Raw genomic sequence first — 144,179 nt, 5'->3', positions numbered from 1 at the left:
TGGGACCAGCACCGCCGTCGTGGAGCGGACGCCACTAGAAGGCCCCGAGTCACCGGCCATACGGGTGAGCACCACACGGTACACTCAGGGACGTGGGCTACTTATACCCGCCTCTAGCAAGGTAGCCAGAAGAGTACAGTCAGTTTGGGAGGCCTACAACTCCGCCTGGCCAGGGGAGATCCCATCTGCTCAAGGACTGACCAGGCCCCGATCGCTAGCCAGTACTCCGGGAGGGTCTATCTTTATCACCAGTAAAGACCCTGAATTACACCGCATCGTCTCTGTGTGATTCCTGCTACCCCATCATCCACGTCGGCTGCCCTGAGGCCATACCCCTCCCGTTGGGGGTGATACTATCACGCTGCACAATCCTACCACCGGCCTCAGCGGTCTGCCCTGCAGCGGCAGCTCCTTCGCTGCATTCAACGGGTGGCGTAGTCGTCCAACATCTACCGCTAATACAGCGCCACTTAGTCTGACTCCCTGGGCACGGACCGGGTCACCGCCACGAGACTACAACCCTCAACAGATCCGGCTCCGGGTAAGCTCCCGCGTGCGCAACGCTGCGCGACACAGGCCCAGGGGTGCGTCACTGTACCTTTAGGCAGGGCCAGAAAGTATATAGGAAGTCAAATGGGACAGAACACCATCAAAAGAGGGTAGGGTAGCGTTGAGCAAAATGATTTGCAGGACCCTGGTTCAGCACCCATGTTGGTACTCTGTGGCAGCCAGACCAGGAGAGTGTAAATTTTTTAGGTCAGCACTCGAATGTCAGCATCCTGGACATCAATTATGATTACTAGTAGTGATGAGCGAGCATACACGCTACTATTCGTTACTCGCCCGAGCATCACAGTGCTCAAGATGCTCGTTACTAAGCGAGTATTTTTTGAATGTTCGGGCAGGAGCTCAAGTCCCTGCCCCTTATGTTGGGTGCATTTTAGCCAGCCAATTAACATGCAGGGATTGTCTGACAGTCACTGTAATGCCGTAGCCGTGTTAGTAGTGGCATTACAGTGATTGGCTGGCCACATAGCGTCATCGTATCTATATACCCGGGACCATATGCTTATCACAGTCTACCGGTCAAAGACACAGAGTAGGGGGAGCTGCCACTGAGTGAGGGAGAGATTCTTTTTTGTAATGTGCAAAAAATTATACTCCATTTAAAGTCTGCTACTTGTGTGTCCAAAATATATTCACACTTTTTCGCTGATGAATAGCATCAGTATACCGTCACTGGGCAAAATAATTGATCATCAGATGTGATCAAATACTGCGGTATTTATCCTGGCTGTTCTTGCAAGCTGCAAAATATTATATTCCATTTAAAGTCTGCTACTGGTGTGTCTAAAACATATCCACACTTGTTCGCTGACCAATAGCATTGCTATACCGGCACTGCCTAAACAAAAAATTGTACAGTACTGTATTTTAACATTTTTTCTTTGAGAAATTAAATAAATTTTTTGGAACAGAGATTTCACTGGAATTGGATGTATTTAAGAAATCCTTAGGTGACTAGCACCACATTCATTTGGAGTTTCTTTTTCACTCAGAATTTACTACCTATGTAGATCCGAATCAGGATCAGTACATAGTTCTCCAAAGTGAGCTGCACACCTTATTGGACTATACAAGACATGGAGGAGAGGTGCCCAAAGAATTGATTCCTTGAGAATCTCAACGTGCATTTCTTACTGATTAAAGGTGAGCATAACCACAACTAAAAGAATTTTTTATTGTTGGTAAAAACGTATTACGCTCAGAGGAAGCACCGCACTTGTCTTTCCTCCCTCTCTCCCTAAATTAGGGTTCTTCTAAAGGCTAAACAAAAAATTGGTCATGAGACGTGATCAAATACTGCGGTATTAATCCTGAAATTTTTTTGCAAGCTACAAAATAGTATACTCCATTGAAAGTCTGCTGCTTGTGTGTCCAAAACATATCCACACTTGTTCGCTGACCAATAGCATCGCTATACCGTCACTGGGCAAAAGAATTGGTCATCAGACGTGATCAAATACTGCAGTATTGTAACTGGTCTGGGAGCTGGAACCTCTGAGCAACTATACAAAGGGGCAGTCCTTGTAAGGAATCGGGTGGCTCCCAGGGAAGGCGGGCAGGTAGTCACGGCAAGTGACAGGGACAGTCTCTGGGTAGAAGGGCAGGAGGTCACGGCAAAGTGACGGGGACAGTCTCTTGACAGGCGGATGGTCACGGCAAGTGACAGCAGGGCAAGAGTCTCTGGACAGGCAGGTGGTCACGGCAAGTGACGGTGGAGCCTCCAGGTAGGCTAGCAGGCAGGTAGCAGGTGAGCGCTCCCAGGTGAGCGGGCAAGAGTCTCTGGACAGGCAGGTGGTCACGGCAAGTGACGGCAGAGCCTCCAGGTAGGCTAGCAGGCAGGTAGCAGATGAGTGCTCGCAGGTGAGCGGGCAAGAGTCTCTGGACAGGCAGGTGGTCACGGCAAGTGACGGCAGGGCCTCATGGTAGGCTAGCAGGCAGGTAGCAGGTGAGTGCTCCCAGGTGAGTGGGCAAGAGTCTCTGGACAGGCAGGTGGTCACGGCAAGTGACGGCGGAGCCTCCAGGTAGGCTAGCAGTCAGGTAGCAGGTGAGCGCTCCCAGGTGAGCGGGTAAGAGTCTCTGGACAGGCAGGCAGGTATCAGGCAGGTATCTGGCAGGTACTTCCTGGTCCGCAGGCGGACTGATCCATAGACAGACTGGCAGGTGCTGGTAGGCAGACTGTTGGACCACAGGATAGCAAGCAGGTAAGCAGATATCAGGCAGGTATCAGGCAGGTATCAAGCAGGAATCTGGCAGGTGACTGGCAGGTAACTGGTAACGGGACCTGAGGGCTGAAGCAGAGTTGAAAGGCTTTGCAACAACATTGCTCGGGCACCTCCATTTTGGAGGAGGTGCCTTATATATGGTGAGGTCCTCCGGCCATTGGCCGGGGACTCCTTAGGACGGCGCGCGCGGCCCCTTTAAGAGAGGGGGAGCGTGCGCGCGCGCGCCCTAAGCACAGAGGCCGGGAATCAGCGCGCGCTGTCAGCAGAGCGGGAAGAAGACGCCGGGCACGGAGCGGAGAGGTGAGGGGAACGGCGTCCCTGCCTAGCAGGAGGCAGGGACGCCGACACTACAAGTATTAATTCTGACTTTTTTTTTCAAGCTGCAAAATATTATACTCCATTTAAAGTCGGCTACTTGTGTGTCCAAAACATATCCACACTTGTTCGCTGACCAATAGCATCGCTATACCGGCAGTGCCTAAAAAAAATAGGTCATCAGACGTGATCAAATACTGTGGTATTAATCCTGACATTTTTTTGCAAGCTGCAAAATATTATACTCCATTTGAAGTCTGCTATTTGTGTGTCCAAAACATATGCACACATGTTCGCTGACCAATAGCATCGCTATACTGTCACTGTGCAAAAAAATTGGTCATCCGACGTGATCAAACACTGTAGTATTAATGCTGTATTTTCTTGCAAGCTGCAAAAGATTATACTCCATTTAATATGGGCAAGGTGCGTGGTAAGGGACGGGGAAAAGGACGTGATGCTGATGGCGCATGCAGAGGCCGAGGCCATAGGCAAGATGAAACTGTGCCTGTTGAGAGAGCACAACAAATACCCACAGCATGTCAAACTAGCTTCCTGTCCCACTTTTTAGGGGGCCGCAGAACACCACTCTTGAAGCCAGAGCAGTGTGAAAAGGTTGTTGGTTGGATAGCAGATAATGCTTACAGTCAGTTTGCCACCACCACAACCAACACCCTGTTTTCCACACTGTCGAGTCTCAGTAGCCGTGAGTCTGGACCACATATTCCTCACCCTGATCCTCCTTCCTCCCACCATGCCGAGCGCCAGGAGACAAGTGATCCCACACTTGGACACTCTGAAGAGCTGTTCACATTTCCATTTATAGATTCTGACCTCTCGCTTGGTCCGCTTCAAGCGGGGCAAGAGGAGATCGAATGTAGCAATGTCCAAATATTTGAGCAGCCACGGTCACACGGAGGCAATGATGGGAAAGTGCAATTACTGTCGCAAGAGGTGGATGATGATGATGAGACACAATTTCAATCAAGTCAGGAGGCGGCCCAGGGTGAACGTGGAAGACGAGGTGGTGAACGATGAAGTCACTGACCCAACCTGGCAAGATGACATGCATAGTGAGGACAGCAGCACAGAGGGGGAGGGAGGCATAGCACCACAACAGGCAGAAACAAGAACTGGGGTGGCCACAATCACAAGGTGGGCAACTGTTCCCCAAAACACCAATACGAGGGAAGTTGCCAGTCCAACTGGTAGGTCTTCCTGAGTCTTGCTCTTTTTTAAAGATTGTCCAGTTAAAGTTAACCCAAAAAAGGCCATTTGCAACATCTGCCATGCCAGCTTCAGCAGGGGCAGCAAAACTACCAGCCTGACCACCACCAGCATGCTCAGGCACATGACAGCAAAGCACCCGACTAGTTGGGCCGAACACCAGGGTCCAGAAACAATGTCTGTGGGTGACACCACTGCCTCTTCCTATGTTGTACATGCACGCCAAACCTAAGTCCATGATGCATTCAAAGTAACCTCCCACCCTACAACTGTCATTGCACACTTGCAACCATCACTGTCAGCAACCACGTCCATGTCCTTGTCCCAGCGCAGCGTTCAGTTGTCCCTGCCCCAGTCTTTGGAATGCAAGCGCAAATACGCAGCGACCAACCCACAGGCCACAATAGTAAACTGCCACATTTCTCGACTGCTTGCACTCGTGGAGACGGAAGCTTTCAGAAACCTCATGGTGGCGGCTGTCCCTCGGTACTCGGTCCCCAGTCATCACTATTTCTCCTGGTGTGCCGTCCCCACCTTACACAAGCACGTGTCCCAGAACATTACCCGTGCCCTCATCAACACAGTTACTGGGAAGGTCCACCTACCCACGGACATGTGGACAAGTGCTTGTGGCCAGGGATGGTACATTTCACTGACGGCACACTGGGTTAATATTGTGGAAGCTGGGACGCAGTCAGATCTTGGGATGGAACACGTCACCCCGATGCCGAGAATTGCGGTCCCTGGGTCAATCACGGTTGTCCCCACATTCTACAACTCCTGCACCTCATCCTCCTCCTCATCTTCAGCCTCCATCTCCGAAATGACCACATCAGTCGCAAGCTGGAAGCACTGCCGCACTGCTTCGGCCAAGCGGCAACAAGCTGTGCTGAAGCGTATCTGCTTAGGCGACAAACCGCACACCACTGCAGAGTTGTTGAAAGCTGTAATAGAGCAGGCAGATATGTGGCTCTCACCGCTGTCCCTTCAGCCAGGCATGGTTATGTGTGACAATGACTGGAACCTGGTGGTGGCTCTGAAGCTTGACGACCTTGCACACGTACCATGCCTGGCCCATGTGCTCAACCTAGTGTTTCCGCGGTTTCTCTAAACCTACCCAGATTACCCAGCAGGGTGGCCGCCCAGTAATCAGCACTGGTAACAATATGGGCAATTTAGCAGTTGTTGCACAGGCACACTAGCATGTATTAGATCATTTGTGCCAGGCTGCCCAGAGGCAATGACAAGCTGTCCAAGGTGGGAGGTGTTTCGTCTGGGTTCTCTTTAGTCCCCCAGCCATGCTCCAATGATGCCTGTGAGCTGCTTTGAGTGTCACCATGCTGTAAACATGGTTCCTCCTCCTCCTCATCCTTAGCCTCCAAAACTGTCCCTTGGCTGGACAGCTGTTATGTGGCCACTGTTGGTACAGGAACCCACCCTCCGGCTATGTGTGGATGACAGGCCTGATTATGGTGTGAATGGTCCCTGTTTCTCCTGCTCCTCTTCTTCCTGTGCTATCACCACATCCATCATTGCTTGAAGCGTTTTTTTAAGCAGCCATAGAAGTGGTATAGTAACACTCATGATGGCGTCATCAGCGCTGGCCATATTGGTGGAGTATTTGAAGAAGTGCACCACAGCACACACATCCCACATGGAGGCCCACTCATTGGTGGTGGAGTAGTGTTCCGAAGAGCGACTCACTCGTGCGTGCTGCAGCTGTAACTCCACTATTGCCTGCTGCTGCTCGCACAGTCTCTCCATATGCAAGGTGGAGTTCCACCTTGTTGGTACGTCACATATTAGGTGGTGAGCGGGAGGGCAGAAGTGAAGACAGGCGAGCAGCAACAGAGTGAGAAAGCCAAAAGCGCGCACACACTGTCTGCACTTTCAGCAACAGCTCTGACATATGTGGGTAATTTTTAAGAAAGCTCTGCACCACCAAATTCAGCACATGCGCCATGCAAAGGATGTGTGTCAAACCAGCTAGGCCCAGAGCTGCTGCGAGATTTCTTGCATTATCACACACCACCAGACCGGGTTTGAGGTTCACCGGCACCAACCACTTATCTGTTTGCTGTCCCCCAAACAGATGAATTTCAGAACAGCCTGCTTTCGTTTCCCCTTGGCTGTGCAGAAGTTGGTGGAGCAGGTTTTACTGTGACCAGATGAGGAGGCAGTGGAGGAAGCAAAGTAGGAGGCAACATGGACAGAGAAATGACCAGCAATCCTTGTTGGTGGTAGGACATGTGCAACAAAGCCTTGCGCTTCTGGCCCAGGCACCACTACATTTAACCACTGGGCAGTTAGGGAGATGTAATATCCCTACCCATGCTTACTGGTCCACGTATCGGTGGTTATGTGCATCTTGCCACTGATGGCGTTACGCAGTGCATACCTGATTTGGTCCGCAACATGTGTGTGCAGGACAGGGATGGCCTGACTGGAAAAGTAGTGATGGCTGAGAACAACGTATTGTGGGACAGCCACCACCATCAGTTTTTTAAAACTGTCCATCTCCACCAGCCGGGAATGAAAGCATTTTAAAGGCCAGGAAATGCTGTCATTCAGGACCATGGTTTGTGGTTGTGGAAGGAGTATTTCCTCTTTCTCTCGAGGTTTTGGGGGATGGAGAGCTGAACACATCCATGGGACGGTGTGGAGATGTTCATTGACACTGCTGATGATGTTGATGCTGTCACATCCTCTCTTTACGGGGAGGCAGGTGAATGAGCCACAGAACCACAGCCAGTGGAGTCATCAAAAAGCAGAAGAGACTGCTGCATGACTTGGAGCTGAGACTGCTTGGCTGATTTGCAAGGGGGTGAGGTGGAAGAAAGATGCCCATGGTCCTCAGGTGCCAACTCTGTGCTTTCTGGGACCGGGTGAAAGACAATGTGAAGGAACTGGAGGCACTCTCACCCATCCAATCTAACACCACCTCAACATGTTCTAGCCTCACCATTTGGCCAGAAGTACTCTGGCCTACGAAATGACACAGCGTGCACCAAAGGGAAGTGTGCATCAGGCTGTAAGTTCATTGTGCACCAGACTGTACAGGCAGTATGCATCAGGCTGTACGAGTAGTATGCACCAGGATGTTAGGGCACTATGCACCAGGCTGTAAGGGCAGTGTGTACCAGGCTTATGGGCAGTATACACCAGGATGTTATTGCAGGCTGCACCAGGCTTGATTACGGCATTCAACACAGATGCTGTTTATGGCATCAGGCTCTGAACTCAGAATTGCAGTGCAACCCGTGATCCGACCTTTATATAGACCGGGTCACGTGGTGCACCGGCCAATCACAGCCATGCCAATACTTGGCATGACTGTGATGGGGCCGGAAATGCCCACAGCCTTAAAGCTTGTTGATTGGCTGCGTTGCAGCCTTTCAACAAGCTTTATTCGTCTGGCGAACTCAAACAGTAACACGGACTTCTGTTTATTGTATTACAAGGGTTAACATTTAGCAGCAATTTTTTCCTTACTTTCAATTACAGTAAATTTACAAATCCTATTTTATTATGGAGCTATTCAGTTTCAGCATATATTGCATAAAACACCTCGAAAAGTGATGCCATTTTAAAAACAACAACATTTTTAATATTAAAAACTGCTGTCAGAAAATGAGTTAACCTTTCAGATGTTTCATAAGAATTAAAGTAAAGTGGAAGGAGAGCATATTTTGCTGGAATATATTGTGGATTCCCATGCGGAATTTGAAAACTCCATAATTTTTCACTGACGGATGGCAGACCTGAATGAATACTTTTTTTGAAGGATGAGTGGAAGCTTTTTTTTCGAAACATTTTTGGGGGTATATAACATTTTTTTGGTCACTATTAACCCTATTACCCCCAAAAGGCTGTTTGCGTGTTAATGACCAGGCCAATTTTTACAATTCTGACCAGTGTCACTTTATGAGGTAATAACTCTGGAACGCTTCATTGGATCCAACTGATTCTGAGACTGTTTTTTCCTGACATATTGTACTTCGTGATAATGGAAAAATTTATTCAATATGACTTGCATTTATTTTTTTAAAAAATGGAAATTTGGCTAAAATTTTGAAAATTTTGGCAATTTTTAAACTTTGAATTCTTATGCCCTTAAATCAGAGAGATATATCACACAAAATAGTTAATAAATAATATTTCCCACATGTCACTTTACATCAGCACAATTTTTTAAACAAGTTTTTTTGTTAGGAAGTTATAAGTATTAAAAGTTTACCAGAGATTTCTCATTTTTCAACAAAATTTACAAAACCATTTTTTTAGGGACCACATCATATTTGAAGTGATTTTGAGGGGTCTACACTGTGTGCAGAATTATTAGGCAACTTAATAAAAAACAAATATAATCCCACCTCACTTGTTTATTTTCACCAGGTAAACCAATATCAGTGAACAAAATTTAGAAATAAACATTTCTGACATGCAAAAACAAAAAACAAAAAAAATTAGTGATCAATATAGCCACCTTTCTTTATGATGACACTCAACAGCCTTCCATCCATAGATTCTGTCAGTTGCTTGATCTGTTTTCGATCAACATTGCGTGCAGCAGCCACCACAGCCTTTCAGACACTGTTCCGAGAGGTGTACTGTTTTCCCTCCCTGTAGATCTCACATTTTATGATGGACCACAGGTTCTCTATGGGGTTCAGATCAGGTGAACAAGGGGGCCATGCCATTATTTTTTCTTCTTTTAGACCTTTACTGGCCAGCCATGCTGTGGAGTAGTTGGATGCATGTGATGGAGCATTGTCCTGCATGAAAATCATGTTTTTCTTGAACGATACCGACTTCTTCCTGTACCACTGCTTAAAGAAGTTGTCTTCCAGAAACTGGCAGTAGGTCTGGGAGTTGAGCTTTACTCCATCCTCAACCCGAAAAGGTCCCACAAGTTCATCTTTGATGATACCAGCCCATACCAGTACCCCACATCCACCTTGCTGGAGTCTGAATCGGAGTGGAGCTCTCTGTCCTTTACTGATCCAGCCTCTGGCCCATCCATCTGGCCCATAAAGAGTCACTCTCATTTCATCAGTCCATAAAACCTTTGAAAAATCAGTCTTAAGATATTTATTGGCCCATTCTTGATGTTTTATCTTATGTTTCTTGTTCAAAGGTGGTCGTTTTTCAGCCTTCCTTACCTTGGCCATGTCCCTGAGTATCACACACATTGTGCTTTTTGATACTCCAGTAACGTTGCAGCTCTGAAATATGGCAAAACTGGTGGCGAATGGCATCTTGGCAGCTTCACGCTTGATTTTCCTCAATTCATGGGCAGTTATTTTGCGCCTTTTTTGGCCAACACGCTTCTTGCGACCCTGTTGGCTATTTGCCATGAAATGCTTGATTGTTCAGTGATCACGCTTCAAAAGTTTGGAAATTTCAAGACTGCTGCATCCCTCTGCAAGACATCTCACAATTTTGGACTTTTCAAAGCCCGTCAAATCTCTCTTCTGACCCATTTTGCCAAAGGAAAGGAAGTTGCCTAATAATTAAGCACACCTTATATAGGGTGTTGATGTCATTAGTCAACACCCCTCCTCATTACAGAGATGCACATCACCAGATTTACTTCATTGGTAGTTGGCTCTCAAGCCTATGCAGCTTGGAGTAGGACAACATCTATGAAAAGTATCATGTGATCAAAATACTCATTGGCCTAATAATTCTGCACACAGTGTATATGACAGAAAATACCCAAAAGTGACACCATTCTAAAAACTGCACCCCTCAAGGTGCTCAAAACCACTTTCAAGAAGTTTATTAACCCTTCAGGTGCTTTTTTTCACTAAAATTTTACTTTAGACTCAAATTTTTTTATTTTCACAAGTGTAACAGGAAAAAATGGACCCCAAACTTTGTAGTGCAATTTGTCCTGAACATATTGATACACCAAATATTGATGAAAACCACTGTTTGTGCACATGGCAGGGCTCGTATGGGAAGGAGCACCGTTTGACTTTTTGAAGGCAAAATCGTCTGGAATTAAGAGCGGACGCCATGTCGCATTTGGAGAGCCTCAGATGTGCCTAAACAGTAGAAATCCCCCATTCTGGAAACTAGACCCACAAGGAATTTATCTAGATGTATGGTGAGCACCTTGAACCCCCAGGTGTTTCACAGAAGTTTATAACGTTGAGCCATGAAAATAAAAAATCTAATTTTTTCCACAAAAATTAACTTTTAGCCCCAATTTTTTTATTTTCACAAGGATAACATGAGAAATTGGATGCCAAAAGTTGTTGTGCAATTTCTTCAGAGAATACTGATACCCCATATATTGATTAAAACTAGTGTTGAGCGAGCACTAAAATGCTCGGGTGCTCGACCCGAGCAACGAGCCCAATGTTAGTCTATGGGAGACCCGAGCATTTTTGCGGAGGCACCCACGGCAGTCTGTAGAAAGCCTAAAAAGTGCCCAAAACGATAGTGACAGTGCTCAAAAGACATGGGGACAGCATGGGCATCGCCCCAGGAAGCATTTCTGACCCCCAGGTCACTGCTGTCAACAACGTGGTCAGAGATATTAAGCCACTTTTATGGGCTCACAATAAAACGTTCAAAAACAAAACTGAAACGGTTTTCCTGTGAAATATGTTAAGGAACTTCCTTTCCAGGGTAAAGACTTGTGTATAAGGTAAAATAAATAACCAAAAACAAAAATACTCCTCCACACCTTGGGCTATGTTCACAAGTAGCATTTTGTATGCATTTTTGCACTTTTGTATTGCTTTCAACTGTGACAAATGCATTCACCGGGAAATGTCATTTTAACATTTTACAATCTTATCTGGCCATGTGCTGTGTGACACATGCATACAGTGCTGAAAAGACATGGGAACAGCATGGGGAAGACCCCTGGAAGCATCTCTGACACCCAGGTCACTGCCTAAAAGTGTGCCCATCAGAAGTGATCCTTGCCGCTTCAGAAGATGCAGACTTGCAACTATCCCCGTGCAAGTCCTTGTCCAAGGGCAGTGTTCATTTGTACCTCCCCCATTCCTTGCAATGCAAGCGCAAGTATGCAGCCTGCCACCCACCCACCCCCAGGCTGCAATACCATACTGCTAGCTTGCTTGCACTTGAAATTGGGCCTTTTAGGCATGTGGAGGCGGAATCTGGCCTCCACGTCATGGCTGCGTCGGCGGCCTGGTATCCATACTCAGTCCCCAGCCGCCCGGCGGCCGGGTGTCCACACTCGGCCCCAGCCGCCAGGGGGCGGCTGGGTGTCCATACTCGGTCCCCAGCCGCCCCGCGGCCGGGTGTCCACACACGGTCCCCAGCCGCCTGGGGGCGGCCAGGTGTCCATAGACGGTCCACAGCCGCCCCTATTTGAAGGACAGCCTAACCACAAACACGTGGACAAGTGAATGTGGCCAGGGATGGTCCATCTCACGGCTTCACACTGGGTTAATATTGTGGAAGCCGGGACACAGTTGGACACTGGGATGCAACACGTCCTCCAGACATAGAGGATTGCGGGTCCTGGGTCAATCAGGCTTCAACACAAAGTTGAAAAGGTAGACAGCAGCAGTGGTCGGCCTCCTACACAACGAGTAAATTATTTATGATCATGAGGCCATCCCTCTCCTTAGCTTTCTGTTCCTTGGAATGCAAGCGCATGTATGTAGTAGCGGCTAGGCCTGAGGTGGTCAGCGTTTTGGCGCATATCCTACCTCCTCCGAGGAATCCTGAATGTTTTCCTGCTACTATCCCAGTTCTATGACTCCCGTTAAAACAAAGCTTCAGGTGATGAATGATGGATGAGGTGGTGGCAAAGGAGAAAGAGCAGGAGGAACAGGGACCATTCACATCAATATCAGGCCAGTCAACCACACATGTCTTGTAGGATATGTTTCTGTACCAAAAGGAGCGGTTCGGCTACACAGTTATAGGGCATACAGTGAGTGCAATGCCTACCAAAAATTTTGAGGCACTGCAATGCCCCTTGGAAGTGACATGGAGGTCAGAGGGCCTTAACTAAACCGTTTTTTCCATTTATAGCAACTGGGTCTCCTGTGCACTGTTGGACTAAGCAGTGAATGGAAGGCTTTTCAAAAATTATGAGGAACTGCAATGGCCCTTGAAACAGACGTGGATTACAGCATACTAAAATCCTTCTACCCATTATTGGGGAGTTAGTCTCCCTTAGTGTTCGCCTATGCATTGAAAAGCAAAAGCTGACTAAAATTAGGAGGAAATGCAATGCCCGTTGGAAGAGTCATGGAGGTTAGAGTTAATTAAAAACAACATTTCAATTCCCCTTGGAAGAGCTGTGAAGTTCAGAATGGTTTAACAAGATGGTTTTAATGCCCCTTGGAAGAGACGTGGAGGTCGCAGTAGCTTAACAAGACAGTTTTAATGCCCCTTGGAAGAGACGTGGAGGTCACAGTAGCTTAACAAGACAGTTTTAATGCCACTTGGAAGAGACGTGGAGGTCGCAGTAGCTTAACAATATGGTTTTAATGCCCCTTGGAGATGTGGTGGAGGTCGCAGTAGCATAACAAGACGGATTTAATGCCCCTGGGAAAAGTGGTGGAGGTTGCAGTAGCTTAACAAGACGGTTTTAATGCCCCTTGGAAGAGATGTGGAGGTCGCAGTGGAATAAAAAGACAATATCAATGCCCCTTGAAAATGTGGTGGAGGTCGCAGTAGCTTAACAAGACGGTTTTAATGCCCCTTGGAAGAGACGTGGAGGTCATAGTGGAATAAAAAGACAATTTCAATGCCCCTTGAAAATGTGGTAGAGGTCGCAGTAGCTTAACAAGATGGTTTTAATGCCCCTGGGAAAAGTGGTGGAGGTCGCAGTAGCTTAACAAGACAGTTTTAATGCCTCTTGGAAAAGTGGTGGAGGTCGCAGTAGCTTAACAAAATGGTTTTAATGCCCCTTGGAAGAGACGTGGAGGTCGCAGTAGCTTAACAAGATGGTTTTAAGGCCCCTTGGAAGAGACGTGGAGGTCATAGTGGAATAAAAAGACAATTTCAATGCCCCTTGAAAATGTGGTAGAGGTCGCAGTAGCTTAACAAGACGGTTTTAATGCCCCTGGGAAAAGTGGTGGAGGTCGCAGTAGCTTAACAAGACGGTTTTAATGCCCCTTAGAAGAGACGTGGAGGTCGCAGTAGCTTAACAAGACAGTTTTAATGCCTCTTGGAAAAGTGGTGGAGGTCGCAGTAGCTTAACAAGATGGTTTTAATGCCCCTTGGAAGAGATGTGGAGGTCGCAGTGGAATAAAAAGACAATATCAATGCCCCTTGAAAATGTGGTGGAGGTCGCAGTAGCTTAACAAGATGGTTTTAATGCCCCTGAGAAAAGTGGTGGAGGTCGCAGTAGCTTAACAAAACGGTTTTAATGCCCCTTGGAAGAGACGTGGAGGTCATAGTGGAATAAAAAGACAATTTCAATGCCTCTTGACAATGTGGTAGAGGTCGCAGTAGCTTAACAAGACGGTTTTAATGCCCCTGGGAAAAGTGGTGGAGGTCATAGTGGAATAAAAAGACAATTTCAATGCCTCTTGACAATGTGGTAGAGGTCGCAGTAGCTTAACAAGACGGTTTTAATGCCCCTGGGAAAAGGTGTGGAGGTCGCAGTAGCTTAACAAGACGGTTTTAATGCCCCTTGGAAGAGACGTGGAGGTCATAGTGGAATTAAAAGACAATTTCAATGCCCCTTGAAAATGTGGTGGAGGTCACAGTAGCTTAACAAGACGGTTTTAATGCCCCTTGGAAGAGACGTGGAGGTCGCAGTGGAAAAAAAAGACAATATAAATGCCCCTTGGAAAAGTGGTGGAGGTCACAGTAGCTTAACAAGACGGTTTTAATGCCCCTTGGAAGAGACGTGGAGGTTGCAGTGGAATAAAAAGACAATATCAATGCCCCTTGAAAATGTGGTGGAGGTCGCAGTAGCTAAACAAGACGGTTTTAATGTCCCTGGGAATAGTGGTGGAGGTCGCAGTAGCTTAACAAGACGGTTTTAATGCCCCTTGGAAGAGACGTGGAGGTCGCAGTGGAATAAAAAGACAATATCAATGCCCCTTGAAAATGTGGTGGAGGTCGCAGTAGCTTAACAAGATGGTTTTAATGCCCCTGGGAAAAGTGGTGGAGGTCGCAGTAGCTTAACAAGACTGTTTTAATGCCCCTTGGAAGAGACGTGGAGGTCGCAGTAGCTTATCAAGACGGTTTTAATGCCCCTTGGAAAAGTGGTGGAGGTCGCAGTAGCTTAACAAGACGGTTTTAATGCCCCTTGGAAGAGACGTGGAGGTCGCAGTAGCTTAACAAGACGGTTTTAATGCCCCTTGGAAAAGTGGTGGAGGTCGCAGTAGCTTAACAAGACGGTTTTAATGCCCCTTGGTAGAGACGTGGAGGTCGCAGTGGAATAGAAAGACAATATTAATGCCCCTTGAAAATGTGGTGGAGGTCGCAGTAGCTTAACAAGACAGTTTTAATGCCCCTGGGAAAAGTGGTGGAGGTCACAGTAGCTTAACAAGACGGTTTTAATGCCCTTTGGAAGAGACGTGGAGGTCGCAATAGCTTAGCAAGACGGTTTTAATGCCCCTTGGAAAAGTGGTGGAGGTCGCAGTAGCTTAACAAGACGGTTTTAATGCCCTTTGGAAGAGCCATGCAGTACAGCATCTTAAAAACATTATTCCCATTATTGGGGAGTGGGTCTCCCATAGTCTTTGCCTATGCCTTCCAAGCAAAAGCTGCCATAAATTAGGAGGGAGGAACTTGCAATGCTGGCAACACGGACCAAGGTCACCCTGGTGGTATAGTGGTGGTGGAGGCTGAGGATAAGGAGAAGAGCAAAATACAGCCGAAATGAGGAAGCGTATACCCATGTGTGGGTGTGAAGCGGTGCATGGGAATACACCTCCCGAAATAACACAGTGGATTTGACTTTATGTTACTCTGCTGTCATTTGGTGGTGATGAGAAGTCTGGCCCAATCCAGCCCTTGTTCATTTTGATAAGGGTCAGCTTGTCAGCATTGTCAGTTGACAGGCAAGTGCGCTTATCAGTTACAATTTCCCCAGCGGCACTAAAAACATGCTCCGATAACACGCTAGCGGCAGGACAGGCCAGGACCTCCAAGGCGTACAGAGCGAGTTCATTCCCAGTGTCCAGCTTGGATACCCAATAATTAAAAGGCACAGAGGAATCACGGAGGAAGCTGGTACGGTCGGCAAGGTACTCCCTCACCATCTTTTGAAACTTTCCACTCCTTGTGAGAGTACCCCGCGCCCCAGGGCCTGTAAGCTGGGCGGGTCTCAGAAAACTGTCCCAGAATGTTGACAGTGTTCCCCTGCCTCTGCTGGATTGGAGTTGCGTCGCTCTCGCCTGTACGCCTTGGTTGGTCAACGAACTGTGACCTCTGCCGCCAGCGTGTTCAGATGGGAATTTTTTTAACAGCTCTGCAGCAAGGGCCTTCTGGTACTGCCCCATTTTTGTAGACCTCTCCACCTCAGGACTAAGAGAGTGAAAGTTCTCCTTGTAGCGGGGGTCTAAAAGTGTCACCAACCAGTAATGACTGTCACCCAACATATTTACAACGCGAGGGTCACGGTTAAGGCAGCGTAACATAAAGTCAGCCATGCGTGCCAGACTGGTAACGGGCAAGACTTCCGTGTCCTCACCAAGATGACAACTGACCATGCTCTCCTCCTCCTCCTCCCCGCTGTCCTCAGGCCACCCATGCTGAACCGACGGTATGACAGTTGTACAGGTACTACCGTCTACAGCGCATAATACCAGCTCCTGTTCTTCCTCCACCTCCTCCCCCTCATTGTCCCCCAATGCACGTTGGGATGAGATGAGGCTGGGCTGTGTGTAATCGCCCGCTATGGCTTCTTGATCCATATCATCATACTCTGGCTGCAATGCCTCTTTAATTCTCTGCAGAGAACGTTGCAAAAGACAGACAAGTGGGATGCTGACGCTAATGATGGCGTCATCGCCACTCACCATCTTGGTGGACTCCTGAAAGTTTGTCAGGCTGGTATATATGTCAGACATCCAGGTCCACTCCTGAGGTCTTATGTGTGGAGTCTGACCTGAATATCAACGGCCTTGTTGCAGCTGGTACTCCACAACTGCTCTCTTCTGCTCACAAATCTATTGCAACATGTGGAGGGTAGAGTTCCAACGTGTGGGGACATCACACACCAGTCGGTGTGCCGGAAGCTGCAAACGCTGCTGCAACACAGCAAGGGCGGAGGAAGCTGTAGCCGACTTGCGAAAATGAGCTGACAGGCGGCGTACTTTGACAAGCAGATCTGACAACTCGGGGTACGATTTAAGAAACCAATGAACCACGAAGTTAAGCACATGAGCCAGGCATGGTACGTGTGCGTGATCTCGCCTCGCCTCAGAGCCGCCACCAGGTTACGGCCATTGTCACACATGACTATGCCTGGATGTAGGTTCAGCGGTCTCAGCCACAGATCTGCCTGCTCTTTCACAGCTGTCCACAACTCACAAGCAGCGTGAGGTTTATCACCTAAGCTTATGAGTTTCAGCACAGACTGTTGCCGCTTGTCTGAGGCAGTACTGCAGTGCTTCCAGCTTGTAACTGATGTGGTGATATCTGAGATGGAGGCTGAACATGAGGAGGAGGAGGAGGATGAGGTGCAGGAGCTGTACACTGTGGGGGCAACTCTGACTGACATAGGGCCCGCAATCCTCGGTGTGGGGAGGATGTGTTCCATCCCAAGGTCCGACTGGGTCCCGGCTTCCACTATGTTTACCCAGTGTGCCATCAGGGAGATGTACCGTCCCTGGCCACAAGCACTTGTCCACGTGTCCATTGTCAGGTGGACTCTCCCAGTAACTGCGTTGTTGAGGGCACGGCAGATGTTTTGTGATGCGTGCTTGTGTCGTGCGGGGATGGCACACCAGGCAAAATAGTGTCGGCTGGGGACCGAGTACCGAGGGATGGCCACCACCATAAGGTTGCAGAAGGATTCTGTCTCCACCAGCCTAAAAGACAGCATTTCCAATGCAAGCAGTCGTGAAATGTGCGAATTTAGGACTGTGGCCTGTGGGGCGTTGGCTGCGAATTTGCGCTTTCGTTCAAAGGTCTGGGATATGGACAATTGAACGCTGCGGTGGGACGTGGACGTTGATGCTGTTTCTTGAGAAACTGCCATAACAAGTGAGGACAGAGAGGAGGGGGCATCTTTGCATGCAGTATGGACAGGGGATTGCCTTGCACGCACAACAGGGGGTTCTATTACATGCACAACAGCGGAAGAAGCAGTGGTGACACCCGCTGACACTGGTCGTGGACCCTGGGGTTCGCCCCACAAAGTCTGGTGCTTTGCTGCCATGGGCCTGATCATGCTGGTGGTGGTCAAGCTGGTAGTTTTGTCACCCCTGCTGATGCTGGCATGGCAGGTGGTACAAATGGCCTTTTTGGGGTTATCAGCAGTCTTTAAAAAAATTCCAGACTCTGGAAGACCTACCGGTTGTACTGGCAATGTCCCTCGTGTTGGTGTTACGGGGAACTGTTGCCCACCTTCTGTGTGCAGCCACCACACTGCTTCTTCCTGCCTGTTGGGGTACTCTGCCTCCCTCCCCCTGTGTGCTGCTGGCCTCGCTCTGCGTGTCCTCCTGCCACGTTGGGTCAGTTACTAGATCATCCACCACCTCCTCCTCTTCCATTTGCGCACCACGATCCTCCTCCTCACTTCGTGACAATTGTGTCTCGTCATCGTCCACCTCTTGTGACAAATTGTCAGCGTCGACTTCCTCTGGCCGTGGCTGTTTAAATATTTGGGCATCGCTACATGGGATCTCCTCTTCCACAACTTCAAGCGGAGCAGGCGAGGGGCACAAATATGGAAATGGGCCAGTGAACAGCTCTTCAGAGTGTCCAAGTGTGGGATCAGTTGCTGTCTGATGACACTCGGCATGGTGGGAGGAAGGAGCATCAGGGTGAGGAGGAGTATGTGGTCGAGACTCACGGCTACTAAAACTTGTCCGTGTGGAAGACAGACCAGAGGTGGTGGTGCCCAGGTTACAGGAAGTATTATCTGCTATCCAATTCATAACCTGTTCACACTGATCAGTTCGCAATACTGCCGTTGTAGTGTGGTTCCCTAGTAATTCGGTCAAGAAGTGAGAGCGAGAAGATGAGGCTGTTGGTTGTGGCCCATTTTCACCTTGGCCATGGCCCCGTCCTCTACACGCACCATCACCAGAACGTCCAGTTCCACGTCCCTTGCCACGCTCCTTGCCCATTGTAAATTAAGTAAAATAGCTTACACTTGCACTATCAATGGAAAAAAGGGTAATAAAAAGGAGATTAGAACCGTGGAAGAGGAAAACCACAATTCTATTTCTCTGGCCTACACCAGAATCTTTCAAAGAGATATATTTGTGTCTGAACAATCAGGGAGACACTATTACTGTTTTTCTTTACGGAAAAAATACCAAAAGCTGGATAATACAGAGATTTGACCCGTGGAACTGCAAAACCACAGTTATATTTTTCTGGCCTACACCAGAATCTTTCAGATATATTTGTGTCTGAACAATCAGGGAGACACTATTACTGTTTTTCTTTACGGAAAAAATACCAAAAGCTGGATAATACAGAAATTTGACCCATGGAACTGCAAAACCCCAGTTATATTTTTCTGGCCTACACCAGAATCTTTCAAACAGATATATTTGTGTCTGAACAGTCAGGGAGACACTATTACTGTTTTTCTTTATGGAAAAAATACCAAAAGCTGGATAATACAGAGATTTGAACCGTAGAACTGCAAAACCACAGTTATATTTTTCTGGCCTACACCAGAATCTTTCAAACAGATATATTTGTGTCTGAACAATCAGGGAGACACTATTACTGTTTCTTTTTACGGTAAAAATACCAAAAGCTGGATAATACACAGATTTGACCCGTGGAACTGCAAAACCACAGTTATATTTTTCTGGCCTACACCAGAATCTTTCAAACAGATATATTTGTGTCTGAACAATCAGGGAGACACTATTACTGTTTTTCTTTAAGGAAAAAATACCAAAAGCTGGATAATACAGAGATTTGAACCGTGGAACTGCAAAACCACAATTATATTTTTCTGGCCTACACCAGAATCTTTCAAACAGATATATTTGTGTCTGAACAATCAGATAGACACTATTACTGTTTTTCTTTAAGGAAAAAATACCAAAAGCTGGATAATACAGAGATTTGAACCATGGAACTGCAAAACCACAGTTATATTTTTCTGGCCTACACCAGAATCTGTTAAACAGATATGTTTGTGTCTGATCAATCAGGGAGACACTATTACTGTTTTTCTTTACGGAAAAAATACCAAAAGCTGGATAATACAGAGATTTGACCCGTGGAACTGCAAAACCACAGTTATATTTTTCTGGCCTACACCAGACTCTTTTAAACAGATATATTGGTGTCTGACCAGTCAGGGAGACACTATTAGGTTTTTTTTACAGCAAAAAATGCCAAAAACAGGATAATACAGAGATTTGACCCGTGGAACTGCAAAACCACAGTTATATTTTTCTGGCCTACACCAGACTGTTTTAAACAGATATATTGGTGTCTGACCAGTCAGGGAGACACTATTACAGTTTTTTTTTTTCCGGCAAAAAATGCCAAAAACAGGATAATACAGAGATTTCACCTGTGGAACTGCAAAACCACAGTTATATTTTTCTGGCCTACACCAGACTCTTTTAAACAGATATATTGGAGTCTGGACAGTCACAGACACACTAAATTTTTTTTTTTGGGGGGGGGAAGACCAAAAGGTTAAGAAGATGCGTATTTGGACAGTCTGTCTGAGGAAAAAAAAAAATATAGGATTTAGATGAAAAAAAAAAAAAATTTTCCTGGCCCCTGAGACCGGGGTGATAAGTCTAGCAATTTGACCAACAGGCTGTAATGCAGCGTTTGCTGGTATAACCACTGCGTCTCCTATACAGCCTACCTGCCTGCCTGCCTGATATCTGGGATGGATATTAGTCCTGAAAAGGACTGTTTGTTTGATTTGGCAGGCTTTAGAGACCCTACACTAACTATTTCGGAGTATAAATCTCTCCCTAGCTCAGCAGCACTGACCCTACACTGTCTGATCCGGAGCGACTGTGTCCAAGATGGCGGTGCCCGGTTTTAAATACTCGAGTTGACGCTGTGCGGCCAGCCAATCACTGTAATGCCCACAAACAACATGGCTGCAGCATTACAGTGACTGGCTGGCAATCCCTGCTTGTTCATTGGCTCTGTAAAGAGCGCCAAACGTGCAGGGCGGAGACCCGAGCTCCCGCCTGAGTAACCCGGAAATGCTTGGTGCTCGCCGAACATCCCGAGTAGTGAGATGCTCGGGCGAGTACCAAGCAGTGTCGAGCATGCTCGCTCAAGACTAATTAAAACCATTGTTTGGGCACACGATAGGGCTTGGAAGGGAAGGAGCACCGTTTGACTTTTTCAACGCAAAATTGGCTTGAATTGAGAGCGGACGCCATGTCGTGTTTGGAGAGCCCCTGATGTGCCTAAACAGTGGAAATCCCCCACAAGTGACCCAATTTTGGAAACTAGACCCCCCCAAGGAATTTATCCAGATGTGTGATGTGCACCTTGAACCCCCAGGTGCTTCACAGAAAATGATAACATTGAGATGTGAAGATAAAAAAAATATTTTTTTTTTCCACAACAATGTTATTTCAAATAATTTTTTTTTATTTTCATAAGGGTAACAGGAGAAAATGGATCTCAAAATCTGTTGTGCAATTTCTCCTGAGTACGCTGACACCCCATATGTGGGAGAAAACTACTGTTTGGGCGCACATCAGGGCTCAGAAGGGAAGGAGTGACATTTTGGACGCAGACTTTGATGGAATGGTCTGCGGACGTCACGTCGCTTTTGCAGAGCCCTTGATGTGCCTAAACAGTGTAAATGCCCCACAAGTGACCCCATTTTGGAACTGACCTACTGTTTCCTGGTATGTGAATTTTATAATTTGGTGGCATATGTAAGATGTGTAGAGCACATCAGGTTGGTATACATGAGTTGTGTAGTGTTTGTCAGGTTGGCATACGTGATTTGTGTAAGTCAGAATGAATTTAGTAGTCCATGGATGTGTGGTACAGTCTGGAGCATTCTTTTATACACAGGCCAGGTTTGTCGGGCAGGTGTTGCAATGATAAGTGGTGTCCTTGCGTATCCCCCTTATGTAGCACACTTGGCACCTCTTTTGCAACCTTCTTTTTTTGTGGTTTGAGGTATCTCCCCCGGGGAAATGTTGGCCCGGTATGATACGAGCGGCTTCACTTCTGGAAGTAATGGGGCCTGCCCCTTCCTGATCTCCAAAGATTAGGGCCTTGATCATTACCTCCTGTCGTACTGTATGACATATTGGGTCTAGCCTACACATCGTGATAGCACAAAAGCATTCTGCTTAGCCATCTGTACGATGTGCATGGCCAGCTTCTTGTACTACACCTTGGCCGTTCTCATGACACTGTATGGCTGGAGGACTTGATCAGAGAGATCAACTCCCCCGATGTTCTTGTTGTACCCCAGTACACAGTGTGGTTTGTGAGCCTGTGTAGAAATACCTCATTCAGTGGAGGGGGGGTTGTTGTCACCATGTATAGTGGTCAAGAAATAGACACCCCTCGTCCTTGTAATTGACCACCAGCATGTTGTCACTACATTGGGCTCTGCTCTCACCATTCCTGAGCAGCTGCCCAATTAGCGTCTTAGGGAAGCCGTTCTGATTTTTGTGGACAGTACCGCAGGCTGCGGTAGCTCATGCAGAGAGGAACTTGAAGAACTTGAGGCTGGTATAAAAGTTATCTACGTAGAGGTGAAACCTTGATCCAGCAGTGGGTGCACCAAATCCAACACACATTTTCCCACTCATTCCTCGGACGGGAGGCATTCACGGGGGTTCAATCCTGGAGTCCTTCCCTTCATAAACCCTAAACTTGTAGGTGTACCCTGAGGTATTTTCACACAGTTTGTACAGCTCAATTTCGTACCTGGCCCTCTTACTGGGCAGATACTGTCGGAATTCAAGCCTCCCTTTGAAATGGATTAGGGACTCATCCACTCAGATGTCCCTTTGGGGCGCATACACCTCAGCAATCTTGTTGCTGAAGTGCTCAATGACCGGCCGAACTTTGAAAAGACATTCAAAGTTGGGGTCATCTTGGGGAGGACATTGTGCATTATCATTGTAATGCAAACATTTTTGGATGGCCTCAATACGTTTACGGGTCATGGCCATTCGGAACACTGGAGTGTTGTATAAAACATCAACACTCCAATATTGCTGAAGTTCTGGCTTCTTCAGTATCCCCATGTGAAGGACCAGGCCCCAAAACGTCATCATTTATACTGTGTCTACAGGAGTCCAGTTAGAAAATGATGAAGAGTGGTTTTGTGCCAAAAATTGCTGAGTGTACAAATTTGTTTGGCCCACCATGAGGTTTACAAAATCCTCAAAAAAATAGACTTTGAAAAAGTCCATTTCTGTGAGGCCAGTGGTGTCAAATTGAATCCTGAATACCCACAAAATCAGGTATCAGTAGCTCATAATCTTTGGGGGGTTAGGTCCATATGGGGTCAGTAACAGTGGGCGCTGGTTCAGTTTCTGTCCTTGGGGCGTCTGCGTGGCAGCTCAGCATCACTTGAGGAAGAGGAGGAGGAAAAGTAAAGGAAGGTGGGATCCTCTCCCTCACTATCAGTGTCGGAGGCAAGGAAGGCGTATGCCTCCTCCGCTGAATACAATGATTGGGACTACTGTGACATTTTTTTTTACATATGTGGTGTTTGTGTCAGTACCAAATTTTATTCAGTTGTGTGTGAGTACTTGGTGTAAACTTTTTACTCTTTACTAACTCTAACTCAACTCAGTAAAAAATACTGTAGTAAACGATGATTACTACAGTATAATTTTACTATCCCTATTCTAGTCCTATCAATTAATCTAAATGATTTTTTTAAATTCTTTTTTCACACAAAAAAAAACAATCGGAGACCTGTCAGTGAGGTGTCACCGACCAGCGCTCGACCGCTGTAGAACGCACGCACGGATGTGGTGCAAACGGGATAAAAAAAGAATAGAAAGGAAAAAAAAAGTCCTTGCCAAAAACGAGCACAGGTGCTAATCAGTGGTGCACCTTCTGATCAGCGGCTCGGTGGCTGTAGGACACACATACAGAGTGGTGCAAAGAGGGGGAGGAAATAGTCTGTGAAAAATTTTTTTTTGAAAAACAGTGAGCACGAGTGCAGATCAGTAATCTGCGTCACTGATCACCGCTCGGCGGCTGTTTAATGCAAGGATGGAGGTGGTGCAAAGGGGGGGGGAATGGTCAGGGGCAAAAAAAAGTCCTGGAAAACAGCGAACACGGATGTTGATCAGTGATTTGCGCCACTGATCAGCGCTCGGCCGCTGCAGGACACACGGGAAAAAAACTGTCAAAAATTCAAGTACTGATCAGCGTTCAGCGGCAGAAAGGGGGTTTGGTGAGGGGGGAGAAGGGTAAAGGGTGGGTAAAGGGTGGGAAAAGGGTGGGAGGGGGACTGGGTGGATTAGGAAAGATCATGCAAGAATTGGGGATCAGGAACTCTTCTTTCTTCTTTTCAGCAGGAGCAGCAATGATCAGGCAGCAGCAACAGCAAGATCTGTGATGACACCACAACACCCAGCACGGCGCACAGAGTAACCACCTTGTACAAATCCACAGCTAGAATGAGGATGTACAGGGCAGTCACTGCCAGATTTCACCGCATTTGAGCGCTGTGATTGCTGCAATCTATGTCATCGTTAATCGCACCAATCAGAGCTGGCTCAGGTGAGGCTGGTGTTGCCAGGCACCAGCCTAGGATCGGTGCTCTTACCGCACCGATACTAGGCTGGACATCAGTGTTTCAGGCAATCTGATTGCCTGAAATACTGAGAAACGCTCGGATTAGCTGTTCAGAATTGAACAGCCAATCACAGCGATTGTAGTTGCGGGGGGGGTGTGGTGGGGGTGTCGCCGCCCCCCAGGACGACAACACCATGTACCCTGAGGTAAGATGGCGCTGGAACCTTAATGTGATCACCGCAACTGTACGGATACGTCCAAGATCATAAAGGGGTTAAGGATGGTTTCAGATTTATCCTATGCTCAACACTGAACACTTACTTTGCGGTATCTGACTAAATCCCCAAAATATGAAATTCAAACAAAACTCCTGGTGGACCCTATGTTTCATTTGGTTCCAGATGGAGTCACTTTTGACTCTTTCTGGCATCTGTTTATGCAGTGTCCTTTCTTTTGGGGGGAAAAAAGTGCGTCTTATAATCCAAAAAATACGGTATATTGTCTTTTTTAAATTGTTAGTTACTTTTGCACAGTAAAAACAACTTTTTATTAATTTTTTGTTGCCATATTCTGAAAGAGCTACAATTTTTTATCCCAGAGAGCTTTGAGGACCTGTTTTTTTGTGAGATGGGTTGAAGTTTTTATTTGTACTATTTTGGGGTATAAAATATTTTTTGATTGTTTTCTATTCACAATTTTTGGATGAAGAATGAAATAAACCCAGTAATTCAGGAATTGTTTTTTTTTGTTCACAGTGCAGTAAAAGTGACAACACAGTTTTGTTCTTTAGGTCAGTATGATTATAGTGATATCACATTTCTATAGGTTTTTTATGCTTTGCAACTTTTACACACTGTAAAAAAACAATATTTTATACAATATAACTTGTCTTTACTTCACTATATTATAATAGCTGTAACTATTTTTTTTTATTTTCTGCCAACAGAGCTGAGTGCTTATTTTTTTCGCGGGAAGAGATGATGTTTTCAGTGATACCATTTTTTTTGCATACAACTTTTTGTAATTTTTTATTCAATTTTTTGCATTTTAGTTTTGATAAAAAAGCTAATTTCTTGTAGTGTTTTATGTATTTTTTTTATAGTGTTGACCGTACAGGATAAATAAATTTTATATTGTTACTTAGTCTCACTATGGGCTTTTTAGATTTTATAGATTGATTGAGGATTTCATATATTAAAATACTTCTGGACTGACTTAACACACCCTGCTTCTGGCCATTATTTGACCTCGGGTTGCCTTGGTAGCTATCAGCAGATGAATAGTTGTAATAGCTGGGACCAGATATGGTCAAAGAGGGATCCATCTCCCTCGGTTAACCATCTAGATGTATTTCTCGGTCACAATTTTCATTGGCATCTAGGGTGTTAAATGATCTGAACAATACTAAGACCAATCAAGACCGATGCAGCTATGTGAAGACCCGCTGCATGTTCATCCTTAGGGCGGGAACGACTATTTACTAATACTCAAAACATCAGCGCTGAAGAATAAGGCCCATTAATGACCACTACAAATACACATATGGGCCATAATTAAGGGGTTAAAGAAGTGGACAACATGCTGTGGGTCATAAATAAACAATAGAAGCCATGACACAAGGAATGCTGATCATTAACAGGATTAACTTGTTGATCTTTGTTCACCTTTTTCACAACCCCTGTGGTGTTCTGCAAATGTTCTGGTGATAATGTATCTCAGTCTCCATGTTCCCACTGGAGGGCACATCAGTGCCTGGAATGGTCAGATGGCCTCAGGCCTTTGTCATAAAGATCAGTCCTAAGTGCGAAGACACAATTCACAAGTGGATGATGACATGGTTGGTGATTTATGTTCTGTGTGTTTTACAAGACTCTTTAATAAATGAGATGTGGAACATAAATATTAACATCAGACATAAAAGGTCACAGAATGAACCTTGAATATGTAATCCATTTTGGACATAAATGGGCCATCTTCAGTGTAATGTCAATGCCAGCAGGAAGGCGTATGCTCAAGGCCAGTGACCTGATCGGATGGTACTAATATGGGGAGGTGTTACCGTCATGGGCAATGTATAGGCTATGCTTGAATGTCTGTCTGATGAGATTGCACACAGAGCTAATCACTTTCCATCTTCCACTACTCTCCTAATAATCTTTTTATTTATATAGCGCCAACATATTCTGCAGCGCTTTACAATTCAGAAAATTTACAGACATTATGGGCATTGTCCCCATTAAGGCTCACAATCTACATTCCCTATCAGTATGTCTTTGGAGTGTGGGCGGAAACTGGAGAACCCGAGGGAAACCCACGCAAACACGGGGAGAACATACAAACTCCTTGCAGATGTTGTCCTTGGTGGGATTTGAATCCAGGACCGCAGCGCTGCAAGGCTGTAGTGCTAACCACTGAGCCACCGTGCTGCCCACTGCTTTTTCCCTCTTTTAATAACCTGATAGTAAATCCAATTTTAAAAATCAAGTAGATATATATATATATATATATATATATACACACAGTACAGACCAAAAGTTTGGACACACCTTCTCATTTAAAGATTTTTCTGTATTTTTATGAATATGAAAATTGCACATTCACACTGAAGGCATCAAAACTATGAATTAATACGTGTGGAATTATATACTTAACAAAAAAGTGTGAAACAACTGAAAATATGTCTTATATTCTAGGTTCTTCAAAGTAGCCACCTTTTGCTTTGATGACTGCTTTGCACACTCTTGGCATTCTCTTGATGAGCTTAAAGAGGTAGTCACCGGAAATGGCTTTCACTTCACAGGTGTGCCCTGTCAGGTTTAATAAGTGGGATTTCTTGCCTTATAAATGGGGTTGGGACCATCAGTTGTGTTGTGCAGAAGTCTGGTGGATACACAGCTGATAGTCCTACTGAATAGACTGTTAGAATTTGTATTATGGCAAGAAAAAAGCAGCTAAGTAAAGAAAAACGAGTGGCCATCATTACTTTAAGAAATGAAGGTCAGTCAGTGCGAAAAATTGGGAAAACTTTGAAAGTGTCCCCAAGTGCAGTTGCAAAAACCATCAAGCGCTACAAAGAAACTAGCTCACATGAGGACCGCCCCAGGAAAGGAAGACCAAGAGTCACCTCTGCTTCTGAGGATAAGTTTATCCGAGTCACCAGCCTCAGAAATTGCAGGTTAACAGCAGCTCAGATTAGAGACCAGGTCAATGCCACACAGAGTTCTTAGCAGCAGACACATCTCTTCAACAAATGTTAAGAGGAGACTTTGTGCAGCAGGCCTTCATGGTAAAATAGCTGCTAGGAAATCACTGCTAAGGACAGGCAACAAGCAGAAGAGACTTGTTTGGGCTAAAGAACACAAGGAATGGACATTAAACCAGTGGAAATCTGTGCTTTGGTCTGATGAGTCCAAATTTGAGATCTTTGGTTCCAACCACCGTGTCTTTGTGCGACGCAGAAAAGGTGAACGGATGGACTCTACATGCCTGGTTCCCACCGTGAAGCATGGAGGAGGAGGTGTGATGGTGTGGGGGTGCTTTCCTTGTGACACTGTTGGGGATTTATTCAAAATTGAAGGCATACTGAACCAGCATGGCTACCACAGCATCTTGCAGCGGCATGCTATTCCATCCGGTTTGCGTTTAGTTGGACCATCATTTATTTTTCAATAGGACAATGACCCCAAACACACCTCCAGGCTGTGTAAGGGCTATTTGACCAAGAATGAGAGTGATGGGGTGCTACGCCAGATGACCTGGCTTCCACAGTCACCAGACCTGAACCCAATCGAGATGGTTTGGGGTGAGCTGGACCGCAGAGTGAAGGCAAAAGGGCCCACAAGTGCTAAGCATCTCTGGGAACTCCTTCAAGATTGTTGGAAGACCATTTCCGGTAACTACCTCTTGAAACTCATCAAGAGAATGCCAAGACTGTGCAAAGCAGTCATCAAAGCAAAAGGTGGCTACTTTGAAGAACATAGAATATAAGACATATTTTCAGTTGTTTCACACTTTTTTGTTAAGTATATAATTCCACATGTGTTAATTCATAGTTTTGATGCCTTCAGTGTGAATGTACAATTTTCATAGTCATGAAAATACAGAAAAATGTTTAAATGAGAAGGTGTGTCCAAACTTTCGGTCTGTACTGTATATATATATATATATATATATATATATATATATATATATATATATATATATATACTGTATATGTGTATATGTATATCTATCTATCTATCTATCTATATATATGGAATCCCACAACTGAGCATGTGAGATTCTATGTGCAGTGCATGATAACTACCAAAAATGGTCCAAAGTAGACAGCCAGTGAACTGGTCACGGGGTCATGGCATCCAAAGCTCACTGAAAAGCGAAAGCTGGCTTGTTTAATTATAAAAAAAAAGTATTACTGTGGCACAAATTTTAAATAATTTAATGCTGCCTATGATTGTAAAGTCTCAAAACACACTGTCCATCACAGCTTGAGGCTTATGGGCTGCGTAGTTATGCAAAGTACCTACAATTGGTATCATATTTCGACCAAGAAGGTGGCTCAGTGGTATAAATGGCTTTTTTTATACATCATGTGGACTGTATAGTGCAATTGTGTCACTTACCTGGGTAACCAGGATGAACTATGGCAAGAAGATAAGCCAGGGGAGGCGTGATGCTGTATCCAATACTTTTCATTTAGATAATACTTTGACATAAAGCACCTACCCGATGTTCCAGACCAAGTACTGCAGCAGTATCGAAAAAAAGAAAAACAATTATATTGATTATGCAAATAAGGGTACTTGGTGCACCCTTGGTGTGACCAAACTCTCAGCGCACCATTCTGCACTCTCCCCCTTTGTTGATCGACAGCACTCACTTGCCAAGAGCAAGTGTTACATGAACTGAAAACTCAGCTGTGTACTCACGCACTGACACTACAGGAACGGTGTAGATGCTTGTTAGTCTGATCCACAATGGGTCAGTGTTGTGAGCTATCAGATTTTACAGAGTGCCTTCACAGGTTGGATTGAGTTCATATTTCAAGCCAGGGCTTTTCTGCTGGTAAGAGAGGCCCTGCACAATGTTATGGCTGATTGGTGTATATACTGTATAACAAACTATTTGGGGCTGATTCATCAAGGCTTTTACACCAGAAAAGTGGCGTAAAAGCATTAAAAAGTCTTAAAATTTTTGACCCCCACTTTTATGAGAAGTCCGATTTACATGTAATAGAGCTTACCTTTCGAACCATACAGGACATGCCTACTTTACCAAATGCTAGCATTTCTCATAAAATAACAGAGCTGGGGAGTAGCAGGGTGGGTTGGGGCGTGATCATCCCTCATTGTTAAATTCATGAAATGTCCCGGCGTCTTATATACCAGAAATGCTACTCCAGTCCACGAGTGGAGTAGCATTTCTGGTGTGGCACGTGGAGGCGCACACACTCAGAGGAGGTGCTGAATTAATAACCGTAAGTGGTGTGCGTCTCTTAATGAATTCTGTATCTTCTACTCCAGCAAGACTGGCATAGCAAGAGCGTATTCCAATCTCGATGAATCAGCGCCATCTTTTTCAATGTATTGATACATTTTCAGGTGAAACAACAGAGTGATGATATAAACTGATAACTGATTATAATAGCGCCACGCTGAAGGAAAATAACCATAAAATGATTGTATGTTGATTGTAAAATCGCACATAATTTGCGATGTGGTAGAATTTTACATTACTTATATTTTTAATATATCATACTTTGCTATGAATAACAATGGAAGCCAAAGTCTGAGTTCATTCTTGGTATAAATAGATAAGACTTTAAAATCAGCAAAGATAACAGGAACACACAGGGACCGAAAAGAAACAAATCCACCTTCCATCACACACTAGCAGATTCCATAATGAGCTAAGAGAAAGGTCAGGCTGAGATTCCTGCCAGGGTCCATCTAATTACTGTATTAATGAGTCAATCTGAAAAGACAGGGGGACCTTTACTAATGGCATGAAAGCCTAGACCCCGACCTCCTGGCTGCGGCTCATTAGGGGTCTCTAGAACCAGTAGAAATCCGGAAACACGTTTGAAATGATTTTATTTTACAATAGTTCCACACTATAACTCTTTATTTTTTTTTTCCACTGTTATATTTCGTCAGTTATCCAACACAGATCACATCGAACACAAATGAGGTCTAAAGTTTGAGTCACAGCGGACCACAGCTCCACATAAAGACAAATCTTCAATGTTGTGTTGACCTGCCAGGAAAAGAGACAAAGATAAACAGCACAGCAAACATGTGCCTGCAATGCACTGCTTGCCTATTAAATATTAAAGGCTTCATGTACATTTACATAAACTGAGCAGCAGTGACTAGGACTTCCACTGTTGCTTTTTGGCGCTGCTGTCAATGGAAGAAGCCGAAAAACCATGCGTCTAGGATGGACAATGAAGCAATCTCAGACTCCTCTCTACAGTGACCTGAAGATGTTCGATCATCAGTCTTGAAGCATGACGGGTACACGACATTCTGTGCCACGCACGTTTTCTTCCTCCATGTCTTCCAGTGTAAACACTTCTGAACATAAATAAATTAAGTCTTTTTGTCAATCACATTCTTAAACTGAAGCCGAAGTAGAAAAAGACAGATGGATGATGTATGATGTACAGCACTGAGGAGATGGCATGGTGATTTTTTTTTTCTTATATATATATTTAATTTTTCTCTTGGTGAGGTGGTTTTCTTTCGCCTGTCTTGAAGTCTATTTATCACGGTGATATACGTCAACCATCAGATACTGGCGGAGTAACCCAACCGTATTTCTCATGGGTCTTCACCAAACTCTTAAATGTTGCTTCTGCCTCTTTACGGCTAAAGGCTTTTTTAGATTTTCCAGCTTTTCTGCAGATACGACCCTAGAAGGAATAAAAATATGGAACCCCATCAATAACCTTCAAACAATATGATCCACGATGCTAAATATTTATCAGGATATTGGGATTAGGCATCTGTATGAGTTAATTTATTATAATAAAAACACAGGAGTAATTTCAAGCATAATTAAAAAAAAAAAGTGTGACAATGAAATGATCTACATAATCTTAGCTTAACCAAATGCTCTTGGAATATATTAAATTATACTTCTAATTAAAGTAAGCTTTACTACACGGAATCAGTAGAAGTAATTTAGGATTTTGAGTTGGTTTAAAGTATGTAACTCCTACAACCCAAATCTATAATGGCATCATACAAATGCATAATTCATAAGGAAGACCCTCCTTATTCCTCACCCCTACTTAGAGATAACTGTCACATCAAATGTGATTTTGGTTGGAGAAATGAAGCTATGTCTAGTAAAGATGAATCCTTATTGTAAATTAGCACCCATCTCTATCATTCTTCCACGAGCAAATGTGATGCAAATTATTTTCCTGCTACTTTCTTTGGAATATCATTAACATGTTCTATTCAAGCTATGCTATCATATGAACAGCTCATGTTGTGATCGTGTCCCAATCCCCACCCCTCAAGTTTAAATAATAAAAAAAACAACAACAGTATGTAATGGAAATGCAGTTCTTACAGCGTACATGTCATTTCAGCTAACTTTTAAGATTGTGGGATTACATGAGGAACAGCACTACTTCTGGGTTTTAAATACATGATTATGTGATTTGCAGTGTCCTGGGCTCGCTTTACTGCTGGTTCTCTAACCTCTTTGTAGTGCTCTGAGTGACGGCTGTAGAATCCAATCAGGCGACTGGGACCTCTAGAAATACTCCACAGGCGCTGCCCCCGAGGTACATGCGGCACAACACAATGGAAATTAGGCTTGATTCTATGGATCATGTAACCACCATGATCATGTACATAGCTATGCTTCAACTGCTCTGCCTATCACCTTTATTGCGCAAACTTGCTGTAATAAAACAAAAGTGCCGGGATCTGCTGATTAATCTAATGAAAGAGGTGGCTCTCTTTCTGGTACATAAAATCAAGTTAAAGATGACAACTGCACTACTGCTTTGTCCTAGTAAACAGGGCTGTGGAGTTGGTAAGCCAAACCTCCGACTCCTCAATTTCCATGACACCAACTCCACGACTCCCTCATACATGGCTCGTGTTTAAGTGATAAATTTACTGTAGCACAGATTCATCTCAGCTAAAAGTCTAGACCCTTAGATCAGGAATAGGACATTTCATAACTTTTCCAAATTCTTCTGAAAAAATATTCCCCACAAACTGCATTGAACTACTGTACCCAATTTATTATATATTTTAGGAGTCGGTCCGTTTTATACCGACTCCAACTCCGACTCCACCAAAATGGACACCAACTCCGACTCCACGAGTCTGACTCCACAGCCCTGCTTATAATAAGGATCCATTCACACATTTAATGGTACACACATTGGCCCTGATTCATCGAAGCAATTTCACCAGATATCTGGCATGAATTGCTTTGAAAAGTCGCTAAATTTGGCACAATTTGTAGGTGAGGAAAAATATTTGCGACTTTTGGTGTTTTCACACCTTTTTCTCCCAGCTCTCCCTAAATGCGGGACTCTTGAGGAGGGACAGTGGCGTGGTGCCACAGCATGCCTAATACATGAGGAGCTGTGGCGTACTTTACACCAGGAAGTTTACGCCACTCACTATCTGGGGTAAGATTTCTCAAGTGGCACATGGAGGCACATATCACTCGTCACATGCGCTAGATTCATTTTTTAGGAGAGGTGAGGACATGAAAACTTCCACAGACTTCATTACAAAAATGACCAGAAAGTGAGAAATCAGTATTCTTGGTTCCTGTAATTAGTTTAGTCCGATTATACCAACAAAGCACTTTACCATTACCTTGCGGCTTATAGCCATTTCAGATGAAATAAGACTAAATAGCAGCTCGACCTACTGTAAAAGTTTCAAGTACTCTTTAAAGAGAACTGCTAACATTGTCCATGCAGTTTGATCCGTGGAGAGCATGGTATAGAGAAGGAGAAGCGGAGCACAATGATATACGGCTTTGTGGGAAAATCTTCAGTATAACTTGTGTTTTATTCATTGAAATCCCTGGTGTTTGTATGCATAAGAGTCCAGTGGGCGGTCCTACTCCGTGATTTGTAGATTGTAAGCTTGCGAGCAGGGACTTCACTCCTAATGTAACTGTTTAAACTGTCTCAACTTGTATTGAATTTACTGTCTGTACATGTCCCCGCTTAATTGTAAAGTGCCACGGAATATGTTGGCGTTATATAAATAAAAATTATTATTATTATTATTATTATTGACAGCTATCTCCACATGCACAGTCATACATGGAAGACTGCCAATCATTGAATAAGACCACTCACTAGACTCATTCATACAAACATCAGGGATTTTAATGAATAAAAAGCAAGGTTTTCTGCAACTTTTTTTCACAACAACGTATCACTTCACAATCTAATCAAGTCCTCCTGCTTTTTAACATCCAGCCTGCAAATCAGATATAATTTTTAACATAATTGGTTCCCATTACAGGGAATCTGTCAACAAGTTTCTTACTTTTTAATCTAAGAGCAGCATGATTTACGGTCTGAGACCCCTATTCCAGTGATGTGTCACTTAATAGGCGGTGTGCTGCTGTTTCAATAAAATCACTGCCTTATCAGCAGAAAATTAACAGGACTAGGTGTCTCATGCCTCTTAAGCCCCCGTCTCACATAGCGAGATCGCTAGCGAGATCGCTGCTGTGTCACGGTTTTGGTGACGCAACAGCGACCTCACCAGCGATGTCGCTATGTGTGACACTTTGCAGCGATCAGGCCCCTGCTGTGAGGTCGCTGATCGCTGCAAAGTGTCCTGGACCATTTTTTGGTCGTTGCCCTCCCGCTGGTCAGCACACATCGCTGTGTGTGACCAGCGGGAGCAGCGATTAGGCTGGTAACCATGATAAACATCGGGTTACTAGGGGCACACGCGCACCTAGTAACCCGTTGTTTATCATGGGTACGAGCCTGCTAAAGTGAGCGGTAACCTCCCGCTCACTGTAGCAGAGTGGTAACCATGGTAAACAACGGGTTACTAGGTGTGCATGTGCCCCTAGTAACCCGATGTTTACCATGGTTACCAGCCTGCTCCTGCTTCAGCAGCAGGCTGGTAACCAGGAGCAGGACGTCGTGGAAAGATTCTTTCCACGATGTCGCTGCTCCCCTGATCGTTGGTGAGCCTGCCTGTTTGACAGCTCACCAGCGACCACATAGCGACGCAGCAACGATCCCTGACAGGTCATATCGTTGTAGGGATCGTTGCAGCGTCGCTAAGTGTGACGGGGCCTTTAGTCAACTGCTGGGTGTAACCCTGCCCCCACCACTGATTAGCAGCTTTCTATCAATATACAGAGTACTCAGAAAGCAGCCAATCAGTGGTGTGGGCGGGTTATACAGAGCTCAGCATTTGAGCACAGCTAGATCTGCAGCAGAATACTGTGATTGTATCAAAAATGTCAGCATGGAGACCAGCAAGTGACACATCGCTAATGGCTGGATCTCAGCCCCTACATCATGGTGCTTTCAGATTAATTAGGAAAAACCTGCTAACAGAATCCCTTAAGAAATGCTTGCAGTTTAATGAGAGAAGTGCATTACTAATGATATTAAGTCACGGTTCAGTACAAGTTCTTTAACGCATTAGTGTGATGTATCTTTAATTGATGCCTCATATATTTTACTATCCTACTTCTGACTTCATTGTTTTATCGTGGGTGCTAAATAGAAAACTATCCCATTTACAAAGTGGAATGAGGCCATGGATGTAATTCCTGCTGGTATCACTCTTACTTCTAACAGGTTCCAAGCTTTTAATCTATTTTTAGTAGCAAATAAAGACAAAGAATGCTCACAGCAGCCTGACTATTTAAAGAGATTATTGCACTGAGCGATGGCAAACGTGTGGGTGGCAGTGACCTGAGACTTTCTTATGATTAGGAAAAATCTAACTGTACATTTCCAAAAAACAATCTATTATTTGGTTGTTATCGGAACTAATGTTATAACATGGTTAGTAAATATGTAGCCAATTTATATTAATGCGTCAGGAAAAGCAGAATATTTTTATAATATACAGTAGTTCTAAGCCACAGTTAAAGGGATTGTCCTGAATAGTGAACAAAAAGTGATTGATTCCAGCAGTCATATGTCAATATTAGAATGCTATTGCTAGATCAGTAAGTAGAGATGCCCATAAGATGGCTATCACATCCGAGCCAAACTAAGAATGTGAACTATCCCAAATATGGGTATTACAGTACCTGTCAAACATTAATGACTGGCACTCCTTGTTTTTAAACGGGTTGTCCACTATTAGACAAGTCCAGCTTAATCAGTTTAGGGCCTCATTTAAAAATAAAAACAATAGATACTAACCTCCTGCAGTTGCGCCATCCAGTAATGTTGACACTACTATTCTCGGCAGGTTAGGTCACACTGTTGTGTCACGGATCTGCAGTGGCGCCATCCAGCAATGTTGACACTACTATTCTCGGCAGGTTAGGTCACACTGTTGTGTCACGGATCTGCAGTGGCGCCATCCAGTAATGTTGACACTACTATTCTCGGCAGGTTAGGTCACACTGTTGTGTCACGGATCTGCAGTGGCGCCATCCAGCAATGTTGACACTACTATTCTCGGCAGGTTAGGTCACACTGTTGTGTCACGGATCTGCAGTGGCGCCATCCAGCAATGTTGACACTACTATTCTCGGCAGGTTAGGTCACACTGTTGTGTCATGGATCTGCAGTGGCGCCATCCAGCAATGTTGACACTACTATTCTCGGCAGGTTAGGTCACACTGTTGTGTCACGGATCTGCAGTGGCGCCATCCAGTAATGTTGACACTACTATTCTCGGCAGGTTAGGTCACACTGTTGTGTCACGGATCTGCAGTGGCGCCATCCAGCAATGTTGACACTACTATTCTCGGAAGGTTAGGTCACACTGTTGTGTCACGGATCTGCAGTGGTGCCATCCAGCAATGTTGACACTACTATTCTTGGCAGGTTAGGTTACACTGTTGTGTCACGGATCTGCAGTGGCGCCATCCAGCAATGTTGACACTACTATTCTCGGCAGGTTAGGTCACACTGTTGTGTCACGGATCTGCAGTGGCGCCATCCAGCAATGTTGACACTACTATTCTCGGCAGGTTAGGTCACACTGTTGTGTCACGGATCTGCAGTGGCGCCATCCAGCAATGTTGACACTACTATTCTCGACAGGTTAGGTCACACTGTTGTGTCATGGATCTGCAGTGGCGCCATCCAGTAATGTTGACACTACTATTCTCGGCAGGTTAGGTCACACTGTTGTGTCACGGATCTGCAGTGGCGCCATCCAGCAATGTTGACACTACTATTTTTGGCAGGTTAGGTCACACTGTTGTGTCACGGATCTGCAGTGGCGCCATCCAGCAATGTTGACACTACTATTCTCGACAGGTTAGGTCACACTGTTGTGTCATGGATCTGCAGTGGCGCCATCCAGTAATGTTGACACTACTATTCTCGGCAGGTTAGGTCACACTGTTGTGTCACGGATCTGCAGTGGCGCCATCCAGCAATGTTGACACTACTATTTTTGGCAGGTTAGGTCACACTGTTGTGTCACGGATCTGCTGTAGCCAATAATCAGCCACCGATTGGCCATAGCTCATCAATATTACGTCTGCAGCTAACCACTGGTGCCAGCAGTCCCATAACACAACAATGTCAGATGACCCACCGACATAGCTAGAATGGCATACCTCTGCAATTGTGGAGTTTATATATATTTTTTTTAATTGGGGCCTGAAGTGATGAAGTGATCCATTAGTGGACAACCTCTTTAATGCATGCACTGTTGTCTATAGCTGCATTTATGCTATTTGTTATAATAGTGTACTGTTCACTTTAATTGTACATGACTTTGCAGTTTTACACACATAAGTGGCACTGAGATAGATAACAAGAATTTCCTTAATTTCATATGCAAACACCACAGAGGATTCTAGTTAATGTGATCAGATAAATGATATATAGTCTAAAGGCCACTGGTTAGAGCTGTATGAGTAGAAGCAGCTCTGAGCTGAGAGTATTTTAATCTGAGATGCTGAAATTTATAAGAGCAGCAGTCAAGTCTGAAAGCCTTGAGGCCTAAATTCCCTCAGCTGAGCCTGTATACTCTCTGCAAAGGGGGACCACTAGAATGCCCAAGAGAGGAGACCGCTAGAATGCCCACAGGGAGCTGTCCTATATTTTAAGCGGATGAAGCAACAATTGCAGTGGAAGGAGTAAGTGTAGACCTGAACACTAAGGAGGTAGATACGAAGCCTAAGGCCTGCCCTCGGGAGAAAACTGTACTATACACCAACATCTAATGAATCTGATACACATGGCCAGTAAATGTGATTTTGGCTTAAACTACTGCGTCTCTCCTTTTCTTCTAGATGCTTTTTTAACATATTGGGGTACACCACACTGCAGCAACACCAGGGGATGTAGTACAGAGTGGTGTCACCTACACATTTCTATTTTCCATTATGTTGTCGGTTACGTAAAATATAGAAGGAACGGCCACCACCTAAGTAAAGTATCGCCCCTTGCCCATTACTTTCATATCTGTACACCACAAATACTTATACAATATATGTGTGATGCTGAGCCACTACTCACGGATAAGCCGTGAGGCAGGGTAGTCAAGAGGTCCAGGGTCAGATACCACAAGAGCTCGTCATAAAAAGAGGAGTGAGACAAAGGTATAGTCAGGTCACAGTCCGGGGTCAGAATTCCAAGAAAGTAGCAGATCAAGACAAAAGGGGTTAGGCAAAAGAGTAGCCAACGGCAAAATCAAGGTTGGGCAACAAAGATCAGAATACAGGAACAGGAGCACACAGCAAATGCACACCACTTGAGCTAAGTTACAACTAGCAGTAATTGGAGGCAGAGCGCAAGCTAAATAGCCAGAAAATCATTCCGAACAGGAGACACATGGAGGAAACCCCGCATGCCCTGGCCCTGATTGGACAGGTGGACTGTCATTCAACAACACTGACAGCTCAGCATGCCCAAGCCTCCAATTGCCATCACTATACTGACAGCTCAGCTTGCCCTTGACTGGACCTGGACGGCGGAACTGTCACTCACTGCATCCAGACACAGCGATAGGAGGAATCGTGACAATATGTAAACATAATGTTTTGTAAAATAAGTTCCCATAAATAGTAGTAGATATGTAGGGCAAGACAGTAGAAACATAGATTTTTTTTACATAGACACATGCTCAAGATAAAAGAGTTTGTTATTTCTAGATAGAATCCCTCAGCTTTCTGGTAAAATAGGTCAGTGTGAATTACAGTTGAAGGTTATTCATATATGTCAAAACGCTCATACAAAAGGTTGGTATTAAACAGGGTCTCAGTTGGGAGGATAATGTCTCACACAATTTCCTGTTTCACTGACTGAATAATAATAGATTCTACACAATGGAGATAAAAATCAAGGCCGAAAATCAATCATTGAGAAAACATCTCCACTTGTCATTGTGTGTTCCGAGGCCTTTTATTGATGATGGTGTTAATTGTCTTCAGCCCAGCAGGGTTCCATTAGGTGTGAATGCTGTATTCCAAGGCCACTATCAGCAACACAACAATACCTGAATGTCTAACTAGAAGAGAAGTAGCAGAGAATGCCTCCCTGCTTCACCTACAGAATGAGTGACCTTGATCTGCTTTACTGCGCAGATGTAATGAAGTGAAGCTTAGCGTCCTGCTGAAATCAGTGTGTGTCTGTTAATAATAGTTTTAGATAAAGCTACAAACATTATAAAGAGGGCAGTTATCGCAATAAGTGGTCAGCACAGAAAAAGAGACCTGTCAAATCTCTACCTGGAACTGCTCCAGAGACATCGGATTCTGTCACCATGCACCATTGTATTCACTCGGTGGGTGTTGGTGATTGAAGACACGAAATGGCCAATATATTTGGAAGGTGGAAGTGCTGTCCAACCAGGTATACTGGTATGGCTGGGACTTCTAGTGCACCCACAAAGACAAAATGGGTGTGTGCGCTGTCTGGCAGCTCAGTAGATGTAATGTTCAATAGGGCAGTACCACACATTATTTAAACTCCCAGCATACTACTGCTGGGAGTAGCCAGTTGTTGTGCTTGGCTTGCCCACTACTCTGCTGCTATTCTTCTTTTGTGTTCATCCTATTCTCGACCCTGCTTGTGACCCTGGCTATATCTGCTTCTGTGGTCACACTGACCTGACTTTAGCTTATCTGATTTTGCTTTCAACTTATCTCCTGGAATCCAAACCTGGCTATTCCTCTGACTATGGTATCTTCTGATTCTGTTCTTAACTGCCCTAGCTAGTTCAACTATTCTTGCCTCAAACTCTCTCCTCTGGCCAGCAGCTACTCAGTGGATGCAACCTAGAGGCTCTGCTGTAAGTTCAGATCCCTGCATAGGGGTTAAAGTGTAAAGGCTAAGGTTCCACTGGGAATCTGTTAGATGAGAGATCGCGCAAGGTCTCTCCAAGGTAGCCTTTTTGAATTAATGGCCTCAGACTTTAAATTGAACCTGACTGCTGATAGATGCTGCCTGAACCACGGACAGCATGTGTCTGACGCTGCCTGTATGATTTCAACTACATATGTTTAACTCTGAAATGCCGCAGCGAATAACATAATTTAATAGCCGCTGGGGACTAATCAGAGAGGTGGGTCCCTGGCGGCTTCTTCCCCCCTCCCACCACCCTAGATTGAAAGGTCTCTCCCTGTACACGTATGCAGGGAGAGACCTGTCACTTCAGGGCAGCTTGGGGGGATAAACCACCGGGGACTCGCCTGATCAACTATGATCCTGTATGGCTTGGTCCCTGACAGCTATTAAACTAGGTTTTTCCTTGAAATGCTGCAGCATTTCAGAGTGAAACATATATGGAGGAAATAATATATCCAGTGTCTGATACATATCGCCTGTTGATCGGGCAGAATGTATCAGCCGTGAGGTTTCCATTAAAAGACCATAATCATGCTTTTTCCTGGGCTAGAATACAATTTACTTAACATTAAAAATTGTTGACAGCCACTAACATATATGTACAACTATTCAGCAGGATATAACACTTAAATAATCCAAATGCTCCAAAAATTACAAACAAAAGGGAATGTATGCTTATGGGAAAAAAGGTATTCTCAATGTTTTCAAGTCAATCTAAATACTGGGTCAGAAATGGTGGCATAACCATGAGCCATACAGACACTATAGTTAGACATAGAGTACACGGCTATTTCTTGTGATTCTACCAGATTCTGGACTAGCTGAGCATGCATGTTCATAAGTTCCAGTCAAGACAAATCAGGCAGTTGTAAATCTCCCCTAGGAAAAAAGAAGAATGTAAAAATAAGAAGACTGTAAATGCTTTTGCAGAAAAGTTAGCTAAAGCAAAGCACCAATATTCCTTTAAAATAGGGATAACATTTAGGCTATGTGCCCACGATGCAGAAATGAAGCAGAAAATTTCTGCATCTCCTTGCCCGGAAAAACGCGTGCGGAATTTGACACGCATTTTTCGCGCGTTTTGCACATGCGGAATTGCCATGCGTTTTCTAATGCATTGTAGATGGCAATTCTGCATACGTAAACGCAAAATTAATGGACATGCTGTGGATTTTTGAGTGCATCAAAAACGCTGCGGAAAAATCCGCAGCATGGGCATTGAAAGTGCGGAATTCCACTCGGGACCATGGGGGAAGGATTACCAAGCGTTTCCCAAGCGTTTACGCTGCAAAAATTCCGCAGCATAAACGCTTGAAAAACGCATCGTGGGCATGGCCCTTAACATAGTGCCCACTATGCGTTTTTCAAGCATTTTTGCCGCGGAATTTCCGCAGCGAAAACGCTTAAAAAACGCTTGGTAATACGTGCCCCATGGTCCCCAATGATAATCCGCATGTGCTGTGCACATGCTGCGGAAATTTCCGCTGCGAATTATCATTGCGGAAAAATACGCAGCATGTCCATTAATTTTGCGGACATGCAGCGTAATCGCCGCCACTGACTTGCATTGGACTGCATGACATCTGCATCACTGCATCTGCACAAGCGGATATCACACGGTTCAATGTGCGGATGGTACCCAGGTCTGGAGAAGAGAAGACTCTCTTACAGACCTGGGTACCATAGAAACTGTAAAAAAAAGAATTTAAAATAAAAAATAAAGATTATACTTACCTTCTGATGTCCTCCTGGTGTTTTCTCCCCTCCGTCTGGTCTGCTGTATGGGTCGCGGTGTTGTGAAGGCCCTGCCATGATGTCATTGAGTCATTTGACCTGTCACATGACTCAATGACGTCACCGCAGGTCCTTCACACTACCGCGAGCCGCCCAAGACACCGGATGCAGCAGAGAAAACACCGGGAGGACATCGGAAGGTAAGTATAATCTTTATTTTTTACCATTCTTATTCTTTTTTTTTTTAACTAACTTGGTCACACTACTATAAATCCATGCCGGTTGCATGGATTTATATAGTGTGAACAAGTTGTCAAGCAGTTTTCCAAGTGATGCTAAAATCGCTTGGAAAAGCGCTTGATAACCCGCATGCAGAAATGCATGCAAAAACGCTTGACAAACGCTTCTACCTGGCGGAAAAACGCATGTAAAAACCGCATGCGTTTTTACTGCCAGGGAGAAGCGGAAAAAATATGCAGAAATGAAGCAGAAAATTTCTGCAGCGTTTCTGCATGTTCTTGGCAGTCAAAAACGCTTGCGGATGCTAAAATTGCTTGGAAAGCGCTTGACAACCCGCATGCGGAAATGCATGTGAAGAACGCTTCACATCCGCACGTCCCGGGCAGGAAAACGCATGTACAATCCACATGTACAATCCGCATGTGTTTTTTCTGCCAGGGAGATGCAGAAACGCTCAGGAAAAAATCCGGAGCATTTCTGCATCGTGGGCACTTTGCCTAAGTTATGGCTATGGGTATAGCTATAAGCTTTGATCACCATGTGTATATGTAATCAAAATGATCCATACCTTACCATACTTTATAGAAAGCAAATTACATATTTAGAATTAGATAATTGCACTGCAGACGGACAATAATATCCTTTATTTAGGCTCACCCCAGGTTTTAAAAAACAGACTAAAGCTGCACATATTCCTGCGGCATTAACTTCCGCTTAAAAATGCATGCAAAAACTGCTGGGTCTGCAACTGTAGGGCTAAGGTAAGCAGATGCCAGACAGCTATAGTCCCAATTATTTCTTTCTGGGTAGATTTTAAAATGCCCAATCCTTGTTCCTCCTGACAGCGGAAATAAGGGGACACGTGTTAAGCCTTCCACATTAGAGGGCTGCTCCACCGGCAGCTATCTTGGCTGTCTCTCCCATACATAAATGCACTTCATTGGCCGAGTTCTCTTGGGTTGTCTTTGAGAGAGTCACTGCCAGACATGTCTGGTGCAGTTTATCTCGGGGAGAACAAAAAGATAAGCAGTCCAGAATTGGACACACTGGATCCATAGACTTTCAGGTGAACCCGCTATTATCGGCAAGTTTGGCTGATATTAATCTAATGTGTATGGGGTGCTTTAAGTTACTGGTGGAAGTCATGGTCACCATAAACTATTATTGAATATTAATTGCCAGCTGACATGAAAAATATTAAAATTTGAGTGTCCTCAATGGTTGATCCCTTTTATTGGCTAACTGAAAAGATAGTAATAAATAGCAAGCTTTCCAGACTACTCAGGTCTCTCCATTAGGTATATTATAACACAAAACCTGAATAAGAAGGGATGCAGGAGTCAATAAAAAGAACACTAAGGCATGATTGCGCCAGAAAGCTAGTGTAAAACACTTTGAAAAGTCACAAAATGCTAGCGCAACACACAATTCGGCCAGCTCCGCCAAAATGGACGGAGCTGGGGCGGATGGAGACATGGCAACACCCACTGTTCTAATTAATGATGATCTGTCGCATAACTTATGCCATGTATCTTACTACAGTCTTGATCCTATAAAGCTGTAATTTTAAGAGAGAAGAAATCTCCAGTGAACTCAACATTCCCTTCACGTAACTTAGTATTAGGACCCTGCTAAATCAGCCAATATCACAATATCTCAGCTTTCTTGATAGTAACATTATTGGGGCTCACAATCTAGATTCCCTATCAGTAGGTCTTTGGAGTGTGGGAGGAAACCGGGGAACCCCGAGGAAACCCACACAAACACGCGGAGAACATATAAACTCCTTGCAGATGTTGACTGGATGAAATTTGAACTCGGGACCCCAGTGCTGCAGAGCAACAGTGCTAACCACTGAGCCACCGTGCTGAAAAAAGGCACAAAAATTACCTAAAACATACACCTGAAATATGTTCCATTTTAATTGCAGTTAGTATTATGAATGCTATTTCGACTAATTTTTTGTAGCTTGACAATAATTATGAAAATGACTAATATTATTGTTTTTATAAAGTGGTATGTCTTTTGCGAATTAGGACATGCAGAAAATAAAGGGGGCCTCCAAACCATCAAAAAGGGTTCAAAGTGTCTCCAGTGTAACTATATAAGGCACATGGTCAGATGAAACAAATTCTTTTGTTGCCTAAGGCTTGGGCTTCTGAATGCCACCACCTTTTTTGTTAAGCATCATAATAGTTTCACATTTTTAACACATTTACATATGTCTTTTCCATGCTGGACAGGCCTTTACAGCAGGCATGGGGAACCTTTTTTCTGCCAAGGGCTATTTGGATATCTACACTGTCATTCAGGGGCCGTACAAAGTTATCAACTTGAAAATTACTCTACAATGGTCAAACATTTCATTAACTCACCCCTAAAGTGTTGGCTAAAACTGCTTCTCTTTGGTGATATTAGGTGGTAATGATGATGTTGCCACTAGTAACGGCGCTTCCAAATTTACGACGGTCTGGAGCGCAGGCGACTCTTTCCGATGATAAGTTTTGTAAAGAACTTGCATCAGTAAGTTGTACTGAACAAATATGTATATTATACTAAAAATCTCCTCACAGTAGGAAATTCATCACTGCTCTCGTTACATTTATAGAACTTGAGCAGTGGGAGATCTGCAGTATATACATCATATAGGAGACACAGAGACTGCTGTATATACATTGCATAGAAGACACTGAGACTGCCCTACACATCACATAGGAGACATGGGACTGCGGTATATAAATCACATAGGAGACACTGGGACTGGTGTATATACAGCACATAGGAGACACGGGACTGCGGGATATACATCACATAGGAGACACGGGGCTGCGGGATATACATCAAAGTAGACATGGGGCAGCTGTATGTACAGGTGCATCTCACTAAATTAGAATATTATCAAAAAGTGAATTTATTTCAGTTCTTCAATACAAAAAGTGAAACTCATACATTATATAGAGTCATTACAAACAGAGTGATCTATTTATTTATTTATTTTACTCACTTATATAGCGCCATTAATTCCACAGTGCTTTACAGACATTATGGGCACTGTTCCCATTGGGGCTCACAATATACATTCCCTATTAATATGTCTTTGGAGTGTGGGAGAAAACCGGAGAACCCGGAGGAAACCCACGCAAACACGGGGAGAACATACAAACTCCTTGCAGCTATTGTTCTTGGTGGGATTTCAAGTATTTATTTCTGTTAATGTTGATGATTATGGTTTACAGCAAGAATTCTATCTCTCACAGACCTGTTAGTTTTTCTTTAAGAAGCCCTCCTACTCTGCACTCATTACCTGTATTAAAGACTCCTGTCCACACACTCAGTCACACGCCAACCTCTCCACCATGTCGAAGACCAAAGAGCTGTCTAAGGACACCAGGGACAAAATTGTGGACCTGCACAAGGTTGGGATGGGCTACAGTAAAATAGGGAAGCAGCTTGGTGAGAAGGCAACAACTGTTGGTGCAATTATTAGAAAATGGAAGAAACACAAGATGACATGTCAATCTTCCTCAGTCTGGGGCTCCATGCAAGATCTCACCTCGTGGGGTAAGGATAATTCGGAGAAAGGTCAGAAATCAGCCCAGAACTACAGGGGAGGACCTGGTCAATGACCTGAAGAGAGCTAGGACCACAGTCTCAAACATTACCGTTCGTAAGGAAGGATGGATGGGGTCATGTATCGCAAAAAATTTTGGCCAACAACCTCCTTCTCTCAGTAAGAACATTGAAGATGGGTCATGACTGGGTCTTCCAGCATAACAATAACCCGAAGCACACAGCCAGGGCAACTAAGGAGTGGCTCTGACCTGAACCCAATAGAAAATCTTTGGAGGGAGCTGAAACTCAATGTTGCCCAGCTACAGTCCCGAAACCTGAAAGATCTGGAGAAGATCTGTATGGAGAAGTGGGCCAAAATCCCTGCTGCATTGTGTGCAAACTTGGTCAAGAACTACAGAAAACCTCTGACCTCTGTAATTTCAAAGAAAGGTTTCTGTACCAAATATTAGGTTCTGTGTTTCTATTGTATCAAATACTTATTTTATTAAATAAAATGTAAATTAATTATGCAAAAATCATACAATGTGATTTTTTAGATTTTTTTTTCAGACTCTGTCTCTCACAGTTGAAGTGTACCTACAATAAAAAGTACAGACCTCTCCCTTCTTTGTAGGTGGGAAAACTTGCAAATTCGGCAGTGTATCAAATACTGATTTTCCCCACTGTACATTACTAGAGAGACATGGGGCTGCACTATAGACATCACTAGAGCTACATGGGGCTGTGGCATAGGTATCACAGAAGAAATGGGGCTGCAGTATATACATCACTAAAGAGACATGCGGCTGCTGCATATACATCACAGAAAACATGGAACTGCAGTGCAGACATCACTAGAGAGATATGGGGCTGCGATATACACATCACAGAATACACTTTTGGGCTGCGGTATAGACATAATAAGAGACGATGTCTCTCATGTCTTTTACTGTTGTACGGGAGCGCATCATGCGCTAACACCACCCAGAAAGTAGGCCCTGACGCGGGCACTGGCCAGGATGTCACCTTTCATTGCATGCTCAGCAGTGTTCAGTAATGAATGCAGCGTGCGCGTGTTTGCAGAATAAGAAAAAATTAAAGGGCTGGAACCGTCAAAACGCAGCTGCCGGCCTGAGAACTATGGTCCCCGGGAGGCAGAAAAACTAATTACGGCCTATGGGCCTGAGGTTCTCCACCCCTGCTTTAAAGATTTTACAATTTAGTAACCTACTGCTTTATTCTGCATAGTAAATGTTATCATTCAAAGTATTTTAATCTGTTCCTTATGAAGTAACCATCCTGAGTGAATTTACATAAGATAAACATGCAATGACTTAGAAATGAATAAGGATAGCTTCACATTAACTCCTTTCCGACATTGAAATTTTCCATTTTTTCCAGCTGAATTTTTTGGGAAAATCCACTCGAAAAGGTGAATTTGAATCTTGCCTGATCTGATCATCTCTATACAGCACATTTAAGGCTACATGTAGCCAAAACAAGTTCCTTTCAGTTCACTGCTCTGGAGGAATCCATATCTGTTACTAGCTGTGTAACGAAAAACTACATTAACTGAGTTATCCTTTAAAGTCTGTAAATGACATCCTCAAGTCAAATCTATGGTGTAAACATACTGCACCGTTGTATCTGAAGACTAGCCTGTAAATGAAAGTATATGGTATATGCATGAGTAAATAGTTTACTAAACTGGCCATACGCTCATTCAGCTGTTCATCACACCTTGCCAAGCTTGCATAATATTTTAATTGAGAAAATGGAGTAACCAGATAGCAGACACCTTGTGCAACAGCTTATCTTCACCGCAGGAAAAGATTAGGCATGTTGAAATCCAACATGCCTGATCATGTTTTCACTTGCTATCAGTGGTAATCCAGGAGGCCTCTATACATATTAGTGTATTACGTGCAAAGTGCTTACTTATTCTAATTAAATAGTAATACAATCATGCTGGACAGAGCTCCCTCACTATAGAATCAGAACCGGTGTATAAAATGAGGTTCTGTTTAATAAGTCATTATTAGTTATCATTATTCTAGGCTATGGACTGCAATCCAAGTGAAGGAGGCTCAATATCACTTGTAAGGGAAAGAACCTCAGAGTATGAATTTGTAGAAATCATAGCACGCCTCCAAACTTGAACTTTACAGTTGGGGCTTCAGGTCATCACCAAGTAGGATTTTAGTAGTAAAATACCTTTTAACTATAGAAGTTAAAATACATTGTGACATTACATAAGGGGTGTTTCAGTACTCACTAGGCTTTAGAAATAATCATAGTGGGGTAAAGTATATACTGAAAAGATGTCATATACAATGTGTCAATACATGCAGTACATGGTATACTTACTATGTTACATTTTAAAGGGAATCTCTCACCAGGTTTCTGCTACCCTGAGAGCAGCCATAATGTACAGGAAGAGACCTTGATTCCAGTGATGAATCACTTACTATGCTGCTAGCTGTCATTTTGATAAAATCCCTGTTTAATCTGCTGCAGATCTACCAGTTCTCCGTATAATCATGCCCACACCACTTATTGTCAGGTCTCTGCCCATGTACAGTGTATACAGAAAGCTGCCAACCAGTGATGCTGGGGGGATATACTGAGCTCAGGAATATGTTTGACTACCTTGTATTAGGTTTACTAGTCCTATAGTGATAATTTCCCGCTGATAAAACAATGATCTCATGAAAACTGCAGCAAGAAGTCAGTAAGTTACAAATCGCTAGAATCAGGGTCTATGTCTCTACATTATGCTGCTCTCAGCAAAAATCTGGTGACAGATTCCCTTTAAGTAAAGAAGAACTGATGCCCCAGTGTGTTGTGAATACTATGATGCCACAAGAGGAAGAACATGCACGAATTAAATAAAATAAATGTCACCACTGTAAGTGGCACTTACATGCGTCTAATGAAATATCATTTTGTGGTACTTTGGTAGTATAAACATGTATAATAGTATATTGTATAATAGTATATTATATTATATACAGTACAGACCAAAAGTTTGGACACACCTTTTCATTTAAAGATTTTTCTGTATTTTCAGGAGTATGAAAATTGTACATTCACACTGAAGGCATCAAAACTATGAATTAACACATGTGGAATTATATACTTAACAAAAAAGTGTGAAACAACTGAAAATATGTCTTATATTCTAGGTTCTTCAAAGTAGCCACCTTTTGCTTTGATGACTGCTTTGCACACTCTTGGCATTCTCTTGATGAGCTTCAAGAGGTAGTCACCGGAAATGGTTTTCACTTCACAGGTGTGCCCTGTCAGGTTTAATAAGTGGGATTTCTTGCCTTGTAAATGGGGTTGGGACCATCACTTGTGTTGTGCAGAAGTCTGGTGGATACACAGCTGATAGTCCTACTGAATAGACTGTTAGAATTTGTATTATGGCAAGAAAAAAGCAGCTAAGTAAAGAAAAACGAGTGGCCATCATTACTTTAAGAAATGAAGGTCAGGCAGTGCGAAAAATTGGGAAAACTTTGAAAGTGTCCCCAAGTGCAGTTGCAAAAGCCATCAAGCGCTACAAAGAAACTGGCTCACATGAGGACCGCCCCAGGAAAGGAAGACCAAGAGTCACCTCTGCTTCTGAGGATAAGTTTATCCGAGTCACCAGCCTCAGAAATCGCAGGTTAACAGCAGCTCAGATTACAGACCAGGTCAATGCCACACAGAGTTCTAGCAGCAGACACATCTCTTCAACAACTGTTAAGAGGAGACTTTGTGCAGCAGGCCTTCATGGTAAAATAGCTGCAAGGAAACCACTGCTAAGGACAAGCAACAAGCAGAAGAGACTTGTTTGGGCTAAAGAACACAAGGAATGGACATTAGACCAGTGGAAATCTGTGCTTTGGTCTGATGAGTCCAAATTTGAGATCTTTGGTTCCAACCACCGTATCTTTGTGCGATGCAGAAAAGGTGAACGGATGGACTCTACATGCCTGGTTCCTACCGTGAAGCATGGAGGAGGAGGTGTGATGGTGTGGGGGTGCTTTGCTGGTGACACTCTTGGGGATTTATTCAAAATTGAAGGCATACTGAACCAGCATGGCTACCACAGCATCTTGCAGCGGCATGCTATTCCATCCGGTTTGTGTTTAATTGGACTATCATATATTTTTCAACAGGATAATGACCCCAAACACACCTCCAGGCTGTGTAAGGGCTATTTGACCAAGAAGGAGAGTGATGGGGTGCTACGCCAGATGACCTGGCCTCCACAGTCACCAGACCTGAACCCAAACTAGATGGTTTGGGGTGAGCTGGACCGCAGAGTGAAGGCAAAGGGGCCAACAAGTGCTAAGCATCTCTGGGAACTCCTTCAAGATTGTTGGAAGACCATTTCCATTGACTACCTCTTGAAGCTCATCAAGAGAATGCCAAGAGTGTGCAAAGCAGTCATCAAAGCAAAAGGTGGCTACTTTGAAGAACCTAGACTATAAGACATATTTTCAGTTGTTTTGCACTTTTTTGTTAAGTATATAATTCCACATGTGTTAATTCATAGTTTTGATGCCTTCAGTGTGAATGTACAATTTTCAAAGTCATGAAAATACAGAAAAATCTTTAAATGAGAAGGTGTGTCCAAACTTTTGGTCTGTACGGTATATTATTTGTATATTGTATAATAGCATACTATATCATATAATATATGTATATTGTATATGTTGTGTATACATATATTTTATGCATATCGTATAATAGTATAGTATTTGGTAGTGTGGCGCCCAGCTGTGCTTGGAGCCACAGATCCTAGAGGGGTGCATTAATGGATTCGTCCACAAGAGGCCCCCACAGCACACACACACCTCCACTTTCCACCACAGACCACCAGAGGGAGCCAGTTAGGGATATAAAAAGGGAAGATGGAGCTAGGCAGTAAGGAGTTCCTCTGGAGAGTTCAGCAAGTACAGACCTGAATACAGAGTCGAGCTCAGTCTAGTCTGGAGTCTACAGAGAGGTTAGCCTGCAGTGGAGCCCAGTCCAGACGCAGTTGTAGCTCAGTTAGAGTTCAAGGTGTGCCGGCGCCATAAGATCGGTGAAGCACGGCAAGCTGCCGCTAGTGTGTATAACCTAGTGAGGGCCCAAGCGTAGCCGAAGGCGAGTGGAAAGTGAGTAGCATTGGGGGCAGAGGAGCTGTACAAGCTCACCCCAGAAGGCATATACCGGACACCGGGTCCGAGTTTACCGGGATCTCTATGACCCAGTAGGACATAACCGGAATCCCTGGAAGACTTCAAGTCCAAGGATCACCTAAGAGCTGATAAGTAACAGAGCCAGGAGTCACGGAGGCCCCACAATCTGGGAGCGTGTGCTCCAAGAGAAGGCCCTACCACAAAGTCAGCCGGTGCAGTACAGAAACCAGGTTAGGCCTAGCTCCAGGCAGGTCAGAAACTTACCACACAAAGGCAAGAAACAGGAGGCCCTACACCCGCTCACTGGGGAGGATCCTGATATGCACCCTTCACCCTACAGTGCTCCGGGACGTGCCTGAATTTCCATCAGTAAAAGGTACTGAAGTGACTATCGTGTCTGTCCCTGTTCTTGCTCTGACCCGGCTGGGTCACATCTGTCCTGCATCCTTACATCCCCGCTGCCCTGAGGCCTAGCTCCACCTGTGGGGAGCTATACCACGCAAGATGCATTAACACCGGCCTCAGTGGGCTGCAGCAGTGCTGGTGATCCTCACCAGACACCACAGGTGGCGTCACGAACTTCTATATAATTTTACACCCTTTTTAAAGAGAGGCCAAGGGTACGGCCCCGGGAGCCGACTACCGCGACATCCCCAAGACCAGGCAACAAGGCCCGGGCGCTGAGTCATCCCCATCCCCTGGGCGCGACACTCTCTTCCCTGGTGTCATGAACAGGATTCCGTGCCCGCTGCAACGACGGAGTGTTATGCCCGTTGCCACCGGGTACTGTGCGCCTTTAATTAAAAACTGTGTATGTTAAACTGTGGTGAAGATTGCCACCATTGTTGGGCCGCCGAGTGAGAAGAAGGGCGTAACCGAGGGAAACTGAGGGGCGTACCTGCAAAAGCGTGAAAAGCCCCGGACAAGCCCCACGCCTCGATGTCAAACCAGGAAGCGTCAGGTCCTGGAAGGAGCGTCGCTGAACGCTCTGACGTAGGACGCAAGCGACGCACGTCACCTGCGGAGCTGCGGCCTACCGGAAGAAAAGAAAGGAAGGTAGGCCACAGTTCGCTAGGGGGGCGTCAGAATGTCCGAGGAACAGCATGACGCCGGAATACAGGTTAACGGCCCTGATGTTCAACCCGCGCCCGATGCCGGGCAGACCGAGGCGGCTGCTCCACCAGCAGCGCCTGTAACTCCTGTCATCCCCATAACTCTACCGTACATTCCTGGAGCAAAGTGGCTCCCCCAGTACAACGGCAAACCAGATACCCTGTCTGGATTCAAACGGAAGATATGCGGTATCTTGGACATGTACCCTATGACAGGCAAGCAGAGGGCCGCTGTTGTATTAGGACAACTGACTGGTGCTGTAGAACGGGAAGTGGAAACATGGTCGGCCGCAGACCAGGAGTCAGTGTCCGCAATCTTTAAAAAGCTACAGACTGTTTTTGAGGATCATACTGAGGTGGACCTCCAGATGAGTTTCTACAACTGTTCCCAACAGCCGGAGGACAATATTCGGGACTATGCCTGGCGTCTACAAGGGGCCCTGCGGGCTCTGAAACAGGTTAGTCCGACCAGCATTGAAAATGAAAACAAAATGCTGAAGGAACAGTTTGTCCAGGGACTGAGGTCTCCAGAGGAGAGCAGGACTGTGTGTTGGTGGTCCTTAGATCATCCAGATGCCACCTTTGACAATCTTAAGGACATGTCTATAAAAGGACTGCAGCCCCTGGAAACAAATGCCATCCAATGTTACCAGGGTGGGGCTACCCCAGTGCCTGCTACACCCACCTTTTCCCCAGTGGCTGCTGAAGCCAAGGTTCCAGCAACGTCCCCTAGAGAGCTGGACAGTCTGCGCTCTGAAGTGCGCCAGTTGAGCAAAACCCTGACCACTGTGCTGAGTGCTCTGCAGCTGCGGACGGAGCCCGAGGAAGGAGGGAAAATCTTGTTAGCCGATAGCCCTGAGGATGTCCCCTGGATGCGAAGGAGGAGGAGGACAACACCACCCTCTACGAGGATCAGTGACCAGCGCCGTCAACAGAAGGACCCTGCCTGCTACCGCTGCCGCAAGACCGGACACACCGCCCAGAATTGTCCTTTAAACGAGAAAACCCTGGGGCCGAGGGCCGACACCTAGGAGTAACTCAGCAAGGCCCTTCAGACTGGTACAACAGGTTCGTCGGAGGAAGACCTTTCCTGTCCATTGTGCTGGACGGCATCCCGACGCACGCTCTGTTGGACACAGGATCTCAGGTAACCATAGTGCCTGACGTCCTCTACAAGAGGTTCTGGTCCATGGATGACCTAAGTCCGCCAGCTCCAAATCTTTCTGTTTATGCCTCAAATGGACTTCCCCTTAACCTAATCGGGGTTAAGAATGTGACAGTAAAGGTGGGGAGAGTGGAGCTGAAGGACCAGGGACTAATTGTAGTAGAGACTAATCCTGATGATACCAATCCGTATATGGTACTAGGCATTAACATAGGTGGTAACTGTTTGGGAGAAGTTGTGTTCTTACTCCAACAGATAGCTGACACTGCCAGACCAGGACAGAGGAGGCGCTGCAGAAGGAGATCCGAGTCCTGATGTACCAACAGCAAGTAAGGTTAACAGATGGTGAAATCGGTAATGTGCGGGTGACGGACCCCATACCCATTGTGATCCCCCCAATGAGTGAAATGCTTATCTGGTGTAGAGCCGCCATAGGTCTTAGAGGACAGAGCTACCAGGCGGTAGTAGAACCCCTTTGCTCCGAGCACAGACCCACGCTCTGAACCGCCAGAGGAGTGGTGGATGTACGCAATGGGAGGGTGCCCGTCCGTCTTCTCAACTGTGGGGAATATGAGGTCAGATTGCCACGTTATGCCACTGTTGCCAAATTACATGCTGTAAATAACAACTGCATTCACAAGGCAGAGTCCTTAACCTCACCAGATGAAGTGGAAGATGATGACCCTGCAACCCAGGTGGAGGATTGGTGTCAACAGCTCCATGTTGGGACAGACACCACTCCTGCCCATCAGAAACAGGGTGTACACTGGGTGGTTCAAGAATACGCGCAGGTGTTTAGTAAACATCCCCTTGACTTCGGGAGGATTAAGAGGGTTCAACATCATATCCCCACAGGTGACCATCCACCCATCAAAGAACGTTACAGGCCTATACCACCAGCTCACTACCAGAAGGCAAAGGAGATGCTGCACGACATGAGAAAGGCGGAGGTGGTAAGGGATAGTTGTAGTTCCTGGGCAGCTCCACTAGTGCTAGTTAGGAAAAAGGATGGGAGCATGAGAATGTGTGTAGATTACCGACAAGTAAATCGCATTACACATAAAGATGCATACCCTTTACCACGCATAGAGGAGTCCCTAGCTGCCTTAAAGTCTGCAAATTACTTTTCCACCCTTGACCTCACTAGTGGGTACTGGCAAGTAGCTGTGGCTGAGGAGGATCCGGAGAAGACGGCCTTCACTACCCCGATGGGACTCTGCGAGTTCAACAGTATGCCGTTTGGACTCTGCAATGCCCCTGGAACGTTTCAGAGATTGATGGAGTGCTGCCTGGGACACAGCAACTTCGAGACTGTGTTACTATACCTGGCTGACGTGATAGTGTACTCCAAAACGTATGAGGACCACTTGAAGCACCTGGCAGAGGTATTTGAGTCACTGTCCCGGTATGGGATGAAATTGAAGCCCTCAAAGTGCCACCTGCTCAAGAGAAAGGTACAATACCAGGGGCACCTTGTCAGTCCAGAAGGGGTAGCACCAGACCCGGAGAAGGTCACTGCCATCCAGAAGTGGCCGGAGCCGAAGAACCTCAAAGAGGTGCGTCAGTTCTTGGGACCAGTAGGATACTACCGGAGGTTTGTAAAAGACTACACCCAGAAAGCAGCTCCTCTGCAAGACCTCCTGATAGGGCAGTCCCCCAAAGGCAGAAATCCCCCATTCCACTGGGGTAAGGACCATGCCGAGTCATTTCAGGAGATGAAGGAGATCCTGACAGGCGATGAGATCCTAGCCTACCCTGACTACAGCCAACCGTTCCTTCTGTATACTGATGCCAGCAACGAAGGACTGGGAGCTGTCTTAAGTCAGAAGCAGAATGGCCAAGAGAGTGATCGCATATGCAAGCAGGAAGCTCCACCCGACCGAGAGGAACCCAGAGAACTATAGCAGCTTTAAGCTGGAGTTCCTGGCCTTGGTCTGGGCCATCACTGAAAGGTTCAAGCACTATCTAGCCTCCAGTAAGTTCACTGCCTTCACTGATAACAACCCATTGACCCATCTTGAAACAGCTAAGCTAGGAGCACTGGAACAACGATGGATGGCTCGGCTGTCAAATTATCAATTCACAATTAAATACCGGGCGGGCCGCAAGAACACCAATGCCGATGCCCTGTCCAGGATGCCTCACCAATCAGACACAGAAGAAGAAGTAGATGACCTGGAAGAGATTGAGCTATCTGCCTTTCACTGGAGTGGGATGATCCACAAGCAACGAGCCTCCAGGAGGCAGCGTGGAAAAACGTTAAACCCCCTGCCTCACCACAGCTGGAAAGAAACCCAGGACAGTGAGCCGTTTGTCAGCCGCATCAAGGAGCTGACAACCCAAGAAGGTTCCTCCCTGGAAAAAGAAGCGTCTCTGCAAGCAAAGCAGCTGTGGAACGAGAGAAGCCGGCTGTTTATCTACCGTGAGAAGCTGTGCCGGAGGTACGTCAATCCAAAAACCCATGAGATGGCATGGCAGATAGTGGTCCCCAAGACAGACATCCAAATGGTGTTGGAGGCCTACCACGATCAGGCGGGGCACTTTGGCTGGAAAAAGCTAGAGACCCTGCTGAAGTGTTGATTCTACTGGGTAGGAATGCGCAGCTCCATTGAGCGGTGGTGCCGGAACTGCGGACCCTGTGGCCTCAGAAGAAAAGACTACAGCAGCCAGAAGGCACCCCTGCAACCCATCAAGACGACTCGACCCCTGGAGATCGTGGCCCTGGACCATGTCAAGCTGGCCCCAGCAGGTCAGGGTACTCTTATGCTCTGACCATGGTGGATCACTACTCACGTTTCCTGGTAGTCGCCCCCGTCAAAGACCTGATGGCAGAGAATGCAGCAAAGACGATCCACGAATATTTCTGTAGACCCCATGGTTATCCTGAGCAGGTGCTGACGGACCAAAGCCCGGCCTTTGAGGCCGAGTTGTTCAAGGAGTTCTGCCATCTATACGGGTGTAAGAATATAAGAACTACACCGTACCACCCACAAACCAATGGTCTCTGTGAGAAGATGAATAACATCATCATCGACCTTCTAAAGACCATACCACTTGAGGAGAGAAATCAGTGGCCAGACCTACTACCTGACCTAGTAGATCTGTACAATCACATACCAGTAAGTTCCACCAACTGTACTCTGGCATATCTCATGCGAGCAAGGCCAGGAAAGCTGCCCATGGACCTGGAGCTTGGTGTTGTAGAACCAGAAGCGGATGTGACCACTGAGGACTGGGACATGGCCAGACAGGAGCGGTACAGAAGAGTACAAGCCTGTGTTGAAGACAGTCTCACTCGGGTGAGGGACAAGCAGGAAGCTCAATACAACAGAGGTGCTCAAGCAGAATGCTTCACACCTGGTGAAGTAGTACTAAAAAGGAAAAGAAGAAACCACAAACTTGATGACCAGTGGGAGAGGGAACCCTACACTGTGTTGAATTCAAGATTTGATAATAAGACCTGCATAATTAGTAGAGACGGAGGAAGGACGACTGCAACAGTATCCAGGGATCACCTAAAGTTGTGTCCAGACCTGCTAAAGCCCCAAGGAGAGGTGCCTCTCATTATCCCGGAGGAGCCTAAAGAAGCAGTAATACACACTGACTTAGGAGATTTCCCGGCAGATTGGCCCCAACTAGGAGGAGCAGTAATCATCCCTGTAATTACCTTCTACCCACAGCAAGAAGAACCTGTAAGTGCTGAAGAGGAGCCAGCTCAAGAAGAGTCCCCGGAAGAAGGATCCCCGGTTGGAGCAGAGCAAGAAGGCCCAGCCTATGGTATACTTGCCAGTCCTGTAGAGAGGTCAATGCAGCCTTGTAGCCCCTCCACACCAAGTACTGACAGAATGGGAGGTAGTGCAAGTACTAGTGCCTCACGCATTCCAGTACCACGAAGGTCCACGCGTAGTACTAAAGGTCAACCCCCTGTCAGGTATAATCAGTAAGATAGCTAAACTCTGACATGCGTAGATAGTTACCCCTGGGGTACTTAACTGTATTTCTGTGTGTTTTCTTGCATATGTATATTACTTTGTGTTTTGCCTTATTGATGAACAGTTTAAGTCACACGGACACTTCCCTTGTGACATACAGAACTTTGTGGCTGAGGACTATGTGCAGCTCAAAAACTATTTCTTGTAAATATTTGCACTCCCTGGAGTGCCCTTCTAGGGGACCTCAGAAGTAAAACCTGTCTGGAGTGGCTCTACTGGAGGTCCAACTCAGGATCTTCATGCCCTGCAGAAACCCCAGGGCCTATGTTGAGGGTTTGGGACAGGTCCCTCAAGATACCAAGTACTCTGCCTTGTGAGATGGACATCCTTTCGGGGAACCTCACCAAAGGAGACTTAAATTCTGAGGTTGCTTAAGGTCAATACGTATAAGTTTGTTATTTAGAATGTTATGCAACGTTTAAGAATGTGCCTCCCATAAAGGGAAGATTGTTATTGTTAATGTTTATCGTTTTCTAAAATGTACTTCAGCCCGGGAGTGCTGAGCTTTGCTAGGGGGGAATGTGGCGCCCAGCTGTGCTTGGAGCCACAGATCCTAGAGGGGTGCATTAACGGATTCCTCCACAAGAGGCCCCGACAGCACACACACCTCCACCTTCCACCTCAGACCACCAGAGGGAGCCCGTTAGGGATATAAAAAGGGAAGGTGGAGCTAGGCAGTAAGGAGTTCCTCTGGAGAGTTCAGCAAGTACAGACCTGAATACAGAGTCGAGCTCAGTCTAGTCTGGAGTCTACAGAGAGGTCAGCCTGCAGTGGAGCCCAGTCCAGACGCAGTTGTAGCTCAGTTAGAGCTCAAGATGTGCCGGCGCCATAAGATCGGTGAAGCGCGGCAAGCTGCCGCTAGTGTGTATAGCCTAGTGAGGGCCCAAGCGTGGCCGAAGGCGAGTGGAAAGTGAGTAACGTTGGGGGCAGAGGAGCTGTACAAGCTCACCCCAAAAGGCATATACCGGACACCGGGTCCGAGCTTACCGGGATCTCTATGACCCAGTAGGACATAACCGGAATCCCTGGAAGACTTCAAGTCCCAGGATCACCTAAGAGCTGATAAGTAACAGAGCCAGGAGTCACGGAGGCCCCGCAATCTGGGAGCGCGTGCTCCAAGAGAAGGCCCTACCACTAAGTCAGCCGATGCAGTACAGAAACTAGGTTAGGCCTAGCTCCAGGCAGGTCAGAAACTTACCACACAAAGGCAAGAAACAGGAGGCCCTACACCCGCTCACTGGGGAGGATCCTGATATGCACCCTTCACCCTACAGTGCTCCGGGACGTGCCTGAATTTCCATCAGTAAAAGGTACTGAAGTGACTATCGTGTCTGTCCCTGTTCTTGCTCTGACCCGGCTGGGTCACATCTGTCCTGCATCCTTACATCCCCGCTGCCCTGAGGCCTAGCTCCACCTGTGGGGAGCTATACCACGCAAGCTGCATTAACACCGGCCTCAGTGGGCTGCAGCAGCGCTGGTGATCCTCACCAGACACCACAGGTGGCGTCACGAACTTCTATATAATTTTACACCCTTTTTAAAGAGAGGCCCAGGGTAAGACCCCGGGAGCCGACTACTGCGACATCCCCAAGACCAGGCAACAAGGCCCGGGAGCAGAGTCATCCCCATCCCCTGGGCGCGACAGTAGTATAAACAATCTCTCTGTGGAACTGTAAATGTAGTACAATCAAGTGCCATTATAGATACATATATAACAATGTAATCTGATTATCACCGTATAGACCTAAGGAGAGTGTACTCCCATGTGCTGTAATAAAAATAAACGTATCCCATAAGGGACATAGGTTCTTCAAGGTTACGGAGGCAGCAGGCTATATGGGGCCTGTAGGAGAATAGCACCAGTATCTGGCTCATTTTAGTTGGAGAAAGTGGTTTGCACCTAATTCCGATGCATGTCAATCTCTGGCGATGTGTAGATGTGTGGAAATGTGACAGACCCAAACATGGCCAATATTATTGAACAGGCAAGCATCCAAACGATATATAAAGTGTATGGAAGGGCTGTGGAGTCAGTGTCCATTTTGGTGGAGTCGGAATCAGACTCGGTATAAAATGGACCAACTCCAACTCCTAAAATATATAATAAATTGGGTACAGTAGTTCAATGCAGTTTGTGGGGAATATTTTTTCCATAAGAATTTGGGAAAGTTCTGAAATGTCCTATAAATGTCTGTCCTATTCCTGATCTAAGGGTCTAGACTTTGAGCGGAGATGAATCTGTGCTGCAGTAAATTTATCACTTAAACATGAGCCATGTATGAGGGAGTCGGAGTCGTGGAGTCGGAGTCGGAGTTTGAGTCATCGAAACAGAGGAGTCGGAGTTGGAGTCGGAGGTTTGGCTTACCGACTCCACAGCCCTGGTATAGTGGTGGAGAATTATAAGGAAAACTAGAAGTAAGATATTGGCTCCAGGGAAACAACCTAAGACCTATACTTTTAGTGACAATCAGTAACACTGCAAAAAAAAAATTCCAAGTATCCTAAACAAGTGCTACTTGGATCTTATAGTTTTGATCATGGAATGTCTTTAGAAATCTATTAAAGATAGTGAACCTTAAATAAACGCCAATGAAGCATAACTATCATCAACCCAACCAAACACTGGGATTACCTGAAATCCAACATGGTTTAAACATTAATGATATATGACAAAACAGCAGAAAGACGCCTACAAGACAATTTCCTTCGTGACACGTTCACTACCTGAACAACAAAGTACATCTATGGGAAGATGATCAAGCATGGAATAAATTACGAAATACACTCTTTAATGGATGACCATGTGACAGCCAGAGTTCAATTATCTCTACTCCAAGACATTTTTAGGAGAAATAAGAGGAAACCAACTCAGCACACTGGACAAAACATCACAGACAGGGACATTGCATTCTAGAGCAAAAGCCAGGTAAAAAACAAACCTGATAATCCACATCTCATCCTATACCTTTACACCCATCAAACTCAACATACTGAAAAACTTATCCTAGTGCCATTTATGTTTTATTCGATTGGAAGGAAAACTTACACAGATTCTACAGCTCCATTAGACTTAGGCCACGGCCCCACTATCAGTATTTGATCAGTATTTTTTCTCAGGAGTGGGAGACAAAACCAGGTGAGGAACAGAGAAAAGGTATAATAGAAACAAGTCACCAATTCTGCATTAATCACCCACTCCTGGTTCCGGCTCCCACTCCTGAGAAAAAATACTGACCGAATACTGACCAAATATTGATAGTGGGGCCGTGGCCTTAAGACTCACTACTAGTCTGAGCCATATCTACTGATAGCTATACCAGGCACTCATTGAAAAAGGGTCATACATCTCCACCAACAATAAAATCCTAACCACTTTTGTAATTTGCTTTATTACACAACACCCTTCACTTTTCCTTATATAGCTAATCCCTAAAGGTGGTTTTTTTACTGCACTTCCCGTGACGTTTAGTTTGAGAGGAATCTCAAAAATGACATGACAGGAGGCTGGGGCTTCACTCACTCCCTGCAGCATCCATCGCCCCTCTGGGAACAGGACTTCACCAGGGGCAGCAGTTACTTACTAGTGTCTTGCATCACTGTCCCCTCTGAAGACATCCTGGATCCTGGGTGATGGACGCTGTGGGAGATGTGAGTGCAGCGCTGGCACTCTGCTTCTATCTCTGCCACCTTAGCTTCTGTGAAAGAAGACGTCATCAGGGGACAGAGATAGAAACCAGTGAGTGACACCAGCGCCGCCCCACAGCTTCTAGCACCACCCTCAAATGAGTTGTCATCAGTGTTGGTGATAGAAGAAGGGATTGACACCAGCACCGCCCCCAACCACAACACTGGTATCTTTCTTCCTATGCACAGTATACACAGAAAGATGTTAATCAGTGGTGGGGGTGAGGTTATACAGAGATCATAAATATGGAAGATTACATTGCAGCAGGTTTACTAGTCCTCTAGTGATAAATAATTATTTTTTTCAGCAGAGGTCTATCAAAGATACAGCAAGCAGCACAGTAAGTGTGCCTGCACTTGGTTTGAACAGTCATTCTGTGCTGACAGAGTTCCTTTAAGGATGTGGTGTTTTGGGAACTGCCCTAGCCAATGATGGTGTAGAACCTTGTTTGCATCCCTATTGATGAAGGCTATGACAGTCTCTACCTCTCCATTAGGCTGCTCTCAGTGTAGGTGGAAAAAACCTGGTGACAGATAATCAAACCCACCAACAAAGGGCGAACTATCATTGTAACTTAAGAGTTTACATGATGTAACTTAACAGCCAACTTAAAGATTCCTTTACATATCTAAACTTAACTCTGATCCCATTCCTCATATGAGACAATAATACAAGAACTTCTTAATAAACACTTGACTATGGGTAAGATGGACAAAATGACATCAGAATTTCTTATCAATCTCCATCACATCTCACCAGCCTACATCTCATCTACAGATCCCATCCTCTCCACCTTTCAATATTCCTGGAAAAAAAACCTTACATCAGTGATAAAAAATTAAATGTTCCTCCAGTCAGGGACTAAAATACCATTTCTGGTGAAAACCGTCACGTTTGATGAATTTGATGGGCAGTCGTAGGCCATTCCCTGACTCTCACCAGCTCTGCCCATTTTGGCGGAGCTGCCATAAACTTACATGAAAACGAGAAAATTAGCAAAATTTTTGTGCAACTTTGAGTTGTCAGTTTAATGGATGGCTTTTATGAATCAGGGTCAATGTCTTTTATAATTGATACAAATTATTTCCTTAGGGACCTATATGTTCTAAACACAGTACAGTCAGGCAGTCTTCTTTACACCTCGATTAATCACATGAAAACTATGTTTTCTACGGATAGATATGCAGGGACACAAAATACGAGTGCCTGTAAATGAAAAGTGTGCCCCTCTTGGTGTAAAGTTTCTATTCTGCATTCTATCCTCTGTGCCACCTGCCAATTCAGAACATACACCCCATGACTTGCCAATCAGTGCTGTCATCTTAGAGAGAGGTGGTATTCCAATTTATTATTTTTGCATTGGAAAATCTAAGCTGGACCTTGGACTAACCTGAGGAAACCTGGACTACCATTTTGAGAGGTTGCGCCCACTTTGCAATTTTTTTGTGTGACCCATTCTCATTTATGTATATATTTGGTTTTGGCTGTTCATCTCAAAAGAGATTTCACTGTATAATGCAAAAATAACCTGAATACATTTCCAAGTAACATGAGCCACGCTAAAAGTACTGATCCAATCTGTAAAGGAAGTATGTTAAAGGTAAAATTCTACAGAGCGGCATCCTCCTTCAGTGGTAAGGATTATAAATGGCAATTGTGTAACCATGCCATGCAGAGTCAGCTGTGAACTAAGCGCAGAGGTGAATGGCAGGTACAGGTCAATCCCAGTGTGATTGGATCAAACATTTCTAAATCCCAGCTTACATAGGCCATAATTACACAGAAGCAATGCTAGCTTAGTGCATTACTAATATATCCCATGCCATACACACAATCTTGATGAAAACAATGCGATTTATGCTGGGGAATAAAAGAGCAATGCTATTTTGTCAGTTTACACAGAGCTTTTTTTGGTTACCTACAGCAGCATCTAAAAAACCACACACCTCTATTACAGATCGCATGGAGGCCCATTCCCACAACTGAAAAGCTCAAACTTACCAATTACAGTTAAAGGAAACGTGCCACCCAAAAACGACTCATTGTTTAACCCCTTCTCGCCAATGCTTTTTCTTTGGCCTTTTTCAAATCTGATCAATATCATAATACGGTAAGACCTCTGGAATGTCTCTATATATTCTAGTGATTCTGAAAATGATTTTTTTCATGACACCGTGTGCGTTCTAGTAGTGGTACATTTAGGTTGAAAGGATTTGTAACAACTGCTAAAAATATCAGAAATTTGATGAAAATTTAGAAAAATGCAGTTTTCAAACTTTGATTATTTATGCCCTTAAAACAGATAGTCATACAGTACAAAATAGTTAATAAATAACAATTGTCTACTTTACGTCCGCTGCATTATTGCCACTTTTTTTTTTGTTAAGATGTCAGAAGGTTTAAAAAGTTAACAGCAATATTTCAATCCTTCAGGTGCTTCACAGGAATTAATGCAATGGGGAAGGAAATAATAACAAAAAAAATCATACTTTTTTTTTTCTTACTAAAATGTTGCTTTAGCCCCAATTTTTTCAATTGTAACAAGAGAATATGAATCCCAAATTAGTTTTGCAATCTCTCTGGAGTACGCCAATACCCCAAATGTGATAACATCTTTTTGGGCACAGAGCAGGGTATGGAATAGAAGGCGCACTATCTGACTTCTGCCTTGAATAGATTGCCAGCGCCATGCTGCTTTTTCCGAATCTGTGAGGAACCAAAGCAGCATCAACGCCCACAAGTAATCAAATTTTGGAAACTACATTCATCAATGAACTTATCTTAAAGATGCGGTATATATTTTGAATCAACATGAAATGTTTTTAACAGTGGGCATTAGCTTTAGCCCCAAAGTTTTAATTTTCACAAGAAGTAATAGTAAAAAATGGCCCCCATAATTTGTCATGCAACTTCTCCGAAATGTGCCAATACCCCATATATGGTTGGAATCTACTGTTGAGCATATGGCATGGCAGGGGGAGGGGAGGTACACTATTTGTCTTTTAGAGTGAAATTTTGGATGGAATCGATTGTGGGCACATGTCACTTTTGCAGTACCCCTTTTTTCCACTAAAATTATGCTTTAGCTCCAAATTTTTCATTTTCACAAGATGTATTAGGAGAAATTACATTACACATTTTAGGGTCCATTTTCTCCTGAGTACGCCAATACCCCATATGTGGCCAGAAACTACAGTTTGGGCACACTGCAAACCTCAGAAGGAAAAAAGTGCTATTGTGAGCTGCAGATTTTTCTGGAATGGTTTTCGGGTAAAATAGTAAAAAAATCTCAAGTGGAAATTACACTCCTACCAAAATTAATTTTCGGGTGGACCCTCAAGTATTTTCCAGAGATAAACAAGCAGCCGGAGTTACAGAGTGAAAATTTCAAATATGCCAGCTAGACCTTAATACATTGGCCCTGATGCATCAAGACTGGCATTTATTACAGTGTGCTTGATTAGGGGGCAGAGTGCATTGCAAGGGAACTGACTCACTAACTGGCACGAGGGCGATGTGGCGTTTCCCTCTGGCCACAAATCTTACTGCCCACTATGGTAGAAAGGGGCATAAATGCCAAAAGCTGCAAAAATCTTGCCCAGCCTCCTGTTGTGAAAAAAATGTGACTTTTCAAAGTTTTTTTTTTTCAGTTTTCTGGCATAAAAGCTTTGAAGAATCGGCCATTGTGCCCAAATTATGCTTCAGGAGTAAAGCCCCACGGGCTGCATTTGTGCTGCGTACTGTCCTAGGCACGGAGACTAAATGAGACTCAATCACACATTTTCAAACACAAACGGTTTTTCAGTTGTGCGAAGAAAAGGGGCATTGCTACACAATCATTCTTTCAGATAAAGATTTATTATAGAAATATGGAAATAAACACCAAAATGCATGTTCTACATACATACTCACTACATACATGGACACGCACATGTTCTCTTGCTACATGCAGTCATGAATACATGTACACATCAAACAGACACAAAAATATGTACACCCAACATTAATACACTCAATAATTATCCAAAGGTACAACTTACAAGATTTAGGCTGTGTTCCCACGATGAGTATTTGCTGCATTTTTTAGGTTGCATATTTTCGATGCTCAAAAAAACGCAGTTACAGCAAAGGGTATGGGATTTATGGAAATCTCATGACCCCTATGCTTCTATCTGGTTCTGTCCAATCTTTTTAGAGGAGGACAAAAATGTAGTTGACTGCGCTTTTGTGTGTGCCTAAAAAGATGAGCCACTGCTGGCAAGAGGCAGTGACTCCATCTGCCCCATTATAGTGAACGGCTCTGTCTGTGGTTTGTCTGAATCCGGCTTTTCTTTTTATATGGAAACCCTGATATAAGTTCTCAGTGTACAGCACAGGAGATATGTGAACCTTGGCCTATTGCAATTCTTGAGAGTCCCAAACAGCAGCAATTCAAGAATTGCTTTTATTATTTTTTTATGCCGTTGATCCTGCGGGGTAAGCGATAGGACAACTTTATTCCTAGGGTCAGTTCAATCACAGAGATAACAAATATATACCGTATATACTCGAGTATAAGCCGACCCAAATACAAGCCGAGGCACCTAATTTTACCACAAAAAAACTGAAAACTTATTGACTCTATTATAAGCCTAGGGTGGGAAATGCAGCAGCTACTGGTAAATTTGCCCATCCTGATAATCCTCATTCCCAATCCTGGTATGCATTGCCCCCTCATCCCCAATCCTGGCATGCATGGCTCCCTCATCCCCAATCCTGGTATGCATGGCTCCCTCATCCCCAATCCTAGTATGCATGGCACCTCTCACCCCCAATCCTGGTATGCATGGTCCCCTCATCCCCAATCCTGGTATGCATGGTCCCCTCATCCCCAATCCTAGTATGCATGGTCCCATCATACCCAATCCTTGTATGCATGGCCCCCTCATTCCCAATCCTTGTATGCATGCCCCCCTCATTCCCAATCCTGGTATGCATGGCACCCCTCCTTCCCAATCCTGGTATGCATGGTCCCCTCATCCCCAATCCTGGTATGCATGGTCCCCTCATCCCCAATCCTGGTATGCAGGGTCCCCTCAACCCCAATCCAAGTATGCATGGCACCCCTCATCCCCAATCCTAGTATGCATGGCACCCCTCATCCCCAATCCTGGTATGCATGGCATCCCTCATACCCAATCCGGGTATGCGTGGTCCCCTCATCCCCAATCCTGGTATGCGTGGTCCCCTCATCCCCAATCCTAGTCTTTCTCCCCTCTGTTCCAGCGCTCGTCCTGTTCTGCCTGCATCTCACCTCAGCATCTGCACAGCGCATGACGTCACTGCCATGCATCCTCAGATGCTGAGGTGAGCTGCCAGGATATTAAATCCTCTCCACGCTGGGACCATGGTAGTGGAGAGGAGTGAATATCTCTGTTCTTTAATAGCGGGCGCACAGTGACAGCAGTGTCAGCTCCCACTGTGGCTTAGCGATCCTCCGTGCCCGAACTAAAGAGAATGATTATTCACCCATGGGAGTGCAGAAGGGTGAATACTCATACTCTCTAATAGGGGAAACGGAGGATCGCTGAGCTGCCGCAGTGCTGCTGACACGGTGCACCCACTATTAAAGAAATTAATATTCATCCCTCTTCACTCCCATGGGCGTGGAGAAGGGTGAATATTAATTTTCCTTTAGTAGCGGGCACACGTGGTAGCTGCAGCAGCGGCTACTGCGTGTGCCCCACTCCTCCACCTCCGCAAACCCCCCAACCATTATCCACCACCGGAATGTATATACTAAATAAAGTATACTTGTGTACAAGCCGAGGTGGGCTTTTTCAGCCTAAAAAAATCGGCTGAAAAAGTCGGCTTATACTCGAGTATATACAGTATATAGTAATTTTTTTATATTTTGAAACTTTTACACATTAAAACCGCTGAAAAAGAAAAGACAGGAAAAAACAACAACATTTTTTTGCAATGGTAACATTTCCTGTGGCCACTAACTCTTCTATTTCTACTTTATGTTGCTAAGAGTTGCATGACAGCTAGTTTTAAATGGAAGAGTTGAAGTTTTAATTGGTACCATTTTGGAGCATATTCAGAGTCCCTTTTGACCATTTTCTATTCCAATTGTCGTTAAAGCAGAACAAAGAATTTTATATGACTTTTTTACTTTCTACATGAACATTGAATAGTCTAATTTGTTTTTAATATTTATGCATTACAAGATATTAGACCTGCCAATGTTACACTGACAGGATGTGGACGTACCAGTACATCTATATATGGTAACACCAAGCAAACAAGATATACCGAGATACGCAATGTTGAGAAAGCATTAAACCAAATTTTTAAGTTTAAACATTTTCTATTAAGAATTTTTTTAATTTTTTTTTTATTTTTACCAATTGTCATCTACATAAAAAAAAAAGAAGTCTTGCAAATTTCATTCTGGACACAGAGCCTCATATTAGGCTAAGGCTGGGGTCTAATCTAACAAGTGTATGCAAAATCATCTGTTTTACGTCTGGAAAATATGATGATTTTTCTAATCTGTATCGTCATCAGCATGTCCGTTTTTTTTATGTTCGTATCCAATTAATTTTTTCCCATCCATATAGCAATTGTTTTTCACATGAACAATTTAATAAATAATAAAAGGAAAATTTCTTTTTTTTTTATCTTTATAATTGTAATATATCCATGAAAAAAGCATGACATGACATATGGCCGGTAACCTGTATGTGTCTGCGAGTAAAAGCGTTCATGTGAACAACCATTGACTTGCATTAGTCAGTGCAATGTCCGCATTCCATCAGTTTTGCATATGAACAGCACACGGACATTTAATACATTCGTCTGAATGAGCCATAACATGTTTTGTTCTGCATAGATCACTCTCATCAGGCATTTGATTACCGTCACAGACTGATTAAAAACACAGGTAAAATGGACATTCATGATGTCACCGCTCTCCTTCTTAGGCTATGTTCACACACGTTGTGTTTCTTTCTGCTGCAAATCTGCTGCTAACTTTTCTCTGGCAGGAAAACAGCTGCATAAAAAATGCAGGTTTTGTTGCGTTTTTTGCTGCGTTTTTTTGACCACCCATTACTTCCTACGGGTGAAAAAACGCAGCAAATACGGCGCAAAAAAATGCAGGTGCGTTTTCTGCTGCAAAAACGCTGAAAGAAGTGCCATGCTCTATTTTCCAAAAACACAACCAAGGCAGAAAATACGCAGCGAAAAACAAGCAACATGTGTGAACAGAGAAGTCTGGTTTCTCATAGACTTTGCTGGTACTGCTAGACACAGCAGAAAATCTGCATAAAAATCTGCTGCAAAATACAACGTGTGTGAACATAGCCTTACACTCTCTTTCCAGCCTTCTGCACGGACCAAAGTGCATGGCAAAAACGCTGTCCCATAGAAGTCAGTGGGAAAAATTACTAAGAGCAGCATTTCATGTGCCAGTCTTAGAGAAGTGTAAGAGTAACGTGAGCTAAATTTATCAACAGTTACACATGTGATTTATGAGCTGAGTACTTGTCCTCTATAATTTATGCCAATTTTGGATCCCCTAAAGCGCCAGGGTTTTGATGCGACTGTTACCTTTGCACCAGCTATAGCTACACTTCCATGTAATTTACACTAGTAACTTCTTAATAATAAACCCTGACAGTAGATGTATCGATTTTCTGCTTTTCCAAGATAAAGAAATCGGGGTCTTTTGAATATGCTTCTGTACTTTTACAAAAATGAAAATGTTTACTGGGTATTTTTTTTATATATACAGGCAGTATTATAAAAAAAAAAACTTGCCAATGTTATATATGCATGTTGACAGCTTAGGTCTTCTCTCCTTTTATGTTTTTATTCACATCTCCACTGTGTTTAAAGATACTATATAACTACAAAAATATAGATGTATCTCTTTATGGGTTGATGTTTTGAACATTGACGATTTATTATTGTGCTGTGTAATTATACACCATAGTTATAATTGACTGATTTTCACTTTTGTCACCCTACTTTACTATTTTTACCATATTTTGTTGTATTCACCCACTTAAAGCATCTCATATTAAAGAGGACCTTTCACCAAATTGTTCATGTTGAAATGGACACACAGTGCGATAGTGGCTGCAGAGAGGAAGAAAACGGTTTTTTTTTGTTATTGTTTTTTTAATTTTGCCTCTCTGCTGCAGAGATATCAGCAATCAAATATTTGTCACCTTATGAGTTAACTTTAGTTAAGTCCAAGTGGGTGTCCTCAGAGAGTTTTCACTGGGGGCGTGCACGCCTGCATACGCTGTCACGGGTGTGTCAGATGTGACAGACAGTCGCCCTGCAGTTGGTTGCAGAAGATCTCTTCGTTTGGCATTACAGACACATTCTTAGCTGTTTCACTCTAGGACTCAGGGGCTACCTCCTTCCTGCTAATTGACAACCTGCCCTGGGTGTTTAAATAGTTTCACTTTGCAGCATGGAGGGGCCGGTAATACGCACATGTTTCCTTGTGAATGCTTGGAGCTTTCAGACTGCTGTCTTCCTTTGTGATGCTAGGAGGATGCTTGGAGTTATCTCTCTGAAGTCGGCTAAAGCTAAGCTACTTTCCCCCGTGTCTGTCTCCCTTGTTGTCTTTAGTTGTCAGTGGGGATCGACTAGTGGTCACCCCCCCCTTCCCTATCCAGGGCCAAGCACTAGGGAAATACAGAGTTTAGGTTTGCGTGCGGCGATTTGTGAGGAACCAATACAGGGACGTTAGTGGAGACAGGGTGATATCAGATCAGCCTAGGACGTCTCCACTACCCCCTTTCCCTAGAGTCTGGGCTCCCTTTTCTTTGTGTTGCATTTAGTCTTTCACACACCTTGCATGACATAAGCAGGAGCAACACAGAAGTGCAAAAAGACCCGTGATAATGTAATCAGGGTAACAGGCCTTTCAACAATTCAAAAAATGTAAAGTATTAATGTTTTAATTATTTTTAAATTATTATAATTTGTTTTTAATGAAGTAAAATATGAAAAATAATTTAAAAAGGTTTAGTATTTCCCCTTTTAAACACTAGGGGGAGCAGCTGCTGAAATTTGTACAACCAGCTCACATTACAATTGCAGTAAATTGGGGCTGGATCTGCTCACATGTGTGTGATGTCGCTCCCCTCCTCCCCTTCTGGGTGTTTGTAACAGGATACGAGAGGATGAAGTTTAGGATCACAGTGTGGAGCTATTTTGTTGGTGACTGCCAGTGATACTGACAAGTACAGTGTAACCGAGGATGGCCGGCAACACCGATTCTGTTAGATGGTGCTGCTCGCTGTATCATAAGCTGGGGTCAGATATGCGGATACTCCCGATGGAGAGTGCATTCTACTGTATGGAGGCAGATGGGGAGTGCATTCTACTGTATGCAGGCCGATGGGGAGTGTATTCTACTGTATGGAGGCCGATGGGGAGTGCATTCTACTGTATGGAGGCCGATGGGGAGTGCATTCTACTGTATGGAGGCCTATGGGGAGTGCATTATATTCTGTGGAGGACGATGGGGAGTGCATTATACTCTGTGGAGGCCGATGGGGAGTGCATTCTATTCTGTGGAGGCCGATGGGGAGTGCATTCTACTCTGTGGGGGCAGCTGGGGAGTGCATTCTACTCTGTGGGGGCCGCTGGGGAGTGCATTCTACTCTGTGGGGGCCGCTGGGGAGTGCATTCTACTCTGTGGCGGCCGCTGGGGAGTGCATTCTACTCTGTGGGGGCCGATGGGGAGTATCGCGCATAATGATGGAATTAGATACACTGGTCTGGGGAACCTCACATATGATGGTGGGATTAGATTCACCAGTCTGGAGAGTATCGCGCATGATGATGGGATTAAATACACCTGTCTGGGGAGTATCGCGCATGATGATGGGATTAAATACACCTGTCTGGCGAGTAACACACATGCAGTGATTAGATATCTTTTCACTTTACACTGTATTTCTTACTTGAAGCTGCGATCATCTGATCTCTACTCTACACAGCAAAATACACATGCACTCATACACACAGGAAAATCAAAAAATTTTCACACACAGGAAAAAAGACATGCACATTCACACATACAGAAAAATGCACAGGCAAACTCACACACACAGAAAAATGCACACGCACGCTCACACAGAAAAATGCACATGCACGCTCTCAGACACAGGAAAAATCACATGCACGCTCAGGCACACAGAAAAATACACATGAATGCTCATACACACAGAAAAATACACACGTGGCGTAATACATGACCCAGCTTTGTCCACTTCTATGGGAGCAGTGGTGTAACGTGTGACCCCGCTCCATCCACTTCTATAGATGCAGGGGTGTAATAAGATAGAATAGGTAAATGTCCTGTAGATATATAATTTCACAAGCCCCTACACATAATAAACATGCACTCTTTAGTGCCTTTAATGTGGCACTAAAGGGCGTTTACCCTAATAAATGAAAAAAAACTGCGTGGGGTCCACCCTTCGCCTATTTTTGGTAACTAGCCAAGGTAAAGCAGACAGCTGCGGGTTTATATTATCAGGCTGGAAAGGTGCCGGGTTCTTGGGCCCTTCCCAGCCTAAAAATAACAGCCCCCAGCCACACCAGAAGTGTCGCATGACATTTGATGCGACAATTCTGGCGCTTTGTCAGCCTCTTCCTGTTTGCCCTGGCGCGGTTGCAATCAGGTTAATGGTAGTTGGGGTTGATGACAGCTGTGATTTGTCAAAAATCACAGCTACCATGAACCCCTGGGGTTAGTAACGGAGAGGGGTCTATCAGACACCCCCACTACTAACCCACTAATGAAAAAAAAAACAGAAAAATAAATGTTATTTGAATAAAGACTCCCCCATACTTTCCCTGGGTCACCAATTTATTTTTGAAAAAAAAAACCCAAGCAGGTCCACCATAGTCTATGGTGTTCCCACGACGATCGCCGAATCCGACGTCCAAGGCTATGGAGCCTTGTTCAGAGAACGACGCTCCATAGGCCATAGTAGCAGCCACTCTGGGTCCCGCTGCGCTCCACGAGACCCGGCGGCTGTGATGAGCAGTGACCTCAGTAACTACACCGCTCATCAGAGTCGCCGAGGCCTCTGTATAATGGCCCCATATAGTGCCCCACAGTCTAATGGCCCCATATAGTGCCCCACAGTCTAATGGCCCCATATAGTCCCCCATACAGTATAATGGCCCCATGTAGTCCTCCATACAGTATAATGGGTCCAAATAGTCCTCCATACAGTATAATGGGCCCACAGTCCTCCATACAGTTTAATGGGCCAACATAGTCCTCCAAACAGTATAATGGCCCAATATAGTGCTCCATACAGTATAATGGGCCCACATAGTCCCCATACAGTATAATGGGCCACCATAGTCCTCCATACAGTATAATGGCCCCATATAGTCCTCCATAGAGTATAATGGGCCCAAATAGTCCTCCATACAGTATAATGGGCTCACATAGTCCTCCATACAGTATAATGGCCCCATATAGTCCTCCATACAGTATAATGGTCCCATATAGTCCTCCATACAGTATAATGGGCCCAAATAGTCTTCCATACAGTATAATGGCCCAATATAGTCCTCCATACAGTATAATGGTCCCATATAGTGACCTGCAGTACAATGGCCCTATATAGTGCACCATACTATAATATGCCTCACATATTGCTCCACAGTATAACTGCCCCATTTAAGGCACCACAGTATAATGGCGTCATATAGTGCCCCTCAGTAGAATGTGCCCCATAAAGTGCATCCTGGGGTATATTGCCCCCATCACCCTCCAACCTGTGTGTACGGCCCCCATCACCCTCCTCCCAGCGTGTATGGAACCCATCACCCTCCTCCCGGCATGTATGGCCCCCTTCACTCTCCTCCCGGAGTGTATGACCCCCGTCACGCTCCTCCTGGTGTGTATGGCCCCCATCACCCTCCTTCCTGCATGTATGGCCCCCGTCACGCTCCTCCTGGCATGTATGACCCCCGTCACGCTCCTCCTGGTGTGTATGGCCCCCATCACCCTCCTTCCTGCGTGTCTGGCCCCCATCACCCTCCTACCTGTGTGTATGGCCCCCATCATCCTCCTCCCGGCGTGTATGGCCCCCATCATCCTCCTCCCTGCTCGTATGGCCCCCATCATCCTCCTCCTGGTAAATATGGCTTCATATATTGAATAAAATAAAAAACTCTTGTACTTACCTTCCCTGCGCTCCATCCTGTTCAGTGTGTTCAGAGCACAGCAGATGGATGATCTCCCTGCTGTGCCCTGAACAGGTCGGCGGTGATCTGCAGCCTGTAGTGTAACACTGACAGGCTGAGATTGCCGCCGCCACTGCACATACTCACACCTGGGGCTGCAGCCGTCGCCTGGGACCTCCTCCTCTTCCTCCGCCACCTGGGACCTCCTCCTCAGCCTCCGTTCCTGACTGTCATTGCACGCACTGAGATGTGCGTGCGATGACAGGGGAAAATGAAGCCTGCACTAAAGATGTAAGCTTCAATAAAATGGCCGCTATCTCCTCCCACAGCTGTGACCTGGACACCCAGGGGGCGTGCCCAGGTCACAGCTAGAGGTAGAAGTAGCAGCCTCTAATGTTAAACATAGGGTCGATGACCGATCGCATATGCTTATGCCCAGGGGCTGCCGTAAGTGAGGGTGTAACTGTCCTGCTCAGACACTTACACCCCACCAAATCAAAATGGCAGCCCCCAGTGGCTGAAATAAAAATTCATAAATAAAAAACTAATACAGTAATACATTTAATTTTGTATTAAAAATTATTGATTATATAATCAATATTAATACAAAATTAAAAATCGCGCCACCTTCCCTTTAAATTTATTTAGTTAGATAGCATGAAAATAACCAAGTTTGCAATTGAGTTGCTTTTTATACCTGCTGTTATTCTCCTGCAATGAGAGATTTTATATTTATACTACAGAACTTGGTCCATGGAGGTCCTCCTGTAGAGCCAGGCCAGTATGCACAGTAGCTACATTCCAGAAGAGAGTTTAACTCTTAACATACTAGCCATTTATCTCCAGTCCATTGATTTCTAGACAGTATTTATCAGCTCACCAACCCTCCTCCCTCTCCTCCAACATCAATAGAGCAGATTTCAGAGCAGGTGTAATCAAGGCTCTCTGCTCTCCTCTGGAGCTGTGTGCTTGTTCAAATGCCTTGTTATCTCTATGTTTAAAAATAGTGATAGCAGTGTGGATAGTTCTACTAATACTATAGTTTTACTCTTCATCATATTTGTCACCCAAGGAGGAGAGCTCGCCCATCTAGAAACCGGGAAGTAAGGAATTTGTACTGCGTTTATCTGCTCAAGAGACAACTTCACAAAGGCCACTATTTCATATGTTCTTTCATATAAACTAACTGCCATAGATAAACTTTTCACTAAATGTCTTGCTTTGCCAAATCTTACTGTAACGTAAGCTGTTCTTCAGGTTACATGATTTCTGGCTGAGAATCTCCTGGCTTCCTGTAATGTCACATCAGATTCTCCCTCAGGTCTGTGCTCTAGATAGAAAATGGTGGGTGGGCATTGCATTCAATAGAGATCACTCAGATGCAGCAGACCCAGCTGCCCCTGCATCTGTATGTATACAGCAGGGTGTATATACATGACATGTACACACTGCTGTACACCCTGCGGAATGTATATACACCCTGCTGTATTCTCATTATAATGTGAATACATTTAGATCTCTACCCATCCATTCATTGATCCATCCAATCATCCATGTCTGTGAGGGGGTGTGGGGGAGGGGAGTAGGAATTCTTTATGGTCAGGAATGGTGTAATTGGGCTGGTTCATTACTTCTATTCACTGCAGTGTCCTACAGTGGCTTGTGAAAGTATTCACCCCCTTGGGTTTTACCTATTTTGTTACATTACAATCTGTGCTTAAATACTTTTGCAACCTAATTTGTGTGTGATGCACCAAATAGTCTTAGCTGGTGAACTGAAGTGAGAGGAATATAGGCATAAATCAAATTTACAGGATCAAATAACTAAAAATTGGCATGTGAATATGTATTCACCCCTTTTGCGATGAAGCACCAAAAATTTCTGGTGCAAGCAATTACCTTAATAAGTCACATGCTTAGTGAAAGGAAGTCCACTTGTGTGCAATCTAAGTGTCACATGGTCTGTCAGTATATACACACTTTTTCTGAAAGGCCACAGAGGCTGCAACACCATTAAAAAAACACCACTAACCAAACAACATCCATGAAAAACTAAGGAGATCTCCAAACAAGTCAGGGACAAAGTTGTTGAGAAGTACAAGTCAGGGTTGAGTTATAAAAAAATATTCCAATCTCTGATGATTCCCCAGAGCACCATCAAATCCATTATCATCAAATGGAAATAACATGGTACCACAACAAACCTGCCAAGAGAGGGCCGCCCACCAAAACTATCATCCTGGACAAGGAGGGCATTAATCAGAGAGGCAGCACAGAGACCAAAGGTAACCCTGAAGGAGCTGCAGAGTTCCCAACCAGAGACTGGAGCATCTTTCCATATGACCACAGCTGTACACTCCATAGAGGTTGCCTTTATGGATGAGTGGGCAGAAAAAAAAAAATTACTTACACACAATTGTAAGGCTCATTTTAAGTTTGCCAAAAGACATGTGGGAGACTTCCCAAATGTATGGAGGAAGATGCTGTGGTCAGATGAGACTAAAATTTAACTTTTTGGCCACCAAGGTAAACGCTATATCTGGCGCCAAACCAACACAGCTCATCACCCCAAGAACAGCATCCCCACAGTGAAACATGGTGCTGGTAGCATTATGCTGTAAGGATGTTTTTAGGCAGCAGGAACAGGGAAAATGGTCTGAGTCGAGGTGAGGATGTATGGTGTGAAACACAGGGATATTCATGAGCAAAACCTGTTTCAGTCTGTCACTGATTTGAAACTGGGACGGAGGTTCACCTTCCAACAAGACAATGACCCAAAGCATACTGCTTAAGCAACACTCGAGTGGTTTAAGGGGAAACGTGTAAATGTTTTGGCGTGGCCTAGTCAAAACCCAGACCTTAATCCGATTGAGAATCTGTGGTCAGACTTAAAGATAGATGATTTCCTTTAGTGAACAGCAAATTTGAAGGAGTTGGAGCAGTTTTGCTTTGAGGAATGGGCAAAAGTCCCAGTGGCAAGATGTGGAAAGCTCATAAAGACTCATCTAAAGTGACTTGCAGCTGTATTTGGCACAAAAGGGGGCTGTTAAAAAGTACTGACTTTAGGGGGTTGAATAGTTATGCACACTGAAGTTTTCAGTTTTTTGTCCTATTTGTTGTTTGCTTCACAATAAAAAGAAAACCAAATATTCACGGTTGTAGGCATGTTCTTTACATGAACTGATGCAAATCCTCAAAAACAAACAAACAAACAAACAAACAAGCAGTGAAATTCCAGGTTGTGAGAAACACAAAAAATTCCAAGGGGGGGGGGGGGGGTAATTACTTTCGCAAGCCACAGTATATAGGATATCGACTTGTGCCTGTGTGTGACCCTGGGGGAGGAATGGGAGGGATGTATGCAGAGTTACAGGTCTGTACTCACTGCTGGTTTGCAGCCCAGCACAAGGAATAATGGGAAATGTAGCAAGAAGGGAGCAGAATAATCTGAAGAGGAGGTGGTCGCAATGACAACAGAGCTGGTGCCAGGGTAACTTAGCAGAAAAGGTAAATGGGTTAATTTAAGGGAATTAAGGAGTATTTTAATCTCCAAAATCCTATCCCAATATGTAGTAAGTGTAATAATAATAATATTACTAAATGCCTCCAATTAGAAATGTTGTATAGTTTTTCTGATTCGCTATGTCTTTCCTCATGTGCAGCCATTGCAGGACCTTAGGTTTCCATGGTTACGACCACCAGCAACGAGCTATCTGTTACTATATCAGTGATCATTAACATGGATACATAAGGTCCTGCAATGCCTGCACATTAGGAAAGAGTCATAGTGAATCAGAAAAACTATACTACATTCCTAATTGGAGGTATTTACCAATATTATTATTATTATAATTACTACACCTACTACATATTGGTGTAGGATCTTGAAGATGGGAATTCCCCTTTAAGTATTTAAGCAAAATAAGTAACTGAATCAGAGTAGTCAACAACCTTTTTAACTCAATAGGTGGCAAGTATTTATTTGCCATTATCTCCACAATGGAGAGGCAAAATTAATGAAAAAATAAAATGAACTACCCCCTAAAAAGCAAACAAACAAACCCCAAAATGTTTTATACCACTCTACAGCCACTGCTACATGGAGTATCCAATTCAACATGAAAAATTTGGTGAAAGGTCCTTAAGGCAGATAATACAATGAAACACTATTGAAAAATTAATATTTGTATTCCAGAAACCAGATACATAACGAGATTCTGAAACCCGAGAAACAATCATAAGGTTAAAAAAGTCAAGGCACTTGAACACGGTAAAGCAGCAAAACTATAGAGTGTGCAGAAAAGAGAGCACATATTTGTTATGTCACATATGTGCTATTGTATTCATAAGTGGAAACAATTAGTTTTCTGTTAATACATTCCCACAATGGTAGCCTAAGCATTACCTTTGATAATATAACAACTGCTAATTAGCTAAGGTGTTAATTCTCATGTTTCCCTCACAATTGTCATACAAAATAATTAAACCATCTCAGGAGAGATATATAGCGCAGCCTAAAAGAAATATATATTCCCATAGGAAGGCTTTGGTAATTAACCTGTAGTTTATATACCGGGAATATATGTATATATAAACGAATATGTCACCATATCACATTGCTTGAAAAAGTCCCTCACTAGGGACGAAACGTTGTCACCTTTGACATGATGGGTCAATAAAACCACATTGAATTGAATTTGAATTTTTGGAGTGCTGACTCGTGTGAAAAATATGAAATAGTTTGGGCACCCCTATTAATCTTAAGCTTAATGTTTTATAAAAATTGGTGTTTTTGCAACAGCTATTTCAGTTTGATATATGTAATAACTGTTGGACACAGTAATGTTTCTGCCTTGAAATGAGGTTTATTGTACTAACAGAAAATGTGCAATCTGCATTCAAACAAAATTTGACAGGTGCATAAGTATGGGCACCCTTATCATTTTCTTGTTTTAAATACTCCTACCTACTTTTTACTGACTTACTAAAGCACTTTTTTTGGTTTTGTAACCTGTCATTTGACAGGTGCATAAGTATGGGCACCTCACCAGAAAAGTGACATTAATATTTAGTAGATCCTCCTTTTGCAAAAATAACAGCCTGTAGTCACTTCCTGTAGCTTTTAATGAGTTCCTGGATCCTGGATGAAGGTATTTTTGACCATTCCCCTTTACAAAACAATTCCAGTTCAGTTAAGTTTGATGGTCGCCGAGCATGGACAGCACTTTTCAAATGATCCCACAGATGTTCAATGATATTCAGGTCTGGGGACTGGGATGGCCATTCCAGAACATTGTAATTGTTCCTCTGCATGAATGCCTGAGTAGATTTGGAGCGGTGTTTTGGATCATTGTCTTGCTGAAAGATCCATCCCCTGCGTAACTTCAACTTTGTCACTGATTCTTGAACATTATTGTCAAGAATCTGCTGATACTGAGTGGAATCCATGCGTCCCTCAACTTTAACAAGATTCCCGGTGCCAGCATTGGCCACCCAGCCCCAAAGCATGATGGAACCTCCACCAAATTTTACTGTGGGTAGCAAGTGTTTTTCTTGGAATGCTGTGTTTTTTTGCCGCCATGCATAACGCCTTTTTGTATGACCAAACAACTCAATCTTGGTTTCATCAGTCCACAGGACCTTCTTCCAAAAATAAATTGGCTTCTCCAAATGTGCTTTTGCATACCTCAGCCGACTCTGTTTGTGGCGTGCTTGCAGAAACGGCTTCTTTCGCATCACTCTCCCATACAGCTTCTCCTTGTGCAAAGTGCGTTGTATAGTTGACTGATGCACAGTGACACCATCTGCAGCAAGTTGATGCTGCAGCTCTCTGGAGGTGGTCTGAGGATTGTCCTTGACTGATCTCACCATTCTTCTTCTCTGCCTTTCTGATGTTTTTCTTGGCCTGCCACTTCTGGCCTTAACAAGAACTGTCCCTGTGTTCTTCCATTTCCTTACTATGTTCCTCACAGTGGAAACTGACAGGTTAAATCTCTGAGACAGCTTTTTGTATCCTTCCCCTGAACAACTATGTTGAATAATCTTTGTTTTCAGATCATTTGACAGTTGTTTTGAGGAGCCCATGATGCCACTCTTCAGAGGAGATTCAAACAGGAGAACAACTTGCAAGTGGCCACTTTAAGTAGCTTTTCTCATGATTGCATACACCTGGCTATGAAGTTCAAAGCTCAATGAGGTTACAAAACCAAAAAAAGTGCTTTAGTAAGTCAGTAAAAAGTAGGTAGGAGTATTTAAAACAAGAAAATGATAAGGGTGCCCATACTTATGCACCTGTCAAATTTTGTTTGAATGCAGATTGCACATTTTCTGTTAGTACAATAAACCTCATTTCAAGGCAGAAACATTACTGTGTCCAACAGTTATTACATATATCAAACTGAAATAGCTGTTGCAAAAACACCAATTTTTATAAAACATTAAGCTTAAGATTAATAGGGGTGCCCAAACTTTTTCATATAACTGTATTTTTTTTTTTGTGAGACAGTGAGGGGAATTATATGCGAGGGCCGGTAGAAATTGTCCGATCTTTCTGTCTATGGTTACAATGTTCATTTATTAGTGTATTGTGATTTTTTTCATAACTTTTTACACCTTTCACTCCTTAAGGACCACTTTTTTTTTTCGATGTCCGATCTTTCTGTCTATGGTTACAATGTTCATTTATTAGTGTATTGTGATTTTTTTCATAACTTTTTACACCTTTCACTCCTTAAGGACCACTTTTTTTTTCGAATTTTTCATCATCGCATTCCATGAGCCATAATATTTTTATTTTGTTCGTCTATGTCATAAAAATATTAAGAAAATATTAAGAATTTCTCTCTCCCAGACCCTTCTTCATCCACCCCTCCCTATAGTATTTGTCAAAAGAGAAGAGCTGACACTTTGGCCAGTGGTGTCTATGCAAATTAACACACACAGGAGAAATAACTTGTAGACAAATGCTAGCACAAAGGGTGCTACCAAACCCATTTAGCATGCGAGTGTGTTTTCCAGTGACACAGGCTTGTGATGAATTTTTTTGAATCCAGGAACTAAATCTTCCTCAGCTACGTGTAAATTTAACAGAGATCTGCAGTTGGGCCAATGCAGACATGAAATATGGAATATCTGGAGTTCCCTACGTCCGATAATAATGGGACCCATATTTTTAGTGGCAGGGTCAGCTAAGGAACAATATGCATCTTTTTCCATAGCTGTAAGCCTCTCCAGGGAGCTGTGGCGCAAAAGTGCCAGAATAACGGATCGCAGCTATGCCATTTGTGGTCTCTAAAGAAAGATAAATTCATAACGGAAAATATGGCGTCGCTTGCAAGCTTCTGCGATCAACCAGCGATAAGTTATCCCAGAAGTTAGAGATTCTAATAAAAATATGAAGGCTAGGGCCGAGCCCGTGTGAGGTCATTACAGGGGGGTGGGGGCAGGCCTCTCCTTTCGGCATAAAAGACACAGTGGATGGGGGGGGGTCAGTATTCATTGCCGGGGGGTATAGAGACTATAAGCAAAGGATCACGTTCGATAATGGTCAAATCAAAGTGGGGCGCCCCCCCTCCAGCTATACTGAATCGTCTCTGCGATCTTATAGTAAGTTCTTCTTTAATCCTTCTCATTTTGTGTAACTGAATATGTATTGTATTGTCTCCTTTTGTATATTTTTCCTAAACACTGCCTCCCCTTCTGGATTAAATATAAAATTTAATAGTTCTGGTTCTTTTGTTCCCTCCCCCGAAGCCATATACGCTACCAGAACGCAGGCGTCCAACGCGGCCTGTATTATATTTCAAAGTGGGTCGGCGGTGGCAGCGAATAATAACAATTGGGCTATCGTGAAGCTAGCACTGATCATACGGGGGCATATGCACATATTCCAATGCGTTGGGATTCGGAGGTGTATACGCCATGCGATCACTGCGCGCTTGCCGATAGCTACGTAGTCAGTAATCGGGATCGTGTGTGCGCGAATCCTCCCTGCTCAATCCTGACAGAGTGACGACAGCAGTGGGATATTGTGTGATCTCCCCCCCGATGTCGCCCCTGACGGTCCTGACAGTCTACATAATTGTATGATGGCTTACTCTTTGTGGAATGAGTTGTATTTATTAGTGCCACCATATTGAGGTACATTTAACTTATCACCAAATTTTTATTAAAGCTTTATTGGAAGAACTAGAAAAAAGCAGCAATTCTGCTGATTTATTTTTGGCAGGTTAACTTTTATGCCTTTTTTTTTTTTGCGGGATCCGTTTTGTCTTTGATTACCACTAATCTGGTTGACATGCAACGTAATACCTCAATTATTAACTCTTTATGAGAAAAAATAGAGAAAAAAAGCTTTTTTTGCTAATTTTATGCTTTACATGTGCTGAAGAAATAGAGTGTTAACTATATTCTTTGGGTCACCCTGTTATGGTGATACATAATGTATGTAGTGCTAAGGTTTTATGACTTTTGTACAATAAATACACAGTTTGAAAAAAAAAATTGTTTCTGTGGCGCCTTATTCTGAGAACCATAAGTTTTATAATTATCTGTCAAAGGAGCTGTATGAACACTTTATTTTTTGCCTAGTCCTCATTGATACCGTTCTTGATCACTTTTTATTACACTTTTTGGAAGCTTGAATGTACACAACAAACAGTAATTGTGTATTTTTTTGTCTTTTTTTTTTTTAAAACCCTGTTCATTATTTAGTTTATTTGACATGTTACCTTTATTCTGAAGTTAAATATGATAATGACAATAAAAAAATTATGTAGGTTTTTTTGTGTTATTACTTTTACATAAAATTGTTTTCTTTTTTTTTTTAAATAATTTTTGGGAAGTTCTTTATAGTTCAAAACCCAAAGCATTTATTTTTCTGTAAACAATACAGTTGTATCAAGGCTTAATTTGTGCTGCACAAATTGTATTTTTAATTAATGCCATTTTGGGTACATACAACTTTTATCACTTTTTATGTTGATTTTTTGGGGGGGAGGCTAGATGTAAAAAAACAGTAATTTTGGTATTGTTTTTTAAATTTTGGCTTACAGCATTCACAGAGTAGGAAAAAATAATGATATACGGTAGTTTTATAGTATGGGTCAATATGATTAAAATGATACCCAATAGAAATAATTTTTTTTTGCATAAGAGCAATACATTTTTTTGTTTATAGAGGTTTATGAGGGCTTGTTTTTGCGCAAAAAGCTGTAGCTTTTGTTAGTACCAATTTTAAACATGTACATCTTTATGATCATCATTTTTGGGGAGAGAAATAAGATGAACAAAACAGCACTTATGGCCTTGCTTTTTCTAATTTTTGTTTTGTTTGCAGCATTTACAATTGATAGATAAAAACACAATGTTATACTACATGTTGTTACTGACAGTGATATCAAATATGTGTCATTTTGAAAACTAGGGTTTTGGGAAGGGTGTTTTACCTTTTTTTTAAAAAAAATGCTTAATGTTTTGTTTTGTTTTTTCACAATTTTTGTTTCCCCAAATTGACTTGAAGATGTAATTTTATTATCATATATGTAATACACTGCACTTCTTTTTGTAGTGCAGTGCATTACCTACTCTATAAATGTTTGACTGACAAGTAACTTATGATACCTATCAGACCCCGCCATCAGAAGAATCTCATATGCTGTGGTGTATGGCAAACCCAGAGGTCATTGCCAAGCCTCCTGTTTCCATAGTAACCCATTGTACCCCATAATTGCACTGCGGGGTACCAATGGGTTGGCAGAGGAAGTTTTCCATCTGTCAAACTCATGTGCAGCTATTCACAGTTGCAAATCAGAGGATAAACTGCGAGAATCAGTGAGGACTCCAATCCTAGCAATTACAGCAGAAGCCTGGCTCTGTATATCAGTCAGGATCCTGCAGCTGATCGCACCAGCACAGAAACTGTGCAGTACGATCAGCAAAACGTACATACCCGTCACTGAGCACAAACTGGCATGCTCATGACGATATATATATGTAATATGCCCTCTGGACTTCCTGGACATCCCCCCCCCCCTTTTTCTAATTTTGCAAATGATCACTAATTTAAGTGAGAGGAGGTTATGATCATCTGTAGACTGTAAGCCCACAAGGGCAGGGGGAGGAGGTTATGACTCAGCAGCGCTTCCCATTGTATGGCACGGCACCTTGACAAAGGCTCAAATACTTATATGAGCCAAAACGTTGCCATTATGCACGTGGGTAAATAAATCAAAGCCGTCTGGATTTTCCAAGATAGATAAAGTAATTTATGAGCTGTGGAAGATAATATCCATAAAGATTGCAACAAATATTTATGATGCAGAAATGCATAGGATAATAATATTAGAGCTGTACATTTCCGCTTTTTCAAATATATCGCCTTCATTTCAGTAAAAGAATCTCCTAACAATGGCGTTCTGGTTCTGTGGCTTTTCCACTTGTATATAACAGCGTGGCCACGCTTTCATGTTTTACGTAAAAAAAAAACAAACCCTCCTCTCCTTGGATTTCTGGTTCATCTCCAGTGTAGTATTTTTAAAATGCAGTGAATCTGTTTATACTCGGTCTGAAGACATGAAAATGAGCTGCCTTACTGAACACAGGAGGTAGACAGTGAGATTAATAATGTATTCAACGAAGGTAGCCGGAAGGTGAATCATTTAACATTCGCAGTGGAATATGTGATCAGCAGGCACACAGCAAACACCGAACAAATTGCAACAAATAACACATATGCATTTGGCTACTTATGATTCACATGTGACCACCAGTGATATTAAGGTTACGTTCTCACGATGAGTATTTGGGGAGTTTTTGATACTAAAAACTCCATTTCTGAACCTACTGGGTAAATTAGGCTACTTGGAACACTGAAATTCTCGAGCCCTCGGTACTCGAATCGAGTACGTTGGACGTGCTCGACTCGAGTAGCGAGCATAATGGAAGTGAATGTGAAACTCGTGAATTTTTCTGGACGACGGACTCTCTCCTCTTGTCAGAACACGTCCTCAGAGTTCTACAGCTCACAAAGAGTCCGGCAGACAGTAGTCCCTGCGCTCCCGGCAGGAGAATACACCGCTTCAGTACGGCGCGCGGCTCAGATTATTCAAATGAGCCTCTTACGGGGACTCGAGCACCATGCGATACTCGGCACTGCTCAATCAAGTATCGAACAGTGCCGAGCACGCTCATCCATCACTGGTTACTTGCATATTTCTTTTATTGCATTGTGTTTTTAAAAATAATAAAAAAAAAAAAAAGCACACAGTTCGACAGCATCTTTAAACGCACAGTGGGCGGGAGTTTTCATCAAAACACTTCCATTTGGCTTGAACTGTTAAATGCAGAATTTCTTCACAAAAAAAACAGTGGAAAAATTTGCAATATTTACACTAACATGGCCTTAAAATACCATTAACGCCTTGAACAACATGGTAAATAACCAGGCTTAAAGGGGTTTTCCCACGAACAAAAGTACATCAATAGATCTTGGAATAACAATAATTTCTACAATTTGATATGTTTAAAAATAATGTTCCTGTGCTGAGATAATCTTATAAATGTGCCCCTGCTGTGTACTGTGTAATGGCTGTGTCTGATCGTGCAGGAACATGGTCTGATCATACCACATCTCCTGGATGGGGGGGGAAGCAAAAGAGTATACAGACATTACAGCATGGGATCACAGCTGATTCTTTTTGTGAGTAAAACATTTCACTGACTGTTTTTAAACATGTTTTACCTTTACCGTTTAGGGGCTTCACCAGAATTAAAGCAATGTGGAAGGAAAAAAATGAAAATTTTACTTTTTCCTAAAAAAATATTGCTTTAGCCCCAAATTTTGCATTTTAAAAAGGGTAACAGGAGAAAATGGACCATACAATTTGTTGTGCAATTTCTTCTGAGTATGCCGATACCCCATATGTGGTGGAAAACTACTGTTTGGGAGAACGGCATGGCTAGAAAGGGAAGGAGCGCCATTTGGACTTTTGGAGCGCAAAATTGGCTTGAAAATTGGGAAAGTCTGTCTTTACTGAATACAGATTTTACCTCAAAATTGAGAATTTTGATAATGATTGATCAATTTTGGTAGAGAAAGAAGCTCATTTTTCTGATAAGATATATTGCAAAAGTTGCTTATTTTCATGTGTACTGTTGATTTATGAATTGAAAATTAAAACAGTTATGTTCTAACCCCTTCACGACATGGACATTTTCCGTTTTTTCCTCCCCTTCTTTCAAAAGCCATGACTTTTTTATTTTTATGTCAATATAGCTGCATGAGGACTTGTGCCATATAGTGTACTGGAAAACAGGAAAAGAATTCCAAGTGCGGTGATATTGCAAAAAAAAAAAGTGCAATTCCACAATTGATTTTTGGGGTTTTTATTTACCAAGTTCACCATATGGTAAAACTGACCTAGCAGTACGATTCTCCAGGTCAGTATGAGTACACCGATACCAAACTTGTATAGTTTATTTTTTATTTAAGTGGTGAAAAAAAATTCCTAAAATTGCATGAAAAAAAAGTTTGTCGCCATTTTCAGAGACATGCAACATTTTCATTTTTCGGGATCTGAGGCTGGGTGAAGGCTTATTTTTTGCGCCCTGAGCTGACATTTTTATTGATACAATTTTGGGGTAAATACGATGTTTTGATTGCCTCTTATTGCAATTTATTGATAAATTTACTTTATATTTTGATAGATTGGACATTTCTGACCGCAGCGATACCTCTAAAAGAGGTCGTTCTTCAAGAATAAAAAAAAGATAGATGTTGCAATATGTCGCCAACTTGTTCATTTTATGCCTAGAAGACTTGGCGCTTTCCTTAAAAATCATGGAGGTCATACAAAATACTAGATGTGATTATTTTTGATGTTATTCATGTTTGCATCAACTAATTTGAGAAAAAAACAAATATTCTGTAAAGAAAGTTATATTATTAACCCTACTTTCAGGTTATCGGTTAAAAATGTTCTATGAAACTCAAGTCTTGTACAAAAATTTGGAAATGGTTCTTGTATTCAGTGAGATATTGATTAAAATCGTACTTTTCAAAGGGGTGTACTCATTTATGCAGAAAACTGTATTACAAAGTTGCTGATTTTCATGTGTACTATAGATTTATGAAATACAAATTACGGTAAAACAACGGTTACTCTTTAAAGAATTATATTTTACTAGTATCATTGGTTAGCTTCAGTTTCGTCTGAAACTGCCGCGTGATACCCAGACTATGCTGACCTGTCCATGAAAGGTTCCCAATATTCCTAGGTTGCCTATTTCTCACCATAAGAGACTTCTGTCAACAGGATGCAAACATCGTTAGTGCCGTTATTTTTGACAATGGAATATTTTTTTTATAACTGAAAATATGTCTATACTTTCAAAAGTAAGTAGAGCTAAACTTAAAGGGCTAGTACTAACCAGCACCAAAGAATGACAGCCTATGACTTAATACGTCGACATATGCAGAATTTGGTTTCCACTGATTTGTGCCATGTCTTGGCAAAGCCAAAGTGGACTGACATGTTTGCTCCAATTTCACCCTATAACATTTTCAGCTTGGCAAACTGTACAAATACTAAGTCAGAATTTAGCAAGTGTTAACAAGTTATTTGGGTGGTGTGAAATCAATGAAATGTCTCATTTAAAACAGATTGATAGGGATTTGAACAAAATATGTCTGGGTGTGTACAGTACAAGGCTTAGGCTGCTCTTTATATTAAAATCACGTATTATATAAATATTACATAGTGCCGAGAAAAACAAAATACAGGGTGGTCCAAAAGTAGGTGGACAGAAAGTGTAATAAGGTTATGAAGAGGGAGATTTATCAAACATGGTGTAAAGTGAAACTAGCTCAGTTGCCCCTAGCAACCAATCAGATTCCACTTTTCATTCCTCACAGACTCTTTGGAAAATGAAAGGTGGAATCTGATTGGTTGCTAAGGGCAACTGAGCCAGTTTCACAGATCTAGTTTTCACAGATAGATCTCCCCCAAATCTGTTTTCTTTTCAGAAAATTCAGATAACACATAATGGCAAATAATTTAAATACAGATCAAAGAAAATGGATTTTAACAGAGTATTGGAAATCTCAAAATGCTGAAACCATTAGAGCAAATTGGGTTGAAACATTTGGTACTCAAGCCCCAAAGAGACAAACCATTTACCACATTCGTGACAAATTCAATGCCACTGGCTCAATCCTTAATGCTCCAAAAACTGGTCGACCCAAAACAGTCTGTACAGAAGATAATAAACAACTTGTTGCTGAAACATTTGTTCAGAGTCCAAAAAAGTCCACCAGAAGAGCCTCTTTGGAATTGGGAATTTCACGAGCTTCTATAATGCGAATCCTGAAATCTATTGGGTGGAAAGCTTATCGTCCACATCTAATTCATGGTTTATTGAAGGATGATCCAGACAGGCGGCTGCAATTTAGTGTTTGATAAATCTCCCCCTTCATAACTGTATTACACTTTCTGTCCACCTACTTTTGGACCACCCTGTAATATATATATATGTACAGAACAAAAGTTTTAACACGCCTTCTCATTTAAAGATTTTTCTATATTTTCATGACTATGAAAATTGTACATTCACACTGAAGTCATCAAAACTATGAATTAACACATGTGGAATTATATACTTAACAAAAAAGTGTGAAACAACTGAAAATATGTCTTATATTCTAGGTTCTTCAAAGTAGCCACCTTTTGCTTTGATGACTGCTTTGCACACTCTTGGCATTCTCTTGATGAGCTTCAAGAGGTAGTCACCGGAAATGGTTTTCACTTCACAGGTGTGCCCTGTCAGGTTTAATAAGTGAGATTTCTTGCCTTATAAATGGGGTTGGGACCATCAGTTGTGTTGTGCAGAAGTCTGGTGGATACACAGCTGATAGTCCTACTGAATAGACTGTTAGAATTTGTATTATGGCAAGAAAAAAGCAGCTAAGTAAAGAAAAACGAGTGGCCATCATTACTTTAAGAAATGAAGGTCAGTCAGTCCGAAAAATTGGGAAAACTTTGAAAGTGCTTGTAATGATGTTCAGGTATTTGACAATAGGACTCAATCTCACACCTGGATTTATGATTCACTACATAGACACACTTCACACCTCCACTAGACTGACTTCATGTCATCAAACTCCTTAGCCATCACTCTCACCACGTCTCCATTTGTAACAAAAGTCTTCATTTGATTACCTTGGCTTATGTTGAGGAGGCATCACCCCATCCAACCCATGCACAAATGTCCTTTGGCAACATCTCCTAAATATTATGTTATTAACTCAGTAATTAATTTGTAAACCTGGCTGATAAAGCAGCCTCTGTGCTCTAAAAGCTTGCAAATATATATTTTTCTGTTTACAGTTTATTTCTTTAGTTTTTCCTATGAGAAAATCACTGATAAAACACTGTTGGTAAAAATTGATGCACTGATGAAAAACACTGATGACTCTTGGAATGTTTGTGGAGACACGAGGTCAGTGGGTGCTCTCGTCCGCTGGCCTGGATGTCTTTAGAAAGACTGCACGCACCAGGGCTCATCCCACTGAACGCCCATACTCCTTCTCTGTGTTCAGAATATTACTCAGACACCACAGTGTGTTACCCTCACCTGGTGCTGTCTGAGTAGTATTCTGGCCATGGGAAAAAAAGAGTACAGGCATTCAGTGGGGTTTCTAAAGACATCCAGGCCAGCGGACGAGAGCACTCACTGACCTTCGTGTCTCTACACTTGGTGGCAGCAGTGGGATGAGTCCTGGCCTGTGAGGTCTTTCTAAAGACAGCCAGACCAGCGGATGAGAGCACCCACTGACTCGCGTGTCTTCACACTTGGTGGCATCAGTGGAACACTACTCAGCCCGGGTGATCCATGGGAGCTGCAGATGACTGGTATTTGTAGACACCATCCAAGGGCACCACAACCAGGGAGGCAGACAGACCCAGGATACCATGGGTGAGGAATACACAGTATGTTTCGAATGCCACTGTGTCCAACCCCACCTGCTCGGCCTTGGGAAGAGGACCGGAGTGCATATAGAGACTCTACAGGACATCAGTCGAGGAACCAAGATTCCAGCTGGTGAAACACAGATCTGCTTCACTGCCTATCACTGAACCCACGAAGACGTTTGGAGAACCCAGGTTGGGACAAACAGGTCACCTGGCAACATGCCTCACTGGGCTCGGTTAGCTTCCTAAGTTTGCCGCTACCTGCTCTCTGTGAGTGCCCACCAAAAGCAGGGTGCTACTGGTTGGGGTATTTGGCCCTGGATGCCCCAAAGTCACAGAGGTTCTAATCCCTGGGGAGCCAGTGGAAGGGTGAGATTCTGTCATTTGCACCATCTTATGTATTTGCTGGGAATGTGCTATATGTTGTTGACTGTTGGTGATCCAATGAAGTATTATTGCAGTGTGTTATCCTCACCCTGTGTTGTCTGAGTAGTATTCTGCCTATGGGGAACGGGGAAGGAATATGAGCGATCAGTGGGATGAGCCCTGGCCCATGCTGTCTTTCTAAAGAAAGCCAGGCCAGCTGTCTCCACACAGTTTTTTTTCGTACGTGAAATATCATGGATACCTGAATTAGGCCTTAAGCAGTATGTGACTGATGGAGATAACCGAGTGGTGTACTCAACTATCTCAGTCAGTCCTATAGGCAAATGGATGAAAGAATACTGCATATGTGTGACCACCAATCCATTCAAAAGAGAGGGCAGAAGACCCAACTCAAACATTTATCGTGGCATACAGATTTTTACAACTCATATAGCTCAATAGTAGCTATAAATACTGTATCTTTTCTATATGCTAGAGTCAGATACAGCTTTATTTTTTACAGTATGAACAGAAGTATGCAATTTGGAGCGCACTAGGAAAGATTTCTGTATTTAAGCCTGTTTTATATAGAAAATGCATAGAAAAATATGATGTTTAAGCAGAAAGCCAAATTGTAATGGTCTTCAGACATTTTTTTTAAATGGATTTGGATTTTTATTATTAGAAAACAGGACAAAACAGCCAAATCCAAGTACATTGCATTTACAGAAATGAATTGTGGAGACCTATAATTTCGGTGTAAGACTCTGTCTAATTGTTGTAGTTCCAATAAAATTCTGATATTGAACAAAGCATAACAGATAAATTTGTGATATTAGATTGATGATCTATTATTATATATGTATAAATTTGAAGCCCCAGAATCCATTTTGTTTGTATAATGATACAGAACCTGTCAGCTAAAAAAAATGGGTGTTCGGGATCGGCTTATTGTGGATTGGATAGAAAGATTGCGAATTGTGGCTAATGACCACCCAGCAGTAATGGTACACATTGACACCAATTATAGATGGGATTCTGGTCCATGCTCTGTGACCGCTGGACGGGAGCTTTGCGGATCCCACCACAAGGCTTTTGATTAGCTAGGCTGGTACGCCACAATGATGATGTAACATCAACTAATCAAAAGCCAAACTAGGGACCCCAAAAAGTAAAATATTTGCAAGACTTCTGTCCAGGAACGAGAGACAACCGACCTGACCGATGGACTGCAGTCTTGTGTATGGATCTGCGCATCTCTAGTACCAATGATAAAGCTAGAGGGAGATGGATTGTACTTGAAAATTATTTTAAGAGACCATAACGGAATCTGAAGACAAGGACCTCCAAGGTGCAGAAATACTGCCAGTGCGAGAAGCTTCTTTAGAAAGAAAGAGGAAGCTTAAGGAAAAAATAAAAACATGGAGGTCTATGCTTTTGTAAAACCCAACTAAAAACCTGTGCTTATTGATGATATTGGCAAAGAGCTGTGACAGTGTGCAGTCGTTATGAGAAGATATCCATGGGACAAGAATGGTAAGCTACTGGTTTAATATAAGCCTCCTGAAATAGCTGAACAGGTAGATGATGAAATTCCGAAAGAAATGGAAAAGGCAGCAAATAAGAAGAGTCTTAATTATGAGGCGTTTTAACTCTCCCGACCCTTTACTTAAGCATTAGTCTGCTAAAAGCTGTAAGTTTTTAACCAAAATTCAAGAAAAACAATTCTCTCAGATGGTTGATGAAAGAACCACAGGAGATAATTTTCTGGATCTGGTCTTGTCAAAACAAACCAGATTAAACAAAAGATTTGCAGGTCAAGCGAGAGCAAATGAGAGACCTAAGGGTCCAGAAAAAGCTCTGGATGACAGGAATATAATTCTAGAACAAAAAGACAAGTGTGAGATATTAACTCATTCCCTACATGTGATATGTAATAGTATGTCATGTGCTAACTGTATGGAGTGTGCTCAGGTGCTGAGCCTGCACAATACATACCTGCGAGTATCTTGCTGTAGCAGCAGTTCCAGCAATGGAAAAATTATAAAAGTTATGGAACTCAGAGAACAGCAACACATCCCTTTTTCTTTTCACAAAACTCCAAATTTTTTTCACCACTTTAAAAAAAAAAGCAAAACTATAGATGTTTGGTACAACCAGAATGGTACTGACCTGAAGCATCATGTTGGCTTATTTTTTTTAATGGATAATGAAAATGGTAATAAACAAAACCCAAAAAACAATAGCTGAATATTTTTTTTTCTACATTTCACCACACTTCAATTTTTTTTCCCATTTTCTAGTGTATTGAATTTACCATGAACGAATTGAATTTACACTGAACGATGTCATTCAAAAATACAATTCATCCAGTAAAAATCAAAAGCTCATTTGACTATGATGTCGGAAAAATAAAAAAGATACGACTCTTGAAAAAAGGAAAGAAAATATAAAAAAAACTAAAGCACTAAAACGAAAAGCCATTCATTCATGAAGGGGTTGTTAAACATGTACCGTATATTCCGGCGTATAAGACGACTTTTGAAGACTGAAAAATCTTCTGTCTAGTCTGGGGTCGTCTTATACGCCGGTAATGCTTTTGAACTTTCAGAAATTGACATGCGGGGATACTCTGGGGGTGTTAATAAGCTGCCGTGGCCGTATCCCTGCCATGTCGGAGTTAATATAAGGTGGAGGGAGTTAAAATACGGCGGCGGTAGGTCCAGACGGTCAGCGCTTCTGTGCTGAAACTGACACATCGCTGCGTATTCCCAGCTCCGGACACAGCGCAGGGCTTCTGTGCCGACAGCTTTCACTTGTCACAGAAGCGCTGCGCTGTGTCCGGAGCTGGGAAGTTCGCATCGCTTCTGTGACAATATATGAAAAGCCGGCAATTCAGCAGCGGCATAAGCCGGCACCCGACAATTTAGAATAGAAAGAATAGAGCTTCACACATAGATTAGATAGATAGAAACATGTCAGTCACATATATATGAAGTACAGTGACAGTATTGCTTACTGTACTTGTCATTTAGTGTAAAGGATTTATTAAAACAAATAATAGTGTTTTCATGCACCGTCTCTTTAAAAAAGCCGGCCGGCAATTCAGCAGCGGTACCCGACAATTTATAACAGACAGAATAGAGCTTCACACATAGATTAGATAGATAGAAACATGTCAGTCACATATATAATAAGTACAGTGATAGTGTTGGTTACTGTACTTGTCATCTAGTGTTAAAATAACGGATTTATTTAAAAAAAAATTGGCGTGGGGTTCCCCTTAATTTTAGTCTCTAGCGGAGGTTAAGCAGACAGCTGGGGCAGATGTTTGAAGCCTGGGAAGGGGGTAATACCCACGGAGCTTCCCAGGCTACTAATATCAGCCCCCAGCTGAATACCTAGCCTTTACTAGCCATTAAAATGGGGGACCCCCCAAAAAAAATGACGTGGGGTCCCCCCTAATTTAATAGCTAGCAAAGGCTAGGCAGACAGCTGGGGGCTGATATTAATAGCCCAGGAAGGGAGCCATGAATATTGGCCCCCTCCCAGGCTAGAAACACCAGCCGTCAGCCGCCCCAGAAATGGCGCATCCATAGGATGCGCCAATTCTGGCACTTAGCCTCGCTCTTCCACGCTGCCCTGGTGCGGTGGCAGGGGGTAATAGGGCTGGGGTTGATGTCAGCTTATAATGCCAGCTGACATCAAGCCCAGGTTAGTAATGGAGAGGCGTCTATAAGACACCCCCATTACTAACCCCATAGTCAAAGTTAAAAAAAACACAAACACCCAGAATAAAGTCCTTTAATTGAAATAAAGACACAATTCTTTATTGTTCTAAATTAAACCATACTTACCATCACGCCCATTCCAGCTGAAGCCAACGATCTCCTGCAATAAAAGAAAAATAATAAACCAACATCATCCTTACCTTTCCATGGTTCCCACGACAGCTTCAGCTCTGCTACATCGAGATGACAGGCTGGACCGCAGCAGAACGCCGCCATCCAGCCTGTCATCCCGCAGACACTGAGAAGCACAGGCATGCTTGCGCTCCTCAGTGTCTCGCTGTGACGGCATCCAGATGAGCCGACAATGAACTCAGCTCACCTCCTGGACGTCCGTCACTGACAGCGTGGGAAACTTCTACTGCGCATGCGGGGAGCAGGAGAATTTTCCCACGCTGTCAGTGACGTGCATGAGGTGAGCAGAGTTCATTGGACATGATCTCGGCTCATCTGGATGCCGTCACAGTCAGACACTGAGGAGCACAAGCATGCCTACGCTTCTCAGTGTCTGCCGCATGGCAAGCTGAACGGCAGCGTTCTGCTGCGGTGCAGCCTGTCATGTGAATGTAGCAGAGCTGGACCGGTCCTGGGAACCATGGAAAGGTAAGGATGAGGTTGCTTTATTATTTTACTTTTATTGCAGGAGATCGTTGGCTTCAGCTGGAATGGGCGTGATGGTAAGTATGGTTTAATTTAGAACATTAAAAAATTGTGTCTTTATTTCAATTAAAGGACTTTATTCTGGGTGTTGTGTTTTTTTTAATTACTTTACTAGAAATTCATGGTGGTCATGTCTAATATTGGCGTGACCCCATGAATTTCGGGCTTAGGGCCAGCTGATAATGCCAAGCTGGCCCTAACCCCTTTATTACCCAGTGAGCCACCGCACCAGGGCCCTGGATGAGTTGGGTACAGCGCCAGAAGATGGCGCTTCTATGAACGCGCCATTTTACGGGGTGGCTGCGGACTGCAATTTGCAGCGGGGGGGGGCCCAGAAAGCTTGGGTCTCCCTGCGCTGCAGATTCCAGCCCCCAGCTGCCTAGTTGTACCTGGCTGGACACAAAAATAGGGCGAAGCCCCACGTCTTTTTTTTTTAATTATTTCATGAAATAATTAAAAAAAAAAGGGCTTCCCTATATTGTTGTGTCCGGCCAGGTACAAATAGGCAGCTGGTGGTTGGGGGCAGCCCGTTCCTGCCTGCTGTACCTGGCTGGACACAAAAATATGGCGAAGCCCACGTCAACATTTTTGGGAAAAATTAATTACAAAATTAATAATAATTTAGGGACTGCATCTTTATTAACCCCTCAATTGTCATTTAGTGTTAAAATAAAGGATTTTTTAAAAAGAAAATTGGCGTGGGATCCACCATCATTATAGTCTCTAGCGGAGGTTAAGCAGACGGCTGGGGCAGATGTTTGAAGTCTGGGAAGGGGGTAATACCCACGGAGCTTCCCAGGCTACTAATATCAGCCCCCAGCTGAATACCTAGCCTTTACTAGCTATTAGAATGGGGGACCCCCCCAAAAAATGACGTGGGGTCCCCCCTATTTTAATATGTTTATGAGTGACAGTTTTCCTGCTATATACCTGCATGTCATAAGAATTTAAATTAAAAAAGGACCATGTTAAATTCAAATCTGTTTTTTTTAAATTTTTACCGGTGTTTGGTATGCGTTGGAAAAGGGGTAGTCTTATACGGTGAATATATCCTAAACTCTATATTTTAACAGGAAAGTAGGGGGGTCGTCTTATACACCAGGTCGTCTTATACGCCGGAATATACGGTACTTCTCGTCAAGCAAGTGGCATATATTATTCAAAAAGGGTGTAATCAAGGCTCAGCACCAATCACTAACAACATAAGAAGTACGCCTTAATCAGAGCCAATTAAATATTGACAGATCCCCAGGGCAAGATGGCATTCATCGGATATTGGGGGAGTTGAGTTTAGTGATTGACAGACCGATGTTTTTCATCTTCTTAGACTTTCTTGTAACACGGTAGGTGCCACAAGAATGGAAGGTTGGCTGATGTGGCAAGAAGGTGGATCCAGGCAACTACCGTCCAGTAAGTTTGACACCAGGGGTGTACAGAATTTTTGAAGGTATTTAGGAGATGACCTAACAAAGTATATAGAAGAGAATATAACAATCATCATGGTCTTCTGAAAGATACAGGTGCTTCTCACAAAAATTAGAATATCATCAAAAAGATAAAATAAACTTTTTGATGATATTATAATTTTGTGAGAAGCACCTGTAAGTTGTTTTTAACCAACATGTTGGGGTTCTATGAGGAGATAAGTGCAAATCTGGATGTTGGTAATGTGCTTGATATAATGTATCTGAACTTTGGAAAGACATTTGGTACTGTACCACATAGCAGCCTTATACTGAAGTTAAAAGCAAGGACTTGAGGACACTATATGGGTATGGGTAAAAAACTGGCTGTTGTAATTGGTACATTCTCTAAATGGGATAAAGTCAGCAGTGGGGACTAAGGCTAAGTGCCCACGATGCAGAAATGCTGCTGATTTTTTCCGCATCTCCCTGGCAGGAAAAACGCATGCGGATTATACATGCGTTTTTCCTGCCAGGTAGAAGCGTTTGTCAAGCGTTTTTGCATGCATTTTCGCATGCGGGTTATCAAACGCTTTTCCAAGCGATTTTAGCATCACTTGGAAAAGTGCTTGACAACTTGGTCACACTATATAAATCCATGGAACCGGCATGGATTTATATAGTGTGACCAAGTTAATAGTGTCCTACAAACTCAATGCACTGCCAGTGTCTTAGGTAAACTATTCCTGAACAATACACCTCCCCCCACTGTTACATTTGAAATTCTGGTTAATATGGTTTCACATATGTCTTGCATTCGTGACCTGTGTTCATGCTTCTGTGGTGGAAGCAAAGCTGAACTTTGGGATCCTTAAAAACACACCAAAAACCTGCGCTTCTTTCCTGCCAAGAGATCAGGTTTTGCTGAAAAAAAAAAAAAAAAACACGCTGAAAAAACGCAATGTGTGAACATAGCCTTACAATTGACCCAAGATCTACCTAATAGAATATCTGACAGGGTCATATTAACACTGTATTAGACCAACAAGCAAGCTAAATATATATCTATTATATATAAAAAAAATTAATTGTTTTACAAAAGTAAACAGAAAACATAAAAGATGCATTATTATGTTTATAAAGGTACACATAGTGATATTGTTGAGTCCATACTGATCTGAACTACAAACTTATGTTTTTTAACCTTCAGGATGAAGACCTTGTGAAAAAAAAAACAAATACATTTTTTTTCATACCTCCTCCCATAAAGATGGAATAAACACTGAACAGAAGGTCACACTCCAAAATGGAAACTATATGAATCAAATCTGACAACTCAAAAAATATAAAAAAAACAAAACATTTTATTGCAATATTTCCATATTTTTACTAGCTTGCATGTCAAAATTGATGTGACTGCTGAAAAAAACAAAACCCAAAAGACAAATCTCAAAGAACTGAGGAAGTGCTGACTTTTTCTACTTCCCCTCCTAAAAAAATAATAGTGTTTAGCAATACAAAACTGGCGCCATTAAAAAATACAACTCGACTTGTTTAAAGAAAGAAAACACGTGCCCTCATACGGCTCAATGGAAGAATAAAAGTTACGGCTTTTGGAGAATTTGTAAAAAAAAAAAAAAACAAATAAAATAAAGGTCAAAACTGGAAATGGTGATAATGGGTTAATATAGTTTCAGCAAAATAGTCTTTTATTTTACTAATTTTTTGTTCTTGGTAACTCTTACTTAGTGAAGGAGCATACCTATTTTATCTATATACGTTTTGATGGTGCACCCTATTTGATCTTTATACTTTTACTACATCTGGTAACCTTAGAGGCAATAAATATGGGTAATGGTTTTGGTTTGTTGGACACATCCCTAGTAGACAAATACACATTCACTGGTCAGTAATAGCAGATCATGCTTCATAGGCAGCGAATCAATACAGCATGTATCCGGACAGTAAGAATGATAAAAGGGAGTTTTGAGATTTACAGCTCGGACGAGCAGAGATACAGAAGGTGGATGACCCTTTATGTGACCGGGTGACAGCGAAATTAGCCCCATGAGAGCTAAAATGACTGACTGCTACTTCCTCTAGAAACTGAAGGCAGCACTAATTCCATTTTTCTGGCTGTATCCTTTAAGGACAGCACAGTTGTATAGAAAAATATTTTATCTTAACTTCTTTTTTACTGACGAATGCATCTAAAAGCCATAATGCCTTCAAAAGGCCTCTTTACCAGGGAAGCAGCAAACTACTAGTCTCTGAAAAACAATCATTTTTCATTTCTGCTGAAAACCCACATGACAAGCCTCATACACAGCTAAGAAAACCTAAAACACGGGAATAAAAAACCAAGGGCCATTTACATTTTATCAGGACATTGACAATGAAGCATTACCCTAATGTGGAAATGCCATTTTAACACAACCATTGTGCAAATGATAGCAATTATGAAGGGTAACGCTGCAGGAGATCAGATGCTTAACCTGATCTCAGACTGAAAGAGAAATTGGGGTAATATGCTCCAGTGATTGTAACAGAGCACCAGGACCAGAGCCAAAATGTAATAGATAATTGCTGGAAATGGAAAGACACTTGTACCTGCCAACAATGAACGGGGTTAATTTTAATAAATAAACACCTCAAATCCTGTCTCTATTACATTGGTCTTAGGGTAGAAGTCTCTTGATTATTAGTGATTTTTACACATAAACACTCAAAAAATATGATGATATCTAGCGCGACACTCATAATAAAGTCACTTTTTTATTCATTGACTATATGCATGCATTTTATGGAATCGTATTTCTATCAACTACTTGCTAAAATTTTATTACCGTAACTGCTATAAAGGCCACTCCAGGGCAAATGTTTCGGTGAGCAGTGCCGGTTCAACCGATTGCATACTTGCAGTCACGTGCCGAATAGCTTCTCATCTGCTTCTCTGATGAGAACCTGCTGACAGGTTCCCTTTAAGTCCTCATCTACTTCTGCAATATCACCACTGGAGAGGAGCCTGGGTAATGTAGGCTAAGTCTAGTGTGACTATGGGGCTCATTTCAGGCCTGGGGTCAGCAGGTCACCAGTGATTGCAGATGGCCAGTTGTCAGCCACTAGTCCACTGGAAGATGTTCCCAGGGCCCTGGGGTAACCCAACACTCATTTTCCAGGTGTGATTACAAACACCTTTAAAGAGAACCTGTCAGCAGGATTTTGCTAAGTAAATTACAGGCATTGTCATGTTGGGACTATTACACCGATTAATATGATACCTGAGGTGAAGAAATCCTTCTTGTGGTGGTTCTTGTGTAATCAGTGTTTGCAGTTTTGAGTTAATAATATGCTCGTGCTCCGGGCGGGACTATGGGCAGGGTTATTCTTGGTGCTCTAGGCCATATCAGCAAGATAAGACCTGCCCACAGGCCACCCCGAAGCACCAGTATGTTCCTCATCATACAGACAGACACAAGAGAGATAGGGGCGGCCTGTGGGCAGGTCTTACCTTGCAGATCTGGCCATGAGCAGCAAGGAAAGACCCTGCCTAAAGTCCCGCCCCGGAGCACGAGTGCCTCATTAGCTCAAAACTGCAACACTGATTACACAAGAATCACAAGATGGATTTCTTCACCTCAGATGTCATATTAATCAGTGCAGCAGCCCCAACATGACACTGCCTGTAGTTTACTTAGCAAAATCCTGCTGACAGGTTCTCTTTAATAAGCAGATGTCAGAATTGTATTTTATGATGAAGCCACTCCCCCTCCCCTTTGCGACAAAAGATGTGTCAATCTTTGTTTTATGTGCATAAGACTTAGCACAGACCTTTAAATTATCCTATGTAAAGAGGCATTTTGACAACAACATAAAAATAGGGCAAATCTGAAGGATTTGAAATAAATATCTAAAAGGTGAGGCCTCCAGCACTAATTTAGTAACCCCTCCCCCACTCATAAAGGACAATGGGGAATGTAACAACTGACTTCCCTTGCTACGTCATCCTTTGCGTTCCTGGTAGGCTACCCTCATGATCATTAAGCCAAAAATGGCATCATACTTAAAGAGCTAATCATGGATGCCAAGACAAAAAAAACACTAATAGGATTGGCCAACGGCACTGTAGGCAAAGCGAGACGTTAATGACAAGGGCATATCTCAGTGACTACTGGTGTAGGCGATGCAGTGTGTGGACAGCCTAACCCTTTCTTTCTGTATAAGATCTGTTTTATTGAGAGGATGATTCTCAAGATAATCTTCTATGTACTTGTTGGGTAATTGAGATGGCTTCTGCTATCAAGAACTATCCCCTTCCTCAGCTCTTGCCTATGAGAGGTCATCAGTCATTGAAAACAATACACGTCTATTGATTTCATAGCGTTGTAGTACGCTTCTCTTTTACTGCAGCATTAGCACACACATTGGAGCCCCCGGTAATAATAGCTGTCCATTTTGGGGGCTCCTTATACAAAACAGGGATTGGATTTCTATGTGTGTTTCCATAACATAAAATATCCAATGTGCATTGTATATTGTGTATCTGATACTTTCCTATATTTATCCTAGAATGTCTTTAGGGTCATTCTCGGGGGCTCAGGCAGAGGGTAAGTTCAGTGCAGAGATTCATCATTTATTGTTTGGCTCCCAGTATCGACTTTGTGTCATTTCCCCTATACATGACGGTATATTCCTCTATGCGTTTTCCATCATTCATTTTTACACTGTATATAACCTTTACCAAAAAGCTTCTCCATTCCCTCCACTCATCATCTAAATACCCTCTAGCCAAGATTTACATACTCAATTTATCTACCTCGAAATGTCATATCAACTGCGTACCGATTGAGCTTATATAGAAAAATTCACGTTTCTAGCGATAATAATAGGTAATGTTGTCTAATCCGTAGATCGATATGCAGGAATAGAAGAGCAGATAGTGATGTAATAGGGTAGTACATATCACTATGACGTATTCAATATACACAAAGGCATCGGGTATGTCTATATTATACTGGAACAAGATGCCTCATTGAAAAAAAAATGAAAATGTAATTCATAATGTATTTTACCGTTCAAGCTTAGGTTTGGTATCAAACATTTGGTTCACCTATAGGCGAAGTTACAGATTTGGTACAATTTCATAAACACTTGGAAGAAAATGTGGGTTAGCCTTGGAAATGTCTACGTAATGCAGTGACCATCAATTATGGTTGAGTGGTCTTTCTTTAGAATGCGTCCTTTGTAACGCCACCCTTTACATGGCTCGTGGGCTCAATGAACAAAAGTCCATTAAAATGTATCAATTCCATTAGACATACTATCACCGGTAGTGTAGTAAGAAAGACATGTATTAATAGTGATAACGAGCTTGTACTTTATGATCAGCAGCTCTTGGTCTACCTTATTATCACAAGAACAAAACTTACATTTTCTCTACACCATGCAAAAATGACACATCTGACACAAAGCCAGTATGGGTTAAGCCAGCACTTTGGATTCGGATCTCACCGGTGGTAAAAGTGCCTGAGGAAAGCAAACCTCGCTCTACATAATATTCCTTTGGGCGCTGTAACCTCAATCTCACAAGCAGATGTGATCTGAAAATAAGTGACAAAGGCTAGACAATGAATTCAAATCTGAGGTCAACAAATGGTCACTGGCTCATTGTGATCTTCCCAATCTTGTGAAGCTCACTGATGATCTGAGAACAATGCTCCGGGCCCAATATCACATTAGCACCTAGGGCTCATGAATTGTTCTTCATGTGGTACCACCGGATTGTATTTGTGGTTTGGGTATAATAAAAAATAATAGTATGATGATGATAAAACCTTAATAGATAGGCAGCAGATAGGCGGTGATTGCTCTAGGCTCAGTTTTCACCTGTCAAGGGTGCCATATTGTACAATGATCTGTAGATCTTCTATGACGGTCTGGTGTAGCTAATAGTGGGGAGTAAAAAAGAGCTGGACCTGTGTAGAAGCATGAGGCTACTACATCACCATTTCTGCAGAATACAGAATGACAAGCTCAGTAATGGCATCCCTAAGTCTGATCTGCCCATGACAGACCATGAAATATATGGATAAGCAAGGGTGGGACATTTAGGAAAGACTCAGGTAGGACAAGGCTTGCACCACCACAGCCCATGACAGAATGTGGAAGAGTGACCCTCAAACTTACCTGCCCTTTAACTAGGCTGGCTGCAAACTGTCTCATAACTGCTTCCACCGTGTAGGCACTGGACCATCCCCTGGGGGTGAGAAGCTCCATGCATATAGCTCCACCATCCAGCACATAGCCATTCTCCAACCTGGGGCTCAGCACCCTCATGAAAGGTGGCGAGAAGGGAAAGTTGTCCGGGAAGGTGAGGTTGAGCAGGATGAACTCGGTGTTGGTCTCCTTCATGTCCTGCCACAGGGTGGAGTCCTTGTCCACCTGGTGCAGCTTGACGTTCCAGTCAAACAGGCTGTCATCCACCAGCTCCACCGAGATGAAGTGGTCGCTGAGTTTGCGGATGTCTTGAAGTTCCTTCATCAGCCGCCGGCTCCTCACCTGGGTGCAGTGCTGCCTGTTGGGGGGCAGGAGGGGCTGCAGTGAGGAGCCCCCGCTCGGCTTGTTGCCCCCTCCTGCACTGCCCCCTCCTGGCTGCTTGGGCTCCTTGGTAATAGTGGGGGTGCTGGTCTCTTTGGCACTGCTCTTGTCCTTATGGCACTGCTCGTTCTTCTTGCCCTTGAGGTCAGCCTGGCTGAGGATGCCCTCCGTGCTGGAGGGGTTGCTGCAGCAGCCTGCGCTGCCCCCGCCGCCGCCGCTGCCCCCGCTGCCGCCTCCCGCGGAGCCTCCTTGCTGTTTGTTGCTGCAGTTCTTGCCCTTCTTCAGCGATCCCTGCTGGCTGCGGTGGTGATGATGATGATGATGGTGGTGATGCTTGGGGTCCTCCGTATCTCTGTCGTGAAGACGGATCAGTCCTATTTTCCGCAGCAGTGTGGCCATTTTCCAAGGCAGCACAATGTGAGACTGCTGATGACTGGACGCGGAGACGGTGCCACAGATTCCACTCAATCACCGGGTGCCCGTCAGATCACAGCTGGCATAGCAGAGCCCAGCACAGCAGCGGAGGTGACAGCAGCCCCCTTACCCGGAATTACATGCACGACTCTGGGCTCGGTGACGGCTGCTGCTTTGCATCGCTCCCTGCCGGTATCGCACAGATGCCGTCGGCTCAGTCCCCTACAGATCTGCATGTGCTGTCATTGGCATGGGCATCCTTCCTGGGAGCACACGTCCGTGCATGCTGCGTCCTCTCTCCTTGTGGTGCAGTAAAATCCTACTGATCGCCTGCCTCCCAATCCTATCCCTTCTGTCTCTTATCTGCAGCCCTCACAAAAGAGGGGGAGGGCAGCTCTGGAGGAGGGGAAGGAGCACTGCAGCTCACATGGAGGCAGCAGGCAGCCCGGACACACCACTGGCTGCTGCACCATTAATAATGCACTGGCCCCGCCCACTCCCCCCACCGGACGTCACCAGGCCCCGCCCCCTGTGCTCAGTTACCTGTGCTGCATCCTAAATCGCAGGGTCTGCAGCTATTCTGCATCATGAGGGGGCTGGCTGGAGGAGCTGCTCTTATTGTGTGGCACCGAACAGGTTACACCTTCCCCATTCTAGCCCAGCCTTGCAGAGATTAGCGAGGACTCCATTTCTTCTCCTGCTGACCCAGTTTTCTAGCAGTGACTCCCGGTACCAGCCACACACAATGTGCTACTAGCAGATCTAGGACAGGAGGAAGCATCTTCCCTCTGAGACAGACAGACAGCTGCTGATCTGCAGACCAAACTTCACCCACGAGGACAGACTGGCATCTGTGCCACCCAGAGGCAGCTGGTACTGATGAGCCTGCCCAGTCCTGATCACTGGAGCGTCACTGATCTGTACTGCAGAGCCTTCCCTTATATACATTATTCATAAGCCCCCAGGATCCGAAATCTGACCGAACCAGAGAACCCTGAACCATGCCACCAGACTGGCCACCGGACCACCAGACTGGCCACCGGACCCCCAGCTAGCCAATGAGCAGATCACCAGCCTCTTACATCTTGTGAGCCGGGGGCATATGCTCCTGTGCAGACCTCCAGGTTGATCATTATCATAAATACATGAAATACCCCTGAGGTCTGGATTCTCTCCTCGGGATGTGTCCGTCTCTGAGACGGCTGCATCTAAATCAATGGTTCAGTGGGTGTGTGAGGCAACTGTGACACTGGGGTCCGGCCTGCTACTTGTGGGATCAGTTTGGATAGGAATAAATACATTGTGGTACATGGGACTATAGAACCGCGCTGCTCTCCACAATGTCACAGCTATCATAGATGACTCAGAAATTCATTCACATTCAGCTGCTGCAATGGGATCTTACGTCACTATGGACGACATCAGTGTCGGACTGGGACATCAGCAATATTGTTTCCGGGCGCCACTGTTCTTATACATGTGAATATAACCTGACCCTACTACACACATTTACCTATGCTTCTGACGCGCCCCTGGGCCTGCTGCTTCGCGCGGCATCGCACGCACGGGGGAGCTTACCCGGATCCGGATCAGATGGGGGTAGTAGTCTCGTGGCGGTGACCCGGTCCGTGCCCAGGGAGTCAAACTGAGTGGCTGAGTAGTAGCAGTAGATGTTGGACGACTACGCCACCCGTTGAATGCAGCTTTAGGGCCGCTGCTGCAAGACAGTCCGCTGAGGCCGGTGTTATAATTGTGCAGCGTAGATGGTATAACCCCCAACGGGAGGGGTACGGCCTCAGGGCAGATAGTGTAGATGACGGTGGTAGTGATGGTGCGGTAAGAAGGCACAGAGACGTGTAATGCAGTTTCAGGGTTTTTACTCACAGGTGTTACTTCAGTCACTTCGGCCGGGAGTGACCACCCGAGCCGTGCTGCGTCCACCAGGTGCGGGACTCGGCTAACCCCCAGGCAATTCCGGAGCGTGGTCCTGAGCTCCCCTCTCTCTCTCTCTCCGGCCGTCCCCACCAGGGATCCACCTTTGTCCGGTTCCCTCGGGTCTCTCAATGGCAAAACCTTTTATGGCTTTCCTGACCCTACTCGTGGTGTACCTTCCTGGTGGATGTGGTGAGGGTCGTGGCAAAACTTGACCACGACCTCCGGTTCCTGACTAAGGATGTTTTGCCTCCGTCAGTTTGGGATCCGGTGCCCTCTTCTGCCAACCCTTCACCCTTTTGGTTCACTCGTGGGATCTCAGGGTTCCCTTTTGTTCTTATGTCTCCGGGCCTCTCTTCCTCCTTCTCTCTGCTTCAGGCCTGGCCCTGGAGCTGGGCCCAGCCGGAGCCACAGCTCCCTGTCAGCCCTCCTGGCTGCACTCTCTCCTGGACTCTCTGACCCTGTTCCTAAGATGGTGCCCACCATATATACTCCCTCTATGTGTGAGCCCAGGTGACTAGCACCCAATGGGCTCCTACTTCTATGCCCAGAGCCCCTCCCCTATCTGCCCCTACACTACTGGGATGTTCCTCCCCCCCTCCCACTCCAGCCAGGGACAGACGCTGTCGTACCTGCACATCTAACTGGTGGGAGTACCGTAGTTCTGTCCCCCGGAAATGGGATGAGTGTAGTGCATGCAGCTTGCTGAGCTCAGTTCCACACTCCATCCTTACCCGGGAATGGAATACCGCACCTCTGGTTTGAGGTGCAATACCCCTGTAGCAGCCGAGCCCTCGGGGTGCTACACTTCTATGTGATAACACACTGGGTGGTTTGTCTAATGCGGCACTTTGTCCTTAAATTGGGAATCAAGTGTATTAGCACTGCTCATGCAGGTGTGTGGGTCGCCCACTCCTTCACACGGGCCCACCGGGGGATTCACCAGTTCCCCTATGTGCCAATACAAGCTTGAACGAAATGTCACTGTGGACTAAAGTGATTGGGCGTTAGAGGCACGTGTCTTTAAAGAAATCCTCCCATGATCTTTTTTTAATAAATCTGTGTATGGGCTCGTGCACATGGCCGTATTTTCAGTCCAAGTCCGATCCGACAAAACATTAGATATCATCCGGACCAATGTTAGTCTATGGGGCTGTTCACGTGTCCAATTTTTTCTGAAAACAGAGCCGGTCTGGCGAAAAATCGCAGCATGCCCAAGTTTGATCCCATATTCGGATCGCACTCGACCATGCAACTAATGAGTGCATGGAAAATAGCCCTCCAGGCTGTGTAAGGGCTATTTGACCAAGAAGGAGAGTGATGGGGTGCTACGCCAGATGACCTGGCCTCCACAGTCACCAGACCTGAACCATATCGAGATGGTTTGGGGTGAGCTGGACCGCAGAGTGAAGGCAAAAGGGCCAACAAGTGCTAAGCATCTCTGGGAACTCCTTCAAGATTGTTGGAAGACCATTTCCGGTGACTACCTCTTGAAGCTCATCAAGAGACTGCCAAGAGTGTGCAAAGCAGTCATCAAAGCAAAAGGTGGCTACTTTGAAGAACCTAGAATATAAGACATATTTTCAGTTGTTTCACACTTTTTTGTTAAGTATATAATTCCACATGTGTTAATTCATAGTTTTGATGCCTTCAGTGTGAATGTACAATTTTCATAGTCATGAAAATATAGAAAAATCTTTAAATGAGAAGGTGTGTCCAAACTTTTGGTCTGTACTGTAGCTTTCCCCATCTTCTCCTCATTCAAGATAATAGAATCACACTTTGATCATCTCGGAGCAGAGTTTGATCAGAGTGTGATTTGCATAATTGACCCAACCCTCTTGGATGAGAGAATATACACTCTTGTGACCCTAGCCTATATGTGTGTGTAGTGTACGGTGTATGCATCCTGTCTGGGATCTAGCACCATTCAGCTCCGCTTCCCTGTGATATCAACACTCTGCAGACGCTCCGGGTCACACTGCCCTCTGCGTGACCCGGAAGTGGCGTTTACAATGTAAGCCTATGGAACGTCAGAACGAGACTCTATAGGCTTACATTGTAAAAGAGACTTCTGACTCATGCTTGGCGCAAAGAGTGATTCGGATAGTTTGAAGTGCGCTGATTTCACTGAGAAGCAGAGTCAAATGGTGCTGGATCCCGGAGAAGATGGATGTGGATGAGTATATTAACACATACACACTAAACACCATACACATATACTCAGATTTATAAAAAAATAATAATCTTTGTTTGTCGGAGTGCTTCGTCAAATAACTATGTACAAATTATTACTATAGCTTAGTCATCACCAGGGAATTAGGAGGACAGTAGAGGAATTCTGGTGGTTAGACCCAGTTAACATCACGCAATGGTCCTCCTAGTGGGAATGGCTCCTCAGCACCTGTGCTGCAATTCTCCCATGCGATAGAATCGGGAGCACCGTGCACTGACACTCAGATCAATGTCTGACAGAGTTTGAGCCGAGTGTCATTTGCATGATTGGCCCTGATTCTCTTGCACGAGAGAATATACGCTCATGTGACCCCGGCCTTAGGACTCTCTCACACTTGCATATAACTCGCACGAGTGCAATCTGATAAAAAATCAGATTGCACTCAGCCCAATGTTATTCAACGAGGCAGTGCAGATCTGTGTATTTTTTCTCAGCTGTGTTCGGCATGAGAAAAAAAATGCAGCATGCTGCGATATCATTCTGAAATCGGTACAGTGCGAGAAACAAAACGCATGCCATACGGACCATCAGTGTGGCATTCGATTTTTATGGATACATTACAATTGTGTAGCATAGGAAACTGTAAATGGTCCTGTAAAAGATTAATAGCTGCTGACTAGTGATGAGCGAGCATTCTCGTTACTCGAGATGTTCAGGTGTTTTCCAAGTATCTTCAGCGTGCTCGGATGTTATGTTTTAGTCACTCCATGGTCATGATTTGCGACTGTTTGACCGCTTTAATACATGTGAGGAATGCCTGTTTCTTAGGCATTCCCTACATGTATTTTAAGCTGTCAGTCGCAAATCATGAGCACGGAGTGACTAAAACATAACACCCGAGCACACTGAAGATACTCGTCGAGCATCCGAGGATGCTCGCCGAAAGGGTTAACAGAACATACTCACTCATCACTAGTGCTCATACACCCAGCACTAGCTGTTGGAAAAACGCTCATCCGCATAAACCTATTACTCTCAACGTTCTGTACTAATGACAAGTGTGCATGTGTCTTTAAGAGTACATAGATTTCTGGCAAAAATTGCCAATTTTGTCTCATTTTAAAGGGAAACTGTTAACATGGTTTTACATACGGAAGAAGTGGTATGGCTGTGTAGGAGCTAGTCCACCAATAAAATTGCTACCTTTATGGTAGAGATGTGTCAGTCATGAGAAATCTAGTATATAAGCCATATGCAAATCAGGCTGGCAGTGTACTGGGGGTGTGTCAGTGTACTTGGAAGAAGTAGTACAAGTGCATCGACACACCCTCTATGCTCTCCTAGCCTGATTTGCATATGGTTTGTACACTAGATTTCTCATGACTGACACATTGCATCTCTACAAAAAAGGTAGCATTTTATTGGAGGGCAAACACCTATACAGTCATATCACTAGATCCATATGTAAAAACGTGCTGACAGGTCTCCTCAGGGGTGGACATACCGCTGGTGCAGCTGGTGAAATTGCATCGGGGCCCAGAGGTCCAGGGGGGCCCTTGCCGGGTGGATAATACTGAGGGCAATCTGGCCACTTTCTCGGAGCCCAAGGCTCTAGGGGGCCCTTGGCCTGATTGCCCTCATCACACGCGGCGGGAAAGGAGTGATCCCTGCAGCTCCGCTGCCTACAGGAGAAAATGACAGCGGACCTCAGGGATCTGTCCTCTGTTTCCTGCCCAGTGGTTTCTGTCTGACACAGACGCGTGCAGCTTGATGACATCAGCAAGCAGCACGTGCCTGTGTCAGGGAGAAAGTTGCTGACAACCAGGATGCTGCAGGGGAGTGGGCTGAGAGGTAAGTGTTGTTTTTAATTTATCCAATACACTGGGGAGAGGACACTGAGGTGTGGTGTGGATGAGAGCAATGATAAGGGTGGTGGGAGAGAGCAATTATGAGGGTGATGGGGGAGAGCAATGATGACGGTGATGGGGGGAGAGCAATGATGGGGGTGATGGAGGGAGAGTAATGCTGAGGGTGATGGGGGGAGAGCAATGATGAGGGTGATGGGGGGAGAGCAATTATGAGGGTGATGGGGGAGAGCAATTATGAGGGTGATGGGGGGAGAGCAATGATGAGGGTGATGGGGGAGAGCAATGATGAGGCTGATGGGGGAAAGAAATGATGAGGGTGATGGGGGAGAGAAATGATGAGGGTGATGGGGGAGAGTAATGATGAGGGTGATGGGGGGAGAGCAATGATGAGGGTGATGGGAGGAGAGCAATGATGAGGGTGATGGGGGAGAGCAATGATGAGGGTGATGGAGGGAGAGCAATGATGGGGGTGGTGTGCGACAGCAATGATGGGGGTGGTGTGGGACAGCAATGATGGGGGTGGTGTGGGACAGCAATGATGGGGGTGTTGTGGGACAGAAATGATGGGGGGGTGGGACAGCAATGATGGGGGTGGTGTGTGACAGCAATTATAGGGGTGGTGTGGGACAGCAATGATGGGTGGTGTGGAACAGCCATGATGGGGGTGGTGTGGGAGATCAATGATGAGGGTGGTGTGGGAGAGCAATGATGGGGGTGGTATGGGACAGCAATGATGAGGGTGGTGTGGGACAGCAATGATGGGGGTGGTGTGGGATAGCAATGATGGGGGTGGTGTGGGATAGCAATGATGGGGGTGTTGTGGGACAGCAATGATGGGGGGGTGGGATAGCAATGATGGGGGTGGTGTGAGACAGCAATGATGGCGGTGGTTTGTGACAGCAATGATAGGGGTGGTGTGGGACAGCAATGATGGGTGGTGTGGAAAAGCAATGATGGGGGTGGTGTGGGAGATCAATGTTGAGGGTGGTGTGGGAGAGCAATGATGGGGGTGGTATGGGACAGCAATGATGAGGGTGGAATGGGACAGCAATGATGGGGGTGGTGTGGGATAGCAATGATGGGGGTGTTGTGGGACAGCAATGATGGGGGGGTGGGATAGCAATGATGGGGGTGGTGTGTGACAGCAATGATGGGTGGTGTGGAACAGCAATGATGGGGGTGGTGTGGGAGAGCAATGATGAGGGTGGTGTGGGAGAGCAATGATGGGGGTGGTGTGGGACAGCAATGATGAGGGTGGTGTGGGACAGCAATGATGGGGGTGGTGTGGGAGAGCAATGGTGGTGTGGGAGAGCAATGATGGGGGTGGTGTGAGACAGCAATGATGGGGGTGGTGTGGGAGAGCAATGATGTAGGTGGTGTGGGAGAACAATGATGAGAGTGGGGGAGAGGACACTGAGGTGTGGTGTGGGAGAACAAAGATGGGAGGAGAGCAATGATGGGGGTAAGGTGCATAGGATACTTTATAATGAATTGAAAAGTAGGAGAAAATGCTGTCAGGGGCTGGCAATGAATTTGGAGGTGGTGGAGAATGCTCAGCACCTGATAATATCTTCTCCCACCTCCAAATTCATTATGATGCTATCAAGGACTTATAATAAGTGGGTGGGGGACACAGGGCAGGGACTAGGGCTATGTGCACACATTCAGGATTTGCAGGAGAAACTCTGCTGCATGTCCTAATGTGTTGACAGGAAGAATGCTGTGTAAAATATTTTTTTTACCACGTTTTTGACTTGCTTTTGTTTCGTATTTTCCCCCACTCATTAGTACAGGTGAAATATGCTGCAAGAATTGACATTATGCAGATTTTAATCTGCTGCAAATTTGCAAGGAAAAAATAAGCAATGTGTGCATGAGACTTCAGGGATCTCATTCACTTTGCTTGTACCGTAAAGCCTTGTATATTTTCCGTGTGCACATAGCGTTACAGTTAATTGGGGAGAGTCACAGAGACTGAATAATTTATATTATTGGCCGGTGGAGATTATAGTTAATGGGGAGCACAGTGCTGCTTATCACTTTATATTTTGATTGGTGCATGGCTAATAGCATATTAATGGTGGGGTACATATCTGTATTCAGGGGTGCAGTGCGGGTGAAACGCATGTATGTAAAGAATATATGTGACCTTGTTATTTTCTAGGCTGGAGATCATCGTGACAAGACGAGTCGTGGCTGGGAGATGTCGACATGAAGGTCTGACCAGACGGAGAAGAAACAGCAGAAAATTACTCTAATAAGTTGAGACGTCAGCGGTAAGTATAAGTTGTAAGTGTAAGTTGATGTAAATATTATTCTATATCTGCACTGTGTGCCTTGAAGTGATAATGTTATCTGTAAAATCCCTTAGGCTGCATTCTCACATGTGATTCCATATTTTTTTTATTGGACTTGTAGAGTTTTATAGATTCATTCACACATTCGTGAAAATCATGGATATGAGAATGAGATCCGTGAGGGTCAGAGAATGTCCTGTTCTGATCTGATTTTGAGGATCAGAATAGGACATTTTCAATGCGTCTGTAAAAGCGGGCAGCACACCGACACTGCACATGGATACAGGAAGGTAGCCATATTATGTATAGCACAGTCCCTTAGTATATAGTGTACTCACTTATTATGTATTGCTCCGTCCTTAGTTACATAGTTTCCTCTTTTATTATGTATAACACCCTCCCTAATTACGTACCATCCTATCTAGTTATATATGGTGCCGTCTCTTATTATATAGCTTCCTCTGCTGTTATGTACAGTGCTATCCCTTACATAGTGTATTCTTGTTATTTTTGTCAGTCACAGCGCCCTCTCTTTATTAAAGAGTCCTCTCTTGTTAGTTATAAAATGACTGCTGATGGAGCAGCCGGTGACCAGAAGACCAGTCCATCAGCCTCCTCCATTAAAAAAGAAGATTTCCCATGCTCCATCAGCCTTTATTGCATTATATATCTAACAAGAGAGGACGGTATGTAATAAAGAACAGAGCACTATAGATAATCCGATATGTAAGGGACGGTGCTGTACATAACAAGAGAGGGCAATGTGTAATAAGCGAAGGCAAAAAATAGTACAGACCAAAAGTTTGGACACACCTTCTCATTTAAAGATTTTTCTGTATTTTCATGACTATGAAAATTGTACATTCACACTGAAGGCATCAAAACTATGAATTAACACATGTGGAATTATATACTTAACAAAAAAGTGTGAAACAACTGAAAATATGTATTATATTCTAGGTTCTTCAAAGTAGCCACCTTTTGCTTTAATGACTGCTTTGCACACTCTTGGCATTCTCTTGATGAGCTTCAAGAGGTAGTCACCGGAAATGGTTTTCACTTCATAGGTGTGCCCTGTCAGGTTTAATAAGTGGGATTTCTTGCCTTATAAATGGGGCTGGGACCATCAGTTGTGCTGTGCAGAAGTCTGGTGGATACACAGCTGAGAGTCCTACTGAATAGACTGGTAGAATTTGTATTATGGCAAGAAAAAAGCAGCTAAGTAAAGGAAAACGAGTGGCCATCATTACTTTAAGAAATGAAGGTCAGTCAGTGCGAAAAATTGGGAAAACTTTGAAAGTGTCTCCAGTACAGTTGCAAAAACCATCAAGCGCTACAAAGAAACTGGCTCACATGAGAACCGCCCCAGGAAAGGAAGACCAAGAGTCACCTCTGCTTCTGAGGATAAATTTATCCGAGTCACCAGCCTCAGAAATCACAGGTTAACAGCAGCTCAGATTAGAGACCAAGTCAATGCCACACAGAGTTCTAGCAGCAGACACATCTCTTCAACAACTATTAAGAGGATACTTTGTGCAGCAGACCTTCATGGTAAAATAGCTGCTAGGAAACCACTGCTAAGGACAGGCAACAAGCAGAAGAGACTTGTTTGGGCTAAAGAACACAAGGAATGGACATTAGACCAGTGGAAATCTGTGCTTTGGTCTGATGAGTCCAAATTTGAGATCTTTGGTTCCAACCACCGTGTCTTTGTGCGACGCAGAAAAGGTGAACGGATGGACTCTACATGCCTGGTTCCCACCGTGAAGCATGGAGGAGGAGGTGTGATGGTGTGGGGGTGCTTTGCTGGTGACACTGTTGGGGATTTATTCAAAATTGAAGGCATACTGAACCAGCATGGCTACAACAGCATCTTGCAGCGTCATGCTATTCCACCCGGTTTGCATTTAGTTGGACCATCATTTATTTTTCAACAGGACAATGACCCCAAACACACCTCCAGGCTGTGTAAGGGCTATTTGACCAAGAAGGAGAGTGATGGGGTCCTACGCCAGATGACCTGGCCTCCACAGTCACCAGACCTGAACCCAATCGAGATGGTTTGGGGTGAGCTGGACCGCAGAGTGAAGGCAAAAGGGCCAACAAGTGCTAAGCATCTCTGGGAACTCCTTCAAGATTGTTGGAAGACCATTTCCGGTGACTACCTCTTGAAGCTCATCAAGAGATTGCCAAGAGTGTACAAAGCAGTCATCAAAGCAAAAGGTGGCTACTTTGAAGAACATAGAATATAAGACATATTTTCAGTTGTTTCACACTTTTTTGTTAAGTATATAATTCCACATGTGTTAATTCATAGTTTTGATGCCTTCAGTGTGAATGTACAATTTTCATAGTCATGAAAATACAGAAAAATCTTTAAATGAGAAGGTGTGTCCAAACTTTTGGTCTGTACTGTACATAATAAAGGAGGCTATGTAAGAGGTATATATGTGTGTGTGGCTATATATATATATATATATATATATATATATATAAATACAGGTGCATCTCACTAAATTAGAATATCATCAAAAAGTTAATTTATTTTAGTTCTTCAATACAAAAAGTGAAACTCATATATTACTCTGAGTCATTACAAACAGAGTGATCTATTTCAAGTGTTTATTTCTGTTAATGTTGATGATTATGGCTTACAGCCAATGAAAACACAAAAGTCATTATCTCAGTAAATTTGAATAATTAACGAAAAACACCTGCAAAGGCTTCCTAAGCATTTAAAAGGGTCCCTTAGTCTGTTTTAGTAGGCTCCACAATCATGAGGAAGACTGCTGACTTGACAGGTGTCCAGAAGGCAGTCATTGACACACTCCACCAGGTCCCGGAGTTAAAATTTTCATTTGGAAATCAAGGTCCCAGAGTCCGGAGGAAGAGTTGAGAGGCACACAATCCAAGCTGCTTGAGGTCTAGTGTGAAGTTTCCACAATTAGTGATGGTTTGGGGAGCCATGTCATCTGCTGGTTTCGGTCCACTGTGTTTTATCAAGACCAAAGTCAGCGCATCCATCTACCAGGAAATTTTAGAGCACTTCATGCTTCCCTCTGCTGACAAGCTTTTTGGAGATGGAAATTTCATTCTCCAGCAGGACTTGGCGCACGTCCACAATGACAAAAGTACCAATACCGGGTTTAAAAACAACAGTATCACTGTGCTTGATTGGCCAGCTAACTCGCCTGACCTTAACCCCATAGAGAATCTATGGGGTATTGTCAAGAGGAAGATGAGAGACACCAGACCCAATAATGCAGGGGAGCTGCATACTGCTATCAAAGCAACCTGGGCTTCCATAACACCTCAGCAGTGCCACAGTCTGATCGCCTCCATGCCACGCCTCATTGATGCAGTAATTGATGCAAAAGGAGCCCCGACCAAGTATTGAGTGCATTTATTGAACATTCATTTCAGTAGGCCAACATTTTGGGTTAGATAGGGGGACCTTGCAGAGAAAAGCAGTACACTCCATATAATTATAAAGATATTATAGTGCATATTGGGTACTGTATCTAAGGCTCAATATGTGATTGGTTCATCATGTTGCATAACAAGGGAGGAGAGGCCAACGGCCAAAAGGAGATGAGCCATACTCCAATTTATAAATATGAAAAAAACACTTTATTATTAAAATAACATACAAGTGAGGTGGATAGGGTACACATAAAAAGATGAACTAGTGGAAAACACCCAAACACATGGTGGAAATAATCTATTTATATATGCATTTACAAGAGCCATAATCATAGTCACTATTCAATTGCAATATTGCATATAGCCCCAATATATACTGAGCATGTACAGTATATGACAACTAACGGTCAACCTAAAGGCAAATCCTGTATATTAGTAAAAGTCCATATAAGGCATAAAAGGATTACTTAAGGTGATCAGGGACCGTATTGCTGAGGAAGTCGCCGGAGCTCCAACCACATTTTAAAAACATTTTTCAAGCGGTTGTTCTAAAGTATTCTAATTTACCGAGATAATGACTTGTGTGTTTTCATTGGCTGTAAGCCATAATCATCAACATTAACAGAAATAAACACCTGAAATAGATCACTCTGTTTGTAATGACTCTATATAATATATGAGTTTCACTTTTTGTAATGAAGAACTGAAATAAATTAGCTTTTTGATGATATTCTAATTTAGTGAGAAGCACTTGTATATTGTTGTCGCAATAAGAGGAGGGGGGCCCATACACATTTCTTGCACAGGGGCCCCAAGCTGTCAGTGTCCGCCCCTGGGTCTCCTTCAATGTGTATCGGCATCTTAGAGGATGCTTACAAGATTTGTGGCAGATATTTCTTTGATAGTCCCCTTTGTCTGAATGGGTTTAAAGAAATCCATGCACATGCTGCAGAAACAGCCGCAGTCACACATATGATTTTCAGATGCAGAAATGAACGTGCCCTTAAAGTGTGGGGAGCCGGGAATCTGCTTTTGCTTGGAATCAGGAAGGCGCTGTAGTGTCCTGTGTTATGTTTTGTTATTTCATTGTTGAATGATTTAGCGTCATGGTATATTAAAACTGCAGCATCATAATAAAAAGCGCAGTATGGGAAAAGAGGTCGACTTCCATTTACAGCTATACGCTGCAAATAGATGTGAAATAATGACTTTCTCAAGGTCACACTGAACAAGTCATCAACCAATTGCCGTAGCAACTGAAACAATGACTCCATGCAAAAATGACAGATGGGGCTTATCAGTTATAGATTGTGCAAATCCTTAAGGACCCTCCGGGAAAAAAACTAAATGGTAAAATGAGTGGTAAATATTCTGATCATGGTGAAGCCTTTGCTGGTTAAACGTTTGAGAAATACATGTTTAGATGAAGATTGCTGTTCATGTTATATCCTTTCATCATTGAGAATCAGGCTTTGTGTGCTTGGCCATACTAGTTACATGACAATGCCAAGGTGCCATATTGTACCACCGAGCACCATACTATGGCCAAGTGCATTTGTCCTATTTATTTAGTTTTAGGGTATGTGCACACAATGCCTTTTCCTTCCTGAGGATGAATCAGCCAAGTTTTTCGGGAAGGAACAACGTTCAACGTTTTTAACCACCTGAGGTCTTTTTAGCATCTTTATCGGGATTTTGTGGTGTCTTTTTACTGGCATTTTCCAGTCTATTTTTTAACTTCATTCAACAATTAAGAAACCACCTGTGTTTTTGCAAGGTGGAAAAATGCTCAAAGGGAATCTGTCATGTAAAATAACACTATTATCCTGCAGATGTGGGATTATTCTGCAGGCCAATAGAGTTCTGACACCGTGCGGCTGCCGCAGTGAGAGCCCCACTGCCTGGAGGAAATGAACTTATTCCTCCCAGCAGCATTCGGCACTCAGTCACAGGGGTGTCACCGGCGTGGTTTCAGTCTCCGCTTTGTGCATAAAGAGTGGCGGCTGTAACTGCGCCCCTGCACTGACTGACAGTTGATTCTAACGATGGGCTTACTGTCAGTCAGTCCAGGAGGCGCGGTTACAGCCGCCACTCTCTATGCATGGATGCAGATTCTCAGGGAGATGAATGTCCGGCCTCTAGATCTTAACAGCTCATTTACATATTAAGAAAAATGTGGATTTCTTTGGAATAAGACATCGGATCTCAGATATCAAGGGATCATTTTATTCAACTTTCTTTGACCTATATGCCCATATAGACGGTTCAGGAGGGTTGATTCTACTGACAGATTCTCTTTAAGGCTATGATCATACACTGAACAACCACATGCGGTATCATAATCACTCCAGCTTGCAAGGGCAAATAAAAGGGCATATTTGCAGGAAATACCTTAGTGTTACTGCAAGCTCATGTGCTCATCGATGACCGTTGGCTGGGGTGACTGATGGCTGCATGCCACAGCTGCATCATGGGATTCCATTCATAGAAAAGGGTCATATTTCTGAGACAATATTATTATTACAAATGTCATTATAATGTTACTAGCTATTGAGCCCGTTCTACGCCCGGGTGGCGAGCATTTTTATTGGTACATTTCCAGCGCAAATTTTTTTTAAGACACTGTGTTTGCGATTTTGCATATACAGTGTCTTCAATAAAATGGCACCGGAGAATGCGATATGCGCACGCGCTGATTCCAGCACCATTTTATTGAAGTAATCTACTACAACGTCAACATAGCAGTGCGCACTCGCCGGCCATACGGATAATAGTGATGGGCGGTGCATGCGCACTGGTATGTTGTCATTGTAGTACATTACTTCAATAAAATGTTTTTATTGAAGACACTGTATACCTGAATTTGCAGACACAGGGTCTTAAAAAAATTGTATCAGATAGCGTGGTATGCGCATACGCTGAGTCTGGCGTCATTTTACTACAAAATTAAAGGGAACCTGTCACCAGAAATAATGCTGTCAGCTTGCCAATATGCGGTTTTCCTCAGGTTAATAGTGTTATTCTGCTGCCCCGTGCCTGCATGCTGCGGGGAGAAAATGAACTTTATTCTCTCCGCCAGCATTCGGTTTTAGCTATAGGTCGGGGGCGCCGCGGGTTCAGTCATTGCTCTGAGAATACAGAGCGTCTGAGGTAACTGTGTCTCCAGGCCTGACTGACACTCCCTCTGCATTAGGGCTGGATGGATGGGTCCCCCAGCCTGGTATATGCTCCCCCATCCTGCCTGTGCTGCTCCTCCATCCATCCATCCATGCTGCTCATCCATCCATCCACAAACACTCCTACTCACCTTTCCCCCGCTCCCCTGCAGGGTATCGTCTGAGTCAGGGGTGAGCAATTAATTTTCCTGAGGGGCCACATGAGAGACCGTGACTGTTGTGTAAGCCGAACCAATAGGCTGAAATTAATTCTGATCAATATTAATATCATGTGACATGCAGAAGTAGTGCTGTTGCTTTAAAAGCATTCAGCAACTATTAGAAGTAACACAAGAACATGAGACAGGAAGTGTTGTGCTCCAGAAACATCCAGCAACTAGAGGGGTTAACACAATCACAGGAGAAGGGGAGTGTTTTAGCAGAGCCCCAGGGGGATTGTGGGGAACTTGTTTACTGTCTGGCTGGAGCCAAAGAGAAAGGTGGTGTGTGTGCTCTCCATCTGACAGAAGCGCCCCTACAAGTGAAAAGGATTCAAGTCAGGAGTGAAGTGAAGCACAGGTCAGGTAGAGTTTCTGAACTAGCAGTGCAGAGTATTGTCAGGCAGAAAGAAAAGGACTGTAAGAAATGGTGTCACACGGATCATCTCTCTCAGCAAACCCTCCCCCCTCCTCCATCTCACCGTGCTGTGTTCATTAATGTGCCTTTGCATTAGAACTGTGCTGGTCTGTACTACTGGGAAGACTGTGAACTGCTGTGCTGCTAAGGAAACTGTACCATTTGTCACTGGAGCCTGTTGCTCATAAGACTTAACTTGCACTGGCTGTGCGTCTTCTTATTAAATGCTACTGTTCTACCGTTTATGAGGACTCTTGTCAAGTATGTCTGGTCAGCAAGTGAACAACCTAGTGCCTGAGAGTCAATACCCCTGTGTGCCTGAGAGAAGCTGCTGCACATGGTTAATGGTCGCCCTGAGTAATGATTTCCCCAAGATTCCAAAGAATTCATGTAACCTGTCTAGCCCCTATCTGAACCTAGTGGCGTGCGTGTAACAATCAATATATTAATGATAATTATTATATTTATAATTATATTAATATTTATTGCATGACTTAATATTGAGCAGAATTAAGTGTGCTCACATACAGCAGGAGAGCCCCACAACCTTCCCATGTCCAGCATGACAGCCCCACAGCCTTCCCATTGTAGCGCCGGCGTCCCTGCCCTCTGCTAGGCAGGGACGCTGTTCCCCTCACCTCTCTGCTCCGTGCCCGGCGTCCTCCTCTCGCTCTGCTGGCAGCGCGCGCTCCTTCCCGGCCACTGTGCTTAGGGCGCGCGCGCGCGCTCTCCCTCCCTCTTAAAGGGGCCGCGCGCGCCGTCCTAAGGAGTCCCCGGCCAATGGCCGGAGGACTTCACCATATATAAGGCACCTCCTCCAAAATGGAGGTGCCCGAGCAATGTTGTTGCACTGTTCACTACTCTGCTTCAGCCCTCAGGTCCCGTTGCCAGTTACCTGCCAGATACCTGCCAGATTCCTGCCAGCTTGCTGTCTTATTCCTGCCTGATATTCTGCTACCTGCCTGCTAGCCTGAGGTCTGACGGTCTGTCTTACAACTCCTGTCAGTCTGTCTAAGGACCAGCTTGCCCGCTCACCTGGGATCGCACATCAGCTACCTGCCTGCTTGCCTGAGGTCCGACGGTCTGCCTTCCAACTCCTGTCAGTCTGTCTATGGACCAGCTTGCCCGCTCACCTGGGAGCGCACATCTGCTACCTGCCTGCTAGCCTACCTGGAGGCTCCGCCGTCACGTGCTGTGACCACCTGCCTGTCCAGTGACTCCTGCCCGCTCACCTGGGAGCGCTCATCTGCTGCCTGTCTGCTAGCCTACCTGGAGGCTCTGCCGTCACGTGCTGTGACCACCCGCCTGTCCAGAGACTTCTGCCCGCTCACCTGGGAGCGCTCATCTGCCGCCTGTCTGTTGGTCTTCCTGGAGGCTCCGCCGTCACATGCTGTGACCACCCGTTTATCCAGAGACTCTCGCCTGCTCACCTGGGAGCTCACGTCTACCATCAGCCGCCACAGGTCGTACCAACCCTTTACCCAGAGACTGCCCCGGTCACTTGCCGTGACCATCTGCCCGTTCATCCAGAGACTGCCCCGGTCACTTGCCGTGACCATCTGCCCGTTCATCCAGAGACTGCCCCAGTCACTTGCCGTGATCTCCTGCCCGTTCTTCCAGAGACTGTCCCGGTCACCTGCTGTGACTGCCTGCCTGGTCGCCACCCGCTCCCTTACAAGGACCGCCCCCTTGTATAGTAGCTCAGAGGTTCCGCCTCCCAGACCCGTTACAGTTTGCTCGGGCCATGGAACCCGGTGGCACCCAAGCTCCCTCGCTCTCGGACCTGTGTCATGAACTGTCCCGTCAGAGGTCCCAACAGGAGTCCATCCTGGGTCACCTGCAGAATGTCAATTCTCGCCTGGACACTCTGACTGCTCCGCCAGCAACCTCCGCCAGTGCCATGACTCGCAATCCGGCAGCTCCGCTGCCCACTAATACCATGGTATCCTACCCCGGACCCCGGCTTTCTGCACCTCCTCGCTTCGGAGGCGACTCCGCCCAGGCTCGGGGCTTCATAAATCAGTGCACCCTGCACTTTGAACTATTGTCCCACCAGTTTAACTCCGACCGGGCCAAAATTGCCTTCATCATGTCCCATCTCACCGGGGAGGCCCTGGCCTGGCTAAATCCTCTATGGGAGAGAGGAGACCCCCTGGTGTCCGACTTGCCTGCCTTTCTCACGGCTTTCCGGAAAGTCTTCGACGAACCCGGACGGAAGACCTCATCCGCATCATCTCTGCTACGCCTCCGTCAGGGAAGTCTCACCGTGGGCCAATATGCCATACGGTTCCGTACCCTTGCCTCGGAGCTGGCCTGGGATAACGACGCTCTGGTATCCGTCTTCTGGGAGGGTTTGTCCGGCCGTATTAAAGATGAACTTGCCAGTCGGGACATTCCTACCACTCTCGATGACCTAATAACTCTTGCCACCCGGATTGACCTACGGTTCCAGGAGCGTGCCAAAGAGGTCACCCGTGAGAGGAGGTTTCCACGTCTAGCTCCTACTTTTCAGAAACCCGTCACTCCCTCCGTCTCTCCCCAGGTACACTCTCCTGTGCCTATGCAGGTCGACCAGACCAAGATGGTCAAAAGCCGTCAGGACTTACGCCGTGCCGAGGGGAGCTGCTTCTACTGTGGCAGTAAGGAGCACCGGATCCGTGCCTGCCCGGAGAGGTCGGGAAACGCCTGTGTCTAGGTTCGCTCAGAGAGGTCGACCTAGACAAGAATAAATCCTCTCCATCTCTGCTGCTGTCAGTCTCAATCGTCTGCGGGGAGAACCGTTATTTCGAACTAGCCCAACTTGACTCTGGAGCAGCCGGGAATCTTATTTCACAGTCCCTGGTAGAGAAATACCGCATCCCCACCAAACCTCTGGCTGTACCCTTGTCTGTTGCTGCCGTGGATGGGGGTCTCTTACCACGCCCCATCCAACTCATCACCGAATCCATTACTCTGCAGGTGGGAATGCTGCATTCTGAGAGTATCTCCTTTCATGTTCTGCCTGGACTCTCTCACGCCCTCTTGCTAGGTCTACCTTGGCTCCAGAGACATGCACCCGTGCTTGACTGGCAGACCGGAGAGGTCCTTCGCTGGGGACAGGACTGCCATAAGACCTGTCTGGTTCCCGTCCATCCCGTCCGTCCTTCTCCTACCCCAGCTAATCTACCTGGACTTCCGATTCCTTATTGGTCTTATGCTGATGTCTTTAATAAAAAGGAGGCAGAGACACTACCCCCTCATAGACCATACGACTGCCCTATCGACCTGTTACCCGGTACTACTCCTCCCCGTGGGCGTATTTATCCATTATCCGCTGCTGAGACCCGGTCGATGTCCGAATATATTGAGGAGAATCTGGCCAGGGGATTCATCCGGAAATCTACCTCCCCGGCGGGAGCAGGCTTCTTTTTCGTCAAAAAGAAGGACGGCTCTCTCCGTCCCTGTATAGACTATAGAGGCCTTAACCAGATCACGGTGAAGAATAAGTACCCCCTTCCGCTCATTCCGGAGTTATTTGATCGTCTGAGGGGGGCTAGAATCTTCACCAAACTGGACCTCCGTGGGGCGTACAACCTGGTTCGTATCCGTCAGGGGGATGAATGGAAGACGGCATTCAACACCCGGGACGGCCACTATGAATATCTGGTAATGCCCTTTGGTCTCTGTAACTGTAGCACCCTGAGGATTCGGCTGCTACAGGGGTATTGCACCTCAAGCCAGAGGTGTGATATTCCACTCCCGGGTAAGGATGGAGTGTGGAACTGAGGTCAGTTAGCTGCATGCACTACACACATCCCATTTCCGAGGAACAGACCGATGGTACTCCCACTAGAGAAATGTGCAGGTACAATAGTGTCTGTCCCTGGCTGGAGTGGGAGGGGGGTGGAACATCCCAGTAGTGTAGGGGCAGATAGGGGGAGCAGTCTGGGTAAGGCTAGGAGCTCATTGGGTGCTGGTCACCTGAGCTCACACATAGAGGGAGTATATAAGGTGGGCACCATCTTAGGACAGGGTCTTTTGTAGAGTGAGTCAGCCTTTGTAGAGTCAGAGGAGCAGAGCAGAGAAGCTCAGCCAGAAGGGCTGACAGGCAGTTGTGGTTCCGGCTGGGCCCAGCTCCAAGGCCAAGAGAGAGAGAGAGAGGAGAAAGAAAGACCCAGAGGGGGAGAAAGAAGGAACTCCAAGAGCCCAAATTAGACCAGAGGGTGAAGAGTTGGCAACAGGGTACCGGATCCCAAGCTGGCAGAGGCTACAGCACACCTTAGCCAGGAACCGGAGGTCGTGGGCAGGATCTGCCACGATCACCCACTAAATCCACCCGGAAGGCAGACCAGGAATAGGGTCAGGGAACCCAGAGACAAGGGTTTACCACCAAGAGGCCCGAGGGAGCCGGACATAGGTGGATCCCTGGTGGGGAAGGCCAGAGAAGAGGACAGGACAGAAGGGGAGCGCAGGACCACGCTCCAGAATCACCTGGGGGTTGGCCGAGTCCAGGACCTGGTGGACGCAGCACGGCTCGGGTGGTCACTTAAGGCCGGAGTGACCAGAACAACTGCAGTAAGTAAACAAACCCTGAACTGCACAGCCCGACTCTGAGTCTCATTTCCATCCCCGCTGCACCACCACAACCCCCATCCTCTGCAACTGACCCCCTGAGGCTATACCCCTCCCGTTGGGGGTTATACTACCAAAGCTGCACACATACCAACAGCCTCAGCGGACCCTGCTGCAGCGGCGGCCTTTTGACCGCAAATCAACGGGTGGCGTAGTCGACACTAAGAACTAATAACATCTGTAGGACTGCCACACACTGAGCTTGACACCCTGGGCACGGACCGGGTCACAGCCACTCGGAGACTACAACCCCCATCTGATCCGGCTCCGGGTATCCCCAACAACACTGGCCCAGGGGGCGCGTCAACTTTGGCGTAGTCGGCAGGATTTCGTGCCCGCAACCACCGGGTACTGCGTGCCTGAAGAAAAGTTCAAATTTACCTCAAGAAGAAGTCTCCCGCCGGTTCCAGAGGGTCCCCGCTATGGGACGCCATCACGGATCGTTTCCCGCCGGTTGCCCGCCATCTGCAGCTTTTTCCCGCCATCCACGGAGTTTCCCGCCACTGGGAGACGATTCCCGCCATTTCCAGAAGATTTCCCGCCTTGGAAGAGCAGACGCCATTATGGGCGTGCCAGAGGGTGGCAAGAGGTCACCTCCCATCGTGGGCCAGGTCAAGGAATGGCGCCAAAAGCGGAAACCGCCCCCACCAACAGAGACTGTGATGCTAGAGATGTCCATCAGCGTGAGAGAACTGCCCCTGGAACTGACAATCACAAAGTTGCCCCGGGACCACCTTCAATGTGGGCGGAGACAGAACAAGAGAGCGAAGATGGGTGCAGCCTGGAGGAGTCTGGAGAGAGCGCACCCGGAGACAAGAAGTCTGGAGAGGACTCCGGAGAAGTCGTACCCGGAGATGAAAGGAGAGGCAGGCAGCACCGACCCAGTGGTCAGGAGCCTGTTGCAAGCGACAACCCCACTAGGCTTAGTGGAGATCCTGGCACAGCTCCCCCGAGACCGGGAGTGTGCGCAGACCGCGCTGGAGCGCCTCGCATGGAGGATGGCCCAGGTGCAGCGAGAGACGCTGACGGAGTGGAGCCGAGAGATGGCCCTGCAGGCAAGAACCCGCCAGCGAAGCACGCCACCCGAGACGAGGAGACAGACCGCCTCTGAGGATGGTGCAGGAGGAGTGAAGGCCGGAGACGGCGCCGAAGAGGGAGCTGAACAGATGGAGGCAGGTAAAGGGGACGTCACTACCCCGAGCCGAGAAACCGCGTGCCTGCCCCAGCTCCCCGTCGCAGAGCCCGAAATTCCCCCTGCCGTGCCCGTCGCTGCATCGTCACCGCTCCAGACAAGGCCTCAAGCAGAAGCCGCAGCCGCGACCCCTGTGACGTCACGCGCCTCAACCCTGAGCGCGGCAAAGCAGGAAACACCACCGGCCTGGTCGCAAGGTCCAGTACCCCCGGGCGACGCAATACCAACAGCGCCCCCTACCTCCGCGGAGCCCCCGGCCTGGTCGCAGGGCCAAGTAACACAGGGCGCCGCCGTTCTTACGGTGCCCTTTACCTTTAAGGTGCCCCAGGCCTGGTCGCAAGGCCTGGTTAACCCGGGCGCCGCTACCATCAACGCGCCCTCAGCATCTAGAGTGCCGCACCTGGGTGAAGATCTATTTGCCCAGCATACGTGCCCGGACGGGTCTGAAACTGAAACCAACCAACAAGAAGGAGCAGGAGGACGCCGTCGTTGAAGTACGGTAGAGAGAGACTGTATAAAGTTGCCCGTCGGGGTACCAAAAACTGTTGCTGCTATTATAGTCCCCGTTGGGACAAGAGTGAACTGTTAACCCCGTGTGTCCCTATTCCCACTGACCGAGGACTGAGAGCGGTCAATCCTCCCTAATACCTGGCCGAGGACTGAGAGCGGCCATATCCCCTTGTACATAGTTGCGCTTCCTAAAGCGCCCCCTACCGGTTTTATAGGAAACCGTTGTTTTTCTTAAAGGAGACTGTCGCACTTTTCCCGGTCACAAGTTGCACCGTGGCCGGAGGAGCAAGAGTGTTAACAAGAATGTTTATATGAAAAGTTTATTGCTGCTGATGATGTATATGATGTTTTATATGTTTTATATGTTTATGTTTATGAAAAAAAATTGTATGTTTTGGATGTTTTTGTTTATATCTTACAGCCCGAGGACGTGCTGTGATTTACCAGGGGGGAATGTAGCACCCTGAGGATTCGGCTGCTACAGGGGTATTGCACCTCAAGCCAGAGGTGTGATATTCCACTCCCGGGTAAGGATGGAGTGTGGAACTGAGCTCAGTTAGCTGCATGCACTACACACATCCCATTTCCGAGGAACAGACCGATGGTACTCCCACTAGAGAAATGTGCAGGTACAATAGTGTCTGTCCCTGGCTGGAGTGGGGGGGGGGTGGAACATCCCAGTAGTGTAGGGGCAGATAGGGGGAGCAGTCTGGGTAAGGCTAGGAGCTCATTGGGTGCTGGTCACCTGAGCTCACACATAGAGGGAGTATATAAGGTGGGCACCATCTTAGGACAGGGTCTTTTGTAGAGTGAGTCAGCCTTTGTAGAGTCAGAGGAGCAGAGCAGAGAAGCTCAGCCAGAAGGGCTGACAGGCAGTTGTGGTTCCGGCTGGGCCCAGCTCCAAGGCCAAGAGAGAGAGAGAGGAGAAAGAAAGACCCAGAGGGGGAGAAAGAAGGAACTCCAAGAGCCCAAATTAGACCAGAGGGTGAAGAGTTGGCAACAGGGTACCGGATCCCAAGCTGGCAGAGGCTACAGCACACCTTAGCCAGGAACCGGAGGTCGTGGGCAGGATTTGCCACGATCACCCACTAAATCCACCCGGAAGGCAGACCAGGAATAGGGTCAGGGAACCCAGAGACAAGGGTTTACCACCAAGAGGCCCGAGGGAGCCGGACATAGGTGGATCCCTGGTGGGGAAGGCCAGAGAAGAGGACAGGACAGAAAGGGAGCTCAGGACCACGCTCCAGAATCACCTGGGGGTTGGCCGAGTCCAGGACCTGGTGGACGCAGCACGGCTCGGGTGGTCACTTAAGGCCGGAGTGACCAGAACAACTGCAGTAAGTAAACAAACCCTGAACTGCACAGCCCGACTCTGAGTCTCATTTCCATCCCCGCTGCACCACCACAACCCCCATCCTCTGCAACTGACCCCCTGAGGCTATACCCCTCCCGTTGGGGGTTATACTACCAAAGCTGCACACATACCAACAGCCTCAGCGGACCCTGCTGCAGCGGCGGCCTTTTGACCGCAAATCAACGGGTGGCGTAGTCGACACTAAGAACTAATAACATCTGTAGGACTGCCACACACTGAGCTTGACACCCTGGGCACGGACCGGGTCACAGCCACTCGGAGACTACAACCCCCATCTGATCCGGCTCCGGGTATCCCCAACAACACTGGCCCAGGGGGCGCGTCATAACGCTCCTGCCGTCTTTCAAGAGTTGGTCAATGACATCTTCCGGGACCTTCTCTACTCCTGCGTAGTGGTGTACCTGGACGACATCTTGGTCTTCTCTCCGGATCTCCAGACTCACCGGAGGGACGTTCGTCAGGTCCTTCTCAGGCTCAGGCAGAATCACCTCTTCACTAAATACGAGAAGTGCCTCTTTGAGCAGACCTCGCTTCCGTTTTTGGGCTACATTATTTCTCAGACCGGCCTACGAATGGATCCAGAGAAACTGTCTGCCATCGAGAAATGGCCTCGACCGGAGGGGTTGAAGGCCATTCAGCGGTTCCTGGGCTTCGCCAACTACTACCGCCTCTTCATACCACACTTCTCTTCCCGGACTGCCCCAATTTCCGCGCTCACCCGTAAGGGTACTAATCCCAAAGAGTGGCCGCCCGAAGCAGAGGAGGCCTTTCTTTCCTTAAAACAGGCCTTCTCTTCCGCCCCGGTGCTGCATCGCCCGGACGGCAACAAGCAGTTCTTCCTGGAAGTTGACGCCTCCTCCTCTGGAGCCGGAGCGGTACTTACTCAAAAATCATCTTCCGGGAGGATGGTAACTTGCGGCTTCTTCTCTAAACTCTTCTCCTCCTCAGAGCGCAATTATTCCATAGGAGACCGAGAGTTATTGGCCATCAAACTGGCATTGGAGGAGTGGCGTTACCTGCTCGAGGGGGCTCTTCACCCGGTAATAATTTACACTGACCACAAGAACTTGGCTTACCTCCAGCATGCCCAGAGACTTAACCCGCGCCAAGCCCGGTGGTCCTTGTTTTTTGCTCGCTTTGATTTTGTTCTTCATTTTCGCCCGGCTGACAAAAACGTCAAGGCGGACGCCTTGTCTCGATCCTTTCTGGTGTCTGATCTCGAGGAAGATCCGAAACACATCATCGATCCCACCAGAGTAATGCAGGTGGCTCCCGTGAGTCTAAATCGTCTCCCTCCCGGAAAGACGTTCGTATCAGTACCTGATCGGGAGAAGATCCTTCACTGGGGTCACTTGTCTAAACTGGCTGGCCATGCCGGTCAGAAAAAGACCCTCCAGCTTATTACCCGGCACTACTGGTGGCCTACCCTGCACAAGGACGTAATAGACTTTGTTTCTGCCTGTGTGTCCTGCGCCCGCAACAAGGTTCCGAGACATCTGCCAGCCGGTCGCCTCCTTCCGCTTTCTGTACCTGCTGCCCCCTGGCAGCATATAGCAATGGACTTTATAACTGACCTCCCAGTCTCTGCCGGTTGTACGGTCATTTGGGTGGTCGCTGACCGCTTCTCCAAGATGGCTCATTTCGTTCCCCTGCCAGGCCTCCCGTCTGCACCCGAGCTAGCTAAAGACTTTATTCGTCACATCTTTCGTCTTCATGGCCTGCCCCTCCACATCGTGTCGGATCGTGGGGTACAGTTCACCTCACGCTTCTGGAGAGCCACTTGTAAACTGCTAGACGTCACCCTGGACTTCTCTTCCGCTTACCACCCACAGTCCAATGGTCAAGTGGAGCGGATCAATCAGAACCTGACCAGTTACCTCCGGCACTTCGTTAATGCCCATCATTCAGACTGGGTGGATCTCCTACCATGGGCCGAGTTCTCTTATAACAATCACGAGAGCGAATCCTCCTCCAAATCCCCGTTTTTTGTAGTCTTCGGTCAGCATCCTCGGATTCCTTTTCCTGTCTCCACCTCTGTGGACAACCCGGCTGCGGAATCTCTCGTTAGCAAATTTTCCTCCATTTGGGAGAGTACCCGATCCGCACTCCTTCAGTCGTCCGAACGGATGAAAAGACACGCTGACAAAAAACGCCTGGATCCTCCACAATTTCGTCCTGGAGATAAAGTCTGGCTCTCATCTAAATATGTCCGACTCAAGATACCTTCTTACAAGTTAGGGCCTCGGTTCATCGGTCCTCTGGAGGTCATCAGTCAGATCAACCCGGTGGCCTATAAATTGAAACTCCCGGCCAACTTACGGATCCCTAACTCCTTCCATGTATCTCTCCTCAAACCTGTGGTACTTAACTCTTTTTCCAAGTCTACAGGTATGCCTCCTGCTCCGGTTTCTGCTGAGGACGAGTTTGAGGTAGAGAACATTCTTGCCACCAAAAGGGTAAGAGGAAAGACCTTTTTTCTAGTAGATTGGAAGGGGTTTGGTCCTGAGGAGAGAACGTGGGAGCCCCGGGAGAACATCCATGCCCCTCTCATCCTTGCTAAATTTCTGTCTGGCCTAAAAAAGGGGGGGCCTAAAGGGGGGGGTACTGTAGCGCCGGCATCCCTGCCCTCTGCTAGGCAGGGACGCTGTTCCCCTCACCTCTCTGCTCCGTGCCCGGCGTCCTCCTCCCGCTCTGCTGGCAGCGCGCGCTCCTTCCCGGACACTGTGCTTAGGGCGCGCGCGCTCTCCCTCCCTCTTAAAGGGGCCGCGCGCGCCGTCCTAAGGAGTCCCCGGCCAATGGCCGGAGGACTTCACCATATATAAGGCACCTCCTCCACTCCTCCAAAATGGAGGTGCCCGAGCACCCATGTTCAGGATGAGAGCCTTATAGCTTCCCCATGTCCAGGATGAGACCTCCATAGCCGCCCCATGTCCAGGATGAGACCCCCATAGCCTCCCAATGTCCAGGATGAGACCCCCATAGCCTCTCCATATCCAGGATGAGAGCCTTATAGCCTCCCCATGTACAGGATGAGACCCCCATAGGCTCCCCATGTCCAAGATGAGAGTCTTATAGCCTCCCCATGTCCAGGATGAGACCCATATAGCCTCCCCATGTTCAAAATGAGAGCCTTATAGCCTCCCCATGTCTAGGATGAGACCCCCATAGCCTCACCATGTTCAGGATGAGACCTCCGTACCCTCCCCATGTCCAGGATGAGACCCCCATAGCTTCTCCATGTCTAGGATGAGAGCCTTATAGCCTCCCCATGTCCAGGATGAGACCCATATAGCCTCCCCATGTCCAGGATGAGACACCCATAGCCTCCCCATGTCCAGAATAAGACCCATAGCTTCCCCCTTGTCCCGGATGAGACCCCCATAGCCTCCCCATGTCCAGCATGAGACCCTCATAGCCTCCCCATGTCCAGGATGAGAACCTTATAGCGTCCCCATGTCCAGGATGTGACCCATATAGCCTTCACATGTCCAGGATGAGACCCCCATAGCCTCCCAATGTCAAGGATGAGACACCCATAGCCTCCCCATGTATAGAATAAGACCCCATAGCTTCCCCATGTCCAGGATGAGAGCCCCATAGCCTCCCCATGTCGAGGATGAGACCCCCGTAGGCTCCCCATGTCGAGGATGAGACCCACATAGCCTCCCCATGTCGAGGATGAGATCCTCATAGCCTCTCCATGTCCAGAATAAGACCCCCATAGCTTCCCCATGTCCAGGATGAGACCCCCATAGCCTCCCCATGTCCAGGAGGAGAGCCTTATAGCCTCCTCATGTCCAGGATGAGAACTCAATAGCCTCCACATGTCCAGGATAAGACCCCCAAAGCCTCCCCATGTCCAACATGAGACCCCCATAGCCTCTCCATGTCCAGAATAAGACCCATATAGCTTCCCCATGTCCAGGATGAGACACCCATAGCCTCCCCGTGTCCAGGAGGAGAGCCTTATAGCCTCCTCATGTCCAGGATGAGAACTCAATAGCCTCCACATGTCCAGGATAAGACCCCCAAAGACTCCCCATGTCCAACATGAGACCCCCATAGCCTTCCCATGTCCAGGATGAGACCCATATAGCCTCCCCATGTCCAGGATGAGACACCGATAGCCTCCCCATGTCCAGAATAAGACCCATAGCTTCCCCATGTCCCGGATGAGACCCCCATAGCCTCTCTATGTCCAGCATGAGACCCTCATAGCCTCCCCATGTCCAGGATGAAAGCCTTATAGCCTCCCCATGTCCAGGATGAGACCCATATAGCCTTCACATGTCCAGGATGAGATCCATATAGCCTTCACATGTCCAGGATGAGACCCCCATAGCCTCCCAATGTCCAGGATGAGACACCCATAGCCTCCCCATGTCCAGAATAAGACCCCATAGCTTCCCCACGTCCAGGATGAGAGCCCTATAGCCTCCCCATGTCGAGGATGAGGCCTCCATAGCCTCCCTATGTCGAGGATGAGACCCACATAGCCTCCCCATGTCGAGAATGAGACCCCCATAGCCTCCCCATGTCCAGGATGAGATCCTCATAGCCTCTCCATGTCCAGAATAAGACCCCCATAGCTTCCCCATGTCCAGGATGAGATCCTCATAGCCTCCCCATGTCCAGGATGAGAGCCTTGTAGCCTCCCATGTCCAGGATGAGAACTCAATAGCCTCCACTTGTCCAAGATGAGCCAGAGGCCCCTCCTCCACCAATGAGGTCAGCGCGAATGGAGACAGGGGGCAGATGGAAACAGCGGGCGGGAGTGGGACAGCACGGTGCGGCCCAGGTCTGGTCTGAGGTAAATATTTAAATAAAATGCCACCGGAATCAGCACGTGCACATACTGCTCTATCCAGCGCCATTTTGTTGAAGACACTTCAAAATTGTCTTCAACAAAATTGTGCCCGAGATCATTCTATGCCCACAGGCGCTGACTCCGGTGCCACACTCCTCCTCCATACTTACTCTCCGGTATGTCCTCATGGCCCTGGAGATTGCGGTATGTGGTCAGCGCCTACGCATACTGCTATCTCCGGCTCACACTCCTGGTCATCCTCACGGTCTGGATGTGCTCTTCTGTGTCCGGCTACACTGCGCAGGCGCTGTGCGCTTGCGCAGTCTATAAAGGCTTCGGACAGAAGGACACATCTCTGATTATATTATAGACATCCTTACTACCATTAAATTCAATTGTGTTCCTATAGTATTAGCCACTATATATTGATGCTTCTAAATCATGCACTTGTTCTGAATACAACACTACATATAGGTATGGCTTGAGTATAAAGGTTTGCCTTTACCTCAAAATATGGACCAATACCAAATATGGAGATGGTCTGCTATGGCTTCCTCTTGGGGGCGTGAAACACATGTCGGAGTATAAGTACACAGACCAGACCACGCCACACCAGCTCCATATCTGCTGCCTTGTCCTGTAGCCCATCCCAGCCTTGTGCAGGTCTACAATTTTGTCCCTGGTGTCCTTAGACAGCTCTTTGGTCTTGGCCATGGTGGAGAGGTTGGAGTTTGATTGATTGAGTGTGTGGACAGGTGTATTTAATACAGGTAACAAGTTCAAACAGGTGTAATTAATACAGGTAATGAGTGCAGAGTAAGAGGGCTTCTTAAAGAAAAACTAACAGGTCTGTGAGAACCGGAATTCTTGCTGGTTGGTAGGTGATTAAATACTTATTTCATGCAATAAAATGCAATTTAATTATTTAAAAATCGTACAATGTAATTTTCTGGTTTTTATTTTTAGATTCTGTCTCTCACAGGTGAAGTGCACCTATGATAAAAATTACAGACCTCTCCATTCTTTGTAGGTGGGAAAACTTGCAAAATCAGCAGTGTATCAAATACTTATTTTCCCCACTGTATATATAGTATAATATTTTTCTTATTTATTTTGTTTCTCGCTGGAGTTTTGTCTGTTTTTCGGCCAGTGTGAACATGCTCCTATTTTGCATGCATACCAAATTGACTCTAGTTCATTTCTTTTGGTTTAGCTTCAGGTTTCTGCATTTAGTACAGGTAAGGATGTGGCCTCCCTTGATTTGAGCTGTATATCACATAAAAAGCTCCTCGCTAGCTGTGAGTCCATGTTTGGAACCAGGTCCTGCTCAGCCCTTATTCACACAGGACATCACTATGACACAGGATAAGGTTTTAATATAAGAGGTTAGTTCCATCCCGAACTTGGGTACACCTTGACGTTGGTGGGATGGCTTTTACGATTTTTTTAAAATAGAAAACGATGTTTACTATGCGCATCCAATGTTATTTATGTGCGCTATTGCTTTTACTTATTTACTTACAGCAGGTTATTTGTTCATTTTGTTTCTGTCTTGCGTTTTGTCTGTTTGATGATCAGTGTGAACATGCTCCTATTTTGCATGCATACCAACTTGACTCCAGTTCATTTCTTTCTTATATAAACAAAGTGGAAAAATAAGGATAGTTGTGGTTGTTAAAAAGTCTTGACAGCTCCATTCAGAACATTTTCACATCGAATTTGCGGCTTGAGAGAACAGAACATTTCTCTTCCATAGAAAAGATTATATCATTTGGAACGCCTTTGAGGATACATGGTCTTTATGTGAGAAAAGGAGGTTAAAGTCAGTTAAATATAAAAGATATAGCTCTTGCTCATCTGATCTCTTAAGATGGTAAGTAGCATTTCCAATATATCGTAGTCCACTGGGAAATTACAATAAATAAATTACACCCACATACAGTTTATAAACTCTTTACAGGGAAAGTTTTCTAAGTCTTTTTCCGATTCTTTTCTAACATACATTAAACCCTGGTAGCTACTTGGCATTTAATATATAAATGAAGTGAAACAATATATGAAACATTTCTGATAATTTTGCCTTCATTTCTCTAAATTAAATCGGAAGTAAAAGAATCCAGGAACATATTGTTCAACAATTTGGCTGCAAAAGCGCTGGCTTAAGTGGCTATTAGTACAACACGTGAGAGTAAATGATTGCCTACCCTAGACACAAGCAATTACTTTGAATTAGTCAGAGGATTATGGCATTTTGTCCATGTACAATGTGATAATTATAATACAGCTTATCTGCTGAAGAACATATGATTAACATGCAGCAGTCCATCATCTATGGACAGTAGAACGGTACACTTACATAATTGAAAACCTTATTAGTAAGGGTCCATATACGCTGAAGAATACAGACTGCCGATCGTCGCTCATTCATTGAGTGTAATGATCTTTTGTGCTGCACAAAAGTTCACTGATCTCAGTAGCACATCACCGTGTTTAAAAAGGAACACAGACTCGTGCTGTCGAGAACTATTGCAGCCTATGTGCACTGAATGACCTATCACAGATCGTTCAGTTCGCATCGTTAACGGTGGTCTGCCTGAGTAAACAGCACTCTGTTGTTTGCAATAAACCAATCAAACATGATTAATTTAAATACCTCAATACAAGGAATATAACAAGTGGTTTCTCCAAAGTCATCACAAAATACCATTTTAAATGAGTACTACAGTCATATTCAACCCCTTTATGACAAGCATTTTAAGCACTTAGCTGAGGGCTGTTATGACCTGCTGCAAACATAATACATAGCCAGACACCAGCTTCAGCATCTTGCAGCATTCTTGAAGAATCTTAGCCCATTCCACACAGGCTATGTCCTACAGTTCCCAATTATTTTTGAGTGTGCGTGCTGCAACCACTTTCTTCCAATTCCACCAAATATTTTTTTATGTGGTTCGTGGTTCAAGTCAGGAGACCGTGATGGCTACTCCAGAATCTTCAAGAACTTCTTTTGAAACCAAGCCTTGGTGGACTTTGAGGTATGCTAGTTATTATTGTCCTGTTGGAAGGTCCATTGATGCCCAAAGTATGACATTTTCTCCTTGGATGTCCTGATTCTTGATTGAGTCCTCCAGACATTGCAGATTTCCATTGCCAGATGAAGCAAAGCAACCTTAAGAGCATCTCTAAGTCACTCTTCACTGTAAGTAGAGTGTTCTTTTCAGCATATGCTTTATTCTTCCTCCCACAGGCATACAGCTGATCAATAGGCCCAAAAAAGTTCCAGTTTTATGTCATTGCTCCATAAAACATAAATCCATATCTGTGGCTTATTTATTTTTTGAGCATATTTGAGATAACTTTTCCAATAAGATAATTTTTCCAATGATATCCAATTAGAAAGAGTTATTCCATATACCATAATTTTGGATCTCTATTAAAAAAAAACCCTTATACAATAAGACTGATGGACACTATTGTGTTATGGATCAGTACAACCTAATTTGTGTTTTTCCCTGATAAATAAGACTGATAACTTTGAAACATGTTGATGATAAACCGCTATCAATCCTGTCTCCTGGAGCCTTCCTTTGGATCTTCATGAGCAGCACAGTGGACCCACTTATTCCTACTTGGTACATTATTGTTATAACTTTATTATCTTTCTGATCAGAATTGTGACAGATATGCAGCTGAGGGATGTTAGGCCTCAGAGACAGATGTGAATGATGATGTTAAAGTTAGATTTATTGGGCAGATAGTCCCACAGATCAAGGAACACCTCATTCAGATTACCGCTGTATAGCAGATTAAGTGTCTTTTGGGAATTTTCAAACAACAGAGGTCCTGTCACAAATAGTGGTGTAAGATCTGCTGAGATAGTTTGGGGAATATTATTCACCCAACAGGTTCCTATTAACGATGGATGGCCCCTGGATTGACCACATAATTGACTGCATAGTTTGACTCCCTAATCACACAGTAAGAACAAATAAGTGGTCAAGAGGCAAAAATGTGTGAATATACTATATCTATAAGCAAATATACTGTATAGGTTTATATATTAGTATATCATATAGCACTGTGCAAAAGTTTTGGCAGGTACAGACAAAATGCTGCAAGAATGCTTTCAAAAATAGAAGTGTTTATATTTATCAATTAACAAAATATAAAGTGAATGAACAGAAGAAATATCTAAATCAATATTTTGGGTGACTACCCTTTGCCTTCAAAATAGCATTAAAACATCAAGTCTTCTAGGTACACTTGTACAAAGTTTTTGAAGGAACTTGGCAGAGAGGTTGTTACAAACATCGTGGAGAATTAACCACTGATCTTCTAGGGATGTCGGATTGCACAAATCCTTCTGACTCTTCATATAATCCCAAACAAATGTTGAGATCAGAGCACTGGGTGCTCGCCAAGTATTTGACATGCAATCCCTGCTTCTCTCACAGCTGTCTAACAGCCATGACACTTGCAGCCACGGCGACAGTAAAAGAAACCCCAAGCACGCCAAAATACTTGGCGAGTACCTGAGCATGCTCACCGAAAGGGTTAATGAGACATACTCGCTCAACACTAATAATAATGCGTTGAGAACAATAAAGCATAAAAATGATCAATGTAAATCAAAGTTAATATCCCATTGAGGTCTGTATTTGGAATGAAACTCAAAATCAAAGTGTAAAATCAAATTACAGGCTGATCCAACTTCAGTTGAAATGCCTGAAGACAAGGAAATCATGCTCAGTAGTGTGTGTGGTCACCACGTGCCTGTATCACCTCCCTACAACGCCTTGGCATGCTCCTGATGAGGCGGCGGATGTTCTCCTGAGGGATCTCCTCCCAGACCTGGATTAAAGCATCAGTCAACTCCTGGACAGTCTATGGTGCAATGTGGCATTGGTGGATGGAACGCGACATGATGTTCCAGAGGTGATTGATTGGATTCAGGTCTGTGGAATGGGCAGGTCAGTCCAAAGCATCAATGCCTTCATCATGCAGGAGCTGCTGACAAACTTCAGCCACATGCGGCCTAACATTGTCATGCATCTGAAGGAACCCAGGGCCCACTGCACCTGCATTTGGTCTCACAATGGGTCTGAGGATCTCATCTCGGTATATAATGGCAGTCAGGGTACCTCTGGCTAGATCATGGAGGGCGGCCCTCCAAAGAAATGCCTCCTCACAACATTACTGACCCACTGCCAAACAAGTCATGCTGGAGGATTTGCAGGCAGCAGAACGTTCTCCACGGTGTCTCCAGACTCTGTCATGTCTGTCACATGTGCTTAGTGTGAACCTGCTCTCATCCGTGAAGGGCATAGGGCGCCAATGTGGAATCACAACATCAACTTGTGGATGTTGGGCCCTCATACCACGATCACGGAGTCTGCTTCTGACAGTTTGAGCAGACACATGGTTGTTAGTGCTTAGTGATGTAAGTCATTTTGCAGGGCTCTCGCACTTTTCCTCCTGTTTCTCCTTGCATAAAGAAGGATGTAGCGGTCCTAATGCTGGGTTGTTACCCTCCTACGACCTCCTCCACGTCTCCTTGTGTACTGGCCTGTCTCCTGCTACAGTATCTGCTCCATGTGCAGACACAGCAACCCTTCTTGCCATAGCCCTCATTGATGTGCTATCCTGGATGAGCTGCACTACCTGAGCAACTTCTGTGGGTTGTAGATACCGCCTCATGTTTCTGTACCTCTAGGGGTGAGAGCAATGACAAATTTCAAAAGTGACCAAAACAACAGCCGAAAAGGATGAGAATAGAGAAATGGTCTGTTGTCACCACCAGCAGAACCAGTCCTTTATAGGGGGTGTCTTGCTAATTGCCTATTTCTACCTGCTGTCTGTTCCATTTGCACAACAGCAGAAGAAATTGATTCACAATCATTTTTGCTTCATAACTGGACAGGTTGATTTCACGGAAGTGTAATTGACTTGGAGTTATATTGTATTGTATAAGTGTTCCCTTTAGTGATGCCATTTTCCTGGTGATTTTAGTAAACAGGAAGCAAATGGTTGTCAGCTATAAGGGCGAAAATTGTGTTTGACATTGTTAGTTTTCAGCATTTGCTGGGTCAAATGTTTTGCATATTTTGTCATGGGTAGTCGAATTTTGCCTAAAATTCTTTATTTTTTATATGTGTGTTTTTAGGTTAAAACATGGAGAAGACAAGCCAAATTTATCACCAAATGTCAGGAAGTTTATTATTCTGAGAGTGAAGTCAGGCAAAAGCCAAAAAGAGGTTTCCATGAAATTCAACTGTTCTCAGAGTCAAGTGTCACATATATTAAAGAATGAAAAAGAATTTTATGGAACAGCTGACAAACCTAGAAGTGGACGACCATGGAAAACTTCCTCTAGAGTTAATCACATTATTAAGAAAAAGTCAGTATTTGATGTCCATAAAAGTGCTGTACAGATTTCGCACAAAATGAATGAAGAATATGGGGTAAAAGTGAGTCGCCACACTGTGGTGCGATGGCTAAGATCAGTAGTGTTGAATGCACAAGTTCCAGTCAAGAAGCCTCTCATCTCTGCAAAGAACCGGAAGGTCCGACTTGAGTTTGCCAAAGAACACAGACAATGGAAAGAGACAGATTGGTCTAAGGTGTTGTGGTCGGATGATTTAAGTTCAAATTAAGGCGAGGTGGGTGAGGGACCGGTGTAGGCCTGCTGAGCTGGGAGCCCTGATACCTCATGCAACGGCGCAAACTGATTTTCTGCTCAGCCACACTCAGGTAGCACAAACATCAGTTTCGTAGGCTACTATTGGTAGAAAAATTTAAGGATAGTAATACAGCTAGTTGGTTTATCAACTGACCCACAGTAGAAATTTTTATTATGGCACTGCAGCAGTCATGCATGGGCCATGCATGGGGTATTAGGGTCTGGGCCAGAATTTAAAGCCTTTAATTTACATTCAAATTAAGATGAGGTGGGTGAGGGACCATTATAGGCCTGCTGTGCTATGAGCTCTGATACCTCATGCAACAGCTCAAACTGCTTTTCTGCTCAGCCACACTCAGGTGGCACCAATATCAGCTTCATAGACTATTCTTAGAATAGTAACACAGGTAGTTAACTGAAAGGAAGTGCAGGCCTGCTGGTCTGGGAGCCCTACTGCTGACTGCCTGGCATGACAAAACCTCCAAGGCGTGACAGGCGAGCTCAGGCCACTCTTCCATTTTTGAAGACCAAAATTTGAAAGGGTCCAAACCCCCCTGATGACATTGATATTGAGCTTGAGATACTCCTGCACCATCCTCTCCAGTCATTCACTGCGTGTCAGAATTGTACCCTGTTCTGCTTGTGCATGGGCTGGTCTAAAAAATGTGTGAAACGACTCCCAGAAATTGCTTCTGCCACTTACACTGCTGCTGCTAATGTTTTTGAGCTGAGGACTCGAAGTTCCCGGGGTTGGAAGTCTAGAACTGCGATGCACACTGTGTGCCTCACTGCTGTCTTGGAGAAAAACACTCTTAAGATTGTCTACAAGTAAGATAGTAACATAGTAACGTAGGTTGAATAAAGACCTAGGTCCATCAAGTTCAACCTTTCTCCCACAATTGTACTCCCCATACCAACACTACACTAACTTACTGGAACTAGGCCTCACAAATGAATTACTATTTTTATTTTTATCATTACTGCACTATTAAAGTTACAAATAAACTAGTTTATAATTTTTTTTAATTAGTTTTATTTTTGCATTACTGTTAAATCCTTATTCCTTAATCTGTTGATCCAGAAGAAGGCAAAAACCCCAGGATACATTCAGCCAATTTGCATCACGGGGAAAAATGCCTTCTTGACCCCGAGAAAGGCGATCAGTACAAGAACCCTGGATCAAAAGTACTACTATAGGTGTAACATTTTGTCTAATTTAACTGTAGGCCACAATGTTATGTGTATTGAGGAAATCATCCCGCCCTTTTTTGAACGCTGTTATAGTATCTGCCATTACTACCTCTTGTGGAAGGGAATTCCACAGTCTGACTGCTCTGACTGTAAAGAACCCTTTCCTGTTTAGGTGCCGGAATTGCCTTTCTTCCACCCGTAATGAGTGCCCCCTGGTCCTTAGTATAGTCTTTGGAAGGAATAAATCATGGGCTAGACCTTTGCACTGACCACACACATATTTATACATGTAAATGAGATCCCCTCTGAGGCGTTGTTTTTCTAAGCTAAACAAGCACAACTTTTTCAACCTCTCATCATATGAGAGGCCTTCCATCCCTTGTAATATTCTAGTTGCCCGCCTTTGAACTGACTCTAACTTCTGAATATCTTTTTTAAAATGTGGAGCCCAAAACTGGATTCCATATTCTAGATGTGGCCTCACCAGTGATTTATAAAGGGGTAACAATACGTTGGGATCACAAGATTTTATTTCTCTTTTTATACACCCTAAAATCTTGTTTGCTTCTGCGGCAGCTGCTTGACATTCAGTACTGCTGCTCAGCTTACTCGTAACCAGAATACCCAAATCGTTCTCCTGTTCTGTAGTCCTGAGTATACTCCCATTTAATGTACACTGCTCAAAAAAATAAAAGGAACGCTCAAATAACACATCCTAGATCTGAATGAATGAAATATTCTCATTGAATACTTTGTTCTGTACAAAGTAGAATGTGCTGACAACAAAATCACACAAAAATCATCACTGGAAATAAAATTTATTAACCAATGGAGGCCTGGATTTGGAGTCACCCCCAAAATTAAAGTGGAAAAACACGCTACAGGCTGATCCAATTTTGATGTAATGTCCTTAAAACAAGTCAAAATGAGGCTCAGTATTGTGTGTGGCCTCCACGTGCCTGTATGACCTCCCTACAATGCCTGGGCATGCTCCTGATGAGGTTGCAGATGGTCTCCTATGGGATCTCCTCCCCGACCTGGACTAAAGCATCCGCCAACTCCTGGACAGTCTGTGGTGCAGCGTGGCACTGGTGGATGGAGCGAGACATGATGTCCCAAATGTGCTCAATCAGATTCAGGTCTGGGGAACGGGCGGGCCAGTCCATAGCTTCAATGCCTTCATCTTGCAGGAACTGCTGACACACTCCAGCCACAAGAGGTCTGGCATTGTCCTGCATTAGGAGGAACCCACGGCCAACCGCACCAGCATATGGTCTCACAAGGGGTCTGAGGATCTCATCTCGGTACCTAATGGCAGTCAGGCTACCTCTGGTGAGTACATGGAGGACTGTGCGGCCCTCCAAAGAAATGCCACCCCACACCATTACTGACCCACTGCCAAACTGGTCATGCTGAAGGATGTTGCAGGCAGCAGATCGCTCTCCATGGCATCTCCAGACTCAGTCATGAGTGTCACATGTGCTCAGTGTGAACCTGCTTTCATCTGTGAAGGGCACAGGGCGCCAGTGGGGACTTTGCCAATCCTGGTGTTCTATGGCAAATGCCAAGCGTCCTGCACGGTGTTGGGCTGTGAGCACAACCCCCATCTGAGGACGTCGGGCCCTCATACCACCCAGGTTATGTATGGTTGTCCTGAAGAAGGAGTCGGTGAACTCTGAAACGCATAGACAATAAACCTACATTTTTATCCATACTAATGGTTTGTTGTGACTCCAGAGAGCGCAGAAACAACTTCCTTTCCCAGCATCTATCTCTGACATATCCATAGGAAGCTGCAGCATTTGGAGTCCAGGCTTTATAGGTGTTGTGTCCCACACAACCCTACTAGTTGAGCAGTTTTTAATACTTTTATGTAACATTTATTAATTGGATAAGACACTATTGCGCGCTTGAATTTTTCCATGTCACCCAGTCATGGCTTCCATCTAGGTTTCTGTAATACCCACCACATCCTATTCTGTGTGTTTCGATACTCCAGCATGCTTGCGTTCCTTTCCATGGGGGAAAGCGTCTGGCAAAATTTACTCTTGTACTGTGGATCTAACAGAGTGGCAACACAATAGTCAGTACTATTTCTAATCCTAACAATACGGGCACCATGTTGCAGAAAGTGCAGCAAGAAGGCGCTCATGTGTCGTGTGTTTCCATGAGGTCCAAGTCCATGGTATGTTGGTGGCAGGGTAACACTCAAGCATGCTTCCTCCATCCTCTCCTGCCAACTACTGAAAGGAGGATCATTATCCTCTTCATCTCCTGACTGTTGCATGCCCATTATCCTCTTCTGCTTCCTCTCCTTCCGCTGGGACCGCCACCTCCTCCCGCAGACTATTCAAAGTGTGCTCCAGCATGTAGATAACCGGAATTGTGATGCTGATGACAGCATCATCAGCGCTAACCTTCTTAGCAGCCACTTTGAAACTGTGCAGAAGGGTGCAGAGCTCCTTCATCTGTGCCCACTCCGCAATCGTGATTTGCACACGTCCATACTGCGTTGGCCCAGGCTATGCAAAATGACGTTCTGCACCAGGGCTCGTTGCTGCTGCCACAGTCACTGCAACATGTGCAGAGTGGAATTCCACCATGTCGGCGCATCACATATCAACCAGTTAACTGGTAGACCCAAACACCTCTGTAGCGATAAAAGTCGATGACCCGCGGGGTGCAAATGGTGGAAGTGATCACATAGCGACAGTGCTTTCTGCAGCAGCACATCCAGGCTGGAATAGAGGTGAAGAAATTGCTGTACCACCAGGTTTAGGACGTGAGCCATGTAAGGCACGTGTGTGAGGATTCCTCAGCGTAGGGCCTCCACCAGGTTCACACTGTTATTGTACAAGGCCTACCCTGGCTCCAGGTTCAGTGGAGACAGTCATTGCTCAAACTTGGCCTGGATAGCTGTTCCACAACTTTTGAGCTGTGTGACTGCGATCTCCAAGGCCTATTCATTTAAACACTGCCTGATTACGGTGAGCCCTGGCTGCACAGTACGAAGGTAGGGGGGATTCTCTCTACATTGTTGGAACGCGTGTCTCATTAAGGGGGAGGTTGAGGGCGCAGGTGGAGACCCTAGAGGAGGTGGAGGAGGCAGAAACAGTGGAGGAAGTGTTAGATACAGAGGTTTGTTTCCAAGACTTGTGGAGCAGCCCCTTCCCCCCACAGCCACCAGAGTCACCTACTGCCCAGTCAGCGAGTTGTAATGCCCCTGTCCATGCTTGCTCGTCCAGGTGTCAGTGGTGAAATGCACCCTGGCACCATTAGTAACAAGTGGTGGACACCGCTTTCCCATGCCTATATACCTCAAACTGGTCATTATACCATATAGGTATGTACTTCTATCCTATCCTCCTCCTTGGTTCTTTCAGTATTTTCATTTAAGCTCACACTCTTTATTATAATTCACAGCTACCGCACCATTGAGGCAGCCGCCTTACATGTTCCCTTACCCATTTCTCTGGTAGATCTTATCTTTGTCTCTATTTCATTTATTGCTTTTTCTCTCATCCAATACCTTCCTTCCCATCCAAACACCCCCTTTCCCTTCCTCATTGTTGTCTACGTACTTACATATATATGACATGTTATATGACTTGTTGTTCCATATATGGTGATTTGTATGATATTTATGTTTTATATTATTCTTGTAGTACACCGATGAAGGTCCGCAGTGACCGAAACATCTGTCTTTTTTGTACTCTATATATTTTTCCATTAAATTTATATCTAAAAGATTCACTGAGTTGCTTGAGTGCCAAGTTATTATTTATATAGCTAAGGGTTTGTACCTTACTTGGGCACCTTTTTCTTTCCAGGAGTGCGGTAGCTTTTATTTACTGTGAGTGAGGCATAGGCGGAGATGTTCTGGTGGGTTCAGAAAAATGTGGTGTGCTCGGTGAAACACAAACAGCAGGCATGTCCACTTCCGTAACAGCTGACGGGCTCTCACTCACCCTGACTGTAGCGGGTAAACAAGTGGAGGTTCTGCGGCCGAAGACCTGTGTGAGAACACTTGCCATGGTGACAGAGGTGGTTGACGAGGCCCGCTAGTCTGCATTTTATCACAGTGAGATTCCCAGACCAGCACATGTTGATAGTGCATGTGCCAGTTCATGCATGTAGTAGTCAAATTATTGCAATTTTTGCATCTACTGAGTCGTTTTTTACAAAGTTGACAGATAACATGAGTTGGGTCATCCTTTGCAGTCTAAAAAAAAGTCCAGGCTAGGCAACCCTTGCAGCCCCTGCAAACTGCAGACCTGCGACCGCTGCTGGCCACAGCCAGAGTTGTGGCTGAGGATACAGTGCTTATAGTGGTTGCATCATCCCATGTCTGTGCGGGAAAGCGCAACGTAACCTCCTAGTCTTCCTCCTCCTCCACCTCGTTTGCTGAGTTACTCAGCTGCCTGCCTCTGGGTTCACACCAAGTGGGATCTACAACCTCATCATCATCCTCTCTGTTCTCCCACTTCTCATCCCGAGAGTCAGGAGAGGGGGAGGGGCTACTTGATGCAGTGCTTGCCATCCACTGAAACACATGCTCTGTCTGGCCCTCATCTACAAGGCATACCACTGTGCGGCTCCCAAAGAAAGGGAGTCGAGTAGCCCATGTAGTAACAGAAGATGTTAGTTGTCTTTGGATAGGACGAGGCGGTGTTTGTTCAGTAGAACTTTCAGTAACATTACCAACTACCCCACGCACACCTTGAACACGAAACCTATTCCCCCTTACACCATAACCTCGCTTTTTCCCACTCATGTTGGTTGTACCCTTCCCCTTTTTTAACCAGCTGTTTCACAACCCTAGGCCCTGACCTGTCAGTCACTTGTCACTAAATTATCAATCAGTATTTATTTGCTGAGATAGGGTGGCTGGGCCACACAATTATCACAAAGGATTTAGATGCTGAAATGTGGACTGGTTTCTGGACCACACTATTAGCATAAATGATTGATATGCTGGAAGGTCGATTTTACACAGGATCCTATCTATCTGAGCTTGCTGACAATAATCCACCTAGATAACTATCTGACTACTTGCAAAAGCAACAGGAGCAGCATCTCTTCCCTGTTACACTAACAAAATGGCCCCAAAAGAACATGTCCGCTTTTTATGTGGAGAGGGACGTGTGACTTCGGCAGCCAATAACACAAGCCCTTGTGTCTGGATGTTTTGGATGGTTTCTGTGCCCTGATTGGCTGTCGGAATCTCCACACATTAAGTTAAAAACAAAAGAATAACAGTCTGCCGCTCCTCTGATCTCTCCCCACCTCTTCCCCTCATCAAACACGTTTCCCCCGCTCATCATACAGCACAACTATCCTATCCAAAGCATTGGTGGAAACGCGATCATTTACCACACTTTGGCCGAATTTTGCTGATTTTGAGGAAAATGCTGGGGAATCCGAACACGAATCCGAATGTCTAGTACTGGAGGCCTTGACCGTATCACAGGAATCATGAAATCAGAGCATTATCAAGAGATTTTACAGCGAAATGTCCTACCCAGTGTAAGAAAACTTGGTTTGAGTCGAAGATCATGGGTCCTCCACCAATGACCCAAAGCGAGCTTCAAAAAGTACACAGGAATGGTTGAAAAAGAATAAATGGACTGTTTTAAAATGGCCAGCAAGGAGTCTTGACCTCAATCCCATTGAAAATCTTTGGGGTGAGCTGAAATCTGCCATTGGGAAAAAGAACCCTGCAAACATTCAAGAGCTTGAATAAACTGCAAAGGAAGAGTGGAAGAAAATTCCAGTTGAGAAGTGCAAGAAGCTTATAGATGGCTGCAAGAAACGTTTAGAGGCTGTCAGCAATGCCAAAGGGTGTGCAACCAAGTGTTAATTAGGGGTGCCTTTGCTGCTGCACATGCTGTGTATTCTGTTTTTTCTTTGAAATTGCAACATGAAAGTTGAAAAACAATGTTTTATTGTTGTATTACTTTGGACTACTAATTAAAAAATCCTGAGGATATAACTTTGGTTCATGTTCTGCTGCTTTGATACTGTAATTTCCCTTGGGATCAATAAAGTGTATCTTATCATATTGTATTTCCATTTATTTATGAAGATATTGTACAGTCTATGAAAAAATTAAAGGGTGCCAATAATGGTGAGCAGCACTGTATAAACTTGATGTATCACATATAGCTGGGAGAGTCTGAGATTTACTTAAGGATAATTGGGGGATCCTGTCTAGTATGCCCTGCCAATTCTCATGTTCAATGGGGCCTATCATGCCTTCCCATTTAGCTTTAGAATGTATAGGGTGTTTTACCGGTACAAGATACAGAAGAACACTGTACAATACTGATATCAAAGTGGCTATTCTGTTTATAATCATGTTTTTAGATAGGATGTGTCTTGATTAGGCCTTTCTGCTTGATACACATATATAAGTTGAAGATATTTATAAAATTGAAAATGACGTAATCCAAACTCCGTTTGTCATTGGGAAAATTCCTTAATTAGGTCATCTGTTAAAATATGGGGTAATCCAAGTTTCCCTCTAGATTTCCAGTTCTCAAAATCT

At 44.8% G+C, this 144,179-nt stretch overlaps 1 protein-coding gene across 1 annotated transcript; it reads right to left on the bottom strand.

Moving 5' to 3' along the window:
• Nucleotides 1-30,272: 30,272 nt before the first annotated feature.
• On the bottom strand, nt 30,273-102,291 carry UBE2QL1 (ubiquitin conjugating enzyme E2 QL1). Its single transcript, XM_073678613.1, has 2 exons — nt 100,956-102,291; nt 30,273-31,110 (listed from the first exon to the last, which is right to left on the bottom strand). The coding sequence occupies exons 1-2, from the start codon at nt 101,763-101,765 to the stop codon at nt 30,979-30,981; spliced, it is 942 nt and encodes a 313-aa protein (XP_073534714.1). The 5' UTR covers nt 101,766-102,291; the 3' UTR covers nt 30,273-30,978.
• Nucleotides 102,292-144,179: the final 41,888 nt, after the last annotated feature.

The sequence above is a fragment of the Phyllobates terribilis genome, unplaced genomic scaffold (genome assembly GCF_046119375.1).
Source record: "Phyllobates terribilis strain yellow unplaced genomic scaffold, ASM4611937v1 Scaffold_4__5_contigs__length_816908805, whole genome shotgun sequence".
Classification (NCBI taxonomy): Eukaryota; Metazoa; Chordata; class Amphibia; order Anura; family Dendrobatidae; genus Phyllobates; species Phyllobates terribilis.
Note: the sequence above shows the minus strand (reverse complement) of the source record. Positions and strands in the feature narration are given on the sequence as shown.

Excerpts from the sequence above, each read along its gene's own strand:
- UBE2QL1 (XM_073678613.1), bottom strand. The coding sequence starts at position 101,765 with ATGGCCACACTGCTGCGGAAAATAGGACTGATCCGTCTTCACGACAGA. Across the intron at positions 31,111-100,955 it reads CCAGCCTAGTTAAAGGGCAG|GGTCGTATCTGCAGAAAAGC; the intron begins GTAAGTTTGAGG and ends TATTCCTTCTAG.